Below are 128774 nucleotides of genomic sequence, written 5' to 3' on the forward strand. Positions count from 1 at the left end.
TGCTCTGTGTTGGTACAGGGCATTGGAGATGATAACAGTGGGTGGATTATATTCTTAAACTTAGTTACAGCACTTTCAGAAAGACATCTACTGTGATAAAGTCTACTCTCCACCGCTGTGTAATCAATTATTGTAAATGTAAATGTTATCAGGAAATGATCAGACAGGAGAGGGTTTTCAGGAAACACTGTTAAATGTTCAGTTTCTATGCCATATGTTAAAACAAGATCTAGAGTGTGATTACAGTGGTGGGTGGGTTCTTTTACATTTTGAGAGGAGAAGTCTAATAACAGATTAAATGCCATGTTGAGGCTGTCATTTTTAGCATCCATCCATCTAGAGCTGATCACGAAAATAGATAAAGAGTCTGAAAAATCAGAAACTCGGGGTGAGGCCTGGGTGAATGATAGACGACAACAAATAAAACTTATTTTTAAGTTTTCAAGTTATGTGGATGCTAATGACCAAAAACATGTGAAGATAATATAAAATAGTAAAAGCAAACCAAACCAAACTACCTTGTTGGACATAGAAAGCATGCCTGAGCCTGCCAGTAAATTCCTTATCCATTAGCTTGAGACATGTGCAGACAAATGCTCAACACATACAATCATGTGCAAACACTGTCTCTGGAGACTAAGTCCAAAGAAGGAAACACAGCTCGTCCTTTGCTCCCAACAACATGAAATAGCAGCTTGGATCCAGACGCTGAAGGGATTAAAGTCTGTGGCATCACTGGAGGAATGCAGTGTTTTATCTCCTAAGTCCACTTTGTACAATATGAGGATCCATTTGATAAACAGAGATCAATTTTTTAACCACACATCTGGAAATGTCAAAACCTCCCATACAGTCCAGCAGGTGTTTCAACAGGAGAAGAGTAAAGTTTGAGCGTCATGTGCCAGTGGAGTCTTAACTTTATATGTGTGCATTTAAAGAGGTGTTTGGAAAGTGAGGTCTTACAAGGACTACTTGAGACTGCAGGTCATATTTGGATAAAACAATATATCATAATAATAACAATAATAATAATAATAATAAATTATGATACCCCCCCCACACACACACACACACAAATTGCCACCTTATCATTGTGGAGGGGTTTGTGTGTCCCAGTGATTCCAGGGGCTATTTTGTCATAGTCGAAAGGCCATTCAGCCAACCCCTACGAACCTAGGAACTAACCCAAAGGAAAAAGTCTACTCTGCCCAGAATAGAGCCCCACCCTGGAGCCAGACCAAGGGAGGGAGCTCGAGGAGCCTTAGCCTGGAGCAGCCAGGAGAGGCCTGCCATAGAAGTCGGGTGTAATGTGTGTCAGGTGATGGTCAGGGGCGGCAGTCCTGGCGGTCTTATTAGTCGGATTCAGCTCAACTCAAAAGCTCCAGTCCAGAAGATCTTCAGCTCCCAACTCCTGCAGGGTTTTGACACCATTCTGAAGGAGGCTGGGTATATTGAATCCTAATGGGCCATGCTCTGCACTTTCATTGCTGAGGCTGCTGCAAGTAGCTGCAGCTGCCCCGATCTACACATACGGTATATATCGTGGGTTGGGTGCTGTTGTTCTCAACTGAGGATATAGTCTGGCAGTGGAAGGAATACTCCTTAATCCCACTGACACATGTTCTGTAGAGGAAGCAGAGTCTGGAAACAATGGGGTGAACTCAGGTCACTCAGGTATTTAAACAACTCCTTGGTGGCCAGGCCCCTCAGGTGGACTAGGCTTGACTTGTGTTCTTAAAGGCTCTGGATTTTGTAGGAGTGGCTTGGTTGGCATGCCTCTGTAACACTGTGCTGCAGAATCACACCCCAGCTCCCCAGCAGTGCTTGTGTAGTGGGTTAGATTTTGTAGGAGATGTTCTGTTCCTGCATGGTGTCTGTGAACACAGCATGAACATTCACCCCTCCCCTAGCTCTCTCATCAGAGGCTGGTTATAGGGAGCAGCTGTGGCCTACTCCCTGACTCTTGAAGGGTGGTAGGATCCCCACAGGAGGTCTGCAATTTGCTTTATAGTAGGGTGAACCCCAGATAACTGTTTTTCTCTCTTTTGTTGCAGGCCTACCCTGCGGCTGTCTTCTTGTCTTGTTGACTTGTGTTGTTTGGTTATTCTTTGTGTTTTGTGGTGTTTTGTGTTAACTTTATATTATATTTTAATCATGCTGTGTACCATTTGTGTGCGCGTCTCTGCTACACCTCACTTTGTTGGTGTCCAGCTTGGGTGTGCCTGATGGTGCTTTTAACTGGAGTTCTATTTTGGTGTTGGGATTTGGTGGGATTCTTTCTTATGCATGTGAGTGTAAAGACTGGGAAACAAGTATAAAGCTCCCTTTAAGCTGCAGTGAGAGTGGCTGTGAGGACTGCAGTGAGACATCACAGGTGAGTGGTGGTGGCACCCCTGGGCACTCCTCCCTGCAGGTTGCCTTCACAGGTGGCCGGTCTTTAGCTACATTAAAGGTTTGGTGTTACAAGTCCTGCCACTTAATTTGCCAGTTTTGTTTCTGCAGCTCTGTAGGATTTGCAGTTGTTTAATAAACTTTTTTTATTAACTTGATTGGCCACACCTCTGCTTTGTTAATAATGAACCTTCATGCCTTTGTAGCTGTTAAAACCTTTGCACTGGTTAATGTAATATTTCATGGGGTTAGATCCACTTCTAGGTGGCGTGGTCAGTACAATTTAGTTACCTTTATTGGTTTTCCTCTTTCACACCGCCACATTTGCACCTGGTGCAAACCAAACAGTAAGGGTTAGGTATAAGTACCTTGTGAAGCAAGTATTAATTTATGGTGACAGGGTAATTTAAAAAATAAAATCACAGAATCCGACTAATTGATTGTTTGACTGTTTTCTAGGGCACCTGTCAGTCATGGGCCCTTAGATTTGTCATCACTTTTGTCCCTATTATGTGGCCTCTGCCTGAACCCACTGCACCACCCCTGCACCTGAGGGTACAGCCCACAACCGCCACATATCTCCACCAACCGACTTAGGCCGTGGAACATCTGGCCTGCCTTGAGTGGGAGAGGAAATCTGGCACGACCATATTCTGCTTATCTGGGGGCGCACATGCCCACCTCCCAAGTGATACCCCAGATAGTGTACGGTCCTCCATCCGACTGCAAGGCAGATTTATTTAAGTCAACTCAAAGGGCTTTAGATTAACATTAAAATCATTACATTAAAAACAAGGTACATTAACAGGGCTGGGCTGGTAATCTGGCATACTGGTATTTGCCCTGTAGGCCGATCCACTTGAGCCAATGAGTAAATAGAATTTTTGATTGTTGTTATTTTTGGTCACTTATTTGGGCTACAGGTTAGCTTGAAGGGCCGCTGTGAACCGACCCTACAAGCACAGACAGCTGTCCATTGGTATTACTATCAATTCTGTTGACACAACTGGCCCCTCCCCTACCTCCGAACTTAAGGTCAGGGGTTCGACTCCCAATCAAGGCTTCTTTATCAGTAAGGGTCCCAAGGTTGCATCCCCCATTCTAACCAAACCTACCTCGGATATGAGCGAGAGAGACATCAGTGAAACCATACCGCCTCACCAGGATTAACAAGGTCCATGTCAGGACCTTGTCTCATACTAATGAGAAGTGGGCTACTGGAATAAGAAGGCATAAGTGGGCAAGGGATGAGAACAGGGGCGCTTTTAGAATGCTACTGCGCATGTAACCCCACAGGAAGTGGCTACATGAAGAGAATGTGGGATGTGATACCCAACATCGGACTGACAGTGAAAAAAGTAGTAGCTCCTTGACCTATACACCCCCAAAGAGAGCACTCAGTGGCTCTTAGTGCAACCAATGTCCCGACGGAAGACTAGGGGGGATCATGCATTTGCCGCACCTAAACTTTGGAATAGCCTGCCGATTGATGTCCGTGCATCGGAACCCATTCAATCCTTCAAATCACGTTTAAAAAGCCACCTGTTTAAGCTAGCCTTTTAACAAATTATATTTTAACTTGTGCCATGCCACTTATCTGAAACTTTCCAGTAATAATAACTGTATTTTCTTTTTTTTTCTATTGTTGTAACCCTGCAAATTTGGTTCTTGTGTGAAGCACTTTGATGTACCTTGGTCTTTTAAATGTGCTATAGAAATAAAATTGAAACTGAAACTCAGTGTTCCAACATTTGGAAGAACAACTGCTATCACAACTGGAGATTGATGAGGTACAGTACAAATGCTACAACAAGGGGGAGCCAGGACGTTAGGTCAGGGGGAAGACATCATCACAGGGAACTCAAGATTGGGTACCAAGCCCCAAGTACAATTGAAGGAGCATTGAGTGAAATGACTTGAAAGATGTAATCATGGCAAAGTTGGAAACCTGGACCCTCCGTGGCCAATTAACATGAGTATGTGAAGTACTCTCTGAAGGGTTCCTGGGAGATGTGAATGCAGCATTACAGACAATTCCTTCTGCGACCATCGCAGAGGCTAATCAGTTGAGCTACACTACACCAGCAGTGATCAGGAGATGCTTGGCTACAAGATGAACAGCCACAAGGAGCAGTACTCTCCATGGAAAAAGAGACTAGAGGCCAAGATCAAGCCAATAGCAAAAGTCACCATCAAGTGCGGTATCTACCAAGGAAATGCCTGGTCCTCCTACTGTTCTGCACAGGCATGAATCCCCTCAGTGAGATCATTGACAAGACTGGCTACGGTTACCGACTACACAGTGGATCATCAGCTACTTCCACTATATGGGTGACATCAAGCTGTATGCCAGGAGTGAACAAGGAATCGATTCACTGATCCACACCAATAGAATCTACAGCAACAACAGAATCTCATTCAGACTGGGGAAGTATAGTCGGATGGTAACAAAGAGAGGGAAGGTAATCAGAACTGAGTGTATTGTACTACCAGAAGGCAACATTACAGTCATCAAAGACATCTAGTATCTGGGAATCCCACAGGCAAATGGGACCATGAGCTACAGCCACCTGCAGAGAGTAAGGCAAGTCCTGATGAGTTAGCTGAATAGGAAGAACAAGATTTTGGCAATCGACCTCTATACCCTGCGTGATCAAGGCATAGGTGTTGATTTACCCCTTTACCTGATCAGTGATCAGTTACGCTGCTGGGATAATCAGCTGGCCAAAGGAGGAGATAGCAGCCACTGATATCAAGACAAAGAAGGATGGAGGACTTCAAGCCAAATACAGCATCCTGAGATTGTACGCTAAGCAAATGGAAGGAGGCCGAGGACTAGTAAGTGTCAGAGTGTCAGTTGTACAGTCTGCTGTGCAGGACTATACAACAAACAGAAGGATGGATACAACTGACTGACTTAGTGAGTACCTCATGCAGAAGAAACCTGAGAAGAAAGAGGAGCAAAGAGAAGAATCTAGCATGCAAGGACAAGCTCTGAGCACCAGATCCATAGCAGAATTATACTGCCGTATTTTTTTGGTCAATGACGTTTCAGTTTTCGTACATAAGGCGCATCGGATAATAAAGCACAATAAGCAAAACAAAACAGTCAGATATGTTGTTGCAGTATATTAATGTGTATTGTGTATTGTATTGTGGATGGATTAGCATCCTGCCTCCAGCTTCACTGTGTTTATGTTATGCTAACATAGCTGTATTGCTAGCGATCACGTAGCACATCATTATATACCAGCTAGCCCAACTTCAGTAACCCTACAAACTTTACTGCTGTTTAGTTTTCTGTCTTTATTTATGTTGGAAGTGGTAGCAGAGCTGTACGTTTGAATTTGTTTCAGAAATCTCTGTCAGAACATGCTATGCCATGTTTAGGTGGAAGCTAGCAAGCTAACTTCCTGCTAACTTCCAACTCCGTTAAATTTAATAAATCCTGTTTTCATGGATGCCTGGATGTTAAACTTAATTGTTACACCTGGTAAAGCAGCAACGCTGATCATTTTATTACAGGTGAAAGAATTTAGACAGTTTTTAACTCTCAGGGATAATGCTCTGACAATCCATCAAGCGGTGCAGCTTCGTAACTCACCAAAGTCGTACTAAAACATTTTTGACAGATTTCTGAGCGCCGTGTACGACATAAAATTGGTTGAGGTCAGTAAGCACAACCAGAATTCATACATAAGGCGCACTGACGATTTTTGAGAAAATTAAAGGATTTTAAGTGTGCCTTATAGTGCGGAAAATACGGTATAAAATTTATTTTTATTACATTTGCTAACTTGCCAAAAAAGACACAGAGGCTGCCTCATAATTTTAAAAAAATCTCCATGTCCTTAAGGAGCCTAAGGTTGGCTGAGCCAAGGTGTTTTCTTCTATAGAAAAAAAGAATCAGCAGAGATGTGCAATTAGACATTTGTGATGACCCACTCCACGTGGTTTCCCTTCCAGCCTGTTTATATAAATATTTATATTAGAAATATATAATATAATTATATCATATAATATATAAAAGACCTCAGAGCTCGTCTGTCATGTGCCTCTCCTCCCTGAGATGCCCTTCTTGGATTTTGGCTTGGGTATGCAAACAACATTGCATTTCATTTCTGCACTCATCTACACTGCTGAGTGTACTGACCTGCACAGCCCATGGCCTGTTTGAATTCCTCTTTTGCTTTCTTTTTAATTAAAATAAACAGTTTCTTTTTTTAATTGGCATTTTGTGTGTACATCTCCCGAGCTGATTAAACAAGACAGAAATAGAGATGGACTGTTACAAAAAACAAAAAACGATGTTGTGCTTGTGTGTCAGCACACATATGGCAAGGTGTCTGCTGAGAGTCTGTGCCTTAATGGCATATATTAGAACATATGCTGTCCAATAAATAATGTACCAGGGCCGTAAGAGCCATGACCAGGGTGTGTGCAGACATTACATGCAGGAGACGTAACACCCAGGGACTTCTGACAGTTGAATTAATCATACAGGCCAGGAGGAGACTTTTGCTGTGATTTGGTGCTGTATAAATAAGACTGAATTGAACGGGGACAGTTACAACAGCAACATATCTTTTCTGGGTCACAAAAAATATCACTATTGTTATTACTAGGACTAGTATTCTGCCTAAAATAAAACTCACCCATAAATGGAGATTAAATGCAAGAAATAAATAACTGGAAAAGGTTCAATTTAATTTGATTTCATGACATGATAATTCTTGTCTTCCTCTTTCTTTTATAAATGCAGTAGATTTGAAATGTAGATCTAGATGGATAGATGTACAAGAGCAACATGTGGAACCCTGTGGCTACAACAAAAATGTAGATTCAAATAGAAGTACAGTGCCATTTTGAAGATGTTCAAAGCAACCCACTCCTTATACACAGGTCAATTAAAGGAATAGTTTTAAGTACAGCATCAAGTCAGTTAAACCTCTCGGATACTTGGAGGTTTGTTCATCAGTTTCAGCCGCTCTGATAATAATGGAATTACCAGCAGGTGCAATAGAGGGGCAACAACGAGGCAACACCAAAACTGGACTGGTTTTACAGGTGGAGGCCTTTTTCCTTTATATTATATTAAATTGTGTGTGATTTGTTTGTGTATGAATGCAGTTATGTTACGTGGACATGCCTCATGTGTCATGGTTGTGGGTCTTTCACCCAGCTTTTGAGTTTACTTTGTGATTTTTGATTCTTTGCTTTATTTATATGTCGTTGAGTTTATGCCGTGTTTGCTGGCCAGCTGCGTGTCTTGTCTCCTTTAGTTGTGTCCATGCTTCCCTCGTCTCCCCTGTCTGCCATGTGTGTTCTCTCCCAGCCCATCATGTCTCTCGCCCTCTCTGTCCCTCTGATCCCTGGGTTTTGCAGGTCTGTGTCTCAGTGTGTGTCGTGTTCCGTTTAGCTCCCCTCTTGCTCATTAGTTGATTTTGCTCACCTGTGCCTTGTTTTCCCCAGCTGTGTCCTGATGATCTTGTGTGTATTTCAGCCCTTTATTTTCCTCAGTTCTTTGTCGTGATCTCCCTCATTTCCCAGCTGTGTGCGCTGCCTGTTTGTTTAGTTCCACTTTTTCCTAGTTTGGTTTTTTGTAACACTTTAGTTTTTTTTGACAGTCTGTGTTTTGGGTCCTCTATCCTGCCCACTTTACATCGCTTTATGACATCATGTGGCTACATCTGACTACAACACACTATCCCAAGCCTCCTGTAATTCATTTAGATGCTAACTATTTCCTCGACAGGCCAGGTGTACCGAGGCACGCAATCAGCTGGCAAAGTAGATGTTTGCAAAACGCCATCACTGCTATTTTAGGCAATAAAATCATTTCTTTTTTTCCAAGCACAACCAAACAGTTACTACGTGAACATCACACCACAAACACAACTGTTTCTTATCGAAACACAATTGAAAACTGACCATGACGCCAGCCCAACAGTGCTTTAGTGTAAATGTGCCGCTGACCATGACACTATAAATTCTGCATAAATTACATGTTTTTGCCTTTTTCATCTCTTTGTATGCAATAACCTGGTGATATGCCAGTAGGATTGTTTTTCATGTGTTACTGTTTTGACTTCTATCGTTTGATGTTTGAAGGCACACAGTGGCGACAAACAACTCCCCTCAAATGTCTTAAACCAAAAGTAATATTTTTGGTAATGTTTTGAAAATGTAAGTAGTACAACTACAGATATGTGTTTAATAATTTAGGAAGTAAAAGTAAAAGGGTGTTAAACAAATACTCGAGTAATGTATAGATAGCTGAAAAGTCTACCTAAGTACAGTAACTGCCAACTCTGGCCATTACAATTTTCTAATTTAGTGAATATGAGATCTTAAAAGAGTTAACCTCCTACTGAAAACAGTGCAACAGTTTCAACTAAACATAACATGCTCAAGCACTAAATCTAGACCCCGACTCCTCTGGTGGAAATCAAAATCAGTGATGCAAGTTTGTCTTTTCTTTGTTCCTTAAGTGAGTTTTGTTATTGTTTGATTCACCTGGGAGACAGTTTAGTCAAAAATCATAACCAGGTCATTTAGTGAATGAAGCCACACTTTCTCATACAGATAATCCTACAAGGATTCATTTTTCTGTGGAAAGAACAACAAAAACAAATGCCTATAAACTGTTAACACATGACCTATTGAACCTGCCAGATGGTTTCATGTTGTAACCTTTTAAAAACTCACAGAGTCCTGCCAGAAAGAGGACTGAAAATGAGGAAGTCACATGACCATTGCTTCTATGTGTCCTAATATGAGCTGTGTCCCAAAACGTAGGCTTCATCCTTCAGAGGACCCGGCATTCGCGGTCTACGTGGGCCGGGTCCTTCGAAGACCGAGAAGGCCGGAAGTGCGAGGCTGTGAAATGGGACGGTCTAACCTTCAGATCTGCGTCACCGCTAGGGATGGGTACCGGTATCGGTTCTGTCATAAACGGTAGTAACCAGACCGAAAAGCAGCGCACATTTCGGTGCTTTATTTCGGTGCTTTTGTTTTTTCCTGAGCTGTGATACACTTTAGATTCTAGCCAATCATTTTACGTTTCCGAGGATAGTAGGCGGGTCCAGGTACGTACGTTCTTTTAGAGCAGAGCTAGAGGTCAAAGTCTGGCTGTACTTCACAGCAAAAGATGCAAACTCAGCAGCAACAAGTGCTTTAAGCTGATACTGTGATATTGTGCAAAGGAGGTAACACCTCAAATCCGATGAAACACCTGGCGACGCATAGCGTTTTTTAAAAGCCGAGAAATGTGCCGTATTTGATAGCTTGCTGCGAGACCTCACACCGAGCACATCTACTGCGGGTGTGGTGCCTGTTATCGGACCCGGAGTTAGCAACATCCCCCAAGAACCCGAAGAGGAGAGTCCTGGCCCCTAGCCCTGCCAGTGTAGCAGAAATGATGAGGATGATGATGCAGCAGCAGCCGTTCTTCTCTGCGTGAGTAGCTTCATGTTGTTCGTGTGTAATTTACGTTGAGTAGGCTAACCACGTTATTACATTAATGCATGTAAGGTGAACTAGCAAACACCGTCGTAGCTACATGCGGCTGTCTTCTTGTTGCAAAGTTACAAAATATAACAAAATCTCTATAATATATACAAATAGCACAGTTATAAATATCCCAGTATATAACACAAATTAAATCTGTATGGTTGAAATTGAGGCAGCTCTCTTATCAAACTGTAAAACTTTGTTATTTCTCTGTAGTGGATGTGCAGATATTAACTGTGTACAACTACTGCAGTTTGTACTGTGTATTAGAGGGACGAATTGTGCAGTGACATATCCACAGGCAGGAGTGATTTCCTGTGTGGTTCAGTGGTGCCTTTGGGTAATCTCAGTGTCTCACTGAGTGTGCTCCTGTGACTGGCCAACATGTCACGGGGCGATAATTCTGTCTTAGAATTATCTAAGATCGTGGCTCAGGAGTTGGGCGTTCGTCTTGTAATCGGAAGGTTGCCGGTTCGAGCCCCGGCTCCGACAGTCTTGGCCGTTGTGTCCTTGGGCAAGACACTTCACCCGTGGCCTACTGGTGGTGGTCAGAGGGCCTGGTGGCGCCATTGTCCGGCAGCCTCGCCTCTGTCAGTGCGCCCCAGGGCGGCTGTGGCTACAATGTAGCTTGCCATCACCAGTGTGTGAATGGGTGGATGATTGTGTATAGTGTAAAGCGCTTTGGGGTCCTTAGGACCAAGTAAAGCGCTATACAAATACAGACCATTTACCATTCTTCTGTTGGTGCTGCAGGTGCATCTCCATCTGTGATCAAAAGGTCTGGAAAAGGATGCACACAAACACACAATAATGCTATAAAACTGTGATAATAAGTGCAACAACAATAACAATAGATAATTATTATCATACAGCCACCTATTAATCACTTTTTAAGGTCATCTCTGAACCTCCTCAGTGCTGGTCCGGTTTCACCATTTTGGACATCTAAATCTACCCAGGTCAGTCCTAACTGGGGGTCGAGCACGGTGGCAAGGAAGTAGATCTGATGGCTAAACGGCTCTTCTGGATCCTTTTTGTCTGTGCAAATCTGCCAGAAAATTCCAGAGAACCGTTTCTCTAAGGATCTTTTCAGTGCCCTGACTATAGTTATGACCTGGGGCATTGCACTACCATCTTTATAAGATGATTCTTCAAGTCCAGAACAGTGGGGACCACCGTGCTAATAGTCACCTGATGATCACCTTCTGTAAGGTCTGTTGCCTCAGAAAAAGGCTCAAGCAAATCACAAAGGTCTTTCAGCTGAGCCCACTCTCGGGTTGAAAACACTAAATTCTCTGTATCGCTGCACATTTCAGGGATGGCCCTGTGGTCTAGTGTGATCAGAGCCTTTAACTGTCTGTAGGTGCTATTCCAGCGGGTGTTGTTTGCTGCTGGGATGGACTTATTGGAGCCAAAGTGTGACTCACACAAGTCTTTGTGGTTACTACTGCTGTGCAGCAGGGTTGTAAACTAACTGGCTTTGGCAATGGCTCTAGCTATTGCCTTTACCTATATCATCCCATCATTGATTATGAGCTGCAGCGAGTGGGCGAAGCAAGAAAGACGTTCACCCGTTGACCATGGATCAGAATCTTCTGCTTTGTTTCATCATCGAGGTTATCACTGCTGTCACCTTCAGGGTGCTCTACTTCTGGCATCCTGACTTTAAAGGCCTGCTTCATATTGGATGCATTATCCGTCAGAATGTAGCTTATTTTATGGCCAATGCCATACTCCTCCACTATGTTGTCAAATGCTGAGGCGATTCGTTCTTCCCTGTGAAACGCCTACATCCGTCCATCCATCTTCATCCACTTTATCCGGGGCCGGGTCGCGGGGCCAGCAGCCCAAGCAGAGATGCCCAGGCCTCCCTCTCCCCAGCCACCTCCTCCAGCTTATCTGGGGGAACACCAAGGTGTTCCCAGGCCAGCCGAGAGACATAATCTCTCCAGCGTGTCCTGGGTCTGCCCCGGGGCCTCCTCCCGGTGGGACATGCCCGGAACACCTCACCCAGGAGGTGCCCAGGAGGCATCCTTGTCAGATGCCCGAACTACCTCAGCTGGCTCCTTTTGATGTGGAGGAGCAGCGGCTCTACTCTGAGCCCCTCCCGGATGGCCGAACTTCTCACCCTACAGTCTACAGTCAAGCAAAAATGATTGTAAACTGTAAGAGTCCTTCTTCTTGCAGGCAACATGAGCGGTAACTCCCAGAAAAGACCGAAGCCTCCAGTCACACCAGAGGTCTGTTGTTATTGCTACATTTAGCTGGATTTCCAGGGCTTTGATTATGTCACCCTTCACTTTGGTGACAAGGTGATGTATCAGCTTCTCTGTCAAGGTGGTCCTAGACACAGGAGTGTATTTGCTATCCAGGACATTCAGGAAGTGTCTAAAATGTGGATTCTCAACGATAGACAGGGGGAGAGAGCATCCAACTATAAGGTCCTGGAGGGGAAAATAAGTGGATGCTTGGAGCAAACAATGATAATTGAGGCTGTGTGGGATTGACCGCTATCATTGATGTTGCAGATCCTGCTTTGTACTCCAAGTACCTACAAGACAGGGAAATAGGAATCTGTAAGATATGTGTTTCTATTCAACCACAACAAACTACTGTATCTTACAAGCACAGTAATTTTAAACCTAGGGCAGGTCTTTGCATACAAAATAACCTAATCCAATCCAGTGTGACACATTTATAGATCATTAGGCATAGCAATAATGAAAATACTGGAGTGTTCATAGTTGCAAGACCTTAAATAACAAGAACAAAAAAACAGTTGAATGAAATCTACAAAAAAAAATGTCTGTGCATTAACTTTGCATATTGCATTAAACCTCCTCATGCCAGTCAGCTATCAGACACAGCTGTATTGACAAGAAATGAACTACACCAATACAAAATAACTGTGTCTAATAATGACATGCTGCAGTGGCCCCTACACACTGGACTGGTTTAGTAGGACAACATAGTAGAAAACACCTAAACCGTGATAACCACATCAAACATGATCAATTTGTCGAATCAGTCAAAGATAGTCATAGTCAAAGATCCATAAGTTCAATTTTAGAACTTTAGGACTCAGTTTTGCCATCCATGGTATCTGGACCAGAGCCATAGACCGCTCTGATCTGGGCTTCACTGTCGAGAATGCTGCTGTTAGCCTAGCAATGTTATGGGGCACTCTTGAAACACCCGTCCTTCCTTACGAGTCAGCAACCACATAAATATGCCCATTAAAGTCGATAACAAACCACACCATACCAGCCCTTAAAGTGCTCACTGAAATGGTTTCAATATATTTCTGCTCAATGAATTCACCAAAATACCTAAAGTGAAAACTGTTTAAGTAGCTGATAGCCACTGCTAGCGCTAGCTACCTGTACTTAGCATGTAACGTTAGTTACAATCTTCACAAGTTAAATCTGCAGAGACGGTTGCAAAAAATCTGTCCCTAAACAATTTATACCGCTTGAAGAACACATTATAAATAACAATATTGTGGTGATGTGTGGGTGTTCATGTGCCAATGGGGTTTTGCCAGTAGGGGGCGCTGTATTTGAGAGGGCTCATGAATGCCTCTATGAAAGAAGACTGATTTGTGAATGAGATAATAAAATGTTTGGAGCAGACGCTCGCGAAACACAAGTGGATGCTGTGTAATTATTCAAAGCTATACGAAGACAACACATGGTACCAGGAGTGGGGTGGGTGAACGGAAGCGATAGTAGCTCAAAGTTCTGTTTGAGATGGAAAGTTTGAAGCCTCCGGAAGGACTGAAACTGGTGGGAAATGTGGACAGCAACTGGCGGTGTTTTAAGCAGCAGTTTGAGCTGTACATGGCTGCCATGGGACTGGACTCTAAACCCGATGCCAGGAAAATTGCATTGCTGCTCACGGTAGCTGGTCCTCAAGCCATTGAAGTCTTCAACACGTTTGAGTTTGAGGAAGTTGGTGACAGGAATAAGTATGACAGAGTGATTGAAAAGTTTGATGCACACTGTTCACCACAGAAGAACACAGTATATGAAAGGTATGTTTTCCGATCTCGGATGCAGCAACCAGAAGAGACTTTTGATTGCTTTGTGACTGATTTGAAGCTGAAGGCACAGTCATGTGATTTTGGAGAGCTGAAAGATTCTATGGTTCGTGATCAAATTGTGTATGGGATCCATGATAAACGGACTAGAGAACGGCTGCTCAGAGATTCCAAGTTAACTCTGGATGAAGCAGAAAGACTGTGTCATGCAAGTGAGTTAGCCCTGCAGCATGCAAAGACATTTAATGAGACGAGCGTCGCTGCAGTACCTGATAGTGCAAGAATAGCTGTGGTTAAAAAGAAAATGAGGAAGAATATGTCGCAGAAGCCCAGCAATGATGATACAGTGTACTCCTGTAAGCGATGTGGTAGCAGACATGAACCTAGACAGTGTCCAGCTTATGGCAAAAGATGTTTGAAATGCGATGGAAAAAATCATTTTGCCAAACAATGTCTGTCGAAACCCAAACCCAAATCAGTGCATGTAGTTGAAGAGACTGACTTAAGCGAGACTTTCTTTGTGGGCATAGTGTCACTTGAGGATGTAAAAAGTGAGCATAACGAAGCAGAGGACAGTGAGCGATGCTCAGATTATGAAGACACGTGGATTGTTTCACTCCCAATACAAGGAGCTTTGGTGGCACTAAGGATTGATACAGGTGCGCAGGCAAACCTAATCAGCATGGCAGAGATCCATGCTATGAAACCAAAGCCCAAAATAATAAAGAAAAGAGTACCTCTAAAAGACTACAATGGAAAGCATATTGAGAGCAGTGGTCAATGCAGGCTTAAAGTGACAATAAAACATAAAGATTATGATGTATTGTTTAATGTTGTTCCAGAAGGTCGTGAATCACTGCTGGGTGGCGTGACATCCAAAAGATTGAACCTAGTAGAAAGAGTGTATCACATCAGCTGTCCAGAAACAGAAAGTGGACAGCGAGGAGCAGTTGACTCCATTGTACAGCATTATGAGGATATCTTCAAAGGTTTGGGATGTCTACCATGCAATTACAGTATCCAGCTGAAAGAGGATGCAAAGCCAGTGATCCATGCACCACGTAGAGTCCCAGCTCCACTGAAGGACTGTTTAAAGAAAGAACTTAACAGGATGTTACAGTTGCGGGTCATTACAAAAGTGGAAGAACCGACTGCGTGGGTAAACTCAACGGTGTGTGTGGATAAAAGGAATAAAAACAATGATTTGAGAATATGCATGGACCCTGGCGATTTAAATCAAGCCATAAAACGTGAGCACTACCAGATACCAAAGCGTGAAGAGATTGCAAGTGAAATGGCAGGCGCCAAATACTTTTCAAAGCTAGATGCAGCTCAGGGTTTTTGGCAAATAAAGCTGGACGAGAAAAGTTCAAAATACTGTACTTTCAATACACCTTTTGGCAGGTATAGATTCCTCAGAATGCCATTTGGCATAATCTCAGCATCTGAGATTTTTCATCGTGCCATGGACAACATGTTAGAGGGTTTACAAGGTGTTCGCTGTTATGTTGATGATGTGGTTATATGGGGCTCCACCCTACAAGAACATAATGAAAGACTGGTGAAGGTGCTGCAGCGGATGAGGGAGAATGGATTAAAGCTAAATCGTGACAAGTGTCATTTTGGTGTGAAGGAAATAACATTTCTGGGAGACAAATTCTCTGCTGGAGGTATTGAGCCAGATGAAAGAAAAGTAAAAGCCATCGCAACAATGCCACGCCCGACAGATAAGAGAGGTGTGCTCAGAGTGATGGGAATGATAAACTTTGTAGGAAAATTCATACCTAACTTGTCAGTGAGAACATCAGCACTAAGGGAGTTACTTCGTGATTCCATAGAATTTAAATGGTCAGCGAGGCATGAGCAAGAATGGAATGATTTAAAAACCACACTGACAACGCGCCCAGTGCTTGCATATTATGATCCAACTAAGAGTCTGAAAATCTCGACAGATGCCTCAAAGGATGGGCTTGGAGCTGTTTTACTTCAAGCTGAAGAGGGGAGTTGGAAACCAGTTGCTTATGCTTCTAGATCCATGACTAAGTCTGAAACCAGATATGCTCAGATTGAGAAAGAATGTCTCGGACTGGCATATGGACTTGATATTTTTCACTGTTATGTTTATGGTCTTCCTACCTTTACAGTTGAGACAGATCATCGTCCTTTGGTGTCAATCATTAAGAAACATCTGAACGAGATGTCGCCGAGGATTCAACGTCTCATGATGAAACTGCAGAGGTACAGCTTTGACTTGATATACACACCAGGAAAGCATTTAGCTTTAGCGGATGCACTGTCGCGAGCATCAGAGGTGTGTCACGCAAGCTCCACTGAGAAAGAAGTAGACGATCATGTTAATATGATAGTGGAGTCTCTGCCAGTGTCTGACGCAAAGATAAAACAAATATGCGAGGAGACAGCTGCAGACAGGGAGCTGCAAACGGTGATGGAAAATATCCAAGGAGACTGGCCCAAAGGGTCTTGTTCAAAGTATTATCATGTTAGATCAGAGCTCAATGTGGTAGATGGACTGCTGTTGAGAGGCAATAGGATTGTGATACCACATAGTCTGAGACAGCTGATACTTCAAAGAATACATGAGGGACATCTGGGAATAGAAAAGTGTAAAAGGAGGGCTAGAGACACTGTGTACTGGCCTGGCATTAATAAAGACATTGAGACCATGGTCGGAAAGTGTGAAACATGTAACAAGTTTCAGAGCAGACAGGCAAGAGAACCCATGATGATTCCTGAACTTCCTACAGCGCCTTGGAGGAAACAGATTTATTTCATTTTAATGGGAAAGACTATCTGTTGGTGATAGATTATTACTCTAACTTTCCTGAGATTGCTCTGCTTACAAGTACAGCTGCTAATAATGTGATCACACATGTGAAGTCTATCTTTTCCAGGCATGGAATACCTGAAACTGTCATTAGTGACAATGGTCCTTGCTATAATTGCAAAGAATGGCAGAATTTCGCAAGAGAATACGGCTTTAAACATGTCACATCAAGTCCTCAACATCCACAGGCAAATGGCAAGGCTGAAAAAGGAGTGCATATCATCAAGCAGCTTCTGAAGAAGGCTACAGACAGTCGATCAGATCCTTATTTAGCTATGCTGAGCTACAGGACTGCTCCTCTTCACTGTGGTTTATCCCCTGCAGAATTGCTGATGAATCGTAAGCTACACACAACTTTGCCCTGCTATGCAGAAAGCAAGCAGAGTGAAGAAATTATAAAAAAGCAAGAATATCTGAAATGGAAGCAAAAACTGCAATACGACAAGGGAACAAGAGCACTTGGATTGCTTGCAAAGGATGATGTAGTGAGAATCCAAGATCAGAATGCATGGAGCAGGAAAGCCATTGTTCTTCAGGAAGCAGGTCCGAGATCATATGACGTAAGAACTGAAGAAGGTCATGTGTTCAGAAGGAACCGTCGTAACTTGCTGAAGACTAAAGAGACATTTCAGGAGGAACAATATGGTGAGGAAGATGAAAATGTTGATGTGTCACATGCAGAGACAGTGTCTGGTTTAAAACCACTGGATGGACATGAGCATGTGGAGAAAAGTGCAGTTGTTTCAGAACCTGTATTGAGGAGGTCAGAGCGTAAGGTCAAGAGACCAGTTAGGCTTAATCTGTAAAGATAGGACTGGATTTGTTTTTATCTTATATTCTGATGGTGTTGAGAGAAAAAAAAATTGTTGTAATACAAATATGTGTATATGTTGATTCGTGGGACCTATGTTGTCAGAGAAAGGGGGATGTGGTGATGTGTGGGTGTTCATGTGCCAATGGGGTTTTGCCAGTAGGGGGCGCTGTATTTGAGAGGGCTCATGAATGCCTCTATGAAAGAAGACTGATTTGTGAATGACATAATAAAATGTTTGGAGCAGACGCTCGCGAAACACAAGTGGATGCTGTGTAATTATTCAAAGCTATACGAAGACAACACAAATATTACATAAACATGACCTGGTCATCTGAGGTTGGAAAGGTGGGTAGAAGAGTTTGAAGATGCATAGATGGCTACTGGCTAGCTTACCTTTGAGGGTGTTTGCGCTCCAGGTGCCTGGTGAAGGTTGAGGTAGTCCCGGCTCGGTCAAGGAGACTTTTGCATTTGCCGAAAACTCTTTGTGTTCTATGAACGCAAACTTTATGAAAGACGAAGTCGCTGACATTTCTGTAACTTACTGACCGGGCATACTGCTCAATCTAATGGGTTGCATTTAGTTGTGTTTGAAGGGTGCGAAAGGCGAAATAATAATATCCCACAATGTGGAGGGATTTGAGCATGGCTGAGCCACTGTGTGTCGCTGTGTGAGAGCTGAGCAGCAAAAGGAAATTAAGTGAGGAGCCAGCTCTCGCTCAATGGGAGTCGACTATTCTGATTCACTGCAAAGCACTCTCTAAGCACGGCTAAAGCTTTTGCGCATGACACATTATCGAACGTTACGCTGTGTGTCATGGATACTGTTGACTCCAAATCTCCCGACCACTATGTTGATATAAGACAGCAAGACCGAGACAGCGAGACCATGTAAAAGTGGACCGGTCTCGAGACATCCAACTGGCAACGTCAGATTGTGTATGATTATTCAGAAAAAAGTTAAAGGCTTTTAAGGAGAAAGAATAAAATATTAGGATGCTTTGAAATATGAAACAGTGGTCTTGGTGGGTATTTTCATCAGGAACAAAGTGCTAGTCACTCAGAATGTCTCTGTCAGGCACCCCTGAGTTTCTCAGGCCCCTAGTTTACCATTTGATTAACCCTGACCTCTGAGAATAAACCTTCAGTCAGAATTTCCACACTAACAACTGGGAGTGCTGCTCCATCTAGCCTAAACAAACACAGAGTAACCACTGCAGGCACCTGTCACTCATGAAATGCCACCATCCTCTAACCTGTAGTTTACCTCCAGTACTTAAGAAAACCGTGACTGTAATACGAGGAGATGTGAGAAGTCAGCTGCTGTTCTCTTGGCCAAGTCCAGTGGAGCTAAACGGAACCTGTTTTCACTGGATGAGCGACTAGTCTCCCTCAATTCTGAAGCCAAAAGCCGCACCTAAGTTTCTGCTGTCCTACGTTATTGACAGCACCTCAGTGTTTCAATTATCAAGGTCTGTGTGCAGCGTTTTATCTCTGACCTGACCACAGAGAGGTCTCTTACTGTGAAGGATCCTGCTAAGGACATACTTGTGCTGATGGGGCCCTCTGGTGTCAATGAGACGAAAGTCCCATGTTGATCACAGCAGTTAAAAAGTGCAACAAGCGACATTATAGTGTTTTTATTTGCACATTGGTTCTATATTTTTCTTGTTTTTTCATTATTTCTTTCTTATTCAAATGCACAATCAGAGGCAGAACATGCAAACATAGAAAACCCTTTGCTATCTAACAAGGTTATTATAGCTGACTAAAACAACACTATGAAATAAAACTAAATGTTAGTTAACTAAAATACAAATAAAAACTAACTGAAATGATTTTGTGAAGTAAAATAAAATACAAATAGAGAGGAAATATCTTTCGTTTTTGTAGTTTTTGTTTGTCTGTTAAAAACAAACATGCCTGATCAGGCACTGATGAAATAAAACTAGTTAGAAAAAACTATAATAACTCTTCTGACCACTTCCTGCACCACCACCATTTTTTCCAAGTCCATAACAATGAAAGCAGAAGCAACTAATAAAAAAATGTCCCAAGCTGAATGTAGTAAAACCTGTGTCAGCACTCGCCTCCCAGGTGGTCTGTCTGACAATCACTGCTTAAACTGCTGGCGTATTTCCAGAGGCTCGATGCATACATACACATCTCACACCCTCCTCGCTTTTATCTCTCACCTGTCAGTCATCCATGGCTCCTGGTGCTTCAGGGGCTACAGACCTGTCAGAACTCCAACGCCCCATCAAAGAAAAATCCTCACTTCCATCCCAACCCCTACATTACCCCATCCTTCTTAGACCTGCCAAACAAAAATAAAGTAACAATGAAGAAAGAGTGGCCAGTGCTCCTGCTTTGCAGAACAGTCAGTGGATATCCAATTGTCACTCACAGTGTTGGGCCTTTAATCCTATTGTTTCTCTGACAGGATTACTCTCTGTGGTCCCTCTCTCCCTGTGGCTGCACACAGGAGAAAGGCCAGATTAAGGAGATTAGTGTCTATCCTCCTGACTTGTCAAACCAGGATGTAAGGAACCATTGACTCTCTTAGAAACCCTGAATGAGCAGAGGCATAGAGTTGCCTAAAGAAGTCATGAAAGGCAGTGAACAAGCCAAAATCCCTGAAAGGACGATGTGATTTGTTTGCTTTTGTTCCCTTCAACTGAACTGAAAGGTTCAAAGAGATGGCCATGGGGAGAACAGCAAGCCAGCAGAGAAGGAAGGACACAGAGGAGGAAATTCAGAGTTTGACCAATTAGACTATGTCGCTCTAAAGAAAATTATGATGGTCAGTTGAAGCAGGGTTATTCTGTTGACAGGGCCTATTATACTGGATCAAGGTCTACACTTAGCACTGCATATTATAGAGAAGACTATTTCTCCATTCATTCGCAGTCAGAACTAAACTGAGGCCAGTGTGTCCAAGTCTTTATTCAGAGAGAACTGACATTTTCTTTGAAACTTTGATTGAAATCATACCGGACTAAAGGTGACATATGTATTACACAATCTTTAATGGTCTACGTGCATTCAAGCCTTTCTTTTTCTTGCTTATTTACGTGGTGTAGTGGTGGTTGGGGGCGGGGCTCAGAAGTTAATATGTGAAACCTTTTTTTTTTTCATTTTCACATATGGTGGAATTTTAATGCCGATGCAAATCTTGGAAATGCTTCAGCTATGTGCCCTTTGATATTTCTATGCTCAAAATGAATGGGACCTATACTATGAGAGAAATGATGCAACTCTCCCACCTTGCAACACTGGCGACAGAAGTCGCGAACAGCAAGGAAAGTGACTAAACAAAGATCCAATCCCGGTTAGGAAAACAGGGGCAGACCAATGGCATCATGTAGGACCACTCTATGGAACGAATCGCTGAAGCTGGGCTGAGCTTGTTTCGTTTTGGCTAACCCTACTGGGCGACGCTTTGTTGACAAGGCCACTGTTAAGAGGCTGGGAAAACAAATTCTGTCGGGGAGGCCTACCTTGGCACCACCGTTGTGCAGGTGAAGCCAAAGGCAAGATATGCTTCATCATATTTTCTAGTCTTTGGCTTGGAAGGATATTTGGCAATGCTTCATCTTCTCCTTTGCGTTTGTTTGGAAGACCCGTCAAAAAGCCTGTCCATTATGCTAGCAGTGTCCAAGCAATCTTCTTTTTAATTCACACTGCGCCCCCGCAGTGATCAGCTGCATCACAGACACTTCATACCTCATCTCAGGAGAAAAACTGAAAGAACAACATAAAAAAGGAGAAAACGTACCTCAGAAACATGGCCAACATCTGTTTGATTAGACTAAGAAATAATGGTTGACCATTTTCAGGTGCTCGCCTAACCTTCAGTAGTTGTTCGAGGTCATCGAAACGCTTTGGTTTTATATATCGAGTTTCCTTCGATTGATAATCTGTCTCGTATTGAAATTGGTCTTTGGTCAGTTTTGCCTGTTGCAGAATTTCAGGGTCGCTCTTGTTGACTTTAATAGCCACGATCTGTCTGTTTGCTCTGTGAATTGGTTAGAAACAAAACTGAACTTGTTTTGGTTTCTTTTGTAAAATGCTCTGAAAACATCTCGAAAGGGTTTGGGTTGGTGTCAGGTCAACGTCCGTTATGCCATAAAGTATAATGGGTGAGCGCTCGTATTATGGGTTTTGGGATCAAAGCAAAGCTACCGCGTCACAAGGGATCAAAGTGATTCTAATGTATGCACAGGCGCACACACACGTTTGTTTGTGTAATATTGTTCACACTAAATTTGACCATAGGCAATTTAATATGAGTCAATCAAAGAAAATGTTAGTTTTGGAGAATTTTGAAATTACGAAACTGACAATTACGAGAATTTTTGTTCGTGTATTTTTTTTCTTTTGCATAACATGTCAAGCTTTTCTGTATATAGCCATGTCGTAGATTTCGGAGCAAACAAGAAATTGATGAAAATGTTCTATTGTATTTTAACAATCATCAACTTCATATGCAGGTTTCGTACAGGTGCTTGAAATCCTTGAAAAACCTTGGATATATTGTAGTGCACGGGTGTGGGGCGTGTCTCATGGGTGTGGTAGATGATAAATGTGGTTGCACTCACCTGTTCACAGCACCTGATGTTGATGAGCAGAAAGGTAGGGTGAGCATGAGGCAAAACTTTCTGTTGACCGCAGCTTGAATGATTTTGATGTATTTTAACTGTAACTTGATGGTTTTTGTATATTTGTGCACTAATTGATGCCATAGACCAGGTTGTAATTTGACATAGTAGTTAGTGCAGTTATTGGAGAGTTGCAGTTATTTGTTTGTGCAGTCTGTGCATTTGTTTAATAGTTAATCCCATGTGCTGATTTGTATATTGGACAGTTGCATGTGGAATATAAGGAGCAAATGGTACAGAAGTGTATTTTATGCGTTTATTGTTGCGCGTCATCTGTGTCCTCATGTTTAGCCTGCTGCGGCCATTGGTTGGTTGAGCCACAACACTTATAAAGCAGAGGAAGAAAGTTAATCACGTCACCTTAAATTGGTCATGTGATGTGGACACACCGGTACATCTGTCAGCAGCATCAACATGTTTTTAAACAGAAGTTTTTATTCTGCTGATACTCAGTGTTTCTCCAGAAGAGTAAATACTTTGTTATGCTGCTGTTTGTGTGTTTTCAGGTCAACGTGGCGACACCAGACGAAATCATCGTCCTGTCAGACTCCGATTGACCTTTAACCTCTGAACTCTGATTAGCTTCTCACCTGCTCCCTTTGGTCAACTTCCAGAGGTTACACATCCTCCTCTTCCAGCTCGTGTTCGATGCAGAGACTTCATTTTCTTCCGTTTCTGCAAACTATTTTGACAAAGTCCACCAGAGCCATTTACAGCAGAAGAAGTCTGAGAGGTTTGGAGCATGTTTGTGATTACAGGATAGTTATACCATGACAGTCTGCCTCTGGAGGGAGGCAGCCGTTTACAACTTGAACGTGGGAGACCACATCAGCCTCTCCCACATGAAGTGGAGCCAGTCCTCGTATGACTTACAGCTGCACAGCACAGCATTTACAAGGATTGTAAACAAATGTTTAGAAATAGATTTTCAGATTTGACATAATATTATATATCATCATTGTTGTGGCCACAACAGAAATGCCAAGCCAGCTGGAGGTTTTGCTGGAGAATGGACAAAGCCTGTACATTGACAGTGAGCTGTGGAGTCCCTTTGATAAGGAACTAGAGGCAATAGTCAAAGTTAATGTTAAAATAAAGGGGAAGCAAATTGTACAGATTCAAAAAAAAGCAGTGTGAATAATTTAAACCAAATGTACTGTTCCTATGTTCAGTTTCTTCGAAAATATGACAGATTGTATTTTATAAATGAAAAAGAATGACATTCAGTATTTATAATTTTTAATGACATTTTGCTAAGTTCTGTACCGTAGTTAACAGAGTATTCTCCAATGTTAAGTATTTATTTTTTTAAAATTCTAATAATCTTATATTTGTGTTTGTTTTTAATTTTTTAGAACACTGGAAGGCTAGAAATGTTTTTCTTTTGAAAAGAAGAATAACAGAACAGATCAAGGCTTAATGTTTTATTTTGTAGATAATAAAGGGGGCAGGTCTATCAACAATATTTTATTTGTACCTTTTGAAAAAGCCAACAAATTCCTTTTATTATTAATTTTAACATTCCTGCTGTTTTAATTTTTAATTCAAATGATTGTGGAAGGGCAAAATGATGAACTCGAGATTTCTGGGTGGATATGATATCAGAACAGGACACAGAACAGAAAGATGATTTTTACATTTTTACATCATGGACAATAGTTACCAAAGCAGAGTACAGCACAGTTGTTAAAATTAGAGTACAAACAGTGCAGGATACTGAAAAATGTTTAAATAGTTAGGAATATTTAGAATAATTAGCAAAAGGCAGACTTTGTATCGTACCTTTGCATTAAAAAGTAGACATGTCTGGTTTAGTGATGGGATTTCCGGCTCTTTTTAGTGAGCCCGAACCGGCTCTTCAGGTTGTTTTGTTGCTTTCATTAATTTATTATTAACAATAATATAAAATTATGCATAAAAGGAATTACTAATGTGCCAAAAAAAAGTGGTTTTATTTGTATATGTTTATATATAAATATATACGGTGGCCCCTAGAGACAAAACACGTACAAACTCCAAAACACATTTCTAGCATGAACTGAACTTCCAAAACAGAGCTACTAGATCACTTAAATTACACAATTGAAAGCATATGTGTATTGTTTGTGTATTTATACACAAGCAACATATTCATATATAGTCAAATAATTTAAAATATATATATTTTTTAAAAAGTTCATTTACCTGTTACTACCACACACCAAATCCGGTCGTTGGTACTTGCTGGCTTGTGTAGCCACTGGGTAACAAAAGCTCAACACTGCCCCCTAGCATCCTGGAGCACTTCTGTTGTCTTTTGTACGTGTTTTGAGTTTTTATGTGCTTCGGAGTTCGTACGTGATTTGAAGTTTGTACGTGCTTTGTCTCTAGCGGCCACCGTAAATATACTTTTATTTATTCACTCCACATAAAATGTAATAAATAAATCATATAATACAAAAATCAACTATTCACATTTCAACTTTTAACTATTTAAATTTTCAGCTTTTTCCTTTTAGAAATTTAAAGTGAAACCCACTGGGCTCTGTGGGTTTTTGCAGCAGCTCTACCTGTACTAGATGCACCTGCTCCTTGTCTTTTCTATCTCTGACTTTATGTCCTCTACAAGAGTTTTTTTTTGCTGGTTCTTCAAATGTTCAATAAAAACATGTATGCTAATTCATAACGAAGAAAGCTTTGTAATGAAGACTGTCATTTCCTTACATAACAAGATGGCGCCAGTGTTCACGGCAAGCCGTCTCCTCCGCTTTTGTTTGTTGTTTATTGTCCTTCTCTCTATGTGCTGCCCTGATGTCTCCACGTTACTTGTCTATGATCGCCAAACTCTTTTGAATCTCCGCCCTTTGGACTACCAGACACAAGATTTTAAATGGAGATCTGACGATCCTCCTCCGCTTTCGAAGGACTTTCCTGATTACCTCCGCCACTTACCATCTACCTTCTCTCAAAGGAAATGTTCACGGAGACGGGGTAAACGTGGCGGCATCCGTGTTCGTATCAAGGCCCTTTTAAAGTCCTATGTTGCAATAAATGATCGCTATTCTACAAACATTCTGTCATGTATTTCTGCCCTCCGAGACCATGCTAACTTCAGACTGTTCTGTCATCGCTGGATTCGCCCTGTCGGACCTTATGGTTACCTGGACCTCCCAGCTGATCTTCCACCCGGTCGGTGCTGGGTGCGGTCCTCCAGAGGAGGCGCGAATCTCGGCAACCTTCGCCTGCTGCGGCGTTCTCCTACCAGTAACAGTGTGACCACTCTCCGTATGGCCTTATTAAATACAAGGTCACTGACGAATAAGACTTTTATTTTAAATGACCTTATCCTATCGTCGGGACTGGATTTCTTATTCCTGACGGAAGCTTGGCTTCGCCCCGGCGAACTTTTTCCCTTCTCGGAGCTGCTCCCACCTGACTATGCTTTTATTAGCTCACCCCGGACCACTGGAAGAGGTGGAGGGCTAGCTTCAGTTTTTAAAAACAAACTTCGATGTCGGCAGCTGCCACCTGTTCTGTACCGCAGTTTCGAGGTGCAGTTATTGGAAGTGAACTGCGTCCCCTCCATCCTCTGCGCTGTGGTGTAAACTTATTAAGGATTTTCTTCCAGAATTTGCTGATCTACTGGGGAGCCTAGTGCCACGTTATGACCGTATATTAATTGTTGGTGACTTCAACATTCATGTTTGCTGTGAGGACAGTTCGCTAGCTAAGGATTTCCTCGCTCTTATTAGCACCCTCAATCTCACCCAGTGGGTAAGTGAACCAACTCACACTAAAGGTCATATACTTGATTTGGTCTTATGGTCTGGATATTTGCATCACGGACATAGAGGACTTTGGGATTTCAGATCACTTTCCGGTTTTGTTTGATACTGTAGCGAGCGATGTGGATTTGAACAGTGATGGTCCTGTGCGGCAATCGCGCACGATTAACTCCCAGTCAATCGTCCACTTCATTGATGCTTTCCTTGACTCTCCCCTCTCTGATGCTAACTGTAATGGGGTTTTATCAGCGGATGAGCTTGCTAACCTCTTTTATACTACATGCGCTGACATCCTTAATTCTGTGGCACCTCTGAGAATTAAACGTGCCAAATCCTCACAACCCTGGCTAAATCATACTACTCGCGCCCTTAGGCGTGAATGTCGTCGTGCTGAAAGAAAATGGAGGAAAGACAAACTCCACGTCTCTCTGGACATCCTCCATAATTGTCTAAGTATCAAAAGTCTGTTAAAGCTGCCAAATCTGCCTTTTTGTCTAGCATTATTATGACTAATAGCCACAACCCCCGAGCTCTTTTTAATACTTTTAATTCTGTGATAAACCCTTGCACTACCACTTATAGGGATGCCTCCCCTGCTCTTTGTGATAAATTCTTAAAGTATTTCTCTGATAAAATCTCAGCTCTAAGGGCTTCTCATCCATCTCACCCATCATCAGTTTTAGACCCAGTTCCAGCTTCTGAATGCTTGACTGTCTTTCAACAGTTTGAGCCAGTGTCTTATTCTGCTTTAAAAGATATAATTGATCATCTCAAAATCTCTGGTTCCCCGCATGATATTCTTCCTTCTCGTTTCTTTAAGGAAGCTTTACATGTTATTGGGTGGCTGTAGCTCAGGTGGTAGAGCAGGTCATCTACTGATCGGAAGGTTGGTGGTTCGATTCCCGGCTTCCCCTAGTCTGCATGCCAAATATCCTTGGGCAAGATACTAACCCGAAATTGCTCTCCGATGCATTCATCGGAGTATGAATGTGTGTGAATGTCAGTTGTGTGAATGGGTGAATGCACAAGTTGTGTAAAGTGCTTTGAGTGCTCAGAAGAGTGGAAAAGCGCTATATAAGAACCAGTCCATTTACCATTGGTCCTTGTATCTTATCTCTGCTGAATGCATCATTGTCATCAGGTTGTGTACCGTCTCTCCAAGCATGCTGTTGTGCAACCTATTATGAAAAAGAAAAATCTTGACCCTAATGCTCTCACTAACTACAGGCCGATCTCTAAACTCCCTTTTATTTCCAAAATATTGGAAAAGGTAGTTCTAAAACAACTTCAGGCCTTTTTAGATGCAAATGGTATTAATGACAAGTTTCAGTCTGGTTTGAAACCTCGCCACAGCACAGAGACAGCCTTACTTAGAGTTTTTAATGATCTTCTTTTAACTGTAGATTCTGGATATTCTGTGGTTGGGATTAATTTTTAGAAAACATAACATCTCCTTTCACTGTTATGCCGATGATATCCAGATTTATTTACCTTTGAAATCCGATGTGTCTGCTTCTTTGCAACCTCTGTTCAACTGTTTGCATGAAGTAAAAATTTGGTTATCACATAATTTTCTTACATTGAACGAGAATAAGACCGAAATCATAGTCTTTGGTAGTCACACTCCGCTAGACCAGTTAGCTGACGCCCTAGGCCCTCTCGCTAGCCATCTTTCGTCCACTGTAAGAAACCTCGGAGTGTTCCTGGGGGGCTCTTTTAAACTCGAGAAACAGGTGTCCACTGTGGTAAAAAACAGCTTTTACCAGTTTCCAAAGCAAAGCCGTTCCTTCCTTTAAAAGATCTTGAAAAGCTTATCCACGCATTTATTACATCCAGATTGGACGACTGTAACTCCCTCTACTCGGGCCTCCAACACTCCTCTCTTTGCCGGCTCCAGTTAATTCAAAATGCAGCTGCGCGTCTTTTAACAGGTACGAGAATTCATGAACACATAACTCCAATTTTAGCCAAATTACATTGGCTCCCTGTTAAATATCGTATAGATTTTAAAATTCTTTTGTTCACTTTTAATATTTTGAATAATTTAGCGCCCAGTTATCTTTCTGATTTACTCCATTCATACAATCCCAACAGGGCACTTAGATCATCCAACCACAGGCTCCTAGCACAACCTAGGACTCGAATGAAGTCGAGAGGCGACCGGGCCTTTGCATCCGTGGCACCCAGACTCTGGAATAACCTCCCCGTTCATATTCGCACTGCCGAGTCTATCCAGTCTTTTAAATTACGTCTTAAAACTTATTTTTTTACTTTGGCTTTTGATGTCTAGTTGGCTGTTTTAGCTTGTTGCGTTGTTACCTATTGTTTGTTGTCCTCTTCTATTGTTTGTTTTAACTGTCTCATGTTTTTATTGACTGTGAAGCACTATGGTCAACACTGTTGTTTTTAATATGTGCTATATAAATAAATTTTTGATTTGATTTGTCATTTCCAAAACACTGCCCCCCCCCCCCGCGTCCGCAGCGCTGTTGAAAAGGCTGTGGAAGTCCCTGTATTAAACACGTAGACCTGTGACACAAAAATCACCAAACTCGGACGACCACAGACTGTTTTCCTTCGTGGTGATGAAGGAAAACTTGCAGGGTTTTTTTTTCTAAGTCCACACACAAATCTTTTTTACGCACACACAAATCTTTTTTACAAGTACAAAATATTTATGACCACATTTTGAGCCCATACTTGACCTCTTGCAAGGCAAGCGGGTCTGTCACACCCTTTACTGAGATACTGGGCTGGGCAGACATCTCCAAAATCATCAAAGATTTTGGCAAATAGGCTCTATCTTGGCAAACTGACCGGATATCTAAAATGAAACCACAAATATCCAAAGTGTATTTGGTGACACACAAACAGGGCTTTTCATAATGTATAGTTTAGTTTAGTTAGTTTCCACATGTCCGTTGTTGTGTTGGGAAAATTCTCACCGAAAGCATAGCCACATGAAAATGTTAATTAAGTATTCAATAGCGCATTTAAGTAATTTCTTTAATTTTAGCACGCCTGGCCCTCCATACTCACTGAAACTCGCACTAAGACACGTAAATTTCCAACTGCAACTCGGGATAAACAAACATACAAACAGTGTGATAAATTTTACTTAAGTACTAGAAACTTAGTGTTCCCTTTTGAGAGTATCTTCTTTAGGTCTTTATACATTAGCGCCTCACAAGTTTCTAGTTAATTTAACAGACATCCATTTCACCTTGTAGTCCTGTTTTGATTATGGATCAGTTCTGGGTCTGGTTGAATTGGGTTTTAGTCCCTGTCTTGATACAGCCCTGATTTTGTTCTGCCATGCTGCTTAATTTAAAAAACAAACAAACTAGTTTACAATGTCCTGCATATGTGATATATTTTTTCTTATATTAAGTTATTCTTTTTCAAACAAAACTCAAAACACAGCCTAATAAATCTTCAACTTCACAGCATGAAGGATGCATTTGAGGGCCGCATTTCGAGCAGCCTTCAAGTCGGGGGTGAGCGCACTAACGTGCCTGGAGGCCGTTTTAATGAGTGTTTGCTGGAAAACGAAAAATACAAGAAGGAGTCTGCAAGAAGGATTTGTACGTTTTCACTGTGGAGGAGTTTGCGTAAGTCCTAGTAAATCATTTTCTCGAGTGTGTACGTTACACATGCTAATTTTTAAAATCGTTTTTATTATTTTGCTAGCTAGCAAACTCGCGGGATAAATGATTGAAATGCACGCAGTGTGATGTAATACGGTGCCGCTATTCTAACAGTTAGTTATTGCAGGGTAATTTATGGAATATGCTCTGAATTTAACCAAGATTACACAGCAGTAGCAGTAATGCGAGTTATTTCCCCAAAGTGAAAGCTTTAAACGTTAGCCCGATGCTCAACTAGCCAACTCAAGCTTTCTGATTGAAGGCTAAAAGCAGCGTTGTCACTAGGGCTGCCACAAACGATTATTTTGATAGTCGACTAGTCAGCGATTACTTTTGCGATTAGTCGACTAATCAGATCATCATCCATTGAACATAAACCATACAGCTTATTGCACCAGCAGCATCTGCTCTTATATAACTATCATTAGCTTACAGCTTTAAGTGTTTAAGGTCTGTGCTAACTAAAAATAAAGACAAGATGATCGTTTATTAAATTTTAATGACATTTGCAGATTGTTTCGGTGAAGTTTAATAAACTCCTTGCTATCTAAAATATAACAGGACACCGGAGTAAATTCTCCAGCATCTCACACTTCTGATAATCAGCTGTCTGCTTGATGTTTATTCAGCTGTGTAAAAACTATAACTTTAATCTCAGACAAACTGATTTACTCAGGAACAAATAAAACACTGAAAAAAGCCAAACAATAACATTTTAAGTTATCTAAGTGACTCATATATCATGTTTAACCTGAGTAGTGAAAGACAGCGGTGGGTTTGAAAACGATCTGCCGGGAGTCCGGTGTTCTCACGGCTCTAGTGACCCTTGACCCCGGCTAGCTATCGAGCTAGTGGGTAACAGATGCCTCCGAAAACGTCGGAGCGCTTTTGAAAATATGTGGTGTCCTGATAAACTGAGCAGATATTTGAGGTTTACACAGCTACATTCTCGCCTGAAAATATGTTAAACGTTTATTTTGTGACCCAGAAAGAATAATAAGAGTAATATTAAAACTAACTAGCTGCCGCCATTGTTGGAAACTAAGCAGGGCCGCGATGGGCTGCGCTATGAATTCTGGGACACAGTTTCTTCTTCTTCGGGGTTTAACGGCAGCTGGCATCCTTGTACATGCAGTGCTGCCATCTTCTGTTTCAGTCCGTTATTACACTCTTAAATCCTGCTACTTATTCCTGCGTCTTTCAGGATCTTACAAAGCTTCAAACGACGCGTCGACTATTAAATCAGTCGTCGACGATTTTGATAGTCGACGTAATCGTGACTAGTCGACTAATCGTGGCAGCCCTAGTTGTCACCAAGTAAACAGAATATTGATTATATTTTGGTGTATTGCTGCAGTTTTTTCAAGTATTAACTTGGTGCTTTTGGCAACCTCAGGGGGAATTAATGGTAATATGACTGATCCTTATGGACACAAAGAATATAGACTTTTTTATGCCACCGAAGTTCCGTGGCTTTCATTCAAAATCTGTTTATCGTTAAACAACTTGAACATTATAATGGCTTCAAACTCACATTGAGGCCTGTGGGGCACTATCAGCCACTGAAACAGTAGACAAATGAATATTTCATACCTTAAGGCTGCCTGTTTATTTAAGGGAGATGAACAATACATTATAATTGTATATAATAATATCACAGATGATAGATTAAATAGGTTTTTGATAGATGCTTGTGCATTGTTAAAGTCTTATATGTTGAATGGATCTGAGTATGTCATCTGTTCAAAGCCTCTCCCAGTCAGTGCTGTTCTCTATGCCTGTCTTACTCTACATGATATTTTTTAACATCAGCATGCTAAAGGACTTGTTTGGAAGAGACTGCAATTTTATATGCTAAAATGTGTTTTTCTTCTGGGCCAAGTTGGTGAAAACACTTTATTATCCTCTAATAGATTTTTTTAAATGCTTGGTGATGGTAGTACCCAAAACTAGCTGCATCAGGTACTTCCCTGTGTATTTGGAGAGGATCAGAAGTCCCAGGAATAAAAAAAAAAAAGCCCCCAAAGCAAAAACGGCAACTAATTATTTATCTGCACAGCCGTACAAGTGGCTGACTGCTAGTTTGGTCCTCTGAGGCCGTGTCCTAGTCAGTGTGTTCTCTCTCTTCTGTTAATTGAGCGTTTTTGTTTGTTTTGTGCAGTTCTGGCTAATAAGTGAAATTAATAAAAGCCGCAGAAATATTTTCATTGCATTTCTGTTTGTTCTGTACTTGCTAACTGTCAGTTCAGAAGAAAATATAGCTGCTGTTTGCCAACAAACTCAGTTCCTTTGCCCGATAATTTACTTCAAAAAAATGCCTACATATATATTTATAAGCTGAGTTATTATATAGCTGAATAATTATATCTTTCAATTAATAACTAATAATGTTTCATTTTAAATTTGTGTCTTTTAGCTTCTTCTGCTTATTATTGTTATCCATCCATTTTCTTCTGCTTATCAAGGACTGGTTTACCCGGGCTGCAGCCTAAGCAGAGAAGCCCACATCTCCCTCTCCCCAGCCACCTCCTCCACTTCTTCTGGGATAACACCAAGACATCCTCAGGCCAGCTGAGAGATATAGCCTCTCCAGAGTGTCCTAGGTCTGCCCTGGGGCCTCTTTCTCCTTTTCTCATCAGAAAACTTGCTACAGGCTCCTCCACCCCTGCTAGCCCTTCTGTCCTGCCCAGGATGGCGCCCCTGGTGCCCCCTCATAAGGTCCAGCAGTCCTACCGTCCATCCAACAGCTCCTTCTCCCCTCTTACAGCCCCTATGGGAGCTCCATCTGTGGTGGCTATAGGCCTTACAGCTACAGCTACGGTGGCGGCTACAGCCTGGGAGGATACAGACACACACCTCACCTTGAGGACGTCCCCCAGCATGTTTGTGCAGCAGGCTGAAGAGATGGAACAGCAAGCACTCACATATTCATGGTTCAGATCCCTCCAATCTAAATAATTTCAGGCCAATTTCAAATCTGCCTTTCTCAGCCAACATTCTGGAAAAGATAGTGGCTGCACAGGTTCATCGTCATCGCACTGTAAATAACCTGTACGAACAGTTTCAGTCCGGCTTCCGTTCATGTCACAGTACAGAAACATCTCTAGTAAAAATCACCAATGATCTTCTGCTTGCAGCTGAGTCTGGACTTATATCCATCCTCATTCTCCTCGACATTACAGCAGCTTTTGACACAATCTCCCACCACGTCCTCCTTCACAGATTAGCATCTATTGGCATCAGTGGTACAGCACTCGCCTGGTTTACTCTGGCCGCTCACAGTTTGTTCAATTACTCCCTCACAGATCAGTATCTACTCCACTTAATTCTGGTGTACCCCAAGGCTCTGTCCTGGGTCCTTTACTTTTTATCATCTATCTCCTACCCCTTGGTAATATTTTCAGGAAGCCTAACATCCAGTTTCACTGCTACGCAGATGACACCCAGCTCCAAACCCACAGCTACTCTCCCACCCACATCCATTTCTGACTGTTTAAGTGAAATCAAGGTCTGGTTTACTCACAACTTTCTTAAATTTAATAAAACAGAATTCATTTTAATAGGCACCAAATCAAAACTGACCAAAGTCCCAACCAGTCTTTCATTATCCATTGATGACTGTTGTCACACCCTCCCCTCAGGTTAAGAGTCTTGGTGTCATCAGCACTCTGTCCTTCACAGCACATATTTTCATCTCTGTAATATTAACCGCCTTCGTCCTTCACTCACTTCAAACAGTACCGCCATACTTGTCGATGCTCTTGTCACATCTCGTTTAGCTTACTGTGAATCCCTTTCTTTGTGGTCTACCTCATAAATCTCTCCATAAATTGCAGTTAGTTCAAAATACAGCTGCTCGTATTATTTCCAGAATTAGATCCACTGAACATATAACACCAGTTCTTAAACAGCTCCATTGGCTTCCAGTTCACCTCCATGTCAACTTCAAGATCCTGCTTCTCACTTTCAAAGCGCTTCATAACCTCGCTCCTCCATATTTATCTGATCTTCATACGTACTCACTCCATCGTACACTCCGCTCTTCTTCCCTTCTGTCTGTTCCACCTGCTCGCCTGACTACCATTGGACTCAGAGCCTTTAGTTGTTCTGCCCGGAGACTTTGGATGCACTTCCACCAGATCTCCAGACCACAAACTCTCTCACCACTTTTAAATCATGTCTCAAACCTCATCTATTCAGCACTGCATACAGCTGATCTGTCTTAGTCCATTTTTACCTTGCTCAGCTTTTATACTTTCATACTTGTTTTTGTTTTTTTCTTAGATACCTTATGTCTAAATTTTATTTTGCCAGGTTTTATTATTTTGTATTGTTGCCATTGTTCTTGTGCTATTGTAAGGTGACCTTGAGGGTCTTAAAGGCACCTATAAATAAATGTATTATTATTAGTAGTAGTAATATTAGTATTATTATTAAGGTGGCAAAGACCAAGGAATTGCTCGTGGACTTTAGGAGGACCACTGTGACCCCTGTTTCAGTCCAGGGGGGTGATGTAAAGGACTATAAATACCTCAGAGTGCACACAGATAATAAACTGGACTGGGTTAAAAACACCACTGTGCTCTACAGGAAGGGCCAGATTCATCTCTGAGGTCTTTTAACGTCTGTCAGACAATGCTCAGGATTTTTTATGAGTCTGTTGTGGCCAGTGCTATCCTCTGTGCTGTTGCATGCTGGGACAGCAGGTTGAGGGTCACAGATGCCGACAGATTCAATAAACTGACACAAGGCCAGTAATGTTGTGGGGATGGAGCTGGACTCCCTTAGGGGGTGTCTGAGAGGTGGACGTTGTCCAAGATAAGGACAATGGTGGATAACACCTCCCGCCCACACCACAGCGTGCTGGCCAATCACTGGAGCACGCTCAGTGAGAGATTGAGATTACCCATAATGCATCACTGAACGACACAGGAAGTCATTCCTACCTGTGTCAATCATGTGTCTTTAATTTCTGTAAACTTCTGGAGATTTATAATTGAGCTATTTCTTATATCTATAACTTTGTAATATTTAGTTCAATCTGTTGCTGTTATCGTCACAGCATTTCCTTAGAGATTAATAAAATATTCTGATTCAGAGCCACAACTCCCAGAAACTGAAGTGGGATCCAGAATCAGAACCACGTCAGCTGAACAGCTCCTCTTCCTCCTGTCCCTGCTGAGCAGGATGAAGAACACAAGCGGTGTGATCACGGAGATGGTGAGTTTGTTGAAATCAAATATTTTCCTGAGTGATGCTCGTTTCTGTGTCGTGGGTTTGGAGGTGAAGCTTAAGATCAGATTTCATGATTTCTTTCTGATCTATGTGAATTTGTTTGTAGTCTCCATCATCACAGTTTGTTTTTAATGGATTTGCTTTGTTTTCATTATAAATCTTCAGAATTTTTAATTTAACACTAAAACTTTATAAAACACACAAGTCAGTGTTTTCCTTTTAAGCAAGTAACCTATAAAAACTGAGCCTTTAAAATTGATTTCTTTATCAGTTGTGACACGGAGAGCAGCTACGCAGTGAGCCGGCGCCCCCTGCTGGAGCAACTGCATCAGTACCATTCACTCCAGTTACTAAAAGCTTTGCACTCATGGATTTATCCAAGCATGCGTTTACCATTGTGAACACTTTCCTCTGATAATCACGACGTTTGTGGGATTTGAGGTTATCTCTCATGCTGCGGGCCTGAAGATCAATGACAGCCTCTTTCATTTTTCATTAAAAATGTCTTTTTTAGAGTAATGTGAACAACAGGAAAGCAGAAATTGCAACAAATATAACAATAGTTCTGTTAACATACTTGGACTGGATTGGTTATAATGTATAATAACACTGAGTTATAAAGATACTGTGGAACCCCGGCTTACGAAGACCCCATTTAACGGAAAATTCAAGTTATGAAGGTACTTAACGGCAATATTTCTGCCTGTGTTACGGCAAAATGTATGGGCAGAAATCTGTGCCATCAGACACTGAATTTGAATAAGTTAAATTTGAAATTGAATTTATGGTTTGAAAATGAATTGATTTGCTTTGAAACTGCATTTTATCCTTTAAAAATTCAGCTCTCGGATAATTTCAGTTTCACTTCTCACCATTCAGTTTCAGGTCTACAATTCAATTTCAGTTCCAAAATTCAGTTTTTTGGAACTTACATCCGGTTCCGGTTCAAGCGCAGATTAATAGAACTACGTTTTACTAGCGGACCGAAAGTGTTACTGACGGGAATCTACAGCGTCTTGAGCTGAATTAAGACTTCAGAAGTCATTCGTCATGTCGAATGACCAGCAGATAAACTCTCAGGTTGGTAATAAATGTATTACATGTATAAGAACAAGCGTCATGTTAACAAATGATAGCCGTAAGGTAACTTTTATGCTTATTGTAGCTGCTAGCTAAAAACGCTAATTTAGCATAGTTTGCCCTGAATTCAGCTTTGACAACAAATATGATCGACTGTTTCTAGTAGAATTCCAGAGTTGTCATCTTGGACCCTCTCAGAGTACCCCCTCTGTATGCTTGCAGAGACCCCTACAGTAGGGAAACATGCAAAACGGTGTCCAAACCTTTGTGTTTTAGCTTTATTTATGTCTTACACAGCATCCCAACTCTTTAGCTAACTTAATAACTTTAGCTAAAGTGAATAGTTAGTCTAATTCATTAGTGCAGCATTACTGGATCACCTCTGTTTGAAGTGATATAATATGATATAAATCTATCTCTGCCCTGCCCGTCGGCCTATCGTAGGAAGGAAAAATATATGTCAATGCTTTTGCATTCTTTCGGAAATGTAGCTGGGTAATTATGTCATTGGCATGGGTGAGCCACTGTCAATATGTGACATATTGAAATCACGTTTGAATTTGCGCTTGTTTTTTTGCTTTCACTTTGCAATCGTGCGAACGGTGTGTATATATATATATATATGTATATATATATGTGTGTGTGTGTGTATGTGTGTGTGTGTGTGTATATGTATATATATATATAAAGACAGTGGGGGAACCAGGAAGTCTACTTCAGAGTCAGGAGCTCCTAAAGAGTTAAGTTGATGGTGAATGTCTGAGATTTTACACGTGAAAAAAAAGAGATAAGGGAGTTGCAAAAATCAACAGAATACATGTGGGAGGGGAAAGTGTCAATAGGGTTCATTCGTTCCGTCAGCAGGTGGCAGTATGCTCGTACACTGGGGAGTAAACTGCCATTAAACGAACAGAAGAAGAAGAAAACCCCTGCACATCCGCGGTACGGATCGGGTAGACCCGATTTGTACGGCCCTGATCCGCAACTATCTTTTTATTTTTCGTTTTGTCTAAATTATATTGAAATGTTTCATTATTGGAAACATTTTAAGAGATACTTATTATTCTTAACATCTTAACAGATACTCTGACCCGTAACTATCGTAAGACGCTTCGACCGGAAGTAGACACCTTTCGCGCATGCGTGGTACCAATCGGGTTTCCGGTACGGATCGGGTAGTGACAAGTCTACAGCTGTGTCCCAAAACGTCGGCTGCATCCTTCGGAGGCCGCATTTGAAGGCTGATTACGTCACAGCCAGGGCCCTATTTCAGGAAGCCGGTTTAGAAAACTCAGAGTGAAAAATGATACTCAGGGTTGAGTAACCCCGAACTGTCCAACTCGGAATATTCGGTTTCAGAAAGGCTGATAACAATTAGTTCAGTCAACGCGGAGTTGCTTTAACCCCAAGTTAAACGCGCGCACGAGGATACATAAAGCCCTGATTAGTGGAGCACAGATTAAGCGAGTCACCATGGAGACGGAGGGAAAGAAGGCGCGGTCAATGTATTTTACAGCGCTTGAGGCCGAAATTCTGATGGCAGCATATGCCGATAACATGCAAATTCCGCGGGAAAAAAGTAACACAGCCTCAGCTGCAAAACAAAGGGAGCATGCATGGCAAAACATAGCCGACAGAGTCAATGCGTGAGTGTTAATTTAAACATTGATCGAGGGATTTCCACCCATTTAACACGTTATTTTATTATTATTTTTTTTTTTTTTATTTCATACATTTGATTTTGTGATGTGATGTGAGCGCAGGTGCAACCCAACAGGCCCCCAACGTTCCTGGCAGCAAGTAAAAATGAAATATAAAAATATAGTCCAAACAGGTAAGGTGTAATTGTATTATGAGCCATAGTGCTTGGTCTGTTTGTCCCATGTAAACCAATTGCAGTTAGAGGCTACATTAATTTCCCCTCTGTAAGCACTTATTGAAATTATCTGAGCACATTACAAGTACATATTTGCTTACTCTGTATGCTCAAATGTGACCCGTTATAGCCAACAGAAAAAAAGCGGAGGCCCGAAAAACAGGTGGGGGTCCTCCACCACCACCACTCACAGAGGCTGAGCAGTTGGCTTCCACATTTGTGATAATGTTGGCAGCATCACATATGATCTTCACAGTGCAGAGAACACAAATTAGCATCCATTACTATAATGAAATAATTTGTTAGTTTGAAATGCTACAGGGAGCTATGTACCTGCACATTAATGCTGTGGAAAGACTTCCTGTTCACATAGTCTCCTTCATTTACTGAAGGAGCAATGATTGGAATGTGAGTGCCATCTATACAGCCAATCACGCCTGGGAACCCTGAAAATAAATGTAAAATTTAAGTAGTAGTCCAAGTATCACCACATCATGAATTAAGTTTCGTTCATCCTGATACCTGCAATTTTGTGGCATCCCTCTTTGATAAATCTTGTGGGTCTATGACCGGGGAACACCACAAACGAGTACAGGAGACGTTTCAGTGCAACTGTAACATTCCTGACTGCCCGACAGACGGTAGCCTTGGAAACGTGCTCAGCGTCACCAATATTATACAGAAAGCTCCCGTTTGCAAAAAACCGAAGTGCAATACAAATAATATGTACAGAGAGGATGTCCGCGATGTGTCACATGAGCAATATTAGGCCTGAGGATGTTATTCAAATAAATTATAGATTGTGCTGAAAAACGGTAACGTTCGCACAGGAAATCATCAGGAAATGATAAAATGTCCGAACGCGCTCTGATCACTCTCTCCCGGCGGAGAGCTCTGCGGAGAATTTGGGCTTCAACATCTACTGGCTCTTCAAGGAAGGGACACGCCATGTCTGACACTTCCTACTGTCAGGTTTCTGACAAAGAGGCGGAGAAGGTCAGGGTTAGTTGAAGTAAACCTGCTAGGGGGCAGGTTAGCTTCACGGAGTGTGTCGTCATAGTAACTCGCTCAGAATTAATCTAAACTCGCTTTGTGAAACCGAAAACCCAGAGTTTCCGTTAACTCAGGGTATACTTACTCAGAGTTTGCTCTAAACCGGCTTCCTGAAATAGGGCCCAGGCGACGAAGGCTGTCCCAATTCGTTGACAAATGTGTCCTTCATTTCCCCGAATTTGAAGGATGGGTCGGGTGTGTCCTTCGTGGCCCACCATATCCCAGAAGTCATAGCGCGGCCCAGCCAAATTTCAGCTGCCAACAATGGCGGCCGCTACTGAGTTTTAAAATTACTCTTACTTTTAACATATTTTCAGGCGAGAAAGTAGCTGTGTAAACTACAAATATCTGCTTGGTTTATCAAGACATCGCATATTTGCAAAAGTGTGCCGACATTTTTGGAGACGTCTGTTACCCACCCGCTTGATAGCAAGCCGGGGGGTTCAATGGTCACTCGAGGCAGCGAGAGTAGCGGACTCCCAGCTTCATCGTTTTCAGACCCCCGCTCTTTCGCTAAACATGATATTTAAGTCACTCGGATAACTTAAAATTTTAATTTTTTACCCTTTTTCGGTGTTTTATTTGTTCCAGAGTAAATCGGTTTGGCTGAGATCAAAGTTATTAGATTAAATAAAACTTTATTAATCCATCGGGTGGGTTCCTCCGGGATTTTCACACAGCTGAATAAACGTCAAACAGAAAACTGATTAAACAGAAGTGTGAGACGATCGAGAATTTACTCCAGTGTCCCGTTATATTTTGGATAGCAAGGAGTAGATGGCAGAGTTTATTAAACTCCACCTACACAGCGGTGACGCAAATCTGAAAGTGAGACCATCACATTTCACAGCCTCGCACTTCCGGCCATTTCGGTCTTCGAAGGACCCGGCCCACGTAGACTGCGAAGGCCGGGTTCTCAGGAGGATGCAGCTGACGTTTTGGGACATAGCTTACGACTGTCAAAGTAAAACAGGAAACCTAATACAGAGATAAGGACTGTCAAAGTAAAACAGGAAACCCAACACAGGTCACAGACTGTCAAAGTAAAACAGGAAACCCAACACAGAGATGCGGACTTGACAGGGAGACATGACTGAGGGAGGGAGTAGCACCGATCTGTCACCTTAAGAAGTGACAGGAACGCAGAGATAATGAGCAGCAGGTGAACAGATTACGAGCAGGTGCGTGGGCCAAAGGCAGGAATCCATAATGAGTTCCACCCAGGCAGAGAGGAGCGCCAAGTCCCACGGTCGTGTCTGAAGATTGCTTACAAGGACTCTCTGTCAGGTTTACCGACAGGCAGAAAAACAGGACTCAGTCACAAAGACAGTGAGTTTATTTACAGGTGAGCAAGACGCAATAATAGTACCCAAACATGATGTCCACAGCGGTGTTAATCCCAGCTCCCAGTGCAGCAATCCAACACCCAGCCTCTCTCCACAGCGTCTCCCGAAATGTTTCCAAAACTGCTCCACAGGTTTCCTGGACAGATAGGCGAACACAGGCAAGTATCCTCCAAAAACTAAACTGTCTTTAAGTCACAGCCCAGAGACCATCCTGGTCTGTTTACACCACAGGTGTCAAACTCCAGGCCTCGAGGGCCGGTGTCCTGCAGGTTTCAGATGCATCCTTGATCCAACACAGCTGATTTAAATGGCTAAATGACCTCCTCAACATGTCTTGCAGTTCTCCAGAGGCCTGCTAGTGAACTAATCATTTGATTCAGGTGTGTTGACCCAGGGTGTTATCTAAAACGTGCAGGACACCGGCCCTCGAGGCCTGGAGCTCGATACCCCTTGTATACACAGAGCGGTGCAGCACCAAAGCCAGGAAGATCCCTCCCAGCCCGACAAGACTCTCCTCACTGTTGGGGTCACGGAAGCGCCTCCGCTCCCAAAAGGCCGACACAGAGACACCGAGGAGGAGCTTCTCCCCCAGGCTTTAGGGCCCTGAACCAGGCGTAGGACTGGACTCTCTACACACCACCTCACATGAATTTAATAACAAAATAAAGCACTTCAGTAATGCACCCGCAGCTGTTTTCAACTGTTTGCTGTCAAAGCAGCACATCTTTTTAATTTTAGGTTCTTCTTGTATTTTTAACGGTCAGAATTGCACAGCAATAAGCATTTCACTGCATGTCGTACTGTGTGTGATTGTGTATGTGACAAATGAAATGTGACATAGACAGAGGAGGGAGGGGTAGAAATGGCAGGTCAGAGGGACCACGACTTCTCACAGGCTGCTCAGCAGATCCAGCTGCAGGGCGAAGACCACACGCAGTGTTTTAATGTAACTATGAATCTCCTAAGTACAAATATTACAACCTTCCTACAAGGTGACCAGTTGGACCCTCACAAACCTCTCCATTGCTTATTGGACTAGAATAACACAGAGTAGCTGAAACTGGCTGCAAACCTGTTGTGCCTCCTACATGGCAGTTGTTTTGGGATCTGTGACTAATACCTTGCCTCTCTGCCAAACAAGAACATTTACGAAGTGTCATGTCTTAGTGCGGAGGTCAAACACGGTGGGGCCAACAACAGTGGTTGAATATGCATTAGACAAATATCTGAAATATGCTGTTTTGTGAAGTAATCACAAAACTCAATACAAATGGCAGTACTGCACCTCTGGACTGTGTGGTTTAATTTTCCAACCAGGCCATTTGTTTCGGGATAAGAGGGCGAGGTGTCAGAAACTGCCTCCAAAACCAGCTCGCCTGACGGTAAAGAGACGCCAAGTCACGTCTGCAGGTGATCAAACATCTGCCAGAATAAACACGACCTTCACAGACACCAGGACACTCGGACCGGCTGCTCACCTGCACATCACCTTCCTGCTTCAGCTTCTTCTTGTTGTCTGAAAGCAGTTTGAGATCATCTCCTTTGGTTTCCTCTGACACAAACATCTATTTTTTATATTTTTAAATATTTAAACATTTTTATTTTTCTATATTTTCATTTTTAAAGTGTACCTGAGCAGCTGCAGTTGCACAGTCTGACCACTGGAGAGCTCTGCTCTCTTCCTCTTGTGTTCACTGTGAGCAGCTCAAAGTCCTGCTGGATGTCTACTGCCCTGCAGTGGCCGCTTCATTTGAACATCTGGATCAGGTTTAATAAACTAAGAACTTCCAGAAATGCCAAGGAGAGCTCGGTGGGCTCTGAGCATGCTCACAGCGAGTTTTCAGTGATTCACCATGGCAACAGGTAAACACAGAGCAGAACGCCCATTTTAATCTGGAGGAACGTGACTGTGAGTCATCTCGCTCCCTCATAATGCAGAATAAACCGACCTGCAGCTGGTGGAGTCGTGACAGAGCTTAGATCACGCACGTTATTGATTTACAATCAACTCAAACTGACCTCAGGTGCAGGTCAGAGGTCAGCCTGAACAGAACCCTGAGAAACCTGAGCGAGATGGTCTGCTGGGGGGAGGTACTCCTCGCCAATTGGAGTAGGTGTCTCCTCTGAGAGGAGCTCGAGCTGCTGAAGCCGAGGCAGGTGTGAGCACGTCTGATGTTGAAGGTGAGCTGCCCAGACCATTACGAAGGTCACCACAGGTAACAGGAAGGGTTTCTCAGCTTTGATGCCGAGGTGGAGTCTGCCGGGTTACACCCACACCTGCTTCTCTATCAGACTCAGGAGAAGTTCAGGGACAATCCGAGCGTTTCCAGCACGAAGGAGCTCCACGACACTCTGAGATCGTCACACTGACATCTGGATCCACAACCAGGAACTCCTGGATCTTTAAGAGTAGGCCGGACCCTAATTTATAGCTGGGTTCAAATATCTCTGTTTTATTTTAGGTCTCGTCTAAAACTGAGAAGCACATGAAGCTAGTACACATTCACTCTCAGAGACGCGAAGCACTCGCAGAAATCAAATATCAATAATAAATGCATATGATTATTTTTATAAACAGTGATGATGATGAGATACATAACCAGGTTTCTGGTGCAGCACAGCTACGTGCACACTCACTAAAGGTGGTAACTGTAAATAACCAGCCCCCCAGGTGCTCGCTGACCTTGCACATCCTTGTGAAGGACGGTATATATCTCTTATTAAGTTTTACAGACATCCCAGTTCCTGTACATGACCCCGTCACAGCCATCATCCTGCTTGTTTTATTTAAATCAGTTCACTCACTGCATATAATGTTCTCTGTCCTTCTGCACAGTCGAGGAGCGTGTCAGGACACCTTTGTAAAATAAAGGACTTTTTATATCGAGCTTGTGGTGCAGCGTATACTCAAAGCAAATACGTTTCTGTGAACGCGTCCTCCAAAAACATGAAGCAATGATGAGCTGTCCCGATGAGTCCCGCGGAGTCTGCGGAGCAGGCAGTGGGATTTCCAGGTTCCATTGTGACATTGAAGCTTTCGACTGTGTTTTGGGAAGTCAGCGCGATCAGAGCCGACTGACCCAGCTGCAAAAATTTTACCATTTCAATCTCATTGGATATTCAGTTCTGGATATTCAGTTGGTGCCAAATGCAGCGATCTGACTGGCCAGATGTTTTTGTATACTTGTTTTGGGTCTGAACAAACTGATCGAGAGCAGACAGAAATGATTAACACTGTCCTGTCACTGCGTGACGAGCGTCAGACCGAAGCAGAACCTGGGGAACGCTCACCCGACGAGCTCTGATGATGTCACCGAGCCGTTGTTCCAGGTGTTCATGAAGAAGATCCAGATCAGCAGGTGAAAGGTCAGACCTTCAGGAAGTCCTCTCCTAGTGTTGACATCAGATCAGTGATCGCCGACTGTTGCGTTGGCTGCAGCTCGGGTGGTGGAGCAGGTCACCTGCTAAGTGGAAGGTTGGTGGTTTGATCCCCACCTGCACGCTGGTGTGAATGAGCGAGTGCTCAGCGCTATAGAACAGCCGGTCAGTTTACCAAAGCTTTATCCTGATGAGCCGTGGTTACCATGGTAACGGTGACAGGTGAGTTTATTTAAACACTCAGGAAGGTTCTTTCAAAGGTTTATTACAAAACGCAAGACAAACATGTCAACTGGTTTATTCTATCAGCAAACACGACACAATGAACGACCTATCAGCAGGCGGCGCTGCAAACCCAACAAACCAACACAACATGGATCTAAGAGCACCGCGGACAGAGGAAAACGGCGGCTTCAAGCCCCAAAACAAACCAGAACATGGAGGCGGACGGGGCGGGGGAGGAGCCTTGTTTTCTACAGAACGCCACCGCCGCCTGCACACACTCATAAATAGATCAGAATTAAATTAAATCCAATCAATTCAAACAGTAAAAGTCTCAAAGTGTCAATAAGCAGGAAACAGAATGTGTGTGTGTGTGGGGGGGGGGGGGGGGGGGGGGGGGTCAGGCGCACTCCACAGGCTTTTATTTTGGAGAGTCCATCAGAATCCTGATGAATAAAACAAACATCTGCAGGATTTTTTTTTTTTTTTTTTTTTAAAGCATCTTAGATCGATCAGTCCCACTGATCACCGAGTCTCAGATTCACCAGTAAGTTTGGGAAATTTTTTTTTTTTTTTTTTACACTCAAACTCTTTTTCCTTTTGCTAATCAGACCAATCCGCCTACTTCCGATCAGACTGGATGCTCTGATCAGTCCACCTCAGATCGGACTGATCTGATCAATGAACCACATCGGTAAGACGTCAACTCAAGTCCAAAATCAGAAATACAAACCAGCCCAACCGGACGTCTCCTCCGATTGGTCACAGGGACTCTCCTCCGGCTGAGCGAACCAGATTTGACCAACAGCTTCAGACCGTCAGTGACACTAAAGCAGATGGTTGTTTCAGATACTCTGAGCAATCAAAGACTGATCGGATTGATCAGTTCGAGCGCCGACCAACAAAAACTCTCAACCTTCACATTCGTTCATTATTCTTCCATATCTGAATTTTAGTTTTTGGATTTTGCCTCTGCACACCTGAGATCAGCAGAGGTCACCTGACCATCAGCCTCAGAGTTCAGGTGACCTGCTCCGAGCACGCTCTGGCGGCCAAAACGCTTCGTGTTCAGACGTGGTTCCGATCTTCAGGCGCTCTGGGCAGAGCTGAAACCTGAGATCTGATCTTTGACGTCTGCGCAAGGTTAAGAATCGTTTCTCTGCTTCCAATCAACTGCTCTCAATCTCTGAGTTCAGGTCGAGAATGTGGACAGGTCCGTCTGAGTGTGCAGGTCTGATTTTACTTGAAGCATCTTGGAGGATCACCATCTGCGTTTATGTGTCACCAACTTCCTGAAAACAGCTGACTGGGTGGAAGTCAGGAACAAACCAAACTGATTTGGAGACTTTTACTTTGAAAACCATTTCCTGGTGTTGATGATGAAGATGAAGCTACAGGATAGCGATGGGCAGGGCTACTTCAAATTGTTTGTGGTAAAGTTTAAATATGGGTTCTATATTACATCAAATTCACAAATAAGTAGTACAGTCTGACCTTCGACCTCTGACACCAGCAAACATGACTGACCAGTTGGGGGTTACGTGCTAAAATGAAGGAAAAAAAAAAGTGTGGAAGGTGAAACGCAGCAGACCAATCAGAATGCAGCGCTAGGAAGAACCTCAGCCAATCAGGTTACTCAAAGGGGATTGGGTGGGGCTGTCTGACAGTAAGGGAACAACGATGGAGATGAACAGAGGCAGAAAATGCATCAGAGGAGACGCAGGAAGTAAGCGAGGAGTTGATTACCGATTAATCCAAGCTCCAATATTATGATCGGAAGAGAAAAATAATCATTGATTATTCAATCGGCTTAAGATCAATTTAGAAAACTTCTGATCGGACGAACCACCTTCACTGATCAATAATCTGTTTGTTGGCCGTGTGTGGAGATCAAAGGTGGTGAATACAGTCTGATGGACGACCAAAACAACCGATCGGCTCTGATTGATCAGAATGATTGATCACTAACAGTTTGGAAATTGAACCTGCAGGTATGATTATGTCAGGACTCCCATGCTGCTCTGCATGACTCTAGCCTCTCTGCTCCAGGTGGCCTATAGGAAACAGGACTGTGGAGTAGGCAGGATGAAGAGTCTGCTTGACTGCGGACAGACAGGTGCAGGGGGCGGGGCAGGGGCGGGGCAGGTGAATCTAATCCATTTGTAAGAGCGTTTAGCTAACGGTCGGTTTTGACCATATATGGATATGTGTGCCGGCGGAGGGCCTCCCACCGTGCGGCCACAAGTGGATAACCTGCTGCTATCTACACCAGAGAAGAACCAACAGTTCGTGAAACCCAGACAACCAGAATCTGTCCCAACGGGTCCAGAACTGGAGGAGAACTGGTCCAGAACGCTTCCAATCAGAACCTTCCAGAACTGGTCCCGGACCAACACCTTCACTCTGAGTCGGACTCGAGCGGCGCCGTCTCATCCAGTACGGGCCTCTTCCGGCGCTTGGCAGCGGCAGCGCGGGCACGCTGCTCTTCCTCCATGTGGGCCTTCTTGTGGCGCGAGAAGCTGGATGAGTGCATGAAGGTCTTGTTGCACGCTGCGCACGTGTACGTCTTGTTCTTGGCGGGGAGCCCAGTCTTCGGGTGCTGCTGAAGCTTCCCGCGCCCGTCGCCGTCAGCCGCCCGGTGGGTCAGTTGGTGTCGTGCCAGGCTGGAGGCATGGCTGAACTGCTTCCCGCACTGGCCACAGACATGGCGCCCTCCGCCTGGGGCGTCCTCATCCTCGGAAGAGGTCTGGCCCCGCTTGGCGGCCCGTCCGGCCCGGCGGCGGCGGTTCTTCTTGCACAGTGTGTAGAAGTTGGGTTTGTCGCGGGAGCAGAGCTTGAGGCGGATCTTAAGGTCAGACGAGGTCTCGACGAGGTTCTCCTTGCCCGGCGTGTAGTTGTCCAGCAGCTCCTTCACGTGCGTCACCTGATGCTTCGACAGCTGCGTGGACGTCCGGAACGTCATGTCACACTGTGGGCAGGCGTAGAACTTATCTCCACCCTGGATGACGGCAGTCGCCACGTGCTGCTGCCGCTTGGTCTTCCGGTTCTTGGCACCGGCCTTCAGTGAGTGCCGCAGGGCTGCCACATTTGCACCAATGGCGGCGTCCTTTGGGATGCCTTTGCCCTTCTTGTGGATGAGGCGGTGGCGAGACAGGCTGGAACTGTGGTTGAACTCCTTTCCACAGATGTTGCAGGGGTGGATCCTCCGCTTCCCGTGCAGCCGCAGGTGGCTGCCCAGCATCCTGTCAGAGAACGGAAAACAGGAAGTGACATCACACAAGAGAACAGGAAAACACGTCAAGCTCGGAGAGACCGGAGACAAACCTGCTTCCTTTGAAGCTCATGCCGCAGTGGGGGCAGGTGTAGCGTGCGTCCTGGTGCGTCGGCTCCAGTGCTCGCTTGGCGAGGGGTGCGGCTCCCGAGCTCTTGCCCGTGTGCGTCTGCTGGTGGCGATACAGGCTGGAGGCGTGGCTGTAGCACTTCCCACAGTAGCTGCAGCGGAACTGCCGCTCATCGGGCTCATAGTTGTCCTGGTCCGAATCGGCCTCGCCATCCAACTGGCTGCTGCCCGCCTCCACCAGCACCTCGTGCTCCTCCACACCCTCGTCCTCCTCGTCAGAGTCCGTCTTTATTTCCACGCTCTGCTCCGTCACCTCACAAGGGTACACCTCCTCATACGGGGCAAAAAACGCCTCATCCGCCTCGATCTTCAGCTGGTCGGCGGTCAGGTCCGACGGGTCGTCCGAGTCCTTCTTCACGCAGGAAATGGTGAACTTTGAGCCAACCTCTGCCCACTTCACTACGTACTCGATGGGCTGCGTGTCCAACTCCACCGTAATGAAGTCAGCACCCAGGGCGTCAGGCTCCGACACTGCCAGCTCCGCCTCCGAGTCCTCCATCATGAACAAGCGAACCCGGAGCGAAGAGGTGAAGAAGAACTTCTGAGGAGCAGCTGCAGATCTGAAAGGGGCAGGGAAAATGGATTAGTGAAGCTGCAAAGTGATTGGTTAAATAAACACCTGAGTACGACAACCTGACTATCGCCACACTTAGTTTATGAGATTAATTTGGTTTAAATGTTTTTATTATGTGTAACACATTTATTTATACATTACATCTTATGTGTAATGTATAAATAAATGTATTCATTTATCTTGTATTTATTATTTTATTTCTCTTCAAGGCCTCAAGAGGGCAGTAAAACAGCAAGGCGCCACGTTCACATCACTGAAACTAGAAAAGCGAGCTGCTGACTGGGAGACGGTGGACGTAAGGAGTGTGGACTGGAAGTCAGAAGCTGCACGCTAAGCAGGAATCTGCAAACATGGAGCTGAACGCATAAATTATCCACAAAAATAAGGCACGGTGTTAACTCTGCACATCTGTACAGGTACAGATCGGCTCTCCAACAGCATTCAATTTGAAGCTAAACCACAGCCCACCAATGAGAACTTCCACCAATCAGATCACTCAGAGAGCGGTCAGTCACATCTGACAGAAACAACAAGAAACAGGAAGAGATTCAAAGGAGTCGATTATCGATGAATGGATGCGCCAGTGATCAATAACATGGACACCAGACGATTGAGTAAAAAACCACCAAACGCGCTAAACCAAGAAACAAGTCATCTGTTCCCATTCCCTCATCCTAAGGTCAGGTTCTCGTGTTCTTCTTCTTCAGCATAAAATCCTTTGTTAACGAGCGGCGTCACGGTGAGGTGACATTGGAAGACAAGCAGGAGTTACCCAGAGCTGCACAGATGTCATTGGACCTTAAATTAGGCAACTTTTAATTGGAATTGGAGTTTAGGATCCTAAAACCTGTACCTGCAGACCCAGGGGAGGAGGGAGGGGGGGGGGGGGGGGGGGGGTCAACAGGTGCGCCTCAGGTGTCTGTCACCTCCGCGCACGCACGCACACAGTGTGACGTCTTTAGTTCCTAATTTGACTTTCAGTTTCAGCCTAACGACAGATAGGGTTAGCCCTTCGTGACGTTACTGTAAATAACAAATGACCTCTGAACCTGCCTCGGCATCCTAAACTCCAGCCTGGGAGTGTCAGTGGGTCACGTGGCCACCGCCGGTTTGATCTGACAACTTAAACCCGGCGGCCGTTCCGCTTTAACGCGGAATTCCGCCGCGCCGAACTCCGTTCACAATTCCGCGGTTTTAAGGTCGCGCAGCGCGCCGCGACCTGAGCAAAGGCGCCAGGCGAATTTTTCCACCGAAAACGCTTCTTCAATCAACGAAACATCGATTATACGTGGAATAAAACCGTTAACGTTTCTTTCACATTACATATGAGCAGACATATGAGCCATTTTCAGCAATCCCAGCGGTTATTTCCCAGTAGCAGCCCGCGGAGGGCGGCTGCCAGCAGGGCATCCATTATTAAAGACACCCGGTTCATCAGCACTTACAGCTTATTGTTCAGTTATCCAAATGCCGAATTTGATCAAACACCGACTAAAATGCAGAAAATTTTTTAAGTGATAAAAAAAAACATTTTCTCTACGTCGCACCTCGAGTGGTTGAAAAATCGACGGTTTTCTGAGTGGAGTTCCGGTTCGGTCAGGCTCGCTGTCACTGATGAGGAAGCAGGGGGATTTTATCCGCTGTCAAAATAAGAGAGCGGGATAAACGACACGGAGCCGCCGGTAAAAGGGACCGGAATCCGGTAACTCACCGAGCTTTGGCTACAGGAGAGCGACGTTAAACGTCGGAATCACCGGGGGAAACGGCCACAATAAACAGGAAGCAGCCTCCGAGCTCACAGAGCATTGTGGGAAAGGATTAAATGTTTGGAAGAAACGGAAGTACGGCGGATTGTCCTTCAAAATAAGAGCGTAGTGAAACAAAGCCAAATAATAAAAACACCAAAAAATCATAAAAACAATTACAAAATTAAAATAAACATAAATAACACGAATAAAATTATAAGGTATAATGTAATATAAGATATAAAAAATAAAATGTTAAATACAACAAAAAACAACAATTTTCAATATAAAATTCCAAGCTGAGAAGTTAATAATGGCCTGTAAGTCATGATTCTGAAAAACCTTAAAGCTACAGATAAAACATAAAGTCTAGCAATAATAGGAGTTATTAATAACACAAAATTTCATTTTTTTTAAATAGATCTCTGAACAATTTTATTTTGAAAATTCCAAACTAAACCGGCTTCACTATTGTATTTTGACATATTTTAGTCACAAACAACCTGAAAATATATGATAATGATAACAATAATAATTATTATTATTACCGTTATGTTCTGTCAGAAGCTGCTGATCAATTAGTGATCAATCACACTGATCAACCGCTGCAGCATCTGTGACCTCAGGCCTGCATTATCATCTTCAGAATTACGTTAAAATGATGACATCATCATCATAATCACCGTGAGGCAGGGGAGGATGAAGATAAGGTCCTGAGAAGGAGGAGGATGAAGGAGGGCTGAGAGCAGGAGAAGAGCCCGCGGTGCCACTCCTCTCCCCCCTCCTCCTCCTCCTCCCGGACCCTCGGCCTCTCTCGGTCGGGGATTCGGGCCGTTTCCGGCCCGCGTGCCGCCGCCGGCCTCCCGCTGAGCCCCGGTTCATTTATGGACCGCCTGTGTGACAAACCGCGCGCGACGTGTCCGTGTTTTCCCGCCTTAGCTAGCGGTTCCGTTCGTCACAAGCACTTACGTGAGACACCGAAGCGGTGCTGCTGCTCCCGGGTCGGTTCGGCTCGGTTCGGGTGTGAGTCGCTGCCGTGACCGCGCCTCTGTCACATCCAGCTGAGAGCGGCGGCGGCGCGGCGGCGGGGCGGAGCGTGCCCGGCCGCACTCAATGAGCGGCGGCGGCGCACAGGCGGCAGAGCCACAGCACACACTACGGCCTCTGATTGGTGGAGCTCCTGCGCAGCCTCTTTCTGATTGGACCGCGGAATGAAAGTCCACAAATGTCGCGAGATGTCGTAAAGCACTGAAAAGCCCGTTTGTGACGTAAAAATGTATTTATTTATTCTGACATTTCAGTCGCTCTCTGGTGAGCTCCAATGATCAATGAGTGTGAGTGCAGCAGAAAAAAGGCCCTGCAGAACTCCGTGAGAAAATCCTCAGTTTTAGTGAATCTTCCTCGGATATCTGCTCCGCTGGACTGGAAATCAAAGCTGTACATGTGGACCATCTCTAGAGTCCCCCCCTATAATTTGGCACTTTAACCAGCTAATAATTCATATATTGTTCATATGTATATAGTGCTGCAGAACCCCTGTGGTTTCCCCATATGTCTGCACTGAGTAGCAGATGCTCTGTGTGTAACCCCTAACCCTGTCTCATTGTGTGTGTGTGTGTAGTGACACTGAAAGGCCTTCTATTCTTCTAAACAATAAACCTGATTAATCTCGGCTTCAGATGAGCGCCCAGGAGCACCTCGGCAACAGAATAAACATAAACATAAGATTTGTCTTGTATCTTGCCCCTCACTCCCAACCCGTCGCAGCAGAACCAGGCCCAGAGTTTTCCCCCTGTTAAAAGGGAGTTTTTCTTTCCCGCTGTCGCCACAGTGCTTGCTAATAGGAGGGTTGTTTGGTTGTCGGGGTTATCTCTGTTTTCTCTGTATTATTGTAGGGGCTTTACCCTACAGTATAAAGCGCCTTAAGCCAACTGTTGTTATGATTTGGCGGTATGTAAATAAAAATGAATTCAGTTATAACTGAAGTTGAATAAAATCGGTCATATTGTGAATGAATTTTGGTGTCAGATCCAGCTCACAGGTTCTTCCAGCTGAGATAAAAACAACCAGTGAAAAGGTTTTTATTTTGTTTTATTCTGTAAATGAGTGTTAGTGAGGCAGTCCATGTTTAACACGTTTTCAATTTTAACTGTCCTAACTTTATGTCTGTGAAGGTTCTCAGTCATCCAGGTCATCGTAGTCAAAGGAGCTTGCAAAGAAAAGCGTCTGGACTTCTTTAAGTTGCTTGAAGACGTTTCACCTCTCATCCGAGAAGCTTCTTCAGTTCTAAGGTCAAATGGTGGAGAGTCCCAGATATAAACCTAGTGGGAGTTTCCCCCCACAGAGGGACAAAGGACCCCCTGATGATCCTCTAATCGCCTGAGCCAAGGTGTGAAACTGGGTGTGGGTCCCAATCAGCCAGAGTTTCGGGTGTGTTCATTGTGAAACCTGGCCCCACCTTATCATGCGAATTCCTGAGGTCAGATGGCCCAGGATGTGAGTGGGCGTTAAGGCGTCTGGGAAGGATCTCAAAACTGGATTATAGATGGCAGAGAGTTGGTGTCGTAAACCCCCGCCTCTGTTCAAAGATGGTCACTCACAGTGGACATAGATGGCTTCTTTCACTCCTCTTTCAAACCATCTGTCCTCTCTGTCCAAAATGTGAACATTGGCATCCTCGAATGAGTGACCTTTGACCTTTAGATGCAGATGGACTGCTGAGTCTTGTCCTGTGGAGGTGGCTCTTCTGTGTTGTGCCATGCGCTTGTGAAGTGGCTGTTTGGTCTCTCCAATGTAGAGGTCTGGGCATTCCTCGCTGCACTGTACAGCATACACCACATTGTTAAGTTTGTGTTTTGGCGTTTTGTCTTTCGGGTGAACCAGTTTCTGTCTGAGCGTGTTGCTGGGTCTGAAATGCACCGGGATGTCATGCTTGGAGAAAACTCTCCTGAGTTTCTCTGATACACCGGCTACATAGGGGATGACAATGTTGTCTCTTGTCCTAACTTTAATTAAATGTCCATCCATCCATTCTCTTCCACTTGTCTTTATCAGGGTGGAGGGGGTGGAGGTGGGGCTGGAACCTATGCCAGCTACCGTAAGGCAAAACGTGAGGTACACCCTGGACAATTCACTAGCCTGACACAGGGCTAATCCATTATTATTTACACAAATAAAATAAAAAAGTAAGCACCCTAATCCAGCGGCTCTGCTGCAGGATCCAGAGTTACTCTGCAAATTTACCTCATGAGTTAAACTGCAGGTCTGAGGTCAGAGTCCCGCATGACCCTCAGGATCAGGGCGAGGGACACAGTGTGACATCACCAGAGGCAGGAATTAACAAAGCACAAATACTTCATTTCAGTAATTAAGCAGAATTTGAAGTATTTTCACGGACTTCATGTGACTGCGGTACTTCAGGATCTAACTAGCACTACAGAAGACAAGCAGAGAGTGATGTTTTAAGTGTCAGGTAATTTGAAATGCAGCGTTTCTATCAGCTCAACAAACATCACCAAACCAACTGTGTGTGCAGTTTGTCTCACAGTGTGCTGCAGCTGTAGGTCCAGCTGCTGTATTTGACAGGGAGAGAAAAGACACAGAGCTACGTTCACTCAGAGATGGAGACAGATAAGAAAGGAGGACAGGAGAGGAGAAAGAGAGCTTAGAGTTAAAGGAAGGATGCTCATTTAAAGCTTGCGTGGAAGTCCTCATGGTTTTAAATCTGTAGCGTCACATTATGTTTGTTCATAAAGCTGCTGCTAATCAAACTGAGGCAGACTGTGTTATTTAAAGGCTGCAGGTTAGTGCAGGGTAAACAGGTGAGTTTGCTGCACTGTGATGGGTTTAAAGTAAAGAACAGTGCGTGATGGTGCACAGTGGCTGTGGGTTCATGGTCACAGCTAGCTTACATCAAGTGTAGCAGAGACTCACTGACTGAATTCCACCTTCATACCAACGGTACACGGTCTAGTATAAAGACAGTGTAAAGTTGTGTAAATCCACAAAGAGCAGCAGGTCAGCTGATCACAGCCTGTGCTGGGTCTCACATTAGAAGTTATCGTGATTTACTTTGCTCACACTGAGCCATTTAGGCTGAAATAAAGTATTGCCATAGATTGATATTACTTTATTATAGTAAAGTAGCACAAGGTTTAGTTAGTTTTGCTCAAAAATAGCTGTTAGAAACATGCTTCAGGGATCTCACTCTGACTCTGAGGACATTTCAGAGCTGGTACTTTTTAACTTTTACTTGACTAAAGAAGTTGAATGAGTACTTCAGGTTTTACCAGAGTATCTTTAAAATTAGTATTGGTGTAACTGGGTCATAAATTACATATTGTTATAATTACACAAATTTTATTTGCCAGTTTATATCTGACTTTTAGGACCTTCAAGCCTGTAGTTATGTTCATTATCAGTTGGAGCCCCTCCTCATCCTTCTTCTTCTTCTTTGGTGCAACCCTATAAATACAGTGTACCCCTTTGGCCTATCTACAATTCCCCCATCGGAGAGGTTGATGTCATTTCTTTCCCAACACTGTACAACACACATATAATGTATATTTAGCCACACTGATGTTTCTGTTTTTAGTTCAGATATTGTCATCATTGTGGATGTTTTTGCTAGATGCTGTAAATGTGTAGTACATGTGTGCCACATATGTGTTATAGGCAGGAACACAACGGTTACATCAGTACTTCTGCTTAAGTACAGAGTCTGCTGTGACGTAAGACTCCAGGAAGTGAACACCTGCAGGGAGAAGGATGTTTGTATTGTGTTCTCTGAGCTCACGTGCTTTCTTCTGTTATTGGGCTGCACTTCCATTCTTCATACCTCAACTTTTTAAGTGGATCTATTTTGTTTTTTATTATTCTTATCACTTAGGACCCAAACTGAAACCACAATGTCAAAAACTGCTGAAAAAAGCCATGTTTGAAGACCATAGTTGTGACAGGTCAGGACTAAGCTCTCTTCGAACGGGCAATGAAGAAGAATTCCCTCGTCTCTCAGTAGCTCCTTCCAAACCTCTGCTCTCTAAGAAGCCACTGCTGACCAGCATTAGTGCTAAAGCTAACAAGCTCTTCAGTTCTGATGACGCGGTCTCAGTGCTAGCCAATCTAATAACTTCCTGGAGTGACACAGAGACAATGATGGTGTGCGTGGATGTAGAAATCACAGGTATTGTGTTGAGAAGAGGATTAAATCCAATGAGCATGTCACTGCCTGATGTGTGAATCATGTAACAGAGCTTGAGAGATATGGCCGCTGGTGGACCTTTCTGCTAGGACCTGCTGTTAGCCCGCCACAGTTTTCCATTAGGTCATAGTACCTGGTAGTATGCACTTTTTCAGGACCTACCTAAGTGATCCAAGCGCGTACTAAAGTGTGACGTCATCAGACTGCATGCCACTGTTTGGCTGGTGGGTGGAGTCACTCGATGGGTCGTGAGGGACTTTCGTTCATGAAAATCAAAACCACCATTTTTGAAACCCAGCAGCAACAGAAAGGGCTAAAAAAGCAACGCTGTGGTCCCAAGAAGCGTGGCAAAAAGCCACAGATGGTATGGTGCTGAGTGTTTATTATTTTTTAGTTTTCTCAGGGATGTGTTTGTTCCTCTACTCCAGTTTGCAGTCTTCAAAAAATGCTCCCGTCCTGGGACAAAGTAAAAATGGTAGATTTCACTATATTTATATCTGGCACCAATTTTTCACACCAGCCTATTAATCAACCAAAGACCCAGACAGACTTTTAATTCATTTGAAAGCCTGATGCTTAGCCTCGTCCACCCCAGCTGTGAAACTCAGAAACCAGTCTTACTTGTTATCATCTATCGTCCACCTGGTCCTTACACAGAGTTTCTGTCTGATTTCTCAGACTTTATATCTAATTTAGTTCTGAGCTCAGATAAAATAATTATTGTGGGTGATTTTAACATCCATGTAGATGCTAAAAATGACAGCCTCAACATGGCAGTTAATCTGTTATTAGACTCAATTGGCTTCTCTCAAAATGTTAAAGAACAGAGGTAATGCTGAATAACTAGTTCATGCATTTATTACTTCCAGGCTGATAATTCATTATTATCAGGAAGTCCTAAAAACTCCCTGAAAAGCCTTCAGCTGATCCAAAATGCTGCAGCAAGAGTCCTGACAGGGACTAGAAAGAGAGAGCAGATTTCTCCTGTTTTGGCTTCCTGTTAAATCCAGAATTCAAAGTCCTGCTCCTCACATACAAGGTCTTAAATAATCAGGCCCCATCTTATCAGCCAAGATGGCGCCAGTGTTTTCGGCGAGCCGTCTCCTCGAGCTTTGTCTACTGTTTGCTATCCTATTTTCTCAGTGTTATCCTGACGCCTTTGCACTTCTTACCTATGATTGTCTAACTCTTTTGAATCTCCAGCCATTGACTCATCAAACGTCTGGTTTCAAGTGGCAACCAGGAAACTTTGTCTCGACTCAGACGGATATCTCTGATCATTTACGCCACTTTCCAGCTACCCTTCCACCTAGGAAACACCAAAGGAGACGGGGTAAACGGGGCGGTATTCGTGTTCGCCTCAAGGCTTACTTACACTCACTTGATGCAAGCAGCTATCACGTATTTATAAATACCCTATCTTCTTTTCATGTTCTCTGGGGCCGCTTCTGCTATAGACTGCCCTGTCATTGCTGGATAAGTCCTTTTGGACACTGTGCTCACCTAGACTCCCCGGCCGAGTGCCCACCTGTTCGGAGCTGGGTGCGGCTCTCCAGAGGTGGTGTGAACTACAACAATCTTCGCCTGCTGAGATCTGTTCCAGCTTTCAACAATCTGACTATACTCTGGATGGCTTTGCTAAATGTTAGATCGCTGGCAAACAAGACTTTTATTTTAAACGACTTTTTCCTCTCATCGGGGCTGGATTTTCTTTATTTGAAACCTGGCTTCGTCCTGAGGAATCTTCTGCTTTTTCAGAACTTCTTCCCCCAGGTTGTGCCTATGCTAGCTCCCCTAAGATCTCTGACAGGTGGAGGATTGTCTTCGATTTTTAAACACAAATTTCGATGCCGGGAACTACCACCCGTCTTTGACACCAGCTTCGAGGTGCAGCTACTGGAACTGAACTGTGCCCCCCCAATTCTTTGTGCTGTGGTGTATCAACCCCCGAAATCTGTTAAGGATTCTATTTTTCAATTTGGTGATCTTCTAGGGAGCCTGGTTTTACGCTACGACCGTGTTTTAATTGTTGGTGATTTTAAGCACACTAACAAAGGATTTCCTTGCCCTTATTGACATTTTTAATCTTGCGCAGTGGGTAAGTGAACCAACACATTTAAAAGGTCATTCGCTTGATCTAGTTTTCTCTTATGATCTGGATATTCGTATAACGGATATCAGGGACTCTGGGATTTCTGATCATTCTGTGGTTATGTTTAATGTTACGCTACCAATGGTATTAACGTAGTACTGAGACAGCTTTGTTAAGAGTTTTTAATGATCTCCTTTTATCCACTGATTCAGGTTGCTCTGTGGTTTTAGTCTTACTGGATCTGACCTCTGCGTTTGACACAGTAGATCATAACATGCTATTATCAAGCCATCAAGTAGTTGGTCTTAAGGGCACAGCCTTATCATGGTTTAAATCTTATCCTTCAGAGAGGTCATTCTCTATCACTATGGGGCAATACTCCGCCTCCTCTGCTCCCTTTCTCTGTGGTGTGCCCCAGGGGTCTGTTTTGGCCCCTATGTTATTCTCTCTGTACATGTTGCCCTTGGGATCTATTTTCCAAAGATATAATATTTCTTTCCATTGTTATGCTGATGACATTCAAATTTATTTTCCTTTGAGTTTGCATGTCACAGATCCATCGCATACATTCTTTAACTGTCTTCATGATGTGAGAATCTGGCTGTGGTGGGAATAAGGCATGGCGGGACCACAGATCATCATTTAGAGCGATTTTATTCAAATCACATCACACCACAACACACACCAACCCCTGAGTCCCCGTGTTTTTAACTCAGTGGGAGAGATTAAGGATGCCGTGCAGGTGCGTCCGCCCTCCCTGCATGGCACCTGCAGACCACGCCCCACCACACTGGCCATCTCAAAACTCTCTTACCTTGAATGACAGTAAAACTGAAGTTATTGTCTTTGACAGCCATATCCCTTTGAACCAACTAACTGTTACCCTTGGCCCACTTGCTAGTTACCTCTCCCACATTGTAAGAGACCTTGGGGTACTCTTGGATAGCTCCTTCAAATTAGAGAAACAAGTATCTTCTGTGGTTAAATCCAGCTTCAATCAGATATGACAAATTTCTAAAGCTAAGCCTTTTCTTTCCCCCAAGGACCTTGAAAAGCTTATTCATGCATTCATTATCTCTAGATTGGACTATTGTAACTCCCTTTATTTAGGCCTCCCTCACTCCTCTCTCTACCGGTTGCAATTAGTACAGAACGCTGCTGCATGCCTTTTATCGGGTGCCAGAATGCATGATCATATTACTCCAGTTTTAGCTAACTTACACTGGCTTCCTGTGAAATTTCACATTGATTTTATGATTTTATGAGGTATCGTTCTAACTGAAGACGAACCAAAGACGAGGCTCATTGTTAGAGAGTTATCTCTGGGATGCTGGGATGATAGCTCCCTCAGGACTTAAACTCCGGTCAGAGAGTGGGGCACAGAGAGTGATGTCCGGATATACTTTAATGGAAGTTAACAGCAGCTCAACAGTACAGCAGTAGGCATACTTAACGAATGTGGGAGGGGTGGACAGACGTGTGGTTGTGAATAACAATTATAGCGATGCGATTGAAATATAAGGAGACTTTCGGACACTCATTAAACTTCTGTTTCAGTCATCAAGGATCTGTCAGTGAGAGGCTTCATTACTAATGCCGTACTAACCACAGGACAACTATAGAAACCTTTTTTTGGCCCAGTTTCATATTCACAGACATTTGACTGTGATGATGAGATCCAGACCAACACTCATAAAGAGTTAGAACCTTATTGTTCTTCCTCTGTAGTTTCTATGTTTGCTGTCCTGCTGTCTTCACTTTATTCCTCCGTGTGTGTTCAGCTTCTGTATTTGACGTCATCTCTGTGCTGCTGACGTAGCTACTGCTTTTTGTGCTTTCTTCTTTTGTTCAATAAAGTTGTTTTTTTTTAAGCAGCTTCATCTAAAGTCCCTCCCCGTTTCTCAGATACTTCTGCGTCACTTCCTCTCCTCCTCACAGACGTGAGCAGAATAAAAATTTAAATAAAAAAACAAAAGCTAGAGGCACTTTGACCTGATGAAGCTAGATATCGGAACACCAGGGGGCGGTGTCTGCTCAGAGTTCAACAGAAGGAGAAAAATGACCTGCTGTTAGCTGATCCAAAGCAAGAGCTGTGATGAAGACATGAAGCGGACCATGGGAGGAGGTGGGACCAGTTCCTGGGACACACTGGGACACAAACCCTGGAGCTTCAGCAGGAGCAGGAGGGAGTCTGCTTAGACTGATGGTTCTGTCTCCGTTTGCTCTTAAAGAATCAGTGCTGTTATTGATCCATACCGATCGACCAGATGCATCTCTATATGTTCCCCCTCATCAAAACCAGCAGCGTCATTTCCTGTCAGTGTGAACTTCCTGTCCTCTTTGGCCCCGGCTGATGCGGTTTTATGTTATTGATATGTGATTAAAGCTCAGGTTTACTTTAAAAGTCTGAAGCTGCAAACACTCAAAAACAATCTGAATTCATGTTGTCACACGTAACAACCGTCATGCAGTTTTACTGCTTCAAGCTTTCATCATTTTTATGGATCAGCTCGTGAATTTCTCTGAAACTTTCATCATTTTAACTTGTGTAGCATTAATAAAGGTTTGTTGTTTTGAGAGAAACGTCACACAAACAGCTGGTCAAACCTATAAAAAAACCCTGAAACTGAAACAGGAAAGAGACAGAAAATAGAGAAAATAGAGAAGTGAAGCTGAAAAAAACCCCCAAAAAGTAAAAAAAAGAAAAAGAAAAAAAGACGTGAGCTCAGAAAAACACAGCCAGTGTCTGGACTGAAAGACCGAGGCACTAATCCTGGCAGCACAGGAACAAGGCCACCAGCTGCTGAGGTCAAGATGGGCCACGCCCCCTCGGGTGGTCGACAATGGCTGCTGATTGTATAACCCACTCCTGCTCATTCCGACCTCAGTGATGGGTTTTCCCGATAAGCCTGAAGGACACACAAACACAGCTGTATGGACTCAGCTGAAGGTCAAAGGTCACTGCGAAACAGCTCAAATTTATTATCCAGTCAGTCTCCCCTCCCCCTGAGGTGTTTGTTTGTTCTGTTGCACACCTGCGCTCTGGACAGCAACGTGTTTCTGAACTCAAGCAGAACATTTAACAGCTGTTTGTACCAGAGCAAACTTTATTGAAACAAACGTGCTTGTTGCAAACATCGATAAAGGTGGGAAACTCCTCTTAATCACTTCAGTGTTGAAGGTCTGCGCTGCACCGCCCACAGCCCGCTGATAGCGATGTTAGAGGTCAATAAGTCACGCGCCGCAGGGGTCACACATCCTCGGACTCAAAAACTTTATTAATTCGAGTCCCTGCTTCTCTGTCCCTTGTAGCCCCCAGCTTCAAGTGATGTCATCAGTCCCTATCAGCGTTCTCCTGATGAAGGGTGTGACCTCACCAGCAGCAGTAAACAGGAAGTTTATCATCAGCAACCAGCCTCATTTCCAACCCTTCCTTTCTGATTACTGCCTTTCTGTACGTTTGCTGTTTAGCTTCCTGTTAAATCATGTGACCCACCTGTGTGAAAGCTGCTGTTACTGTCAATAAAGTTCACTCATTTAAAAGCCTGGCTGACTGTGATGAGATAGTATCGATCTGCATTTGGATCGATTAACTCCCGGCAGCCTGCCGAGCCTCGAGCTGTTCACGTCTGAGTATAAAAAAGTTTCAGGTCGAACAGGTCAGCTGACATTTGGGGAGTCAAACTGGTTTCAGTTCCAGCTGATCAGCTGACACAGGTGCATGTTCCTCTCTCAGGTGTACCTGAGTGTCTCGCTGCCTCCGTCCTAGGGCTGTTCGATATAACGATATATATCAGATGACGATATAAAAACATCCATCGTTTCATTTTACGCTGTCGTTTGTTTCGTGGTGTCGCAAAATAAACTGTTTACAGCAATATTTGTTCATGTTCTGATGTCACTGTAGTTATTATTAAGTTCTTAAAGTTCTCTCTTTTTCTTATATGTAATATAACCACACTAGGACAGACAAGCGCCTGTTTTCATGCGTTGTCGTTAGCAACAACGACGGTAACAGCATCGCGTGTCCGCTTGTTTATGTTCCACATAAACCTTTCACAATAAAGCTCAAGATCCTGTTGAGACTTTTCAAAATAAACTGAATCACGTGAAAGAGCAGATTATTTACAGATGAGAATTTAAAAAAAAAAAGAGACGCCAGGTGCTAAAAAATAAAGCTTAGACTCAAACGTTAGAACAGGCTTTTCCCTGCAGCCGTGTAATAAATACTCACAAAGAAAATGGCGCCGTTACAACTTATGTCTAAAAATGTATCGTTTCATGCATCGGTTAAAACACTCGACTCAGCTACATGACGCACAGCTGGAAACACTTCACGCAAGTCGAGCTGCCCGAGATTCACAGAAAATGTTACATTTTTGTGATTTATATCGTTGTCAGGACGACAGATGTCTTACATCGGGATATGAGATTTTGGTCATATGGCACAGCCCTACTCCGTCCTGTTTAAAGAAACATCGAACACAAAGTCAAACCGCTGCGCTGGGCTCAGTGTCACAGCCAGTTTGAACACAGATACACCTGGAAACTACGGGTACCTTACAGTGATGTCACAGACACAGTGATGATGTCAGAAAACTTTATTACTGTAGAGAATCACAGCAGGAAAAAAAGTGATGACACCACAGCTATATGTGATAACGCCCGCCCCCTCACACGAGAGCTGCAATGGAAAGCACCAATCGCTGACCAGAGTCACGTGACCAGCCTGCACAGCTTCTTCCAACAAAGCACTCTGGGAAACAGAGTCCCTCTTATGCCAACAAACCACGTTACAGGATGGAAGCCTGCAGGCCAGACAGGAAGTGAGTCTCTGTGATGTCAGCAGGTTTTAGAAAAACAAAAATGTGGTTAAAGGAAGTGACATCAGTCGTATTATAAAATAAAGTCTAATTTATGTTTAAAATACACCCCACGCACTCTTCCATATAGTCCCGCCCCCTCATCTCTTCCACAATAAGCGAAACACTCGCAGCTCTAAATGCTGATTATTGATTGGTGACTGATCGGTTATTGATTAGAAGCTGAAACGTCTCACCACACCCTCTGTAGCCATATGAACTTTCACCTGATGAAACTGCTGAGGCCCCTTTCAGAGTCCTACATCCTGCTTCCTGCCACGTTAATCAAAGGGCGGGGCCAGCTACATCTGAAAGGGGCTTTAGGCTGTTGCTGACTGGCGATCAATGGTGGGTAGCGGCACTACATGATGATGTCACAGAAAGGAGAAAAAGGCGTCAGCGACGACGGTTAGACAGATGAGATCGTGTGCGCTGATCAGCGATAAAGTGACTCCAGAGAAGAAGAAGCATCATCGTCGTCATCATCATCACATCTGCAGGAGACACAGGTGAGACAGGCAGACCCAGACAGACCCACATACACACCACGTCACACGGTGCAGGTGACTCACCTGTACGGGAGATCTGTGCAGCCACTTCTCTTTGTCTCCGCCCACCTTCATGCAAGAGAACAGGTCACACATGGTGGGCAGCGCCACAGCGAGGCGTTCCTAAAGAGGAAACAAGAAGCAGTCAGGAAGCCGGAAGCGAGCAGCAACCAAACCACGTGTGTGTTCAGCTCCAGCTGTGCTCACCTGAGCTTGACTCCTCTTCCTCAGCAGCCACTTGTCCTCTTCCTCCTCCTCCTCCTGGGGCGGCACTGCGGAATCGGGCGCTGGGCTCTTCCGTGGAAATAGCCACAGGTCCGTCTCCAGGGGGCTCTGGAAGAGAGACGAGGAGGAACCGTTCTCCTCCCGGCTCGCCTTCTCCTCCTCAGCTGCCACCCAGCCGGAGAGCGAGGAGGTGAAAGCCTGCAGAGGAGAGCTGGAGGGAGTGGAGCCGGTGCTGGGGTGGAGCCACGCCTCCAGGATGGCCTGAACCTGTCAATCAGTTGATCAATTAATCAATCACCTAATTCTTACTGAAGTGTCACAGCAGAGCTGACTGATCGGCTCTTACCTTCTGTTCCTGCTCTCGGTGGAAGGGTGTGGCCGTGGCGCTCTTGGCAGTGGGCGGGGTGTTCTTGGGGACGCCATTCTTGTCGCGGTCCTCCTGCTGCAGCAGCCAGCGGCTCAGCGCATCCTTGCCGCAGTTCTCCTCGCAGACGCAGGCCGAGTAGGCGGAGCAGAGCTCGTTGGCGCGGCAGGTCTGCAGCGTCGGCGGCGTCTTCTGCAACCACACCTCCAGAGACGCTGGCATCGACACGGGGACGGGAGAAGTGGGCGAGGTGGTGCCTGAGGTAGGCGTGGTCTTCAGGCACTTGAGCTTGCCGAGGTTTTCAATCTCCACTGCGCTGATGGTCTGACAGCACGACGAGCAGTCGCCGATTGAACGGCTCACTGGCGACAGCCAATCATCGGTTGACCAGCTTTCCTCAAACGGCTTAAAGACACGCTGCCAACGTTCGGCGTCCGACATGGTCTCCATGGCAGCAGTAGGCGGGGTAACAAGCCAGTCGTTCAGCTCCTCCTCAGCTGCGGCGGACAGCTCCATTTCGTCGATCTTCTCGATGGAGAAGGAGGAGCTACAGCTGCTGACGCTTCTCTCCCGGTTGGGGGAGGGGTCTTGAATAAGCCACGCCTCCAAGTCCCTGAGCTGACCCCAGGCTTTCATGAAGTTCATGGAAGCCATCACGGGACAGGAAGTCTGTTACAGAAACAGGAAGTAAAGCAGGTGAGAGGCACGGCCTGAGGTCAGAGCCTGTTCTCAGGTAACACACCTTAGCACTCACCTTACTCTCCTTCTGTGACAGCAGCCAATCCTGCGGGTCTGTGCTAGACTGATAGCCAATGGGAGCGAAGCTGTTGGCGGGTTGAGATTCTAGCAGCCAATCGCTCAGAGAGGAGGGCTCAGCCATCTGCTGAGAGGGAGACGCAATCAGCATCACCTTGCTTTCATCACTATCGCCATCACCACCAGGACGCAACTTACCTGCTTCTTCGCTGTGATTGGACAACTCTGCACCTGAGGTCTCAGGTGGGTGGAGCTCTGAGAGGATATACCCTCCACAAGCTGTAAACAGGAAGGAGAGAGAACACACCTGAAAGATCCACTAACACAGTGTGTGTGTGTGACCTGTGTGTGTGTGTGTGTGTGTGTGTGTGTGTGTGTGTGTGTGTGTTACCTGTGTGTGTGTGTTACCTGTGTGTGTGTGTTACCTGTGTGTGTGTGTGTGTGTGTGTGTGTGTGTTACCTGTGTGTGTGTGTGTGTGTGTGTTAGTGTTACCTGGGCGTTGATGCTGCCAAATGAGGTGATGGCCTGCTTCAGAGAGCGAGAGTCGGCATGGAAACTCAACTCAGGTGTTTCCTCTGGAGTGAGACTCAGAGAGGACAACCTGCACACACAGGAGAAGACAACAAGATCACATGACTGCACCGCACCTGACACACATGCCTACAGGTGAGAGTCTACAGGTAAAACCAGCTCAGTATGTCAGTAATCTGATTACATCAGCTTTTAGCACAGATGTAATCACATTAGACAGTGAAATCCTGACTGCATGCCTTAACTGAGGGTGTGCAGACTGGGACAGCTACGCCAACAGGTGAGAGCACCAGCAAGGAGAACAGACCGCTCAGGTGTGAACGCGCCCACAAATCTGTGTGTGTGCATGTGTTTGTGTGTGTGCGCACGTACTTCTCCATGCAGCTGGTCAGCTGGTTGTTCAGGTCGTTGCTGCTGGAGCTCTGCAGCTGGTAGGCGATCACGTCAAACTGACCTCGGAGCTGCAGCACAGACACAGCACAGGTAAGCAGACAGGTAAACAAACAGTCAACACAGGTAAACAGGCCCCGCCCCCAGTTACCCGGTGCAGCTGGTGCAGCTGCTGTTGCAGAGTTTCCGTCTTCACTTGTTCGAGCAGCTCAATCTGACCCAGCAGCCACACCTCCCTGCAGCGCAGCGCCTCCTGCTGGCGGCTCACGCAGCTCTGCAACTCCGAGCGCACCTGAGGGGACGCACAGGTGAGACGTGTTAAGCAACACCTAAACGTGAAATGTTCAGTAACCAAACAGATTCTTCCAGAGAAAAACAAAAGAAATTTCACAGCTACTGCGTGACTGACAGGCTGGAGTTTGAAATCCGCTTCGTAACCACGTCTCTTAACAGGTGCCGTCTTTGGTCCTTATACACACATAGTACGGTAACATTACGCTCAAGCAGAGTACGTATCACTCCGCGAGGCTCCTCGCAGCCGTAATGCTCCAACAATCCATCAGGCAGTGCGGCTCCGTAGCTTAGCAAAGTCGTACTCAAACATTTTTGACAGATTGCTGAGCGCCGTGCAGCACAGAAAATCGGTTTGCGGTCAGTAAGCACAACCAGAATTCATACATAAGGCACACTGTCGATTTTTGAGAAAATTAAAGGATTTTAGGCGTCAACGCATTAGCCCGGTTAGCTCGTTAACGCCGTCCAGCCTCCACGCACAGGCCGATCTGCGGTAACAGATTTGCTCCGTTAATGCAGTTATGGCGTTAACGTCACGCTGACAGCACTAAAATAATCTCCAAATGTTTTCTTTTTACCGAGCAGCTGCCGTGTCCGTCCTGCCGTTGCCTGCAGGTGAAGCGATGGGGGAGTTGTGTTCAGTGAAGGAGACGCGAGGCCGAGTAGAGACAAAAGTGGACGAAAGAGGCAAACTTGCGGCTCCACAAGTATAGTCATATCGTAACATAGACTATATCGATATAAACGATATTGTGATATCTCGTATAAAAATATATCTATACATTTAAAAACTCGATATATTGCCCAGTCCTAACGTGAAGCCTCGCAGCGCTGCGGACAGTCATGTGATCACAGAGCGTAAACAAAGCTTTTTGTTAGTAAAGTTTTTTCACACGGACACGCGAGCTCCCCCTTCCTGTGGAGGTGGATCAGCTGACAGGTTAAAGTAAAACAGCCTGTCCTGTTGTTTATGCTCAGTTTAAATAAAGTTTATCTCACAGAAAAAAACAAAACATCACGGAGCTGAGATGAAGCTGTGAGTCCCTAACCAACGAGCATGGACGCACACCTGAGCCGGAGCCTGAAGTTTTACCTGGAGATAAAGTATGAAGTCCAGCACGTCGCACTTCACTGCTCTCACCTCCTCTGAGCTCCTCTCACCTCCTCTGAGCTCCTCTCACCTCCTCTGCAGGCTTTATAACCCGCCTCGCCCTGACCCTCCTCTTCCTCTCCCTCACCTGTGGCTCAGCTGCAGACAAAGGCAGGATTTCAGGTGGTTTCAGCCTTGCCGAGTCAGCAGTGATGAAGATGATGATGGCTAACTGCGATTGGTTGGTCTCAACAGGTAAATCCTCAGGTGTTTAAAGCTCAAGTGATTCACGGTTTGATATGAAAAACAGGGGGCGTGGCACAGAGCCAGCTGAGTAGTCGCAGCAGTTTAGCAGGACAAGTGTTTCACCGTAAAATGATCTGGGTGTCAATAAAGTTTCAAGCAGCTCCGTTTGGTGGCAGGTAACTAAAGCACTGATCAGGACAGCAGGTAGAAAACGTGTGAGCTGATCCAGGTTTCAGCAAGGAGCTTCCTGTGAATCAGCTGACCTGCACTTCCTCCCATCTGCAGCGCAGCAGGAAAACATTTTACAAACTCACGTGAGCTTATCAGCAGTTCAGTTATTGATCACTGATCAATTGTTCTAATCCAACACAGACTTGCTGGGCACAAACTTTATTGATCGACTGAACAGGAATCGTTTGGTTCAGTCTGCCAACGCATTTCCTGTGTCGTGGCATGTCGAACACATTTGTGCCGTTACCATCTGATCTGCTGAAAGGGCCTCTTCCTGTTCTTGCTTTAAAATAAATACCTTGGCTTGACTGCGCTGGTCATGTGACACTGGGGTTATCACGCCTTAAAGCACTTCCTGTTCAGAGAGAGGAGGCACTCACCTCTCTGGCATTCTCCCTCAGCTGCTGCTCCGCCTTCATCACGGCACCGATGGCATCCTCCAGCTGATCCTGGGCCTGTTGGCACTGCTTCAGGCCACTCGCCGCCAGCACCTCCAGCGACATCCTGGACAGAAAACAGGAAGTGGAGACAGCACGGTGATTTCACTGAAATTGACGACTGACTTTAAAGTGTGCTCAGGATTAGAGCAGGGCGATATGACCAAAAATATTTATCACGACATACATTTGAAAATTTGCGATAACGATATAACTGAGGATATAATCGACACGAGACAAAATACTTTACAACTCCTCAACTTTATTAGTGCAAAACAAACATCAATGTATTTCCACTGAAACAAGCAGCTGTTTTTTATCTGCATTAAAGTTATATAAACATTTAACAGTTCGTAGCTCAGCAAAGTCGTACTGAAACATCTGACAGATTTTTGAGCGCCGTGCACATAAAATCGTCTCGAGGTCAGTAAACACAACCAGAGTTCATACATAAGGCACACGGGATTATAAGGGGCTCTGTCGACTGTCAGAAAAATCAAAGGATTGATTTTAAGTGCGCCGTATTTTCCAAACAACACGGTAATAACGACGGCCCGCTAGCATGCGCTACCAAAAATAGTGCTTTGTTGTGTATCTGACGGACGAAAGCTAAACCAGTTCCACACCAGTGAAGCTGCAGCATTTTTACAAACCAGTTCAGGTTCATGGTTTTACTCAACGATCCGCTCTCGCTCTTCTCATTCTCTGTCGCCACCGTGCTTTTTCCGCCATGTGCGTTTTACCCAAATTTCATTTTCTTGTCGTTGCCCAACATTACACCGGTATTACCGTGAATGGTATGATATGGCCCAGCCCTTCTCAGGATTACACGCTTTAGGACCTCGCTTTATTTCTACACCATCATCTTCCTCGCCTGTGACCTCAGGGGGTAATAATAGCCGCCGCGGTCACACAGCGAGCTCTGCGGCTCCTCTGAGTCATTCACACAACAACAGTAAAGCTTTCCATAGAAGCTCCTCCTGTTCAATCAGCTGTTTGTGGACGCTGCAGCATTGTGTTCCGTGATTGGTCAGAGGGTCGCGGCTCGCCACAAACCAATTAGATTAACCCATCACTAGCGCGCGCGCACACACACACACACACACACTCACACACGGAAGTAATGAAAGACACTAAAGCAGTGGTCTCCAACCCCCGGGCTGGTCCGTGAGTCGTTTGGTTTTTATCGTTAACTCGGTGTCCCTGGGTCTTTTCCCGTGTGTTATGATCTTTTTTCGGTAGCGGTACTGGCTTTATTTTGTTGTATGTATCCACGACACCTTAAAGGCTAGTCCGTGAAAATATTGTCAGATATAAATCGGTCCATGGCGCAAAAAAGGTACTAAAGTACTTTAAATAGCCCTATGAAGTACTTTACAGGAATACTCTGTTTGGCATTATTAGTACAAAGTACATGCATTCCTGAGCATGTGCAGAAACCCTCCACAGTGAACTGTTAATCAGCTGTTAGAGGGGGTGGGGTCTCAGGGTGCAGCAGTGTCTTAGTATCAGCTGTAAACAGACGCTTGTCTGCAGCTGATAACCCTCACTGTGTGACCTTTGACCCCAGCTCAACTCTCACCCACTTCCTGTGTGATAATCAGCTGATCAGCAGAACACAGGCTAACAGCTGGTACTGATCATTTCTCATCAGCGTTAACTTTTCCTTCACAACACGTCTGAACTTCATATGGAAACTTACTGACACAACTTATTAAAAGCTGAAGGAAACACGCCGGATCAAAACCTGTGTGTGTAATAATGTGTAACACCTGTGGGCTTAGCTGACTGACATTATGATATAGAACCTGTTACATCCAGACTTTATTTATGACCTGGCAGGTGAACTAAAGAACTATGAACGAGACCGACTAGTTCCTGATATTTACCATCAATAACGACTGATGGTTGAGGAAGCGAGCTCTATTTTTAGAGCAGTGCTGGAATTTATTTCTTTGTCTGCAGAAAAAATAAATCCCCTGAGGAAGTTTCTCTCTCTCTCTCTCACACACACACACACACACACACACACACACACACACACACACACACACTCTCATTTCTTCTACTGTAAATCAACCGCATGCCTGAACCTGCAGGTACTGACTTGATTGATCAGTTAATGCAGTCAGAACACTGACAGTCTGTCACCAGTGAAATGAAAATGACTGCATTATAGGGATTGATTTTGTGGTGTCAGCGCTCCTGCAGGCTGTAAATACAACACCAGCTCTCCGTGCACTCTACCAGCACCAACAGGGCCTCCTGCTGCTTTCAGCAGCTCCTTTAGGAATAAGAAAAACAACTAAAATGTCAACATGGGAAGCTTTTCTTCGTCACCTGTCACATAAATGAAACTGACACGCAGTTAAAGGGCGCCTCGAGGAACCAACTCATAAGAAAATACACAATTTCTCCGTCAATTACGAATGCAGCACAAGTCCGTCTCTTTCGGTTCCTGTTTTATAACCACCGCCTCATACAGAGTGGAATACAGTCGGTAAACCGCGGGGTTTTACCTGATGCTGACTCAGTGTCGGTAAAACTGCAGGGGTAAAGCTCCGTTTCAGCCGCAGGCAGTCTCGCTCAGAGCCGGCGTTTCTGGTGTTTTCCTCCACAGCTCACGGGAGGAGGAGCCACAGCCCTCCATTACTGCCTGCCGGCCGGCACGTACGCATTAAGCTACAGAGCGGGGGCTTGGAGGCTAAGCCAATGGAGGAACAGTTCTACGAGGGGCGTGGTTTAGAGAGAACCCAGTCTTACCACTGGGTAACCACTAGCCGAGGGGCTGGCGAGGGGCCCCCGCTCCGTGTCCAGAGCAGGGAGGGGCCGGCCGGGGGCACCGAGGCGGATCCGCTGAACACATTCCAAAGGCCGAGATAAAGCGACGATGGGGTCGCTGAGTGCAGCTGATATCCGTAACATATTAACCACCGGCAGCGTGACACAGCGCAGCCAAAGTCCGCAGAATATTGTGTGCCGCGCAATAATCTGCACAGCTGACACAACAGCCGCACACACTCTTCCCTCTGTTGCACCTTCTTTGGTTAAATTAAGTACTTCCAGGGTGACTTTAGGACGACGTTTTGTAACAACTGGTAAGCATCAGCGTGTTTGGGTTAAGCCGAATTACAGAGTGGATCCCAGAAATACATATTATGTAAAAACGAATTTCATACAAAGTAAAACAAGCGAACGGAGCAGCATTTTAACACATTAAATTAAAAAGGATGACCTCTGACCCCTCAGAGTTTATTTTTAACATTTCGGAACGAGGTTACAGTGTTCCGGCTAACGCGGCTAGCGTCTGTGGCGCCTTTAACCTTCGACAGAAATTATACCGAACCGCGGCAACAACACAGTTTAATCAGAGTCACACAATCAACCAGCTTCTCTCGGGCTGAGACTCTAACTGCGTGTTTTAAAGGATCACCGAGGAGCTAACGGCTAACAGCTCCTCGGGGAGCCGCTCCGCGTGTCGCTGCACTCACCTGGAACCTTTACCGTGGACTCTCCCTTTCGATATCATTAATGATCCGCTCGGTTCGGCAACACGACAGCCAGAACAACGGTCCGGAAAATGAAGCCAATGTCACCACCGCGTCAAGGAACAAGAACCACAGAGGGCGGAGAAGTGTCGCGAGAAATGGCAAACTATCGTGCAGCGTGAGGCTGCCCCCTGCTGGTGAGACTAGGACACAGCCGGTAACTGTAGCCCTCTGACATTATAGTCCAAAGGTACTGAACTAACATCGGAAAAGGTCCACTTTGAGAAAATGCTTTGAAGCGCAGGTCTTTTGTATGTCCCTCCATCTGCAGTCATGTCACGACTTTGCAATACTGAATCTCGATTAGCCACAGATCCTGACAAAGCCGTTCATACAGAGATCAGATCTTAAAGTTAGAGCAAGCTAGTTATGTGGCTAAACTCAGCTCTGAGGGGATTGACGATGGCAAAGACGTCTGGTACATTTCTCATCACGTGATAAGTCACAACAATAAAGATCGCATAGTCTTTGATTTCTCTTTCACATTTCAAGGCCAATGTCTAAATAAGTACCCGTTACCGGGGCCGATCCTTGGGCCAACACTTCTTGGTGTTCTGTTGTGTTTTAGGCAGCGTTCAGCAGACTTATCCCCGCACTTAGCTACTCAGTCACAGACTTGATTCTTTCTGCTGCCTGTACACCACTGATATAACATTTGAGCATATGTAACAGGGTCATAAATCACATATTGTTATAATTACACAAAATGTGTTCTAAACCCCCAAACTTCTCCTTTTATACCTGACTTTTAGGACCTCCAAGCCTGTAGTTATGTTCATTATCAGTTAGAGCCCCTCCTCATTCTTTTCTTCTTCTTCTTTGGTGCAATCCTATAAATACAATGTACCCCTTTTGCCTCTCCCCTTTTCTACAATTCCCCTGTGGGAGAGGTGGGTGTCATTTCTTTCCCAACACTGTAAAACACACATATAACGCTGAAGATATCTATCTATTCGGAACCATGATAACAGGGTTCATGCTGATCGGAGTTGGCTTAGCCCTGGTTTATCGGAGAAATAAGAGAGCGGAACCGGCTGTTCAAACCCCCCCAAGGCTGCCCGCTGGAATCGAAATGGAACGAGGCGCAACCTGTCACAACGAACGTAATATGGTCAACACCTTGGAGACGCTTACAGCTGCTGTGAAGGCTCAAAACAACACCATTGAGCGTATGAGGGGAAACATCAGAGAGGGGCCTGCTCAAAATGAGACCCTTGAGCGACAGTTGGAAAACATCACGGAACGGATCACTGCAGTTGTGAGGTCTCAGAATCAAAAGAACAATAACACCATGGAACAGAAGTTTGATACCATCATGGGGAGGCTCGCGACTCTCCAACGGGAGATCGAGAGGCCAGTGTCGGAGTCTTAAAGAGCAGCCTGAAAAATTCTCCTGGGCTGCTCGCATGGAAATTAACAAAACCAACATAAACATTGCGGACCCCCATCACGGCGCCAGCTGCAGGCCCAAGGCTGGAGCCGAACAATCACTCCCTGATAACGACTGTGTTATGGCTATTCTTCCCATCCCATGCAAGGACACCTGGATTGGCTGGAGGACTGTTTACTTAGCCTGATAGGCCGAAGGACACTGTCTCAGCTAAACTATGGACACGCACCCACACACACACTTACACTGATAAGCACTCACTCATCACCCCTCCCTTTCCAACGCCTTCGATGCTTGTGCCCTACCGGGGAAGATAGCAGTCAACTGGACCTGTATTTGGTTGGAGGAGCTGGAGTGGGCAAATTATTTACTTGGAGGTCTTTCTTTCTTTTACCTTTTGTATCAGACACAACGCAGAATCACACCGGTTACACATATTAAAACTATTATCCTGTTCTACAATTAACATTCAACATGTTTGACCTTCTATATTTGACTTTAGACCTGTTGGGTTCATTTTGAGACAGAGAAGACAAACATGCTCAAAGTCATGAAGCAGTTGCAGGTTTAAGTTAAAAAAAACGTCTGACAAGTCTCTGCTCGCTCAGGAGACCCAAACCAACACAGAGCCTCAAACCCAGTAAGTGTTTTTGATCCCACCCAGTAAACCGGACACTAATGTGTACCGGAAACCTACGCATACAGATCAGTATTCAAGGTTTGACTCTCATCGCCTTGAGGCGACTTATGTTGTGATTTGGCGCTATATAAATAAAATTGAATTGAATTGATCATCCACTGGAGCATAAGCTGAGTGTGATCAGGACGTGAACAGGAGCGAACACCATCCCCACAGACACAGCAGCCAGGGAAGCAGAGGACATCACATAAAGAAAACCTGTAGTGATCCCGTATGTGTCAGGAGTATCAACTGAGATGAACAGAATCAACTTTTTGGGAATTGCTTACCTGGATGATTGAGCATCAAGATATGTTTCCAAATCTTTAAAAAGACACATAAATAAGCGTGCTGTTGGAGCTCACTGGACCAGGATTAAAGACAACTTGGCATTAATCAGCTCTCAGACGTGATGAAAATAACATCAGACCACTCAGAGCAGATTTAATGTCACACGAGAAAGAGTTCAATCTCTCCCTGACTGAGATTTAAAATGTGTATCTTCATCTTTTCTAATTGCTACATGTTGCTGATTTTACAGTTTTGCTTCAAACTGGAACCCTTTGTTCTCGACAAACATCATCTGCATGTCAGAGAAGAAATGGAGTGGTGAGCGTCTGTAAAACATCGATTTGTCATGAGTGGAATCTCAGGACATGAATCAGATATGATCAAATGAATGAAAAAACTCTCACGGAAATATCGCGATATCTTCGACCTCCACGTCGACTGGGGATGTGGCGTCAGCCGGTGGGCGGAGCGTCCTACGGACCAAAACATCAGATTTTAGAAGCAGGAAAAGAAAAAGATCCATCCGCGGATCCACCGACCGAACCACGGACACAGACTCCACCCCACGGAGAGCCGCTGCTGTTGTGGGGAAAATGTCTTCGGGCTCCGGGAGCAGGAACACGGAACCATGGGGAAGCTTCGACGATAATCTCATCCAGGTGAGCTACATGCTAACAGGCTAACGAGCATCCCAGCCGGCCTATAAAAGTAACAGCACCTGAGTGACGCTGCAGGTTAGCCCGAAACAGCGTACAGGTGAGCTCGCGAGGTTAAAGCACTGTGAGGAATCAAACCATGCTAACATGGTAACAGGAGACCCGAGAGCTAACAGGCTAACACCAGGCTGACCTGAGATCAGCCGACTGAACATCTGTAATCAGCTGGAAGCTCCTCTGATAAACTGATTAACAAACTGTTGGTCGGTTTAACGGATCGATCCCTACCTCAGTAAGACTCCTCTCCGGTCTCCTTTTATGTCTCCCATGTTTCCTCTCCTGTCTCCTATGTTTCCCTTTCTGTCTCCTTCCGCATCTCCTATGTTTCCTTTTCTTCCACATCTCCCGTGTTTCCTCTCCCGTCTCCTTCCACATCTCCCATGTTTCCTCTCCTGTCTCCTTATACGTCTCCCGTGTTTCCTCTCCTGTCTCCTTCCACATCTCCCATGTTTCCTCTCCTGTCTCCTTCCACATCTCCCATGTTTCCTCTCCTGTCTCCTTCCCTCACTCTCGTGTTTCCTGCATTCAGGGCGGCGGCTCAGCGGTCATCGACATGGAGAACATGGACGACACGTCGGGCTCGAGCTTTGAGGACATGGGCGAGATGCACCAGAGGATGAAGGAGGAGGAGGTGGTCGCGGCAGAGGCTGCCGCCACCGAGGATGACGTGGCCGACGACGGAGAGTTCCTGGGCATGAAGGGGTTAAAGGGTCAGCTGGGCCGGCAGGTGGCCGACGAGGTGAGGCGGGGTTATCTGGTCTTAAACACTTGCAAACATTTTCTTCTTCTGTAGCTGTTAGCTGCTGTTACAGAGGCCAGCTGAAGCTCCTCTGTGCCACACAAAGACCGTGTTCAAAATTTCAGAAGGAAATTCAGGAGAAAGGTCTGCCAGCTAAAAAGATTTAATTTGTGTTGGCAGCTGAAATTACAAGTTTACACAGTGCTGTGGATCTGTGTGTGAAATCAAGCATCTGGTTCACCAAGAGGATAACCCTCAGACGGGCAGCACAACTTTCTATAGTGAGACAAAAACAAAGGTTATCATGGCTCCCACACAGTCGTGCTGTCTCCTGGCGAATCCTCCCCGTCCATCGCCCGGTATCTGTTCGCTTCTCTGTCCGAGACAGAAAAGGAAAACACCTCCCTGCCCAGCCTTGATAATCTAATGTTATTATCCATTCTTCTTCTACTGACTCTAAGTTCAGGTTCAGAATATCTTGCTTGGACGCTCGAACCCAGAGACTTATTCTAACCATTATCTGTGTGTAAGCGTGTTGCAAACAAACCTCTGCAGTCGACGTCATTCCTACAGTTTATCAGTCCGGACAGTCACGCCGAACGAAGCTTTCAACCTTCAAAGGAGTGCCAACCCATACGAGCACATTTGCAGTGTGTATATAAATATAATTACAACAGCTTTATTTAAAAATCAACCTAACAGCCCCTGGACGCCTCTGTTGTTACTTAGTGACGTCACTCTTACCGCTTTTTTCACTAGTACCTGCTCGGCTTCAGTCGTTTGACGTCAGCGGTGACGACAGTCCTGTGGCGTCGTTTTAACATGACACAAACACGACACAACAGTGGAGGATGTCGAGGCGATGGTGCACCCGCTGCTCTGTGGCGTTCAGTCAGACGCCGCGGTGTTGGTTTGTGTGGCCACATTCCTTGTTGTGGGTTTCAAAAAAGGCGGTTTTGATTTTCCTAAAGGAGTCGCTCTCATGACTCATCGAGTGAAGCCACTGACCGGCCAATCGGTGGGATGCAGTCTGTTGATGTTAGATGTTTGGATCACCTCAGATCACTTGGAACCCTGGCCAAGCAGGTACTAAAGGTACTTTACCTGGTACCAGGTACTACGGCTAAAAGCCGAGCCGAGCAGGTGTTAGTGGAAAAGCGCTAACTCGTTTCTTCTTCTCTGAAATGTTTTACCTGTGTGATGCGTTCAGGTGTGGCAGGCGGGCAAGCGTCAGGCCTCCAAAGCCTTCAACCTGTACGCTAACATCGACATCCTGCGGCCATACTTTGACGTAGAGCCGGTACAGGTGCGCAACAGGTAAGACTTCCTCCTTCCTGTCAGCTGTTTCCTGCTTTCTGCTGAGACTAGTGCTAACAGCTAATGGCTGACTCCCCCGCAGGTTGATCGAGTCGCTGATACCTGTCCGCATGATCAACTTCCCCCAGGTATGCATGAGTCTCTTTGTCGTAGTGTTAATGGCAGTCAGTGAGCAGGCTTAGCGCCTCCTGCTGGACCGGAGGCTGGAGCTGATGTTCGTGAGGGAGCTTGGTGGTGGAGATGCCGATAAAGGGTTCAAACGTGTCTCACTGCAGTTCGATGGTCAGATTCACACCTGTACAGGTGATGTTCAGATCCAGGTTTAGGTTCCTCTGACGTGTGTGCTTCCTGTGCAGAAGATCGCAGGCGAGCTGTACGGGCCGCTGATGCTGGTGTTCACTCTGGTGGCGATCCTGCTGCACGGCATGAAGACCTCAGGAACTGTCATCGTAAGAACACACACATGCACACACACCCTGTTCATGTTTCTTTGTCTGTTAAAGTGTTCTCTGTGTGTGTATTTGCAGAGAGAGGGCACACTGATGGGCACTGCTATCGGGACGTGTTTCGGTTACTGGCTCGGCGTCTCAGCCTTTATCTACTTCCTGGCATACCTGGTCAACGCTCAGATCACCATGCTGCAGATGCTGTCCCTGCTGGTAAGTCCTGGAACTACACACACACACACGCAGAACAGGGTGGTGTGTTTTTGCTGTTCTCAGATGTGATTCAGGTTTCTGAGCCGCACCTGAATGCAGCCCTCCTCCTCCTACAAGATGTCATGTGACCTCACCTCCTGTCTGCCGTTGCCAGGGTTACGGCCTGTTTGGTCCCTGCATCGTCCTCCTCGTCACCTACAACATCCACTTCCACTTCCTGTTCTACGGGCTGTGGCTGCTGCTCGGCGGCCTGTCCACACTGCGCATGGTGAGCTTGTCGCTTCCCATCAGCTCCTGTGCCAGGACACGCTCCCTGTGTGAGCTCACCTGTTTGTGTGTGTGTGTGTGCGCAGGTGGCGGCGCTGCTCTCTCGGACTGTGGGTCAGACGCCGCGGCTCCTCCTCTGTGGGACAGTGGGGCTGCTGCACATGCTCTTTTTGCTCTACCTGCACTTCAACTACCACACCATCGTAGAAGGTCAGAACCAGAAGCACAGAGACAGGTTTTTGTGGTTCTCCTGCTGCCGGTCCAGGGCGGTTCGGTCGGCACGGCGTGCTCTGTCTCGCTGGTTTTTATGCTTACTTCTGCACAGGTGTGTCTGCTGACTCGTGTTTTCTCCTCCGTGTTTGTTTCAGGGCTGCTCGACTCCCTGGAAGGACACAACATGGCGCCCATGCAGCGGGTGGCCAGAGACGTGCCCGAGGTGATGCTCAACGCCACGGCGAGGAACCCGGGGATGCTGCTGAGCGCCTACTGAGGGGAGGGGGTTTCTGTTATGTCTGTGAAACTTAAACGCTTCAATTTAAAGATCTGCATGTGTGTGTGTGTGTGTGTGTGTGTGGGGGGGGGGGGTTGTTTCTTCTCCGACCTTCACTTTTTGATTTATTGATCGTGTACATATGGGATAATAAAGGTTTCATCAAGTTCAGACTTCCTGTACTTCAGTTTTTCCAAAATGAAAGCCTGTATTTCAGAGTAATGTTCTGATGCATTCACAGCTGTGTGTTGTCACAGGTGAACAGGAAGTCAGCAGAAAACTCACCTGAGTCTACTTCAGATAAAAAAAAACAAAAAGAGGTCACATGATGTGTGTTAAAGTGAAGATATTCATGACGTTTACTCGATTTAATAACTAAAACTCAGAACAGACACAAATATTTACAGCAACAGCACAAAAATATGAAACATCATGAACAGTAACAGATTCTTTTCTCACTCCAAAAAGAAGTTGTATCATAAACAAAAGTGCATTTTGTTGTTTTCACAGTTTTCTGCTTCCCACATTTATATTTATGGAAGAGAAATGTTCAGTGTGAGTCACTGCCGTCAACAACCCCGAACACGAGTGCTACTGATCCAGTCTGATCCAACACAAGCACCTTTCCAAGATAAACCACAAATCTGGTTATCAACCCGAACCTGAAGATGTGGATTCAAATGTGTTGAGGCGCTTCTTTCGGGTCGTATCAATGAATTATCGTCTTTAATAAATACATGAAGATCTCCAGTGCTGTTTCACAATAGTGACACAGTCAATAACTCCAAATACAACAGCAGGGGTTCAGAGGTCACCTCTCTGTGGAGTAAAGCTCTGCAGGGAAGCAGATGTTCCCCACAGCTGTGCCAGAAAACTCCCGACAGGTGATCTACTGGCAGGCTGACAGCACCTGTAAACAACGCCAGGAGCCACATCCATCAAATAATATCTGTGTTTATGAATTACTGTGCAGGACAGCAACAGCTGTTTCTGACAGTTTCTACAGAATCGGAGGAACTTTGTTTGCAAACTGCAAAAATCTGAAGCCTCCAAACTGGAAAAACATCCAGGCGGGAATACAGGGAGGGAGAATCGGAAACCAGCTGTAAAGTACCTGTTAGTGGAAACACCTTTGACAGTTGATGTTGTGCTTTGAAATGCCTTATTTTGAAACGACAGGAAGTTTGTCAGGACTAAACCACAGAAGAATAAGTTTGATTTTTAAATTTTATTTCACCCTAAACTCTGTCTGAGCCAATCAGAGTCTAATCAGCCAATCACAGCAGTGGAAATAAACACCTGTGTGTGGTTATAGATACAGGTGGGGGTGACCCTCAGGTGTCAGACCCCGTGAAGGCACGCGATCCCGATGAGGAGGAGGAGGGCTGTTGGCCTTTCACCTCCGTGACGTTCAGCTACCTGTCAGTCTGAGCTCAGGGCGCAAGCTCCGAGCGCGGTCGCCTGTTTCCGGTGACGTATAGCGACAGCGCGGGAACCGTCAGTAGAGTCTGAGTAGAAACGGGATGAAGGTTTATTTCTGCGGCAGCATCCGCGGCGGGAGGGACGACGTGCACGTGTACCGGAGGATCGTGCACGCGCTACAGAGCTACGGGACCGTATTGACCGAGCACGTGAGCAGCGCCGAGCTCAGCGACAGAGGTCAGAGGTCACACACAGAAAACTCATACGCTCATATGAACAAAGGTAGGACGATTTGCCACTGAAGTTCGTGTTGTGCGCATGCGTAGAAACAACGGGTAGGATGGTTTGTCGGGTAGGATGGATTCCCAGAACACCGGCAGTCAGAACGGTGCGCGTTCACATGGTGGAAGAGGCTGGGAATCGATTTCTCTGATTCTATTCGATTCCAACTGAGACAGTCAGAAATATCATAATTCTGATCAGTTATCAGCACATCTCCATGTTTTATGTCTGTGTATGAAAACAAAGCTGTGAGACTTTATCAGAGGTGTGAGCATTACAGCAGAGGCCTTCGTGTCAAAGTAACTGAGGATAAAAACATAGAACATTTTCCTGCTTTGGCTTTTTATAGCAGACAACCTCAAAAATATTAAACTGAAGCAAACCATGAATCAGCATGTGAACATTACCTGATGCTGCTGAAGTGAAGCACAGCAAAGTTACAGACACAGCTGAGCAAACATTTGTTCAGTATTGAAGAGCAGAAATGAGGCTGTGATGTCAGAGGCCGACACTGAACACAGCAGCAGACTGGTGCCTGACAATAACAGCGCTTTGATGGTAAACTGGTCTCTGAGGACACAGAGGGAGAGAGAGCTGTGCAGGAAGTAACAGCCAAAGTCAGAGTGACGAGCTTTATCAAACGTGAAGCATCAGAGAGGGCGAGGTCACACCAGCACCTGCTGACCTCCAAGGTAAAAAAAAAAAAATTAAAAAAATTTCAGAAATAAAAGCATTTGCGTCACAAAAATGGGCGGAGTCACATTAACTGTATCCGATTTCAGGTTTGGTTTTCTGGTTCTGACCTTCAAAATAAGAGTGTGTGTGTGTTTGTGTGTGCGTTATGTCACTGAACTGCTGCACTATGATTGGACAGGAGAGAACAATGCAGCGTCCGGGGACCAGGCCATTCACAACCGAGACTTGGATTGGCTGCATCAATCTGATGGTGAGAACCAATCGTTTTGTTGATCGTTGATCATGGAATTTGAGCCAGTGACCCATGTGACTTCTGACCTCTGATTTCAGTGGTTGTTGCCGAGGTGACGCAGCCGTCTCTGGGTGTTGGCTACGAGCTCGGTCGAGCCGTCGATATGAAGAAAAAAATCTTCTGCCTGTTTAGACCATCGTCAGGACGAAGTGAGTGCACTTCCTGTTTCCTCATTGACACGCTTCAACCTGGTTGGCTGCTTCGTGCTGACTTCCTGTTTCTGTGCAGTCCTGTCGGCCATGATCCGAGGAGCCACTGACGTCGAGAACTTTGTGGTGCGAGATTACAGCGAGGACGAGGTGGAGAAGGTTCTGGAACAGTTCTTCAGTAGCCTGAAAAACTGAAAGCAGCTGTTCCAGATGTGCATCGCCTTCCTAACTAAAGTGAAGCCCTGTGATTGGTCCATGTCTGTTAAAATCAAAGCAATTTCTTTTCCAATTGAGATCGTGAATGTTCTTGTGCTTTTAATGTGAAGGGACATGCTTCACGTGTCTCCGAGGATATTTCTTGCTGAAATGGTCATTATGGTTCTGATGGTTTCAGGTGATTCTCTTCTATTTTTTTCCTGAAACTGTTTTAAATTCAAAGACTCTGATTTGGTTCATACTTAATGTAAAAGTTCAAAGGTCCCCCTGCATTAAAATACTCCGGACAGTCCGTTCTCCGGCTGATTCCTTGTTCACTGGAAGCTTGTTACAGGTGATTCAAACTGCATTACCCACAATCCTTTGCTGAGTTATCGCACAGAGGGAGGCGCAGCAAGACTCAGTTCCTGCGGCTACCAGCAGGTGGCAGCAGAGCCTGATACAAATCTGTGTGTGGGGCTACCGTCCAGCCTCAGAGGAAACGGTCGCTGACGAGGCGTTCGGGAACAGCTTGATAAACCTGGTTATTTTTGCAAGCAGGTAACAGGAGCGTCCACAGACGCTACAGACCAGGTGTAACATACCTGGACGTTGGAATCTTTATTCCACTCGATCGACATAAGCTCTGACATCTGGAATTCCACCTTAAATACATGAGGAAAGGCTGCTCCTCCTCCCAACATTCAGCTACAAACTCCACACGCGTCACAGTGGGGGAAAATCTGCTGCTCAATGCATTTATTGATCAATCACTGAAAAGCAGTCCATCTCTGCATCCACATTCAGAACTGCGGCGCCATTAGGAGGTTGCCAGGTCCATCCCGGCTCCACCTCCTCGACCATCGCAGTGGTAATGGATTGGATTTCAAGGCACCCAAAGCCCTTTACAATACCACTATTCATTCACTCTCACATTCACACACTGGTGGAGGCAGCTACAGTTGTAGCCACAGCTGCCCTGGGGCAGACTGACAGAAGCCAGGCTGCCATATCGCGCCATCGGCCCCTCTGGCCAACACCAGTAGGCGGTAGGGTAAAGTGTCTTGCCCAAGGACACAACGACCAGGACAGAGAGTCCAGGGACCGAACCGGCGACCTTCCGGTTACAGATGCGATTCCCAACTCCCTGAGCCACGGTCGCCCCTAGTAGATAAAAACCTGCTTGGGCATGGGTAACAGAGAAGCATCGCCCATTTACTTGCGCAGTACCTCAGGGAACTACGCGAAGGTCTCACAGGTCATGTGACCCCACGATGAGAACACAAAAGGTCGAACACAGAGCGCCAGCTTCAGTCAGTCACACTGTTCATGAGCTGCTGTATTAATAAAGTTTGAACCAGGAAGTGAAGCTCAGACACGAGACGATCTGATTGGTTTGTACTGCATGAAGGAAATAAACTCCAACCTGACTTAAAGGTCCTTAAAACAATAACAGGCGAGGAGGCGGAGCTTTGTTTAAAATATTTTATTAGCTTTAAAATATACATTGTTTACAAACTGAGAAAATAAAATCGTCAGAGATTAACAGTCCGTTTCTGTCCGCCAGGCGAGACGCGGCAAGGACAGGAAACCACCCAGCTGACCCCGAAAACACCGCGCCTGGGGTCAGAGGTCGTGACCTCAGACAGCACCCGTTGGGGGGAGAGCGTAAGGGGCGGGATTACAATCAGACACTCCCCCACTAGTTACCGTTTGTCGGTCCTCGGGTGACTCCATGTCGTCTTCACATAAGCCCCCCGCCCGTCCGTCCGCCCGCAGCCATGATGGTGTCGGCTTGGTGCAGACACATCGAAACAGAACGAAAAAAGAAAATACAGTAGAAACGTGTGTTTACCTTTTTAGCGCCAACAGTGAGGCCGCCCAGCTCCACCTGCACAGGTGAGCCAACTAATACAGAGGCTTCCAAACAGGATCTGACTCATCAACGCCATTTTTTAAAAATCATCTACTCTGTAAAAGGAGACGCATAACAGCGCAACACCACACGTTAGCAAGCACTGATAACGGAGCTTCCAAAAACATCAGACGAACACGACAACAGGAGCTGCTCGCCGCTGTCACGGGGCCTGGAAATCAAGGACCCACTGACGCGAACACTTGCATGTTTCTCTGATGCATGCTGGGACACAGAGTCACTTTAAACAGGAAGCAGACAAGAAAAACACCACTTCAGTCTGACCTTAGATCACCAGAGTCGTTCATCACCGTTTCCTACCTCTTTAGTTAATACTTTTCAGAATAAAAGCATTAACTAAAGGCTACAACACACTGACGCTGTGAAGTGTTTTAATGTGAAGGGTAAAACAAGTAGAGTGATGTCATTGCTCCGACAAGTCGCATCATTAAAGATGTACGAGTCCTCATGTATCATCTATTTATACTCTCTCTCTCACACTGACACACACACACACACACCTACCTTTTGGTTTTGTACCAGGTAAACGGTACCAGGACTCCGACCCTGAAACCTGGTCTGTTTGGAAAGTCTCAGTGACCTCATTCCTCACAGTCTCACACTCTCTCTCACACACACACACACACACACACACACACACTGAAATATTAGCGAGACGGAAAAAAGGTGAATAATTTAACAGCAGCTGACGACTCCAGCAGGAGGACGACATGTCTGCAGGATGAAGGACTCGCAAAAGGAAAAAAAGGTTTAAATGTTTCATCAGCTCGCAGCTTTGAGCTGCTCGCTCCGCTTGTCTATGTTTTATTCACCTGCAGTCTGAGCAGGAAGCCCCGCCCACCTTCACCTCAGTGTTTCCACTGGAAAAATGCCTGAAATGTCCTCACAAACACCTCAAGTCTCTATCAATACGACCCCCCCCAAACACACACACAGTCCACCTGGACACGCTCAGGGTTCGATGCTCCGGCGTGACGTTTGGTGCGGATTCGTTTACTTTTTCTGCTGTTTAATTTCAACTGAATCAGTGCGTACTCTTTTGGTCTGTTTCCCACCATCTGTCAACTAACAATCTGAAAACTACATCACTGTGACATCATCACGGTGTATAATGGGGCAGATGTAGCATGTTGTGAGGTCAAACAGAGATGGCGTCCTTCAGCGAGACATCGCGTGCTGATTCACATCGTCAAAGTTACGATTAAAAAACAAACAAACAAAAAAAACCAAAAAAAAAAAAACCTCAGTCCCACGACGCCACGGTTGGACCAAGATGCCTCACTTCCTGTTTGAACTGTGAGTTACAGCAGCGGGCACATCTGACCTCACATGCGGTCACTGCGTGGTCGCTACTGTCACTAGTCGTTACCAGACGTACGAGTTAATCCAGTTGGTAAAATTTAAATTGACCAATGGCGGTAATTGATTGTGTCCTAAATATTATGCAGCCATCTGCCACCAGGTGGCGCATCGCTGTTGAGAAATGCCATAAACGTCAACATGAACTCCTCGACGTTTCCCCAGAGGAGGAGGGAGGCGTGAACTTCCCTGCTGTCACTTCAGATAATTGTCGGTGTGCATTGTTCATAATGCTCGCACAGCGTTTAGTCCGTTAAGTTTCAGACATACGCACAGGTGTGTAAATGTCACGTAGCATGCACACGGGCAGTTTACATCTCAGAAAGCGCTGAAACTCATCAAACAGTCGATTGTCGCTACGCCACAACCACAACTCGACCTTCCCACCACATCAGCGAGCGGCCTAGCTTTAACTTGTCAGCGGCTGCAGCGCTCTCCGCTGTGACATCACGTCCCGTGAAAGCGGCTGAAAACTGTGAGCAGCTCCCGTTTCTGTAAATAGTTTTCTCTGCAGGAAACCTGAAAAAAGCCCCTGAACATTCCACCATTAATCCATCCAATGATCGATCACCTCCGTTAGTCAGAGAGGCGGGACCAATCGATGACCCAACGTCGGGCCTCGGTGGGAGTGACAATCAGAGCTGTGAGGAGGCAACGAGCTGACATTCAATCAGAAGAAGAACAGAGTGAGGTCAGGTACGGAGGCTCACAGGTGCCACAAATATAAACTCCTCCAGGCCACCGGGGGCACTGCAGGAAGTCAAACAGATTCTTTGATTTCTGTTTTAACCCCAATTTCCCCCACTATAGAGGCTTTTATTTTGTAGGAATCAGTTTGCTATTTAAAGGACTATCAGTAGAGTTTTTGTTTTCAATCATCATTTAAATGAAACTGAGCATTTCTGGCACCGACAGGCTTCTGTAGATGCACGACAAAAGCACAAACTGACCAGGGGGGGGGGGGGGGGGGGGGGAATCAAAAATCACAAATCTATAAACGGCAAACAATAAAACTAATAACAGATCAATACTCAATATTTCACAACAAAAAAAACAAAAACATGACAGCAAAAAAACAAAACTGGTACATTCCAGGTGTGAGTTGAGAAGAAGCCCCGCCCCCAACCCACAGGCTGGGTGTTCGAGGGGGCAGAGGTGAATCTGGGTCAAAGGTCAAACCTCAGTCTGCAGCTCCACAACAAATCCATCAGCTGACTAAACAACAGGAAATCAATGATTAGTACAGACTTCAAAATAAGTCTTAGTAAAAAGACTTAGTGTGCCCGGTGTCACACTCACAACCATGGAGTGAGAGAGTGAGGGACTGAGGGCGAGCGAGGCACTGTCTGTGTGTGTCTCTTCAAAATAAAAGTTTTGCTTTTAAAATCTGTTTTTCTGCTCTGACACACACACACACACACACACACACACACACACGACGTGGTTTTGAATGTTGATTGTTCAGAATTTAACTGAACCTTTAATTGTCCACATACTTTTGCTCATACTGTATAAACTCTATATGCAGACTCAGAATCAAAGACGCCATATGGACATAAATATGCGGACACCTTCGTGGAGAACCAACCAGTCAAAAGTATTTCTTTTCCAAATTCACAGAAACGTCAAACTTCGGTTTAGGCTGTCCACATACGGATGGACATTATCTGATGATTGATTGATAATCAGCTGATCAGAACTCTATTGGCCTCATTCACCAATATTTGCGTGGAAACGTTCTTAAACGGCGCCATATTACAGCTGGATTCACATGTGTACCGGCCGTTAATCCGTTAACCAGCCCTGCGCAATTGCAATATAATTAGCATACTATCCACATATGGCCCCGCCCCCATTTCTCTATCCAAGGACACACGCTTACGTGTCTAAGGCGAAGAAAAGGAAACTTGAATAATAGTGTCCAAGGAGGCCAGAAGAGGCGGAGCTTTCCACAGTGTTTCCACGGGAGCGGCCACGGTTCAAACGTAAACAAACCAAGTGACGGTCAGGCTAATGGGAGTGCTGAATATGTGACGTGGACGCTGCAGCGTTCTCTGACTGCGCGTACGGATTCGGGTACAAAAACAGAAATCACAGATTTGTGTGGACGCATTGTTAGTGAACGACGCCCGCACACGTGCACACGGTTTGCCAAATGTTACGATTGACGTGTCCACATACTTCTGGCCATGTCTCCTCTCTGCTACATCATCACCACTCTCGACACGTCATCAGACCAAAAGTATGTGGACAGTGATTCGTGTCTCACGCACACACCCGGGTCGGGCGGCGAGCTCGGCATACGGTAGAGTATGGCTATATCCTGGATGGGTGTGACCTCTGACCTCAGCATCAGGTCAGTGGAGCACAGTGCGGGGCGAGCAAGCATCAGTCCAGCAGTGTGCCTTGCTCCTGGGCGCGGGTCAGGCTGTCTTTCCGGTGCAGGTGGTGCACTCCCATCCTCTTCGGGCTCTTCTGGGGCCGATGCAGCGCGATGGCGCCAAGGGCGGGGTCCAAGTCCATTAGACGGGTTGAGATGACGGGCAGTTCGTGGGGCAGGATGTCTCTCTCCTCCCCTGAGCTCTCGCCCTCCTCCTCCAGCTCCCTGCGGGCGTCACCGGGGCTGGTCACCACGGTGACTGCAGTGTCCCCGCTCCCGCCGTCATCGTCCAGGTTCATCAGCAGCTGCTCTCCCTCCTCCTCCGAACAGTCCCTGCCGCCGTAACAGCCCCGCCTCCCCACCCGCTGCTCGGTGTCGGTGTCTGTGTCAAGGCTGGAGCCGCGGCTCGGTGTCCAGCTGCGTGCCGACGAGCCCTCCTCACCGTCAGAGTACGCCGTCCTGTGCCGGTCTGAGGAGGAGGCCACTCCCACTCCCACCGCCACCTGCCTCCTCCTCTGCAGCTCCTGAGCCGTCTGGCTACTGAAGGACGTGCGGTGCAGCAGCGTGCCGTCGCTGGACGGCGCCATCTTCTCCACGAACATCCGCTGCCAGTTGGCGATCAGGTCTTCCTCAGAGCTGCCAGAGCTCGCGAGGACACTGGGTGCCTGAGTGGGAGGGGTTAAAAACAACAACAACATCATCATCATCATCATCATCATCATCATCATCATCATCATCATCATCGTCGTAAGCTCGCATCTGAGATTTAACTAGTGTGATGGTGGGTGGGGCTTCAGTTACCTGAGGCGGGCTGCTGAATGGGCTGGACTGGCTGGACAGCGGCTCGCTGGGGGCGTCTCTCTGTGATGGTGGCGTGCGCTGTTGGGCTCCAGAGGAGGAGGAGGGGGCGGGGCTGCCAGGTGCCAACCGCTCGTCGTCATTCTGCACGAGGCTCAGCGAGATGGCCTGCCTCGTGGCGTATGTGCAGTTGGGCAGCGGCGAGTTTTTCGGGATCTTCACTTTGTCGTCCGACGAGAACTCGATGACCTTGCGCCCGGGGTAGAGGGGGTGGGGTGGAGGTGGCGCCGGGTACGGGTTCAGCTTCTCGAAAGATGGAGCTCCACCTGCCTCTTCATCCAAGCTGCTTTGACTGCGACACGAGCCGTTCTGCTGCGACGCCTCCTGACCGGCACCGTTCTCCCGGCCTCGCCCCTCTGACCCCCCGGGGCCCGTCATGTCCACGTGCACGAAGACGTCTTCGGCGACGGGCCGGCCGCAGCTGCTGGACTGGGCAGAGTTCAGGACCAGCGGCTCGGGTTTCTCTAGGACACGGGCGATGACCGAGGTCGGCACGACGTCGGCGGGCGTCAAACTGAGCGTGTCTGGGTCCTGAGAGCTGGGGGTGGGGCCTCGCTCTGGGAGACTGCTCTTCATGTGTTTGTTCAGCATGTCCTGAAGCTCTGAGGGCAGCTGCACACACACACACACACACACACACACACACACACACACACACACACACGTTTAATTCCCGTTCTTTCGGTACTCAGCTCCACAGACAGGGTCACAAACTAAAGTCTTCATCAGCCAATAAACTGTAGGTCTAAAACAAGAAGTTACAGAACCTGCAGTACCTCTAACAATCAGCAGAGGCAGCAGTGAGTCAGTCCCCCGAGTTACAACATCACAGCAGAAATGAACGTGTTTACGGCCGAACACACAAACTGTTTGGTCTCTACGGTAACACCTCTATCACGAGATGCAGATGACACAGTTTTATATATATATCAAAGAAAAGTCAGAGACAAATGTAACACCTGTCCATGGGGAGGATGCTTTTAACTCACTTGTCTAAACTGTATTGAGGTTTAAGGTTTCCATTATTAGGGGCGTGGCCTCTTGCTGCTAATGGTCTGCTAGGCTTCACCTGAACTGGAGCTCTTTGATACCTACGGCCAGATAACCACGCCTCTCACCCAAATATGTCACTTCCTGTTCCAGAAATCCAGCGCAGAGCTGAAGTCATGTGCAGTGGTTGTCATGGTGACCCATTTCAAAGTCAGTAGTCCTCACACACACACACACACACACACACACACACACACACACACACACACACACACACACACACACTCCTGGAAATATCCGTGTGTGTCTCTAAACTAATGGGTCTGATGCAGGCAGCAGATCGATCCCACTCTCACGCTTTAATGGCATTAGCGCGTGTGCCAGTTTCCTCCATTAAAGCGTAATACTGGAGATTCATTCGCCCGCTTCCTGCTGACCAGTGGAAAACTCCTCGCCATCTGCAGCGGCGAGGACCTTCCAGTGACGTCAGCTCTGACGTTCAGTACTGACACTCTGCCTGTCAGCTGGAGCAAGAAACTACCACAGTTGGAGCAGAGTGAGAGGCAGATGTGACCTTTGAACCCAGAGACACTGCTGAGCTACACTGCCCTGATAACTACAGGTAGGCCCGCCCTCAGCTGCTTCCTGCAGTGCTGTGACGCCACAGGGACTAAAATCCTCCCAAATTAACTTCACGTTTGTTTCACTCAGACCTCAAAACAATCAGGAAACAGTTCACTAGGGTCAGAGGTCAGCTGAGCAGGAGGTTCATTTTCTCAGAGTCGCCCCCTGCTGGACGTTTGAGAGACTGCAGATTCAGAGCATTTCCCACTCGTAATAATAAAAGTTACTCACATCAGCAAATTTGTGGTTCCTGAAGTGCGACTTGTTGCACTTGAGCAGCTGAACGGCCAAATTACAGTCCTGCCTGTAGCGCTCCTGCAGACAGAAGACAGCATCAGTCAGAGCACGCTCAGAGGAAACAGACACCATTAAACAAAATAAAAGCCCATCCTGCAGAACAATGGTTTTACAGAGACCATCAATGGGGTCACAGCAAGTCTTGACAATCAGGAAGTTATCACACAGTAGTTTTTACTTCCTGTCGTCTCACTGTGAAACACCTGACACTTTGAACTTTGACCTGGAAGCTGAACGTTTTTACACAAGTGACTGTTTGTTCTCACGTTGAGCTCCTCCAGATGGTCGATTGTGTTTTTAGCCTCCAGCAGTTTGTTGGTGAGCTGCACGATCTCCTGGTCCATCGTGTTCTTGTCCCTCTCCACCTTCCGCAGCTGTGGGCGGGGTAAAGACAAAGCATTAGCGTACCAGCTATCAGTCACAGTAAAGCAGCCAATCAGGAGCCTGAGGCAACAGCAGGTGGGCCTTCAGTGGAAACCTACATTCAGATCATGTGGGAAAAAACTGAATCGCACATTTTTCCGTGTGGGCAACATGTTTGTAGTTTTCCGTGCAGCTCAGCTTCTCCTGTCAGCTTTTCAAACTAGTCCTCCTTCAGCCAGCGCTGTGAAGTTAAGCTAGTTTTCCCAGATCATTTGAATGCTGCATTAAGCCAGCAGCTCTTACAGATGCATTATGGGAAGCAGTGGCGTGTGCTAGGAGATCAATAAGATCGATAAGATCCCGATCAAAGCGCTGAAGCTGGAAAACAAGCTCGATGTTCAGCTTTTACTCTGCAAGCACGTCTCAAACGTGAGCATCAGTTTTCTGCTCATCGTCAGATCAGGACCTTCGTCCGCAGCTAGAGGAACGCATTCTGCACGCGTGCAGCACCACGGAGAATGTAATGGACAAGCTCCGCCCACTGCAGGTGGAAATGAGCACCATTTGTTACTGACCAACAAGTGTGCTGTTCACAGCAGCTCTGGGAAGGAGAAGAAAAAAAAAAAAAAAAAAAAAAAAAAAAAAAAAAAAAAAAAAAAATCGCTATTTTTTTTACATTTTTTTTTATGTCAAAAGTTCTGATTTCCAGAAACATTTTATATCAAAATATGTTTTTTAAAAAGCTGCAAGAAACACAAATATTTAGTCTTAAATCAACATTTTAACAAAGTCTGATTCTAAAAATACAAACGACATTTTTATCCAACAAACAGAAAAGTCGGGATTTAAAATTAAGATTTGATATTTCTCCAAAAGAGGAAAAACAAACTTGAGAAAATATTCCGGGAGAAAAGTATTTTTGATGGGAATGATTTTCCTCACTATCGTGAATGTTCGGTAATATCGGACACGTTTTTAATCGTCTCTTCCTGAAGACGAACCTTCAGTTCGTCCTGATCCGTCAGGCGAGCTCAGAAAACCTAAAAGCTAAAAAAAAACAAAAAACAAAAAACTGGATGCACAACCGCCATTGGCGGAGACGGGCGGAGTTTGAACACCAAGCCCAAAAAGTTCAAAACGCAGCGAGCCGAGTCTTTAAGGCGGAAATCAGCCGGATCTTCAGTCCAGCTCGGTCACAGAGAACTTACAGTAACACTAAAGGAGGAACAGGTGGAGGCTGATGGAGGCTGAGCTCACGCCTCTCAAAGCTGCTCAGGTTTTTCCCAGAAAAATCAGTTTAACAGCTGAACGAGAGGACTTGGTGCTCAAACAGGAGGAGGAGGAGGGGGGACAGAGAGGGAGGAGGAAGAAGAACATGAAACGCAACTGCATGAACCCATGTCTGACTGACAGCAGCCTGATGGAGGCGATGAGGATGGAGGTGATGAAGGTGGAGGTGATGAAGATGAGTCAATCCACCAGGGAGCAGCGTGCGAAAAAGGAGAAAGAAAGAAACAGATGAAGAACGACAGTCAGACAAAAACAGGAAGTTTGTCAACTGTTCACCACCTCTAACCCCACCCACCCCAGCTGAGCTCCCACCCAAACTTTCAGAGGTCGCTGGCACCCCCTGTGCCCACTCAGTGAGCTGCAGCCAACTGAGTCATTGCGTGTTCGGCAGCGTGCACACCTGAGCACCAGAAATACAGCGGTTTATGACGCTGCCCGTGTCAGAGACCACTTACAGCTAGCTGGCTAACAATTGCCATTGCGGAGAGTAAACGCTACATCACTTTGTGCCTGTAAATTATATCCTAAGGAGTGAAATAAAAACTGACCACAGACACAAACAGGCTAACGTTAGCTGCTCAGCGAAACTGGAAAATAGCCTGTTAGCAATAATGTTAGCAACATAGCTACAGTTAGCCAGCTAGCTGTGAGTCCGCTGCACTGCATGAACCTGGGGACAGTTGGCTCACATGCTAGCATGCTAGCACGAATAAACTGACACCCAATATCCAATCTTTAAGTCTGACGTCATGAGCTGTTTCCGGGTCCAAACTCCGCTTCAGGTCCCAAAGTCAAACGAACACTGCGGCATCACTGAGAGTTAAAAACTGTCTAAATTCTTTCATCTTTAATAAAATGATCAGCGTTGCTGCTTTACCAGGTGTAACAATTAAGTTTATCATCCAGGCATCCATGAAAACGGAATTTATGACATTTAACGGAGTTAGAAGTTAGCAGGAAGTTAGCTCCCTAGCTTCTACCTAAACAGGACATAGCATGTTCTGACTGAGAGATTTCTGAAACAAATCCAAACGTAAGCTCTGCTATCACTTCCAGCATAAATGAAGACAGAAAACTAAACAGCAGTGACGTTTGTAGGGTTACTGAAGTTGGGCTAGCTGGTATATAATGATGTCCTATGTGATCGCTAGCTACACAGCTATGTTAGCATAACAAACAGTGAAGCTGGAGGATGAAGCTAACTTCTTTCCACTCTATAAAAGTTAACGTGAAGGTTCCCGATGGTTAGAGACAAATGCAATCGCATGGCAGGATGCTGTAAACGGACCAAACTTCAGCCAGGAGAACAACTGAGATTATTCATCCACAATACGAGGTTAGTCATTCATATACTGCTGCATGGGCTGGGCTGTAGTTACATCATAAGGGTTTAAAACTAAGCAGCTGCAATAAAAACAGAGGCCGACAGTGATCACTGACTGTTTTTAGTGGCTTGTTCAGATTAAACAGAACAAGATACAAAACATTAAAACATGTTAAAAGCACAACAGCCTTAATAAACAGAGCAGTTTAGACCCAGGGTTCATAAGTCATCACTTAAAGACCGAACAGCAGCTTCACTCTAATGTCCTCTCTGAAACGCCCGTGGAGCCACAGCAGCTCATTGTTTCTTTCATTTGGAGTCAGTGGGCGGAGTCATGCTGCTTGACACTCATTTGGCACTGTTAGTGATTAGTTGACTCAATTTCAACACCAATGCCAGCTAGCGTTGTCTGTGCTGCGTGAATAGTCACTGTGACAGTTTTTGAACACGCCGTTCCTGCTGATGACATCACCATAAATGCACACACTCAGTAACATAACACACCCCTGCACTGCCCAGTAACCCAAGGTCACTGCACATGCTCAGTGGATTTGTAAAAACACAGAACATTTTGTTTGAACAAACATGTCCAAACTGTAACCGTGGCTCTCCCACAGGTGATCAATACGCTGCCTCAGTGTTTTTATTCAGGTATTGATCAGTTATTGGATGAGCTCGATCAACCCTGTTGCTATGGTGCTCCCGAGTATCTCAAGGTCAAAGGTCAGGTGAGTGAGAGGCAGAGGTTTACCAGAGCGTGAAGTTTCTCCTCCAGATCCTGATTGGCTCTCTGAGACGCTGTGTAACTGTTCTGGAGTCTGCAGGTGGGAGAGAGAGAGAGCGCCAGTATGAGTAATGCTCGCCCGACCGTAGACTGCAGCAGTGCGTTCGACCCTTCAATCGCTGCCGCGTCAGACACGGAAGCAGAGCGCTGGAGGCGAGGCTCATTGGAGGCCAGAGTGTTGAGCCGGAGCAGATAGAGACTCGGCGCTGTGATCAGCGTTTCCCCGCCTGTAGAGACGAGAAAACGCCACGTGGATGGGTCGCGTAAGAGACGACCGGACTCCACGTGTGGCTGTGACGGCGGGCGTCGCTGACAGGTACATGAACAAGTACTTTCTGATCTGCGAGAAACACAGTACACACAGCAGCGTGACGGAGCGCGTGCAGACTCGGGCGCAGGCCGGTCAGCTGATTAACCTTCGATCAGAGCAAAGCACACGCGTACGGAAAGGGTCAGCTGATTTTATCGGCGCTGCGAGGATCGCGTTTGTTGGTTAAAGAAAACTCAACCGTGAGCGTACAGCTGCACGGGACCATTCATCAAAGTACAAGTACTGCAAACATCAAAGTACAAGTACTGCAAGTGTACTTCATGGAAGAGAGTGAGCGGTGCGACTGACACTCTCATTCCTGATGAACTGACTCCACCCACCTGCGGAACTTGTCTCTCATCTTGTCCAGGTCGTCTCGAGTCCGGCTAAGCTCCGCCTCCATGTAGTGGCGGTTGCTGTCAAACTCCGCCTCCATGGCCTCCATCTTGTGGGTGGTGAGAGAGAGGCGGCGCCGCAGGTCCTCATTCTGCTGCTGAAGGATTCTGGGAGGAGACAGGAAGTGATGAAGACAGAGCTTCCTGTTCAGAGACCACATGACCCTGGCTGAACTAAAAGCTGCTTCCTGTTAATAACCGACACTAACGGGACAAACAGCCCACACGTCCTTTAGTTTGAAGCTGCTTGATGACAAATGCTGCCCAGCTTCCTGTTTTAACGGCTAAGCTAATGAGAAGGCGTGACAGACAGGAAGTTACGTTCAAACGGACTCACCTGATCCTGTCCGAGTCCGACAACGCCTCCTGAAACACAACACGACATCATCAGACACACAACAAACTGCACTTTAAACTGTGTGTATGCGCGTCACTCTGGACTCCGCCCTGCGCTCTGCTCTCCGTCTCACTGTCACATGATTGGACGGACTGAAGCGGCCACCATACCCTTTGCAGCCGTAGCTCGGCTTACCGACACGCCGTCACCACACGCACGCAGCTGTATACAGGGAGTGCAGAATTATTAGGCAAATGAGTATTTTGTCCACATCATCCTCTTCATGCATGTTGTCTTACTCCAAGCTGTATAGGCTTGAAAGCCTACTACCAATTAAGCATATTAGATGATGTGCATCTCTGTAATGAGAAGGGGTGTGGTCTAATGACATCAACACCCTATATCAGGTGTGCATAATTATTAGGCAACGTCCTTTCCTTTGGCAAAATGGGTCAAAAGAAGGACTTGACCGGCTCAGAAAAGTCAAAAATAGTGAGATATCTTGCAGAGGGATGCAGCAGTCTCAAAATTGCAAAGCTTCTGAAGCGTGATCATCGAACAATCAAGCGTTTCATTCAAAATAGTCAACAGGGTCGCAAGAAGCGTGTGGAAAAACCAAGGTGCCAAATAACTGCCCATGAACTGAGAAAAGTCAAGCGTGCAGCTGCCAAGATGCCACTTGCCACCAGTTTGGCCATATTTCAGAGCTGCAACATCACTGGAGTGCCCAAAAGCACAAGGTGTGCAATACTCAGAGACATGGCCAAGGTAAGAAAGGCTGAAAGACGACCACCACTGAACAAGACACACAAGCTGAAACGTCAAGACTGGGCCAAGAAATATCTCAAGACTGGTTTTTCTAAGGTTTTATGGACTGATGAAATGAGAGTGAGTCTTGATGGGCCAGATGGATGGGCCCGTGGCTGGATTGGTAAAGGGCAGAGAGCTCCAGTCCCACTCAGACGCCAGCAAGGTGGAGGTGGAGTACTGGTTTGGGCTGGTATCATCAAAGATGAGCTTGTGGGGCCTTTTCGGGTTGAGGATGGAGTCAAGCTCAACTCCCAGTCCTACTGCCAGTTTCTGGAAGACACCTTCTTCAAGCAGTGGTACAGGAAGAAGTCTGCATCCTTCAAGAAAAACATGATTTTCATGCAGGACAATGCTCCATCACACGCGTCCAAGTACTCCACAGCGTGGCTGCAAGAAAGGGTATAAAAGAAGAAAAACTAATGACATGGCCTCCTTGTTCACCTGATCTGAACCCCATTGAGAACCTGTGGTCCATCATCAAATGTGAGATTTACAAGGAGGGAAAACAGTACACCTCTCTGAACAGTGTCTGGGAGGCTGTGGTTGCTGCTGCACGCAATGTTGATGGTGAACAGATCAAAACACTGACAGAATCCATGGATGGCAGGCTTTTGAGTGTCCTTGCAAAGAAAGGTGGCTATATTGGTCGCTGATTTGTTTTTGTTTTGTTTTTGAATGTCAGAAATGTATATTTGTGAATGTGGAGATGTTATATTGGTGTCACTGGTAAAAATAAATAATTGAAATGGGTATATATTTGTTTTTTGTTAAGTTGCCTAATAATTATGCACAGTAATAGTCACCTGCACACACAGATATCCCCCTAAAATAGCTAAAACTAAAAACAAACTAAAAACTACTTCCACAAACATTCAGCTTTGATATTAATGAGTTTTTTGGGTTCATTGAGAACATGGTTGTTGTTCAATAATAACATTATTCCTCAAAAATACAACTTGCCTAATAATTCTGCACTCCCTGTATACCCGCCATTAAAGCGCAACAAGCTGCTGCAGTATGGTGTCAGCACGGAGACAACATCGCAGCGTAACCGCTGAAGAGCCAATCACAAGTTACAAAAATCAAGGGGTGCACAACCAGAGGTCAAAGCGAGGTCAGAGGTCAGAGTGCGTCACTGGGAGTTTGGTGTCCTATGTATTGTATGTGGCCCCTGTGTGATGTCATCTTGATGATCAATAACTAATGAGCTCAGTGTGAACCGATAAGACCAGTCCGCTACCCTGGACTGGTGACCTTTCACCCGCAGCAGGAAAAGAACAACAGGAAATGGTTGGGGGCGGGGTAAAGGTGGAGTGGACCTACCTTGATGTGTGACAGCAGTGACAGATTAGAGAGAGGAGGTTTGTCCACCTTAACTCCTCTTTTCACCTGCCGTTTAGTCCCCGCCCACTCTCTGTACCCTTGCTGCTGCTTCGCGGTCTCCCGCACCGCCCCCTCCTCCTGCGTGCCTCCGGGCCGCTGCAGCGCTGCCACCCAGTCGTCCCAGCGTCGAGTCCGGTCTGCAGAAGACCCCTCCACCTGCTGGTTTCTGTAGGCGGGGTGGCGGCGCTGGGAGGCGGGGCTTATATACTCTTTAGAAGCCGACCTGCCGAGCAGTGTTAGGCGGGCGGGGCTAAGGACCCGACAGGTGATCTCATCCAAGAAGTTAGAGAAGCGGACCTTCTCCTGCAGCGCCTGCATCCTCCAGTTCCAGTCAGTCCTGACAGGGGAGGGCGGGGACGAGGACCGCCGCCAGGTCAGCCCCTGCTGCTCTACCCGATCCAGAGAACGGGTTGGAGGGCACCGGCTGGCGCTGCTCCACCCTCTGCCGTCATCTAGCATCTCCACCGACTTTGACTTCCTGATAATGTCATAGGTCTCCACACCCAGTGAAGTCGGCTGCTTCAGGATGCTCCGAGGAGCGCTGGCGGTCCGCGTCCGGCCAGCGGCGTTCATGCAGTAATTGAGGTGGTGATGTCTTCCTCGAGGGTTGCAGCTCACTGCGTGTTTCGGGGCTGGGGCGGGGCTTCCATGTCCCAGGAAAGCCTGGTTTCCTGTGTTAATGGAGGTCTTGACATTGCGAGGACTCGTGCCGCGCTGAGGTCGCGGCTTTCGGTGAGGAATCATGGCATCGTGACCGGATGCAGTCATGCCCGCCACCGCGGTTTTCGCTGAGCTGGGTTGGTGGATATGTCCTCTGAAGAGCGGCGGCGGGGTGCAAAGCTCCAGGCTGGAAAGGCTGGAAACCTCCAGCTCGCTGTCTGAGAGTGGCGGCGGCAGGGTTGGGACGCCAGGCCTCATCCCATCGCCAGACAGCCGCTGACGGACAAGGTGCTGCGGGGGGTGTGGAGGTGTCTTTAAAGTGTGTTTGATTACCTGATTGATGTCGGGCTGCGGTGCAGGTGGCGGTGGAGCAGTGGGCAGGGCGTGGCGTGACTCGCGGTGCTGCGGTGGAGCCTTACGGTACGGCTTCCTGGCCGGCGCCGCACTCGCCATCCTAGGCCGTGCTTCCTTCCTGTGTAACTTCGTGTCGGTCTGTCAGTCCTGCCAGGAGAAGACGAGTTAGAGGAGGCACAAAACGACTCGGACGCCCGACAACCACCCACCACAACGCCTCGACCGCAACTAGACTGTTGCAACCGTCGCCCCCTCACCCTCTCTCTGTGTGTGCAGATCGATGCTCGGTCGCCCGTCATCAGCATCAAATACACCCTCGCCACTACAGTAAAGTGTGTGTGCATGCGTGTCCGTCCCTCAGGCCTCTCATTGATTGCGTTTGTTTCCAGAACAGGAAGTGCAGCTGCATTGATCTAACGCTAATGTTAGCATGTGACAGAGTGGAGCTAACACTGCTAATGTGCTAACAGCTGATGATGATGTCACATGATTACAGCTGCCACAGCGCTCTGCTCTGACTGACTGTGAGCTCACTGGACGTTCAACTGGCATGTGGAGGTCAAAGGTCAAAGCTCTGATTTGTAACGTGTGAATGTAGTGTTCAGACACGCACCCGCCACTCTCTGCTCCAATTAATGCACATCACATGACCGCGTCCTGCCCTTGGGGAGCCAATGGCAGGCCATTGATCACTGTGCAACTTCCTGTTTCTCTCACACACACACACACACACACACACACACACACACACACACACACACACACACACACACACACACACACACACACACACACACACACACCCTCTGTGAGGACCTCTGATGTCACACTGAACGTCCTTTAAAGCTTCTCCACACGATGGAAACGCCCTCTGTTCCACCTCACGAACACACGCCTATGTGCACGCTCACATGCACACGCCTGAAGCTTTGTTAATGTTTTATAAATCAGCAATCTTTAAAAGTTCATATTGGATCATTTCACGAAAGACAAATCCCTCCGGACGTCTCTGATGTTGCTGAAATGAACTCTGCTCTGTGAGTGAAGTCGAAGGCAGCGGCGTTTAAAATCAGCTGCGTACGCCTGTGAGAAACGGACCACAGCGCCTGAACTGGGAGCTACTGGAAAATGAATGAACTGATTTCAGCGGGAGAACACGCCGCATGTGAGGACGCCAACAGGAAACCCGAGTCCTGCCCACTTTCATTTACATGAAGACAGAAGGTTAATCAACAGCAACGCATGGAGGGGTAGTAAAGTCAGGCCACGTGATGTCATATGATGGGGATGGAGACTGTACGAGACACGGCAAGAGGAAGACACTGAAAAGAGGGCAAAGTTCAGCCAACTGACTCAGCCTCTGAGACGGTCACAGATCGGTGTTGAACCTGCTGCTGCTGGTTTGGATCGATCTGACAGCTGCGTGTAAAATGTCACCACTAGAGGTCAGCAGAGAGCAGGCAGCTGAACAGTGAGTGAGGGAGATTTTCCCATCTTTGAAGGCTGTCAGGTCACCGTTTACCTCAGCTGTCAATGCCGTGTGGGAAGCGTCTGCCTTTGCTTCCTCTGGACACGCCTGTAAAACTCTGACAGGAGTCCGAGGAGCTCACTGCTGACCGACAACAGCTGCTGACGATACACTGAACCTTTCTGGGAGTAGGGCAGCCGTTAGCCTCTGGACGCTGCTGGACTCTTAAATAATAATAAACGATGTAACCAGACTGTCTTTGACAGGGAACGTGGGATTTTTAGGACGCGTGAATCTGACGGCAGGATCTCATGTCTATTCTGCTAATAAGTAATTATAATAAGCACTTAGAACAATTTGGGGAATAAATGAGCACGTTTATGCATTTGTGTGTTAGCGCCATGACGTCAGCACAGGCTTGAGGTGAGGAGGAAGACGAGGACATTTTATTAAGACGACAGCGCCGCTGTCTCTTTGCTTCCCGTCTCGGTTTCCTTGGTAAAGGAGAGCCTTCTCCGACATAAGCTACAATATCTCAAATCTAAAGGTGGAAGTATGAATTTAATTGTCCCCCAACACCACGCAGACACCCACCATTCGTCGTCCACCCCAGGCGTGCTACCTTTTACGTGGTCAGGGAGCGCTGTAATTAATCACAAACTGGCTGCAATTAATTTTAATTCCAACTTTCCAAGGATGTGTCAGTTTGCTGGGAGACGTAATTAGGGGCTGGGGTGGGGCCCTTTCCTCTATTAAATGACCTCAAAAACAGTGCAGATCTGATGACAAGCTGCGGAGTTGAGAGCGGCGATGGCGAGACAGACCTGCAGCATGTTAGAAGGACAAACGCCCCTCAAACGGCTCACCTGCGTGATGACACGACCGACAGCTGAAGAGGAGGAGGAGCTTACTGCGGCTTGCGGAAAGTCTTTCGGTTACACGCTCTGGGCGATTAGTCTCTCCCCTTCCTTCTGCTGGCTATTACAGGTGAATGTACATGTGCTACGTGTGTGTGACATCATCATCGGGTCGCCGGTGTCTGTACCTGAAGGATGAGCGAGTCCCGAGAGGAGGTCATCCACAGGACGATCCAGCCTGAAACAGAGAGCAGCTGTTAGACAGGAAGTGCGGCCGTGACCCAGCGAGCCAATGGTGTGAGCTCGTCAGACTGATCCAGGCCAGAGCAGCTTAGCACGAGTGATGCTCAGAATAATCCTCCTGTAGCTGATCCTGGCTGCGGGTTCGGGTCAGATTTCACCCTTTCCACATGAAGCTGCAGTTAGCTCGAACGAAGAGCTGAATGTGAGTGCTACCTGCAGCGTCACCATGGAGATGTCACCTGGCCAATCGACATGACCGCTTTGGTCATGCAACGGCTGCAGCAGAATCTGAACCCCTCACCAGGAAAGAGCAGAGACCGCAAACACATCCTCACCTTGTATGTCCGCACACACAGATCCTCCTCCTGCCGGCGTGCAACCCTCACGCTGCCTGAAAGTACCTAAAACACAAGATGGAGGAACGGAAACACGAGTCAGCGCCGCCGCCACACAGAGGACACGAGAGGAGGGCCGAGCGCACAACACAGGAAGCAGACTGAGGCCAACAAGGCGCAGGACGAAGAACACGCACACACACGTGCACACCAGTAAAGACCAAAGTGAGAAAAACTTGGCTGAAAATAAAATAAAACGTTTGCAGAGGAGAAACAAATAAAAAATAAAATTTTAATGAAATAAAACAGAAACATATTTATGAGCAAAAATGTAAATATACACAACACGTTTGTTATTCCCCAAGACTGAACCTGCACAGGTGTGTCAGACAGGTAGTGCTGGGCCATATCACACCGTTCACAGTAACACCGGTATGATGTTGGGCAACGATAAGAAAATGAAATATGGCGATAGAATATGGGTAAAACGCACATGCGCAGTGCCTTTGTTTACATACGCACATGGCGGAAAAAAGCATGGCAGTGACACAGAATGAGAAGAGTGAAAGCGGATCGTTGAGTGAAACCATGAACCTGAACTGGTTTGTAAAATGCTGCAGCTTCACTGGTGTGGAACTGGTTTAGCTTTCGTCCGTCAGATACACAACAAAGCACTATTTTTGGTAGCGCATGCTAGCGGGCCGTCGTTATTACCGTGTTGTTTGGAAAATACGGCGCACTTAAAATCAATCCTTTGATTTTTCTGAAAGTCGACAGAGCCCCTTATAATCCCGTGCGCCTTATGTATGAACTCTGGTTGTGTTTACTGACCTCGAGACGATTTTATGTGCACGGCGCTCGAAAATCTGTCAGATGTTTCAGTACGACTTTGCTGAGCTACGAAGCCGCACCGCTTGATGGATTGTGGGAGCGTTACGGCTATCGTAGGCGGAGCCTCGCAGAGTGATACGTACTGTGCTTCAACATAATGTTACCGTACTCTGTGTGTATAACCTCTTTTTAAGTTTTGTGGATGTTATACATGGTTATGCTGAGGATGTGTCGGCCAGTTTCCACTGGAAACGCCTTTTGGTTAAACTGTCAGCGAGGAATTTGCATTTGCACTGTTACATGTTTATATAACTTTAATGCAGATAAAAAACAGCTGCTTGTTTCAGTGGAAATGCATTGATGGGGTTTTTTGCACTAATAAAGTTGAGGAGTTGTAAAGTATTTTGTCTCGTGTCGATTATATCGTCAGTTATATCGTTATCACAAATTTTCAAATGTATATGGTGATAAATATTTTTGGTCATATCGCCCTGCTCTGTGTACACGTGTTCACATAAACATGAACTGATTTAGCAGGTTGAGCTGCTCATTGACCAATCACAGTGAGGAGTTCAACACCTGAGAGACACACTCGCCCAAACACACAGTGAGCTGAGCTGATCCCGGGTCAGTTCGCAGGCTCTGCAGGCCCACGTCACGGCCGTCTGATTGGGAGGAAGTGCAGCTGACCACCTGCCTCTGACATCACAGCTCACTCATCTACGGCTGAAGGTCAAACTGCAGCAGATGGCATGCTGGGAATCCAGCAGCCGCAGCGCCGTGTCTGCGAGATCACAAAGACTGGATGGTGCAAACCGCATCTCCCACAATGCACCACAAGGTTCCTGCACCCATCACACATATGTGATCAATACCGTCCAATCGGAGGCAAGGGTCGGTGTCAGGATGACCACCTGCTGCGGGAGTGTGTGTGTGTCAATATACATGCCACAGAGGTTTATCTCCACTCAGAGAGGATTATGGGTAGGATGGATCTGTGAGGGCGGAGGTCATGTGACTGCTGTGCCAGTAAATAACAAAGCTGCTCAGAGGGTTAGTGCGACTAAAGAGCAGTACTAGGATTACTGATACTAGCAGTAATACTGCTGATACTCTGAAGGTCGACGCAGTAAAAACGCAGTAAAACTCCGTGACCTTTGACCTCACATGAAGCTGAGCTGGTGCCGACTGGCGCAGGTTCTGTGATCATGTGACTGCACTTCCTGTGGCATCCAGCAGACAAGCGCGCTCACAGCTGCACTCAAGTTAACTCGAGTTCTGCTCGTTTAATTACCGATGCGCCTCCAATCAGAGTCAACGTGACTCACCAACAGGAGCACCGACGCCATTTCTAGACATCTGATTGGCCAACAGGCACAGACTTCTGCTGACTGACTCTGATCTAACACAGGTTGGGTCTGCTGCATCAGCTGTCATGGCAATGCATCAGATAAGTAGTGATGCTGCCCCAGAGTTAGCCCTGAACCTAAACCAACATGGGCGTGGCAGAGGTCGCATCACAGCTAACAGCAACGAGTGCATGGCGGCCTGTGACGGTGCTGCGAGATTAGCTTCAAACAAATGGAGGGAACCCCGAGACCCTATAAGGGGTCAAAGGTCACCGAAACTTCCTATGCAGGGATCCTGCCCCTGACCTCGGCACCAAGAAGCAGAGGGTGCGTTTGATTTATCACACCGAATGAAATCATCTGAAACCCGAGCGCTCGGCCATCTCACAGCTAACGATGATACCCGAGGCGTCCTATCAGAGCCGAGCAGCAGTCACCTTTCCACCTGACAGCTGATACCAGCTGACTGGTTTGAATGTGACTCACCTCAACATGAAACCGCACACACACACACACACACACACACACACACACACACACACACACACACACACACACACACACACACACACACACACACACACACACACACACACACACACACACCCACCCACCCACCCACCTGAGCAGGTGAGCTCTGTGGCTCATGTGTCCTGCGAGCGGCAGAGCATGTCCAATTCTCCTCATGAGACAGCGAGGACAGATGGTGTCTCAGTCAACTGTGAGCTCCGCCTCCTCCTCTGGTCACTCCAACAACAACACAAATGACGGAGAGTGTCCCTCACTACCTGCAAGAACACACGCCAGAGCCGTAACCTCAGTGTATGAGACCTCACAGCAGGGGGCTCAAAAGGGGGGGTGGACAGCTTCACTTCCTGTGTCTCATGCTGTAATCAGATTACTGCGAGCCAGACTCCCCCAGAGGTCCCCACAGCGGTGCCTTCAGGTGTCTGAGGCACGTTTAAAACTCGCTGAGAACCACCCCGTAGCCTCAGGTGAGCACACACTGAACTGTAAGCCAATCAGCTCGCAGTAACTGTGTAGGAGCAGGAAACCATCATTGTTCTACTTCCTGTTTTCATTCCAGCCGACAAAGAATGTTTTTCTGAGCCTGCAGCAACTCGATGGCGCTGTGTCGACACCTTCCTTCACCATAGCAACGATCAACACGCCACCACAGACTGTACGTCTAAGACGGACACAGCCTCGCTGAATTTCAGCCATTTTAATTTCGGCATTTTTTCTGCCTCCACGTTGCTTTTCGTTTCTAGGAATGACCATATTTGGACAAGATGGTGCAGCAGCAACCAATCAAAATCCCAGAATTTCAGTGTACACCCAAACAGGAGCTCCGCCTTTATGGACGGTCTGTTAGTACAGTGACCTCCCAGCAGCCGTGTTATTGGTCGGGTGATGTCATTAGAAACGCTCCAAAAGTTACCAACAGCACAAACACGGTGCAGAGGTGAAGCTAGCAGACAGGTAGCAGCTACATCCACCTGTGTCATCATCCACCTGTCAGTCAGAGGCCACGCCCCTCAAACAGGTGATAATAATGAAAACAGGTGAGTTACAGAAACATCCTCCCCATACCTGTGTTATGAAGAAGGAAATTATCCACAGAGACTAAACATGTTTATTTTAACACGGGTGCCTGTGGAGACTGACTCACTGCTGCTGCTGCTCAGACTAGTGACTAGTCACAGATTATTTTTCTGATTAGTCGACTAATCAGATCATCATCCATTGGACGTAAAACGTACAGCTTATTGCACCAGCAGCATCTGCTCTTATATAACTATCATTAGCTTACAGCTTTAAGTGTTTAAGGTGCTAACTAAAAATAAAGACAAGATGATAGTTTATTAAATTTTAATGAAGTTTGCAGATTGTTTCGGTGAAGTTTAATAAACTCCTTGCTATCTAAAATATAACAGGACACCGGAGTAAATTCTGGAGCATCTCACACTTCTGATAATCAGCTGTCTGCTTGACGTTTATTCAGCTGTGTAAAAACTATAACTTTAATCTCAGCCAAACCGATTTACTCAGGAACAAATACAATACTGAAAAAAGCCAAACAATAACATTAAGTTATCTAAGTGACTCATATATCATGTTTAACCTGAGTAGCGAAAGACGGCGGTGGGTTTGAAAACGATTTGCTGGGAGTCCGGTGTTCTCACGGCTCTAGTGACCCTTGACCCCGGCTAGCTATCGAGCTAGTGGGTAACAGACGTCTCCGAAAACGTCGGAGCGCTTTTGAAAATATGCGGTGTCCTGATAAACTGAGCCGATATTTGAGGTTTACACAGCTACATTCAAGCCTGAAAATATGTTAAACGTTTATTTTGTGACCCAGAAAGAATAATAAGAGTAATATTAAAACTAACTAGCTGCCGCCATTGTTGGAAACTGAGCTGGGCTATGAATTCTGGGATAGGTTGGGCCACCAAGTATACACCCGACCCATCCTTCAAATCTGGCGCATTTGTCGGAGTCTTCGAATGTGGACAGTCTTCGTCGTGTCGCTGTAACGTAATCGGCCTACAAATGCGGCCAGAGGAGGATGTGGTTCCTGAATTTGGACACAGCTACGATACCGGACACAGCTTCTTCTTCTTCGGGGTTTAATGGCAGCTGGCATCCTTGTACATGCAGTGCTGCCATCTTCTGTTTCAGTCCGTTATTACACTCTTAAATCCTGCTACTTATTCCTGCGTCTTTCAGGATCTTACAAAGCTTCAAACGACGCGTCGACTATTAAATCAGTCGTCGACGATTTTGATAGTCGACATAATCGTGGCAGCCCTAAGTCACAGACAGCTGTACTGTGTATTACTGTGTATTACTGTGTATTACTTGAAGGAGATGTCCTTCAAGTCAAAAGTACAAAGAGCAGAGTTACTGAGCACCAGAGTGAAAATAAAGGTCAGGACACGGTCGTGATGTGTTTGTGCCAAGTTGTTGCTGCACGTGTTTATATGCTTTATATATCAAGAGGCAGGCCGATGTACGGCGTCACATCATATTTGATGTCACGTGTTTGCATTGTTGTGGTCGGGGGCAGATCAGGAAGTTGACACATATATTTCGGCGTCCATTACTTCTTTGCTGGAAACGTGTTCAAAAACAGGATGCTGGGAATTGATGCAGTGTTACAGTCGTTACTTTATATGCCGGTCATACGCTCGGATAATGGAATACATGAGAAACTGATACATCTATTAGGAATGATGCTACTGATGGCTTCACAGAAGAAACCAGATTCCCTCGGGTTAGAAACGGACAAGCCGGCTGAAGGCTGTCTGACGAGTGCTGAGCAACAATAAAAAGTATATCAGAGTAGTTTACGGTGATGGTACTCCTGATAAAAGAGTAACTATACAAATAAGGAGCACCAATCATATATATGTAAATGTGTATAAAAATCAGCTTTAATGCCTGATTGTAACCAAGAAACACAGCTGGAAGTGTTTGTGTTTACTTTCTGTTTGGGGATGAAAAACGAGCCCATTTAAAGCTCCACCTTAAAACAGTGACACGACATGACTCTATCAGAAACATGCAGCTGATCACAGGTTATGAATTTATTTTACCCCGACACAGTCAGTCAGACAAATGTAGTGGAGCCAGTAGAATCTCTCTTCTATATACTTATTCGCACTGTCTGTGTGTTTGTGGCGACCTGAAATGGAAAGACAGCGAAGCTGAACACTGGATGTCTGTCTAAAGGTGCTGCAGTTTCAGCATCATCAGGCGTCTGATGTGTGACACAGGCTGGCGTTCAGCTCCTGACCCTCCGATGTTGTGCACCTCCCTCTCTTCATGTAATCGATACGTTTCCTGTCATTTCTCATTATTACACAGAACTTCTCTTCTTCCACTGCATGTGTTGTTTTTGCCTCTGCTGAGAGTTTCCATGGTTACTGTCCCCTCAGTATTTAAAATTTAAACATCTCACATATTAATGCAATAAATGTAACGTTGGTTAGATTATGGGCCTGTCTCAATATGCGTATTGGTGCGTACTTGCGTTCTCGTGGACTCGTGATCCGTCGTCAGTCGGAGACCAAGTACTGTTCAAATTCAAAGCATCAAGCTGAGAAAAATTCCCGGACGTGTTCTCGCTCCGCCCGTTTTATCGAGCATGCATCGGTGGTGGCTCGTGTGGACTTGGTACAGCTAAATATCCCAGAATGCATTTCGTCCAAAACTCAAACGCGGCAATGGCGGAGGAGCGCGGCTAAAACCTTTAAAGCATTACTCTTTCTGGGTCACAAATAAAACTTTCAAAATATTTTCAGGTGAGGATGTAGCTGTGTAAACTTCAAATATCTGCTCGATTTATCAAGACATCACATATTCGCAAAAGTGCTCCGATGTTTTCAGAGACGTCTGTGACCAGCTCGATAGCTGACTGGGAGGTCAAGAGTCACTAGACCCGGCGAGAACAGCGGACTCCTAGCACATCATTTTCAAAGCACCCGCAGTCTTTCACTACTGAGGTTAAACATGATGTATAAGTCTCTTAGATCATCATCATCATTTCAGTGTTTTATTTGTTCCTGAGTAAATCAGTTTGGCTGAGATCAAAGTTAAGCTTCATAACATATTAATCACAGTTAAATTAAGAGGCGACGGCAGTAAAAACTCTGGACCTGTGACATCATCGAGTACGCTGGTGTTCCAATTGTACAATTGACTCGCCGAGAACGCGAGCGCGGACTCGCGTACTTGAGAATTGAGAAAGGGCATACGTTTCCATTAGGGGTGGGTTTTTATAATCGATTCATCGATTAAAATCGATTCTGGCTTGGATAACGTAAAATCGATTCATTAAAATCCTGAATCGATTTTTTAATATAAATTTATTTTGTCCGAAATGCCAGAATCTCAGGTGACATCTCACAAAATTTCAAGAACCACCAAACAGTAAATGAGAGCAGGTACAGGGATTCTGCACATAGACTTAAACACACAGCGGATCAGAATCAGTTAGATGTCGCCTTTCTCACAGTCGGGGCTGAAAGCCGACAGCTCGCTGATTCTGATCTGTCGGCGGGTCGGCGCTTTGTGTTCACGCCCTTTATGCGCCGATTCTAAAGCTGTTAGTTTGATCTCTCTCCAAACAATATTGACCGAACCAGCAGCTAAAGAAGATCCAAACGCTTCACATAAACATCGTCATGAATTCACTTTTACTGTTTTGCTTCCATTGCGATGCGCAGCTCTCTCTCCCTCCCCCTCTCTCCCTCCCCCCTCTCTCTCGAACAGTTTCCCTTTCTTCATTATTCGCTTGCTTGTTACGCACAAGTCTACTGTTGTTTACAGGCTGTCGGCCGCTGTTTTTTTCCCTTTTACATTCTTCCGAAAAGAAAACCTCATTTCTGCTGTTCAATACTGAACAAATTTAAACTTTTTAAAATTATTCAAAATGCAAAACGCTTAGCCGTGTCTCTAATAAAACCACTGTAACGTCAGAGGTGATGTTCATTAATTAATGGTTTTCTTTTGTTTTTGATGTACTGCAGAATATTTTTATAAAATCCCAGGCCAGGAAAATCACCTACATGTTTTTCTGTTTTATCTTCAGCTACTTTGACACAAAGGCATCTGCTGTGATGCTCACACCTTGGATAAAGTCTTGCGAGTGTCAGCTTCCTTTTTATAGATACAAAAATATGTAAATGTTCTGATCTGAATTATACTTCTGACTGTCAAAATTTCCCAGATTTAAATCGAATCGAATTAAATCGAATCGTGGATCGAATCGATTTGGGACCTTGTGAATCGGAATTGAATCGATTCTAGAAATCAGTGACGATACCCAGCCCTAGTTTCCATCACCATGTGTGACGGACACGCGTCTGTTAGCCAACTGTTCACGAGTTAATGTTGGAGTCGCTCGTGTTTTTACTCTTTGTTTATTAGTATTTACTGTATGTTTGTGGGGACTGCTGGGAAGTGTGAATGAAGGACATGTATGTATCTCAGCTGGGGCATGGTCAGAGCTGCTGGCCCTCGCCATTCTCACAGGACCACCACATATCAATAATTTATTAAATAGCATGACCACTGTGAAAAAACACTAAACTTATTTTAAATTGGGTCAAACGAAAAACCGTGACGTGATTTTGTTGATATTCTGTCTCTGCATTCAAATTAAACTTCCATAAAAACTGGAGACCATTCATTTCTTCAGAACTCAGCACCGATGAAATAACTGGAGCCCGTTCAATCACATCGGACGCCACCGTCAGTCTTTTAGAGAAAAAACCTGATGCGGGACAAACACGATCGTTGTGGATCAAACAAATAAACAAAGATGAATTTTGATAACCTGATTCAATTCGACACAATAACGTCGAGTGGTGAGCGAAGTATCGCGATAACGTCGTGTCGTGCGGTAACTCCCACCTCTGGCTGTTACATGCTAACTCACTGAAGCCGGTTTGCTTTGTCTAGTAACTGAGCTCAGATCAGTGAAATCAGTGACGTGTTTGAACAGCGGAGACGTTTTGGGTTTACCGCCATCGCTGGCTCAGAAGTCTCTGCTGAACTTTTAAAATCAGGATTCATTCTTTTTATCGTTGTCATGTCGTCATAACGCTCTAATGAAACTTTTGATCGAACATTGACAGGCTTTTATTTTGACATTTCTTGCTGAGCATCAATAAAGTCGCAATTGAAACTGCCGGGGGCCTCGCTGAGGGCCTGGGCCCCCCGTTCTAGGGTCGTCCTGCTCGTCCTGTGATTGGCTGCTGGGGCCGCGGCTGTACGCCCTCGGCTCTGTCTGACAGGCACAAACACGACACCCCCCCCCGCGGGCAGGCCGTCAAACCGACGCGAACTGGCCCACCATGGCCCAGTTCCGCGCTCCGCGAGCCGCGCGGCTCGTCATGAAGACCCGCACCAGGGACACCCCCACCCCGCCCGGCGCGAACTTACCTGAGGCCCCGTCCGCGCCGCTCGGTCCCGGGGAGGAGAGGAAACTTTGTCCGAGCTCCGCTCCTCCGGAGGAGCAGGAGAGCCAAGGGAGGGGGCTCCGGACCGATCCGAGGCCGGACAGCAGCGCCGAGGTCCGCGCTGGAGCTCAGGGCAGTGGGTCGGGTTGAGGCCGGCTAAGACGCTCCGTCCGCGGAAGGAAATCCGCTCAGAGCCGCTCCAAGAAAGTTGATCCGCTGCCCTGCTCAGCTGTCGCCATCTTTACCCGCGGGGCATGACGGGTAATCCTCAGGAATCCCGGCCCCCCCTCCTCCTTTAAAGCCCCCTCACGTCCTGCGTGCTGACGTCACCGTGACGAAGCAGCAGAATGAGAAGCAGGTGACGAGGCTACCTGGAAGGTGATCCGAGTGACTCACGTCACCTTCAGCCACAAACCTGGAGAGGAGGGGCTGAACATCATGACGATGATGAGAGCTCAGGATGAAGGACTGAGCTTTTTCAACGCTGCGGCTGCTCTAACGTGACGTCACAGCGTGAAAACAACAATTAAACCAGAGAAGAAGAAGTTTCAAGTTGTGCAGAAGTATGTGGACGGTGCTGTTCCTTCATCTACCCTGATGGAGCTCCTCACACCTACAGGAGACTTTCTTTACTTAAGTAGAAGTACAGATACCTGTGTTTAAAAGTACTCCAGTAAAACGTGAAGTAATGAAGAAACTCCTTTACTCAAGTAAAAGTGAAAAAGTACTCTGCTACTAACCATGATTGTATACAAGTAACTGAACCTTGTGCTTTGTTAGTATTTCAACACAAAAGCACATTCTAATTGTAATGAATGTACTCAGCATGAGTCTGTTGTGTAGAACACCTGCAGTGACAGAGAATGTAAAACCGATTGTGTTGCCTTGATGGTGGAGGGTGACTTCACCTCCACACCTACACAGTAACATGAGCACAGTCAGGGGTCACAGTGGATTCAGCAAGTGGGGATGAACCTCAGCATCATCAACTTACATGTAAACTCATCTCTGCTACACCTGTTGTTACCTGCCTGGGACCATGAGCACCACGGGCACTGTGTGTGACTGTACTCTGAATCCACCACATGTTTATCCTGCATTGAAATACTAAACAGGATTTTCATGGAACATTTGAATAACACAAAGTTAGCATAGCTTTGTTTGTTTTGCAGGAACATGGCATCTTTAAATTTCCAGTTTATCAAATTCCACTGAGCATCCTTCCTTTAACTCTAAGCTCTCTTCGTCCTCTCCTGTCCTTCTTTCTTATCTGTCTCCATCTCTGAGTGAACGTAGCTCTCTGTCTTTTCTCTCCCTGTCAAATACAGCAACTGGACCTTCAGCTGCAGCACAGTGTGAGACAAACTGCACACACACAGTTTGTGTTTGCTGATGTTTGTTGATCTGATAGAAACGCTGCATTTCAAATTACCCGACACTTAAAAAACTTCACTCCCTTTATGTTCTCTCCTCTTCTGTAGGGCTAGCTAGATGCTTAAGTACTGCAAACTCCTGTGCAATACTGCAGATTTTAATATTGATCTGATACCAAGTACCCATATGGAAAAGAAATAGTAAAAACTCATTCATATAGTGAATCATATCAGGCTTATATGATTTAGTCATGAAAGTGGCCACTTTCTCATTACTTTCATATATTGTTTTAGTAAGTATCCAAAACATACAAGTTGCATTTATATAATTTTTCAAGGTATCTTATATCTGTTTTAACTCTTGTATGCTTTTCATACAAGTTTCACATAAGACAGATACAAACTTTATAAGATTTATATACATCTGTTCCATATGGGTAAATACAGGGCCGGTACTGCCAATCCCAATTCTGATACCGATATTTGTAACTTGTGAAGGCAGCTTATGTAGCTGAGAGCACCGTGTCGTGATTTATAGAATAGAATAGAATAGAATTCAACTTTATTGTCATTGCACATGCACAGGTACAGGGCAACGAAATGCAGTTTGCATCCATCCAGAAGTGCTTTAGTGATATAGATATATTACAATATATATTAGCAATAATATAGATATGTGAGTATATTACAGAAATGGGTCTATTATGGTATGTTATAATGTACACGGTATGAAGTATGTTGTGAATATTCTATAACTATAAGTATGTACAGGCTGTAGTGAGTACAAGCTATGTACAGGATATGAACAGGATATAAATATGAAAAACTATACAGAATATGAAATAAATAACTTTACAGAATCTGGGATATACAGCTATACAGAAATGGGAACTATGCAAGTTGTAAACAGTTGTAGGGTTAAAAATTATTGAATGTACAGAATGATTATTTACACAGAGCTATACAGTAGTGCAGTTAAGATAAGTGAGGGTGTAGATAGTTTCTACAGAGGCTGTATAAAGTGCTAGTGGTTGTGAGTGGTGGTTCAGTCCATGTTATTATTGTGTTTGAGGGTACAGTTGTCCATTGTGGGTGTGTGTATGTTCAGTCCATGAGTTTAACGTGGGTCAGATGTCAGGAGGCAGAGTTCAGGAGTCTGACAGCTGTGGGGAAGAAGCTGTTCCGGTACCTGGTGGTCTTAGTCCGGAGGCTCCTGTGGCGCCTCCCAGAGGGCAGGAGGGTGAAGAGTCCATGTGATGGGTGACTGGGGTCTTTGATGATTTTCCCAGCCCTTTTCAGACACCACTTCCTGTAGATGTCCTTTATGGCAGGAAGTGGTGCTCCGGCGATGCGCTGGGCAGTTTTCACGACCCTCTGCAACGCCTTCCGGTCCGAGGCAGAGCAGTTCCCGTACCAGACTGTTATACAGTTGGTCAGGATGCTCTCGATGGTGCAACGATAGAAGTTCACCAGGATGTCTGAGGACAGGTGGTTCTTCCTCAGAGTCCTCAAGAAGAAGAGGCGCTGGTGAGCCTTCTTGACCAGCTTGGAGCAGTTGGTCGTCCAGGTGAGATCCTCGGCGATGTGGACTCCCAGGAACTTGAAGCTGCTCACACGCTCCACAGCCGTCCCCTTAATGTGGATGGGTGGATGTGGGTCAGCATTCCTCCTGTAGTCCACGATGAGCTCCTTGGTCTTCTCGGTGTTAAGCAGCAGGTTGTTTGTGTCGCACCACTCAGCCAGACGATCCACCTCCTCCCTGTAGGCGGCCTCATCGTTGTCACTGATGAGGCCAATCACCGTGGTGTCATCTGCAAACTTAATGATGGTGTTGGAACCATCAGCAGGTCTGCAGTCGTGGGTGAAGAGGGAGTAGAGGAAAGGGCTCATCACACAGCCTTGTGGTACACCGGTGTTCATTGTGATGGTAGATGAGCAGCGGTTATCCAGCCGGACATGTTGGGGGTGGTTGGTCAGGAAGTCCAGTAACCATTTGCAGATGAGGGAGCTGATGCCCAGGTCTGTCAGTTTCCTGATGAGTTGTGAGGGGTGGATTGTATTGAATGCTGAACTGAAGTCTATAAACAGCATTCTGGCGTAGGTGTTGTTGTTGTCCAGGTGTGAGAGGACAGAGTGCAGTGCGATGGAGACTGCATCCTCTGTGCTCCTGTTCTGGCGGTATGCGAATTGGTGGGGGTCCAGGGTGGGGGGGAGACAGGATTTGAAGTGTGCTAGGACCAGCTGCTCTAAGCACTTAGTGATGATGGGGGTGAGTGCTACTGGGCGGTAATCATTGAGGCAAGATGGGTTGGAGTTTTTGGGTATCGGGACGATGGAGGTGGATTTGAAGCAGGCCGGTACCACAGCGTGGGCCAAGGACAGATTGAATATGTCTGTGAGCACTCCTGCAAGCTCCCCAGAACACGCTCTGAGAACACGCCCGGGGATGCCATCAGGGCCTGCAGCCTTGTGGACATTGATCCTGCTCAGCACCGCTCCTACATCGGTAGGGGAGAGAGTCAGAGGTTGGTGGTCTGGCGTCATGTCTCCTTTGGTTGTAGTTGTTGGATTCCCTCGCTCAAAACGAGCATAAAAGTTGTTGAGCTCGTTGAGGAAGGAGACATCAGAGGATGCGGGGGAGGGTTTGGTGGTCCTGTAGTCTGTAATTGTCTGGAGTCCTTGCCACATGCGTCGGGGGTTGGAGTTGGAGAAGTGTCCTTCTACCTTCTTTTTGTAATGTGTTTGGCTTTTTTGATGCCCTTCTTTAGATTAGCCCTGGCTGTACTGTAGGCGTGTGCATCTCCTGACCTAAAGGCAGTGTTGCGGGCCTTCAGGAGGAGACGAACATCCCGGTTCATCCAAGGCTTCTGGTTGGGGTACATGGTGATCCGTTTCTGGGTGGTGACACTGTCTGTGGTTTCGGAGATGTAATCCAGTACAGATTAGGCGTACTGGTCCAGGTCTGTGTGGGTGAACATATTCCAGTCTGTGTTTTTAAATCTGTCCTGGAGCACTGCCTCTGTCCCCTCTGGCCACACTTTAATTGTCCTCACAGCAGGTTTCACACGTTGGATGAGTGGTGAATACCTAGGTGTGAGGAACAGGGAGAGATGGTCTGATTGTCCAATGTGGGGGAGGGGTGTGGCTTTGTAGGCTCCAGCCAGGTTGGAATACACATGGTCTAAAGCAGTGGTTCTTAACCTTGTTGGAGGTACCGAACCCCACCAGTTTCATATGCGCATTCACCGAACCCCTCTTTAGTGAAAATTTTTTTTTTTTTCAAATTCAAGACATAGATATGTTTTTTTACTGGTGCACAAAATGAGCCGTACATGAACATCACCTTGTTCAAAGAACAAAACCAACACAATGCATGAACTTACAACAAATTACATACCTGCAAATCAGTGTGACTTCTGCTGTTGCCTTTGAGAGACCAGTTCAGATATGCGTGGCTTCACCTTGGCAAGTGCCAGTCTCATGTCATTTTCACAGAAAAGTCTGTTCCTTTTCTTCGTTTTTATGTCCAGCATCGTCGAAAAGGATTGCTCGCAAAGATATGTTGTAACAAATGGTATAAAAAAATCCACGGCTTTCTTAGCAATAATTGGATACTCGTCCATTTGTCGACACCAAAACGTTGAGAGTGTTGTTGTTCTGAAGAGTTGCTGTTGAACCTGGCTCTGCTGAATTTCAATGATTTCGTCAAGGTATTCATCATTGACATCTGCTGTCTCAACAGCAAACGTGAACGGCTGTCTCACCCATGCTGGATATGACTCTCTTGTAGGGAAATATCTGTCGAGAGACTTTGCAAGCTCATCTAAGTGCGTTGCAATTGTTTGCTTCAGTTCCGTGGATACAGAAACATCTCCGATTCCAGACACATCTTCGACCTTACTTACACAGTTGTCCAGAAGGGGGAAGTTTGCAAAGTTGTTGTTCTCTGTTCGTCGTTTCCATAACGTTAGCTTTTTTTGAAAAGCCTTCAGGTGTTCTTCCGCTTCTATGATATTGACTCCACCACCCTGCATCTGCTGATTGAGATGATTGAGAGCTGCGAATATATCAGCCATGTACGCTAAAATGAGAATGAACTCAGGATTTTTGAAGCAATCTGCATGACAGTGTTGGTGCTCTTGCAAAAACAGGGCTAATTCCACACGCATGGCAAAAACACGATTCAGCACCTGTCCCCGGGATAACCACCGAACATTAGAATGGTACAGAAGTACCTCGAATTCAGAGCCCATTTCTTTACACAGCTCACTGAAGATGCGGTGCCTCAGAGCACTATTTCGCACATAGTTCACACATTCCACCACGGTTTTTAATACTTCTGCCATTTTTGGAGGCAAGGTTTTTGTTGCCAATGCATGCCTGTGCAAAATACAATGAGTCACAATGATGTGTGGTGCATCGGCTTTTACTAGCGCACCAAAACCAGAGTTTCTTCCCAGCATGACGGGAGCTCCGTCTGTACAAACTGCAGAAACCATGTCCCATGAAAGATTGTTGTCTCCGAAGAAGTCATCCACAAGCTTCTTCACATCGGCTGCCTTAGTTGTTTTTGTTAGAGGCTTACAAAATAAAAAATCTTCTTTTATCATGTCATCTTTCACATAGCGCACAAAAACAGTAAGCTGGCTTAGATTAGCAACGTCTGTGCTCTCATCGAGCTGAAGGCTGAATTTTGCCGGGCTTGAAATCAGATCGGCGACTACTTGAGCCAAGATGTCTTTACTCATGTCTTCTATTCTGTCGCTGACGGTGTCATTTGAAAGAGGAATTTGTGATAATTTACCTTCGGCCGCTGTTCCGAGTATCAGATTTGCCATCTTTAACGCGGCTGGTTTCACGAGTGTTTCACCAATGGTGTGTGGCTTGCCCTGCTTTGCGATCAGGTAAGCAACTTCGTACGATGCTGTGAGGATCGGTTTGTTAACGGGTACAAATCCAAGAGCAGGCAGAGTGGGCCTTTCATCGAATCTGGCTCTCTTCACCTTGAATTCAGCAAGTGTTGTGTTCTTGTATTCCCCGTCTCCATGCAGCTTCAAGAAGTGTTTCTTTAGTTTTGCCGGTGCGAGACTAGAGTTGCTCAACTTGGCGTTGCAAATCATGCAGATAGGACGCTCACTCCCATATTGTACATATTCGTCCAACCACTTTCTTTTTTTGCCCGACATAGTTAGTATGGATTAAAATGTTAAAAAAAAAATCACGCGAAGTACTACCACGACATTCACATGTTGACTACTGCGCGCGCTACATTCCCCGCAGCCCTGATTGGCCAAGCAGTGTAGCATGATCGTCTGCAGCCAGTGATGGCCAGAAGGGGGCGTGTCATCACAAATTTACACGATAATTCGGGCGTGGCTGGACCTCTGCGACCTCCGCAGTGGAGGCTCTGCCGAACCCCTGAGACCGACTCACCGAACCCCTAGGGTTCGATCGAACCCAGGTTAAGAACCACTGGTCTAAAGTCTTGTCTCCTCTGGTGTGGCAGGAGACATGTTGGTGGAATCTGGGGAGGACTGTCTTTAAGTTGATGTGGTTGAAGTCGCCAGCAACAATAAAAGCAGCCTCGGGGTGTTTATTCTGGTGTTTGTTAATGGCTGCGGAAAGTTCTTTCATGGCCAACCTAGCATTAGCGTCGGTGGGGGATATACACGGCAGTGAGTATGATCGAAGTGAGTTCTCTGGGGAGATAATAAGGTCTGCATTTGACCATTAAAAACTCCGCATTAGGTGACTCTCAGTAGTAGTGGAGTTCATGCACCAAGCATTGTTAATATAAATGCACAAACCTCCACCTCTGGTCTTGCCGGAGTCATCTGCTAGCCTGTCGGCTCGATGTGTGTGGCGTCCTGCTAACTCGATAGCATTGTCCGGGCAGCTGTTGTTCAGCCATGTTTCGGTGAGAAACACGACATTTGAGTCCATAATCCGTCTGTTGTTAGTGATGGAGAGCCGTATCTCATCCATTTTGTTTGCCAGAGAACAGACATTGGCGAGAAAAATACTGGGTAAAGGCAGCCGGTGTGGTGTTAGCTTTAGCTTAGCCCGTAGCCCTCCGCGCCTACCTCGCCTTTGTTTACGATCTCGGCGCCATCTGCGTGCACTTCCGCCCGGCCGGGGAGAGTGGGCAGCCTCCGGTGTTCTGGAGATCTCTGGGATGAGTCGGAGATCAGCGATAAAACTGTTGGAGTTTGTCTGAGAAGGTTCTCAGTCATCCAGGTCATCGTAGTCAAAGGAGCTTGCAAAGAAAAGCGTCTGGACTTCTTTAAGTTGCTTGAAGACGTTTCACCTCTCATCTGAGAAGCTTCTTCAGTTCTAAGGTCAAATGGTGGAGAGTCCCAGATATAAACCTAGTGGGAGTGACCCCCCACAGAGGGACAAAAGGACCCCCTGATGATCCTTTAATCGCCTGGGCCAAGGTGGGAAACTGGGCGTGGGTCCCAATCAGCCAGAGTTTCGGGTGTGTTTCGGGAGGATAAGAAGGACAGACGCAACAACATTGTCATCCCCTATGTAGCCGGTGTATCAGAGAAACTCAGGAGAGTTTTCTCCAAGCATGACATCCCAGTGTATTTCAGACCCAGCAACACGCTCAGACAGAAACTGGTTCACCCGAAAGACAAAACGCCAAAACACAAACTTAACAATGTGGTGTATGCTGTACAGTGCAGCGAGGAATGCTCAGACCTCTACATTGGAGAGACCAAACAGCCACTTCACAAGCGCATGGCACAACACAGAAGAGCCACCTCCACAGGACAAGACTCAGCAGTCCATCTGCATCTTAAGGATAAAGGACACTCTTTCGAGGATGCCAATGTTCACATTTTGGACAGAGAGGACAGATGGTTTGAAAGAGGAGTGAAAGAAGCCATCTATGTCCACTGTGAGCGACCATCTTTGAACAGAGGCGGGGGTTTACGACACCAACTCTCTGCCATCTATAATCCAGTTTTGAGATCCTTCCCAGACGCCTTAACACCCACTCACATCCTGGGCCATCTGACCTCAGGACATCACATGATAAGGTGGGGCCAGGTTTCACAATGAACACACCCGAAACTCTGGCTGATTGGAACCCACGCCCAGTTTCCCACCTTGGCTCAGGCGATTAGAGGATCATCAGGGGGTCCTTTTGTCCCTCTGTGGGGGGTCACTCCCACTAGGTTTATATCTGGGACTCTCCACCATTTGACCTTAGAACTGAAGAAGCTTCTCGGATGAGAGGTCAAACGTCTTCAAGCAACTTAAAGAAGTCCAGACGCTTTTCTTTGCAAGCTCCTTTGACAACTGTTGGAGTTGTGAGTCCAGATGTCCAGAAGCTCTTGTCTGCTGTAGGTCAGCAACGCACAGCAATTCTGGACGAATAATCCGGTTAAAAGATGAATCATCAATTTGTAATTTCACTGTCAGTTTTACTTGCCAGTTTTACTTGCATGTATTTTGAAAGTGGTTTTTTTTTTTGGACAGCAGGTAAATGTGCCTGTCGTGTGATGTTTGAATGTGCCGTAGGCGGCAAATCAAATAGACGTGACAACACAAAAAGGTTCAGATGTTTTTCATAGAGCATGGTTGAAGTATATCTTCTCATTTCCAAAAAGATAATATATTTAGTTGGGCCACATACTGAACTTGGAGGTTAGAAATAAAGTGTCGATCTTATATTGCAATTATTAATCAGATATCAGTACCAGAGCTGCTATTGGTGTTTGGATCGATCCACTCGCCTCTACCACAAACTTATGGACACTAGAGTATTTAAAAGTAGAATGGGAGGCAGAGCCTTCAGTTTTCAGGCCCCTCTTCTGTGGAACCAGCTTCCAGTTTGGATTCAGGAGACAGACACTATCTCTACTTTCAAGATTAGGCTTCAAACTTTCCTTTTTGCTAAAGCATATAGTTAGGGCTGGACCAGGTGACCCTGAATCCTCCCTTAGTTATGCTGCAATAGACGTAGGCTGCTGGGGATTCCCATGATGCATTGCATTTTTCCTTTCCAGTCACCTTTCTCACTCACTGTCGTGTCCAAATTCATGGGCTGCATCCTCCTGAGGACCCGGTCTTCGCGGTCTACGTGGGCCAGGTCCTCAGAAGGTCGGGTAGGCCGGAAATATTTCTAACATTTTGAGTTATTTTCCAGTGTTAGAAAATCAGCACTGCTCAGTGTTAGTCTTTGTTAATCTTCAAAACTGACTAGGTTACTTTTAAACATATAACACTGTCAAAAGTGTTAATTTAACACTCAACAGTGTTGTATTTACAGTGTTGGGGAGTAACGGAATACATGTACCGCCGTTACGTATTTAAAATACAAAATATGAGTAACTGTATTCCGTTACAGTTACCGTTTAAAAAGGTGGTATTCAGAATACAGTTACTTTGTTGAAATAAATGGATTACACTGCGGTACTTTCCTGTTTCATTTTGTCGCGGGTCAGGACTGTTTGGGTTTTGTTTGACAGCTACGTTCTGTTGTTCCAGGCGGCAGCGTTACGGTTGCCATGGTTACAGGGCGACGCTCTCTCTCTCTCTCTCTCTGCGACTGTGTGTTTCCTGGGTGAGAGAGCGCCTTTTTGTTGTTGTTGTTGTTGTGCTAAGCTAACAGGCAGAATGCTACAAGCATAGCTCTAAAGAATGTAGCATCATGGGCAGTGTAGTCCGTGCTGCAGGGAGAATGGACTGCCATACACGTTATGTGTCTGTGAGCGCGAGGAGGGAGAAAAAGGGGAGTGGAAAGGTACGAGTTGTCATCGAGGAGAAACGGGAGCTGGAAGCATGTAAATATAATAATAACCACTGCAGCCAAGAAGAGAGCCTGACGAGCCCAGTTGTAAGTAAGCTATTAAGACTCGACTGTACACCGTGTTCCTGTTTTCCTCCGAAAACAATAAGTTCTGTTGGAGCAGCCTTTCAACGCCTCTCTCTGTCTCTCGCAAGAAAAGTTGACCCACACAACAAAGTAAAGCTATTTTTCGGCTATGAGCCGACAGGGACCCCGCCGTATTAGTCAGAGGTCCCTTTACTACAGTTCGGAGTCGTGGACCTTCAGTAATAGTAATAAATCACACAGCAATAGGACATTCACGTTGTTGTAAAAAGCATGATAATATATTAAGTAATCCAAAGTATTCAGAATACGTTACTGTCATTGAGTAACGTAACGGAATACGTTACGGAATACATTTTGGGGCATGTATTCTGTATTCTGTAATGGAATACATTTTAAAAGTAACCTTCCCAACACTGTGTATTTAACACTCAGAGGTGTGGACCCATATAGACACTCTCCAGTGTTAATTTAACACTGGAGATTTTGCTGTGTACACGGGTATTTTTGAACACGCAGCTGTTTCATCCATGTAAACGGCGTTTCGAATCACCGAAAACAGAGATTTTTTTAAAACTCCTTTTTTGCGTTTAAGTGTGGACGAGGAATACAGAGTTCGTCACACAACGTCAAAGGTATGTGCCTTTTTCACGTCACGCTGTGAGCCACGTTATTGTTTACATGAGATGAATTGCAGAATGGCAGATAGAGACGAAATACTGTTAATCTGACTGTCTTTAGGTTTTACACACAGTTACTGTCCCTCCATTTACAAAGGCACAGTGTGATTATTTTACATGTAGTTGTTTTTTTCATGTGTAATAATATTCAACATTGCTATCAATACATTTTTCAAAAATGCCTCTCTGTGCAAAATGGGTTTAAAAACATAAACAACTGTTTGTCCGTGATTTGAACCGGGGAACAAATCGTGGCAGGATCAGCCTGATGTTATTTGTATCTCGCTGTAACTTTACTGTATAAAGAGCAAACATCTCCAACATGTCAGGAGCAGTTAGTCATTACAACAAGTGTTTGAACTAAAAATCAAGAATGTGGGATCCTGTTTGTCCGTGATTTGAACAGCCCAGCGCTGCTCCCGACAGGGAAAACCTGCAGGGAGACCGACCTCGGCACCTGTGCAGGTGAAACCAAAGGGCAGATTTGCTTCACCATATTTTCTAGTCTTTGGCTTAGAATGAAGTTGGTTTGGAAACATATTCAGTGATGCTTCATCTCCTGCTTTGCGTTTCTGTTGCCGCCCGGTGCTAGCAGTATCCAAGCGTTGTTTCCCCCCCACCCTCCTTTTCATACCGCGCCCCCCCTGCAATGGCTCTGCGCCCCCCTTGGGGGCGGGCCCCACACTTTGGGAAGGTCTGAATTAGCCTAATTTGAAATTCAATGTATTGGTTTGAAAATGATCGGAACTAAATTGAAATTGAATTTTATACTTTGAAAATGAATTCATTTGTGTTGAAACTGTATTTTATCCTTTAAAAATGTAGCTCTTTTGTCGCCACACAGACTGTATAGGGCGAACCTCATACAGTCCCCTGAATGCTGGAGATGTCAGACTGGGGTAGGCACATTGACCCATATGATTTGGAGCTGTCCTAAAACCCAAATTTTTGGACTGAGATACATGACTTTATCAAATCAACCATACGATGGGATATTCCTTTTTCACCAAGACTATTTGTTTTGGGGGACCCATCACTCCTTAAATATGCTCCGCCTAAGGCTGCTGAGTGGGTACAGACTGCATTGATGCTGGGGCGTAAACTCATTATCTCCCAGTGGAAGGCCCCTTCCACCCCACCTGTCTCTGTATGGCATATTCAACTAGGGAGACTCGCTGCACTAGAACAACTCTCATACAGGCTCCTGAATAAAGTGGAGAGTTTCCATCTGAAGTGGGATCCATATCTGTCCAGAATAAAACGAACAGACTAGAACTTAGAGTGGGACAGACATTGGAATTCTGACGAAGCACTTTCAGGGATGTCAGAGTGTGGCATGCAGTAAGACCCACATAGTCAAAGGCTGGCTGTTTTTGTTTCTTTTTTGTTTGTTTGTTTTTTGTTGTTGTTTTTTTTCATGTTTTTGTTTGTCTCTTGCTTTGTTTGCCCCCCCCTCATTTTGGTTTGGTATTCTCTACTTTTCTGCTGCTATGCTGATGTTTTTTTTATGTGATGTAATCTGTCTCTGCGGTGGACTGTAGTGTTCTAAAAGTACAATAAAATATTAATCACAAAAAAAAAATGTAGCTCTCAAATAATTTCAGTTTCAGTTCTACAATTCAGTTTTTTGGGACTTGCATCGGTTCTGGTTCCAGAGTAATCGAGCACAGATTAATAGAACTGCGTTTTACAAGCGGACCGAAAGTGTCACTGACGGGAATCTACAGCATCTTGAGCTGGATTTTTTTTTAACATACTGCTCCATTATTATGTTTGACAGGCTGAAATTGTCGGGTCACCAAGGCACCTCATAAATCGACCAGCTTTTACAGGTGTTTTGTGCCAGAAATGGAGTGTCCACTGAAGACTGAAGATAATGAATCTCTACGCCTTGCCATTGATCCCTCTTGTGCCTTCATCTAGACAAGTGACATTTACTTGACCACTCTCACATGCTCTGTACCTACATCACCTTCCCTGACAGTCGTAGCTTGTCCCATCAGAGGGTGAAATGATAAGAATGTGTTATTTTGCAAAGTGCTCTCTAGGGTTCCTAAATAAAATATGGCATTGAGATAATTTATTTTGAATTCTTTTTAATAATACCTTCTTCTAAAATATATAAGAAACCTCTCCTGGTTTTAATGGCACTTTGGATTTCCTTACTTTCTGGTCCACTCCCACCTCAGCATGCAGTCAAGTTCTATCTGGTCTTTAAATCTGACGTCAATAGCCATGTCTGGGCCCAAACTCCGCTGCAGGTCCCAAAGTCAAATGATCACTGCAGCATTACTGAGAGTTTCATCTGTAATAAAACGATCCGCGTTCTGCTCTACCAGGTGTAACAATTAAGTTTAACATCCAGGCATCCATGAAAACTGAATTTATGACATTTAACGGAGTTAGAAGTTAGCAGGGAGTTACCTCGCTAGCTTCTATCTAAATATAATACACCATGTTCTGACTGAGAGATTTCTGAAATGATTCAAACGTACAGCTCTGCTATCACTTCCAACATAAATGAAGACAGAAAACTAAACAGCACTGACGTTTGTAGGGTTACTGAAGTTGGGCTAGCTGCTATATAATGATGTGCTACGTGACCGCTAGCGACACAGCTATGTTAGCATAAACAGTGAAGCTGGAGGATGAACAGTAACTTCTTTCCACTGGATAAAAGTTAACGTGAGGGTTCCCGATGGTTAGAGACAAATGTAATCGCATGGCAGGATGCTGTAAACGGACCAAACTTCAGCCAGGAGAACAACTGAGATAATCCATCCACAATACGAGGTTAGTCATTCAAATACTGCTGCATGGGCTGGGCTGTAGTTACATTCTAAGGGTTTAAAACTGAGCTTTAAAATGAACAGTGGTGATAAAAACAGGCCAACAGTGATCACTGACTGTTTTTAGGGGCTTGTTGAGATTAAACAGAACAAAATACAAAACATTAAAACACGTTAAAAACACAACAGCCTTAATAAACGCAGAGTACTTTGGGCCTGGAAGCAGAATTCATCATGTCATCACTTAAAGACTGGATAGTCTTGCCAATGACCTACTAATCATATTCAGATGTGTTGCAACAAATCCAAATTGCCACTAGGTGTGAATGTGCGAGTGAATGTGAGTGCGAATGGTTGTCTGTCCCTGTGTGTTGGCCCTGCGACAGACTGGCGACCTGTCCAGGGTGTACCCTGCCTCTTGCCCTATGATAGCTGGGATAGGCTCCAGCGCCCCCCGCGACCCTGAATCCGGTTGTTCAGTCTGACGTCACTAGCCGTGTCTGGGTCTAAACTCCGCTGCAGGTCCATATATCAAACGATCACTATGGCATTACGGAGAGTTGAAAAACTGTCTAAAGTCTTTCATCTTTAATAAAATGATCAGCGTTCTGCTCTACCAGGTGTAACAATTGAGTTTAACATCCAGGCATCCATGAAAACGGAATTTATGACATTTAACGGAGTTAGAAGTTAGCAGGGAGTTAGCTCGCTAGCTTCTATCTAAATACAATATAGCATGTCCTGACTGCGGGGTTTTGGAAACAAATTCAAACGTACAGCTCTGCTATCACTTCCAGCATAAATGAAGACAGAAACTAAACAGCAGTGACGTTTGTAGGGTTACTGAAGTTGGGCTAGCTGGTATATAATGATGTGCTACGTGACTGCTAGCGACACAGCTATGTTAGCATAATATAAACAAGCTAACTTTTTTTCCACTGGATAAAAGTTAACGTGAGTGTTCTCGGTGGTCAGGAACAAATGTAATCGCATGGCAGGATGCTGTAAAAGGACCAAACTTCAGCCAGGAGAACAACTGAGATAATCCATCCACAATACGAGGTTAGTCATTCATATACTGCTGCATGGGCTGGGCTGTAGTTACATCCTAAGGTTTTAAAAACTGAGCTTAAATAAATGATTAGTGGTAATAAAAGCCGAGGGAGGTCAACAGTGATCACTGACTGTTTTAGGAGCTTTTTGAGATTAAATAGAAGAAAATACATAACATTAAACATGTTAACAACACAAAAGCCATATTAAACGCAGACTACTTTAGACCCGGAAGTAGGATTCGTCGCGTCATCACTGAACAACCGGATAGGATAAGCGGAAGCAAATAGATGGATGGATGGATGTGTTGCAACAGGAACACATGGAAAAGTTGCAGGACAGCGGTCTTCTTTCTTTCTTCTTCTTCTTTCTTGTTCTTATACATGTAATACATTTATTACCAACCTGAGAGTTTATCCGCTGGTCATTCGACATGACGAATGACTTCTGAGGTCTTAATTCAGCTCAAGATGCTATAGATTCCCGTCAGTGACACTTTCAGTCCTCTAAAACGGAGTTCTATTAATCTGCGCTTGATTACTCTGGAATCAGAACCGGATGTAAGTCCCAAAAAACTGAATTGTAGGACTGAAACTGAAATTATTTGAGAGCTTCATTTTTAAAGGTTAAAATACAGTTTCAAAACAAATGAATTCATTTTCAAAGTATAAAATTCAATTTCAATTTAGTTCCGATCATTTTCAAACCAATACGAGGTTTAAATCATACCTCGCTGATAGATCCTTATCAGTTCACTTAGGCACCTTCTCCTCTTCCTCCGCTCCGGTCTGTTGTGGTGTACCTCAAGGATCAGTTTTAGGCCCTATTCTCTTCTCATTGTATTTGCTCCCTCTAGGAGCAATCTTTGAAAAATACAATATTGCCTTCCACTGTTATGCCGATGACATACAGATCTATTTTGACCTTACTGACGACCTTGCTGTGTCCCTGCACTACTTTCAAGAATGCATGCGGGAGGTCAAAGAATGGTTCCTGAGTAATTCCCTCGTTTTAAATGATAAGAAGACTGAGACTGTGGTTTTCAACAGTAAAATCCCTCGTGCCCAACTCTGTGCTGCCCTGGGTTCCTTTGCTAGCTTTTCTGGCTTCTCAAACCACATACTCCTGCTAGAACACTCAGATCTGCCACTCAACTACTTCTGACCCGACCCAGATCTCGGCTGAAGTCCCGGGGTGACCGTGCGTTTGCTCTGGCTGCCCCGGGACTGTGGAATAACCTTCCTCTCGACCTCCGCGCATCTGATTCCATTGCACTGTTCAAATCACGATTAAAAACCCACTTATTCAATCTTGCCTTTCCCTCTAGTTAATATTTCTTTTATGATTTTATATCATGCACTTTTATGCTCATTTAAATTCTTGTTTGCTCTATACCTGTTGCTTTCCTATGTATCAGTGACAGTTATCTGCTTGCATACTTAGTACTTGCTTTGGTCCTATTTCTATTATCCTCCTCCTATACTCTATCTTACTTGTTAAGCACCTTGGCATACCCTTGGTTTTTAAGTGTGCTTTATAAATAAAGTTTATTATAATACATTGAATTTCAAATCAGGCTAATTCAAATTCAGTTTTAAAAAGCATTTATTAAGTTACAATTCAGATTCAATCTGAGCAATTCATATTCGAATTTAAATTATTCAAATTCAGTTTCTGATGACACAAAGTTCTGCGCATCCACATGTGTGTCCTGATCAGAGTCTGTGTTGGTGTGTGAGTCTGTAGCTGTAATCAGCCGCTCACAGCTGACCCAGTAAACCCCGTGCACATGTGCCGTTTGTCTACCTGTTCCTCTCTACCTTCCAGGTGTTTCTGGACCTTCCTACCTGAGCTGTCTGCCTTTCACCTGATGTCACGCCCACAGAACAGAGTTCATTCAGGTAAGTTCATCAGGGGTGTCAAACTGAAATGAGCCGCTGCTGGCACTGTCGTCTCATTGGACAGCCAAGTGTTCAAGTAGTACAAAAAATAAACAAGAAACCACCCACCAATAATTTTGAAAATGTTTGTTTTTTAAATATCAAATATTGTCAAACAAAACAAAACTACAAACGTGAACGCAGATTGTAACTAACTGAAGCCTTTGATTGAACGACCAAATAAACACAGCTCTGTCTGCGCAGACACAGGGCAGCACTTCTGCTGTCATTGTGTTCGTGCAGACATGCGTTTGTGACTTTTGTGACTCTCTGACTGAACTAACAGCCTCAGCATGTTTGTACTCTCGGCTCATGTTGTCTTCATATTAAATCATTTTTGGCTTTTTAAAGAACTTATTTTAACACAAGTTAAAACAAAAAATCAAGGGACAAACTGCATTTTATTTCTTCACATCTATATACGGAGTGCAAGTAGGGGTGAGGTGGGCTGATCTCTGAGCTCAGCCCCCAAACTGCAGAACCTGGGAGAGCAGGCTGACACAGGTGAGACAGAGGGGGCGGGGCTCAGACTCAGCTGTTTGGATATCAGTGATGCTAACGAGCCCCTGACAGAGGACACAGTGACTGAGGAGAGGCTGGGATGCCTTGTTTATTATTTGCAGATGTTTGATTGTTCTTCTTCTGTGATGATTACCGGTATTCTGCAGATCAGTTTGGACGGCGTGAAGCAGGCGGTTACAGTTTTGGTGTCTTTATCCATCTGTCGGCACCTGCAGACAGGACTGAGGGCACACGCTTCCCTGCAGTGTGGCAGCAGGACATGTGACATGTCGCTTCACTGTCATGCTGTCCCCTCTGCAGTGTCCCACTTCCTCCTGCAGGTCATTAAACTTTCATCCACCTGTGTGTGTGTACTATGTTTGGACCTGTCCCCACGAGTTTGAAGGCATTTTTGAAAATGTCACAGTTAGGTCACGGTTAGGTCTAGGCTTGGGGTTGGGGTTATGGAAGGTATTGTGTCAATTAGATGTCCCCACAAGGATATGAAAAAAAACTGTGTGTGTGTGTAAAGTGATGACACACAGCAGCTGCTGAGCTCATCGAGTCTTCGCTGCCCGCAAAGAAGAAGACAATGTCCAGCTGCTCCACAACAATGCTCCCCCCCCCCCCCCCCCTCCCAATGGCTATGGGAGGAATGAGAGGAATGGAGAACACGCCGGCGGTTTGAGTCCCGGCAGCTGTTCGTGTCTCTCTGACCTCAGGAACTAGCCGGCAGGAGGAAGACTGCATGAAGAGGAGCCGGGATTATTTTAGACTACATTCAGGGATTAGACTCAGACACCATTACAGCAGGACAGGAAGGACACGGACACGCCCAGGTTCAGGAAGTTTCTCTAAAACCAGAACCAGAGCAGAACTGGGCCTGCTGGTCTGAGTCATCCTCACTGAGCATTGTTACCCACTCACAAGATTTCTTTAGGTTTAAACTTGTTCTTGTCTCAGCAGTCAGACAAAAGTCATTCTGATAAACATCAAACACTGTTTACTGCTTCTCTCCAAGCTCAGGGGTCAGAGGTCAGGGGTCATCACTGATAACAGCCTCACAGAGTTAAACACAAACTGCTGTGGCCCTTCAGAGACGCAGAGATTCTCAGTGAAACCTCACACCTCCCGAGCATGTCGGTGTTTGCTCTCAGGCTGAAACGGCTGCATGTTGGGGTCAGAGGTCACACACATTGGTTATTAATCACCCTGAGAGTGGGTATGTGTGCACGAGGCTTCCTCAGCTGCTGCGGTGATGGAGGGGTCAAGGCTGAACCCCCCCAGGGTAAACAGAGCTTCGATGTGACTCCGGTGCTCCAACACGGGAATCTCCCAGCTGCCCTGGCTGCAGGTTACACCATCATCAACCCCTCAACAGCGCTGCTACCTATATTAACCCGCTACCCACCGCAGGGCAAACCTCGGTACATGCTCAGATCCAGATGCCATCACGGGAGGATCGAGTTACTGCTAAGCTGAAGTCAAGTAACCAGCAGGTATTGATTATTGATCGATAGACACACGCTGCTGAGGATGGAGGGAGCGGGCGTCATAGCCTCGTCCTCCACCATTGAAGCTGCGTCATGTTCCCGCCACACAGATCCTGCAGGTTGTTAAAGATCAGGTCCAGAGGAGCTCTCTGAGAGGGCCGAGGACCGTCTCACAGCGGCGACACTTTGTCCCGTGAGCATGGCCCGAGTTCCCTGTCCGCCCCAGCATCACCTGGTTCATCACCTGAGCAGAACCAAACCATCATCGGATAAAAATATCTGTGAAAGTGTCACAGCCCCGTACACCTGCTCTGCTCCAAACCAGAGCCATCAAAGCTGAACCCAGATCAGCTTTAGTCCCACCGCCCGGCCCTCGGTCTGACTCTGAACCAGGTTCCTGCTCTCTCAGCTTCAGGGTGATGATCCCTCACACACTGCCCACTTTCATCTCTTTCCCCATTTTCACTTGGAAAGTTGACAAAGTGCATTCTGGGTAAAAGTTGAGCCTGGTATTGGTGTTCATGCTCAGAGATGAAACTGTGACATCTGGTAATAATCTGGTTTTGTGGATATCTGCAGTGTTGAGCAGTTTGAGCAAACCGATCTGACACCAGAACCAGTTTGAACTGTTGGGAGGTTCCAAGCAAAGGTCAAAGCAAAGGTCAAAGGTCAAACTGTAGAACAGTCTGAGGAATCTCCTCGGGCGCTGTTCAGTCTGCTGAATAAAGAAAGGTCTGATTTGTGCAAAGTGGAGCTGTTTCAGAGCTTCAGGGTCAAAGTGAAGCTTCTCCTCTGAGAGCTTGTGGCTCCCTCAGAGTCTCTTTAAAACATTTAAAAGCACCACGGCGTTCCAGGCAGGGCGAGTCCGAGCCTGCCGGGACGTGAGGCAGCGCCCGATCTGAAGGCGGATCTGATTCAGTAACAAACGCAGACAGCGCTCGCCCTGCTGGGAGCTGAGGCGCAGAGACATAACAGACGAGAGGAGGATCAGATAGAGGAGGGAGGCCTGAACAAACACTTGGGGAGGAGAGGGGGAGGAGACTTGCTTGGAACACTGCAGAGTGTTTTTCTGCCGCCGCCAGTTACACAAACTGTGAACCACACACACATCGTGCATTAATCTCTGCCACACAAACACAGGGGCATCCTGCTGCCCCCTGCAGGCAGCGCTCTGACTTACAGGCTCATTGTTGCATCCAGCTGTTTGTGGGAGTCTCTGCTCTGAGTGTATTCATACCTGCTGCTCCAGAGCAGCGACTTCAGTAATAAGTTTGCCTTTAGTACCGTGAAGCCTTGCGTGGCGGCTGGGTTCGCCACAGGAAGTTCCCGTAGCACAGAGGCTAGCCAGCGTCATGCTGTAGATGTTTACCTGCAGACTGCGCAGGTGGTCAGAGCGCTGTCACCTGATCCGTCACTCAGACTTTATTATAGAAACCTTTCATAAGTCCTTATGAACGTTTCTGTGATTTGTGGTGGAGCTAAAAGAGATGAGCTGTGACAATGCCACAGACTCGACCCGCCTCCTCAGTCAGGTGAGCCGGCCGTTTGTTGGGACATTTTCAGGAAAAGTAGTCACATGATTAATATCATATTCGTGGATTTTGTGGGTTTTCCTGT

General features: G+C 45.7%; 5 protein-coding genes across 17 annotated transcripts; 2 read left to right on the forward strand and 3 right to left on the reverse strand.

The window, feature by feature from the left end:
- Positions 1-43887: 43887 nt before the first annotated feature.
- On the reverse strand, positions 43888-50723 carry LOC146560561 (uncharacterized). Of its 5 annotated transcripts, XM_085295932.1 has the most exons (4): positions 49546-49799; positions 49382-49474; positions 47185-47820; positions 43888-47102 (listed from the first exon to the last, which is right to left on the reverse strand). In XM_085295932.1, exons 3-4 carry the CDS (start codon positions 47760-47762, stop codon positions 46259-46261), a joined length of 1422 nt encoding a protein of 473 aa, XP_085152058.1. In that variant the 5' UTR covers positions 47763-47820; positions 49382-49474; positions 49546-49799; the 3' UTR covers positions 43888-46258. The 5 variants fall into 5 exon arrangements, with proteins under 5 accessions (XP_085152058.1, XP_085152056.1, XP_085152060.1 ...); XM_085295930.1 differs by lacking the exons at positions 49382-49474; positions 49546-49799 and adding an exon at positions 50549-50723; XM_085295934.1 differs by lacking the exons at positions 49382-49474; positions 49546-49799 and adding an exon at positions 50128-50396.
- A 10734-nt stretch (positions 50724-61457) lies between these two features.
- Positions 61458-70497, reverse strand: ncoa4 (nuclear receptor coactivator 4). Of its 3 annotated transcripts, none has more exons than XM_085295943.1 (11): positions 70338-70497; positions 66790-66913; positions 64700-64840; positions 64531-64619; positions 64120-64228; positions 63825-63905; positions 63625-63750; positions 62853-63539; positions 62489-62773; positions 62306-62404; positions 61458-62227 (listed from the first exon to the last, which is right to left on the reverse strand). In XM_085295943.1, the coding sequence occupies exons 1-11, from the start codon at positions 70373-70375 to the stop codon at positions 62222-62224; spliced, it is 1785 nt and encodes a 594-aa protein (XP_085152069.1). In that variant the 5' UTR covers positions 70376-70497; the 3' UTR covers positions 61458-62221. The 3 variants fall into 3 exon arrangements, with proteins under 3 accessions (XP_085152069.1, XP_085152068.1, XP_085152070.1); XM_085295942.1 differs by having other exon boundaries at positions 63625-63753; XM_085295944.1 differs by lacking the exon at positions 70338-70497 and adding an exon at positions 69366-69523 and having other exon boundaries at positions 63625-63753.
- A 2699-nt stretch (positions 70498-73196) lies between these two features.
- yipf3 (Yip1 domain family, member 3) lies at positions 73197-77112 on the forward strand. The gene is made up of 9 exons (XM_085295946.1): positions 73197-73413; positions 74000-74209; positions 75420-75526; positions 75609-75654; positions 75883-75975; positions 76054-76185; positions 76340-76453; positions 76539-76662; positions 76821-77112. Exons 1-9 carry the CDS (start codon positions 73348-73350, stop codon positions 76940-76942), a joined length of 1014 nt encoding a protein of 337 aa, XP_085152072.1. The 5' UTR covers positions 73197-73347; the 3' UTR covers positions 76943-77112.
- A 1252-nt stretch (positions 77113-78364) lies between these two features.
- dnph1 (2'-deoxynucleoside 5'-phosphate N-hydrolase 1) lies at positions 78365-80291 on the forward strand. Of its 2 annotated transcripts, none has more exons than XM_085295947.1 (4): positions 78365-78646; positions 79521-79592; positions 79673-79783; positions 79863-80291. In XM_085295947.1, the coding sequence occupies exons 1-4, from the start codon at positions 78466-78468 to the stop codon at positions 79976-79978; spliced, it is 480 nt and encodes a 159-aa protein (XP_085152073.1). In that variant the 5' UTR covers positions 78365-78465; the 3' UTR covers positions 79979-80291. The 2 variants fall into 2 exon arrangements, with proteins under 2 accessions (XP_085152073.1, XP_085152074.1); XM_085295948.1 differs by having other exon boundaries at positions 78393-78601.
- Positions 80292-81449: 1158 nt separating this feature from the next.
- On the reverse strand, positions 81450-108762 carry tjap1 (tight junction associated protein 1 (peripheral)). 6 transcript variants are annotated; one of them, XM_085295937.1, is made up of 13 exons: positions 108467-108762; positions 102138-102303; positions 99336-99401; positions 98946-98995; positions 96412-96579; positions 93226-93254; positions 92835-92996; positions 92151-92217; positions 90173-90202; positions 88689-88796; positions 88357-88440; positions 86455-87123; positions 81450-86318 (listed from the first exon to the last, which is right to left on the reverse strand). In XM_085295937.1, the coding sequence occupies exons 5-13, from the start codon at positions 96529-96531 to the stop codon at positions 85662-85664; spliced, it is 1926 nt and encodes a 641-aa protein (XP_085152063.1). In that variant the 5' UTR covers positions 96532-96579; positions 98946-98995; positions 99336-99401; positions 102138-102303; positions 108467-108762; the 3' UTR covers positions 81450-85661. The 6 variants fall into 6 exon arrangements, with proteins under 6 accessions (XP_085152063.1, XP_085152062.1, XP_085152064.1 ...); XM_085295936.1 differs by lacking the exon at positions 102138-102303; XM_085295938.1 differs by lacking the exons at positions 99336-99401; positions 102138-102303.
- Between the last annotated feature and the right edge of the window lie 20012 nt (positions 108763-128774).

This window comes from Mchenga conophoros, linkage group LG13 (assembly GCF_057382185.1).
Source record: "Mchenga conophoros isolate Kocher_MC1m ecotype Shallow Benthic linkage group LG13, M_conophoros_male_GT1.1, whole genome shotgun sequence".
Lineage (NCBI taxonomy): Eukaryota > Metazoa > Chordata > Actinopteri > Cichliformes > Cichlidae > Mchenga > Mchenga conophoros.

Excerpts from the sequence above, each read along its gene's own strand:
- LOC146560561 (XM_085295930.1), bottom strand. The coding sequence starts at position 47,762 with ATGATGGAGGACTCGGAGGCGGAGCTGGCAGTGTCGGAGCCTGACGCC. Across the intron at positions 47,103-47,184 it reads ATGAGCTTCAAAGGAAGCAG|GATGCTGGGCAGCCACCTGC; the intron begins GTTTGTCTCCGG and ends GTTCTCTGACAG.
- ncoa4 (XM_085295942.1), bottom strand. The coding sequence starts at position 70,375 with ATGATATCGAAAGGGAGAGTCCACGGTAAAGGTTCCAG. Across the intron at positions 64,620-64,699 it reads AGCTGCACCAGCTGCACCGG|CTCCGAGGTCAGTTTGACGT; the intron begins GTAACTGGGGGC and ends TCTGTGCTGCAG. Across the intron at positions 64,229-64,530 it reads CTGACCAGCTGCATGGAGAA|GTTGTCCTCTCTGAGTCTCA; the intron begins GTACGTGCGCAC and ends CTGTGTGTGCAG.
- yipf3 (XM_085295946.1), top strand. The coding sequence starts at position 73,348 with ATGTCTTCGGGCTCCGGGAGCAGGAACACGGAACCATGGGGAAGCTTC. Across the intron at positions 75,527-75,608 it reads CCGGTACAGGTGCGCAACAG|GTTGATCGAGTCGCTGATAC; the intron begins GTAAGACTTCCT and ends ACTCCCCCGCAG. Across the intron at positions 75,976-76,053 it reads AGACCTCAGGAACTGTCATC|AGAGAGGGCACACTGATGGG; the intron begins GTAAGAACACAC and ends GTGTATTTGCAG.
- dnph1 (XM_085295947.1), top strand. The coding sequence starts at position 78,466 with ATGAAGGTTTATTTCTGCGGCAGCATCCGCGGCGGGAGGGACGACGTG. Across the intron at positions 78,647-79,520 it reads ATACGCTCATATGAACAAAG|GAGAGAACAATGCAGCGTCC; the intron begins GTAGGACGATTT and ends ATGATTGGACAG. Across the intron at positions 79,593-79,672 it reads TTGGCTGCATCAATCTGATG|TGGTTGTTGCCGAGGTGACG; the intron begins GTGAGAACCAAT and ends CTCTGATTTCAG.
- tjap1 (XM_085295941.1), bottom strand. The coding sequence starts at position 96,336 with ATGAGGCCTGGCGTCCCAACCCTGCCGCCGCCACTCTCAGACAGCGAG. Across the intron at positions 93,255-95,358 it reads CACTGCTGTCACACATCAAG|GAGGCGTTGTCGGACTCGGA; the intron begins GTAGGTCCACTC and ends GTTGTGTTTCAG. Across the intron at positions 88,797-90,172 it reads GTCAGACATGGGTTCATGCA|CTGCGGAAGGTGGAGAGGGA; the intron begins GTTGCGTTTCAT and ends CCCCGCCCACAG.